Here is a 141,189-nt window from a genome sequence, read left to right as displayed (position 1 = left end):
ACTTTAAGGTTTGCAAAGCACTAGTAAATATTATCTCATTTGATCCTCATAACAACCCTGGCAGGTAGGTCCTATTATGATCCTCATTTCACAGATGAGGAAACGTAGGCATACAGAGGTTGGGGGATTTGCTCAGGGACACTCGACTAGTAAATGTTTGAGAGATTTGAACTCAGGTCTTCCTAACTCCAGATTCAGTGCTATATCTACTATGCCATCTAACTGCCTCTAAGAAAAGGACAGGAATCAAACCCAGGTATACTACATGGCTGGTTAGAACTCTACCACTGAACCACCCATGCAAGGATCTATGGTTCACTGGATTATTCAAGTAGACATTTAGGAGAAACTAGAAGTGTCAACACCGGAAAAATCTACTAATTTTCTGGGCACTGATAATATACTAAAGTCATACTTTTAAAAACATGCCCAAATCTACTGTCCCTACTTTAAGGCAAAGAATTACTTAGGGCCATTCAGAACAGCCTGTTTTGAATGTTTTGAATAGATAGACTGTTTTAAGAAGAATAAATAGACCCTTGCCAAGTTGGGAGAAAGTTAGTTTCTTGTTCTAACTACCTTGTGTGTGACAGCCAGCTAATGCCTAAAATTAGCCAGAGGAGCTGCGCCATGTTCAGTATAAACCAAAACATCCCAAAACACCCACTTCCAGCATGAATACACCTTTGGTTATCTCTTCTGAAAGACTGGGTGCATCAAACTATTCACACCTGATAAACCAAAGAGAATTTTCTTATGGTTTGGATTAACTATGCATTAGCTAGTTCAGCAAAGCAGGTAAATGTGAGACATTTTATTTTGTCAGTCACTCCAGTGGAGTGGGGCCAATATTTCTTTAACACTTAATCCTGGAGGAAATGCATTGAAATATTTACTCCTGAAGAGTGTCTTACCCAAAAAAGAGAAGGCCATAAATGATTACATGATCAAAGTCACATAAATCCTGTGCAGGATCAGGGGAGGGTCCAGCCAAGGAGTGTTCAAGTTGAAAGGTCAAAGGTATTCCAGGGAAATATTTTGGCGACAAATAGAAGCTTTGGTTCTGTGACCTCCAAGGTTTTACAAAGGGAGTGGTTGAATCCTGTTGAACATGATTCTTCCAGGCAGATAATCCTCTATGTCTGACAATTTCCACATGTTATATTGTGTATGGAGTAATGGTTTTGTAAAGAGAAATCAACTCCTTTCCACAAAACTCAGCCAGAGTTCCACTAGCCAAGTGAGGCAGATAACTAAGGAGACTGTTTGTTATAGATATTACCAGTGACTGTGACATGCAGCCAAATTGCCTCTTTCTGATTGATTTCATTATTCTGGCCACACTATGTGAGCTCACTGAGTAGTCAGGGGGATTGTGAAATGGAATACCATCAAGTTTCCTTCCAGAAGACCTCATGAGAAACCATGGTAATCACTACCCAGTTCCCCATGTATCTTCCTGATTAAAAAAGTGGACTGAGTCTGGAAGAGATGATAATGTGATGATTTCTACATAGGTTCTATTTTGAATTTTACCTATGACTTTCCTGGATTTTTTCAATTTTGGGTTTCTTTCAGGAGATGATCAGAGGATACTTTGTATTTTCTGTTTGCCCTCTGCTTTGAACAGATATGGGTAGTATGATTTCTTGAAATATGGCATCTATTAGCTGTGTGACCCTGGGCAAGTCACTTAACCCCATTGCCTAGCCAAATTATATATATATAATATATATATATATATATATATATATATATATATATATATATATATATATATATATATATATATATATATATATAATGGCATCTAGGCCTTCTGTTTGCAGAGGCAGCTAGCTAGGTGGATAGAGCACTGGATTTGGAATTGGAAAGACGAGTTTGAATCCTAGCTCAGACATTTATTAGGTATGGCCCAGGGTAAGTCATTTAACCTCTACCTGACTCCCATCTGTAAAATAAGGATATTAATAGTACTTACTTCCAGGGTTGTTGTGAGTATAAAACGAGATAATATTTGGAAAGCACTTTGCAAACCTTAAATCACCATATAAATGCTCATTGTTGTTGTTTGGGCAGGGTTTACAGGGATCTGATGGTTTTCAAATTATTTCTTCACCTGTTTTCTAGGTCCGTTGTTTGGGATAGTAGATGCTATCTGTGTTCCCAATTTTCAGTCTTGACTTAGTTGTAATATTTCCTGTATCCTAGAGTCATTAAATTATGTTTGTTCCATCCTATTTTTTTAGATATTCTAGTGCTTCTATAAGGTTTTCAGCCTTCTGTTCTAAGATATTTATCTTCCTTCCAATTTTTTTTCTCAAAAACTCTTATTTCAATTTTTATCTCTTGCCTCATTTTTTTCCAGGTACTCTTGGAGTCCTTTTTCTCTTAATTTCTATATCTAGGGGTCAGGAACCTGTGGCCTCAAGGCCACATGTAGCTTTCTAGGTTCTCAAGTGGGGCCTTTGACTGAATCCAAACTTCACAGAACAAAAGGATTCGGTCAAAGGGCTGCAGTTGAGGACCTCCCCACCCCTGATATAGACTTATCGATCCTTTCTTCTAGTCTTACCTTCTGGGCTTCTCTTAACCTATGGATTTTCATTTGTACGGGGAATGTTCTTTTTACTCAGCTCTTCAGTCTTAGTCCTTGGTTTGGGACTGGACTCCAGGGCCAGGCTCCATGCCCTCCTGTGGTCTGGGAAGGGGAGGGCCTGTCCCCATATTTGGCCCGTCCATTCTGCAGTCTCTACGCCATTGACTCTGCAGCTCTAAATGAGGTGGCTGGGTACAGGCCTTACCCTCTGTTATAATCTCTGCCTTCTACCTTCACCTTCTTGTGGCCTGATAGGAGGGCCATTTTTGGCCCTCTCTCTGTTTCCTCTACTGCTCTCAGCTTCTAGAAGGCCCTCCTTATGTCCACCTTCTGGGTACTGGCACTAGACCTTTCTCCTGCTGAGGCCTGGACAAGGAACTGCAATTTTGGGACTTTCGGATAGGCCAGGGTGGGCACTGACTCCCTGGCTTTGTCTCCTTGCACAACCATTTATGAGGATTCCCTCCATGCTCCTCCTCCATGGGCCAGGAGCAAGATCCCACTGGTTTTAAGGAAGGAAACAAGCATTTATTAAGCACTAACTCTATGCTAGGCACTATGCTAAGCACTGGAGACACAAATAGAAGTAAAGGAAAAAAAAATAATCCCTGTCCTTAAGGAGCTTAAATTCTAATGGTGAAGGCTCACATCCAGAAGGAAGCTCTAAAAAGTGAGGTAGTGGGTAATGAAGACCTCAGGTTGTGGTGTACGTAGTTCTGAGGTTTAGAGATAGCTAGGAGCAAGGCTACGAGGTGAATGAAGGCAAACTATCTTGGGCCTCTCTACAAAGTGGAGGCTCTGAGAGAGAATCTCCAGTGGAAGAAGAGGAGGAGGCCACGTGGAAAGGTATCCTATGCTAAGTGGGTTTGTGGGCATAGGGGTGTGGGCAGTTCTAAGGAGAGGAGGCCCCAGGCGCAAGTCAGTGTCTGAGGCCAGATTTGAACTCATGAAGATGAGTCTTCCTGATTCCAGGCCCAATACTCTGTGCACTGACTGTGCCACGTTGCTGCTCCAGAACATGTAGCACTATACCCCTAAAAGTGCCCCCAGAACTGTGGGACCTTCTTATTTCGTCCTATATTTGAGCAACAATTTATTCAAAACCATGGCCTGATTCCCCACACCAATGCATCTCTATGATAGATAATACAAAAGACCTCGGCACCTTAAAACAAAAGCATTTAATTAAGGCAAAATGAGAAGGTAAATAACATGGAATTCAATCAGGAAATAAATATTCTCTGCACCCTTATATAAGGTGGTTGTTTCCTGTGCCTCCAGGTGCTTAGTGTTCAAATGCTCCTTTAACCTTATCATTTCCTCCACCCTATTGGGAGGACACAGTCAGTTCACACACATGGCATCTGTAATAAAGCCTAGGGTTCAATGTCATCGGCCTTTTGAATTTCTTTCCTCCCTGTCTCAGCAGGGAAGGTTAGAGAGTATTCCTGTATCATGGGCAGCTTATATCACTGGAACCTCTCACTATGTCTCTGGAGTGATGATGTCATGTCCAGGCCTCTTCATAAAATCTCCCCATATATTTTCTGCAGATTTTCAGCCCTATTGCTAGGTATTTTCATCCGCTAGTACCTGAGACCCTCATAGCTGCTCACCCTTTTTCCAAGTTTGTATCCTGCTTTCTAATCTTCTACTTTAATCCACAGGGTGGATTCATATTAGTCCTAAAGATTTAAAGACAAAACAAAACATTTTGTCTATTTCACCAATTTCTAATATCCATCTGGGAACTCACAGGATCATAGATTTGGAGCTCAGAGGGACCTTTGCTGTTGTTCATTTTCAGTCATCTAACTCCTTGTGACCCCATTTGGGGTTTTCTTGGCAAAGATACTGGAGTGGTTTGCCATTTCCTTCTCCAGCTCATTTTACAGATGAGGAAACTGAGGCAAACAGGGTTAAATGACTTGCCCAGGGTCATAGAGCTAATAAGTGTCTGAGGCCGGATTTGAACTCAGGTCTTCCTTAATCTAGGCCCAGCCTTCTAGCCACTTTGAAACCTCCTTCAATCCTTTATTTAAGATGAGAAAACAGGTACAAAGAAGTTGACTCGCCCAAGGATATAATGGGAACTAATTGATAAAAGCAAGACATAGAAACCAGGGCTTTGAACTACAGTCAGCAGTTTGTTTTTTTATTTTTTCTATTGCTCTGTCCTACCTATAGCACCCCTCCCACCCCCATGCACTGACCAGAGGAGATTTTAAAGTGGATGACATAGTTATACTGCTTTTTGCCAAATAGCAAGCTGGCATTCCGGTATAAATAATAATGGCTGACATTTATATAGCAGTTTACATTCCTTATTTCATTTGATCTTCACAACAATCCTGTGAAGTAGGTATTATAGGTGTCATTATCACCATTTTATAGAGAAGGAAACTTAGGCAAAGAATGATTTGCCCATGGTCACACAGCTAGTAAGCATCAGAGGCAGGATTCCAATCCAAATTTCTTCAGACTCCAGGTCAAGAATACAGCAGGAGGAGGAGGGGGATGAGGGGAAGGAAGAGGGGGAAGAGGGGGAGGAGGAAGAAGGGGAGGAGAGGGAGGAGGGGGAAGAGGGGGAGGAGGAAGAAGGGGAGGAGGAGGACGAGGGGGGAGGGGGAGGGGAGGAAGGGGAGAAGAGGGGAAAGCTGCAGAGTATCCAAAGGTATGCTACAATGATAGTGAAGGTCCTAAAGTCCATGCTATATTAGGATTCGTTGAGGAACATGAGGTCCTTTAGCCTAAAAATAAGAAGACTTAAGGGAGATGAGATAGCTGTGGTTCTGAGACAGGCCTGACTCAGGTCAGTCCCCAGGTAGTTTCTGTTTGAAATTAGAAGGCGCTGAGACACTTGTAGGTAGTTCAATAGTTAACAGAAGAAGATTTACCCGGAAGAGGAAAGGTATTCAATAAAGAAACATATTGAGGCCACTACTACAAGTTGATTTAGCTGAACAAAGAGTTCCCCTGCTTCTGAGTGGCCATCCTGGTCTACAAGTCAAGCCTCAGAGAAAGGTTGGAGCTTTTCTTGTGGTTGTTTTGTACTCAGATGACCAGGAAATGATGTATATCTTAGATAACCAAATCTCATGTACAGCTTCAATAACTTTTGAGGAAAAACTAACCTAACTTGCAAGGAGGTGGGGTGTGGATGGAGTTAGTATATTGTTCCCAATATAGTTGTCTTCAAGTATTTGAAGGGCTATTAAATGTAAGAGGAGCTAGACTTGATCTACTTAGCTCTGGAAGGCAGGACTAGGGTCAATGGGTGGAAACTGAAAAAGATATCTTCGTGTAAGGATGAGCTTCCTAATCATTAGCATTGTCCATAAGGGAAATGAGCAGGCTTCAGAGTAGTGAGTTCTCTCTCACAGTTGGTATTTGCACCAAGATGGGATGACAACTAATCATGTGTGTTGTAGAGAGGATTCCTGTTCAGGTATAGGATGTACTGGAGAAACTCTAACGTCTCTTCAAACTCAGAAATTCTATAACTCCATGAAATATGATTCTCTGAGTCATCTGGTCTGGAAATATGATTGGGCCATAAATAATTTTGGCATTAATTTGAACTTCCCAGGATAAAGTTCCCAGGGATGCAGGGAACATACTGTGAATGGTTTACAGTTACCTCTGGTCTTCCCTTCCCACAGTGACCCCTCTCTGTGTCCCTTTTCCTTCTTCTTTGAATTCCTTTCTACTCCCTCCCTGAGCACTGAAAACAAACCAACAAACAAAAACTACATGCATTGTCTTCTCAGTAGGGAAAAAAAACCCAACCTGATTCACACAGCGTTTTTAATAACAACGGCATAGGATCATGTGTTGTATTTCCTAGAAGTGTCTGACTCTTTTTTTAATGGATACCTTTTATGTTTATATGGTTTTTATGTTTTAACACACCCCTCCTGGATCCCCTACCAAGAGCTTTTAACAAAAAATCAAAAAGAGGAAAACAAAATTTCAGGAAAAAAACCATCAACCAAGTACATGAATAGATGCAATGTTTCATGACCTTAGTCTCCTACCCACTGCCCAACCCCCACTTCTCTGCAAGGAAGGAAGGGAGGTACATTTTCTAACTTCTTCACTCTGCAAAGTTTGGTTATTATAATTACACATTACAATTACATTTTGGTTACAATTACGTTGTATTATAATTACAATTATAATTCATTTTTTGATCCTTTTTACTTACACTGTATATCTTGTTTTCCTCTCTCCTTAACTTTACTTTGCATCATTTCATAGATTGCTAGGTGGCACAGTAAATAGAGTTGGAATCAGGAAGACCTGAATTCAAATCCTGCCTCAGACAGGTACTGGTTCTGAAACCCTGGGCAAGTCACATACATACATACATATACACACACACACACGTATACATACATATATGTATACATACATACACACACACACACATATATCTTAGGCATCACAATCTGGTCATAGGTATTTGACACAAATATTTTATTTTCCCCCAATTACTGGTTCCCTCCCAGTTGTATTGATTTCATTTCTGCAAACGCTTTTCAAGTTCATATTTGACATTATCTATTTTTACCTTTTATTTTATGATTGAATTTATCTCTTTATTGGTTAAGAACTTTCTTCCTATTATAGCTGTAAAGGTACCTTATTAGTCCTCCTCTGATGTTTTTGTTGTGTGATCTTTAATATTCAGGTTATATATCCATTTTGAGTTTATTGTGGCATATGGTATCAAAATGTCTAGGTTTTAGATGATTGAATGGATAGGGCAAAAATCAAATTAAAGGAATAAATTTCTAGTAGTGGAATTTTAGGCATTGTGGTACCTGGGTCAGGGAGTTATTGTAGTTTTAGGAAAGGGAGTCTTTATGGGAATTCCTCAAATCTCACCACATGACAACTACTCAGTATAACCACGTAAAAAAAACCAGTCTTGTAAGAATGGAGGTATTCTATAGTTTCCCCATTTTGTTAACCCCAAACTAGAACTGTGGGGGGGAAACAGACAATTCTGGCTCAATCTTGACTATGTATTGTTACTATTATTGTTGTTATTGTGATTATTTTGTGATTGCTCATGATGAATATTAATGTTCACAGGTGGAAAGAAAAAAGCAAAACAAAAAACAACAGAATGCATGAATGCTTTGCCCAGTGGTATTTGTAAGGCAGGCCACTCCATTTGTTATCTTAACAACTGATGCAAATCAGTACCTGTCAATCATAGAGACAACCAGAAGAACCACACCAGCTGTGTTCTTCTCCCTCTTCTGAAGTCAACTAAAAACCTGCTCAGGGTAACCGCATTCAGCTTGCCTGACTCACTCTACTAGCGCTTATACTGTGAAGAAGGAAACTGTTCAGTTTAAAACCTTAAGGAAATCCTGTTATCATGTGAGGAAAGCAGCCGTTTATTAAATAGATATGATGTACCTTCTGTGATCACCTAGGGGAATTTTCCACCGACCATTAAAAAAAAAAGTAGAATAGTTGATTTATTTAAAAAAAAGTATCAGAAGTGATAATCCATATTCACTTCATGCTTTAAGATTCAATCATTCATTCAGTAAACATTTATTAGTATGTGTATATCACACTGGGCTATGCGCTAGGGAGATAAACATTTTAGACAAGACAGTCCCCGTATTCCTGTAGCTTACAGTCTTGTAGGAGATGAAAATACAAACACGAATGATAATTTTACAGATGTTCTGTAATAAGAGCATTGGAGAGATTCTGAGCAAGGTACTCTGTGATGTCCCAAGTGGATGGTTTCCCCCAGGGTCAGGGGGCAGGGGAGAATCGTGGAAAATTTACAAAACACTCTCCTTTCTACAACCATGTGAATTTGGCAGTGCAAATATTATCCTCATTTTACAGAGGAGAAAACAGAGGCTCAGAGCCCTTAAGTGACACAGCTGGCCAACCGTGGAGGTTGGTCTGAAACCTAGGTTCTTCAGGGCCATATTCAGAGAGTTTTCTGCTGCAGCAGTTTTGGTCTCAGGGGAGCAACTTAACTATACTTTTCCTGTGGTCCCTCATATAGTCACAGATGATAAATACACAAAATATTTTTTCTCTACAATTATAACCAGGGTTGTAAAGCTACAAAGTGAAAAAAAGTGTTTGTTCAAGATGAGAAAAACTTTCCCCTTCCCTCCCCCCCACCTCCTTCCCTTTCCTTTCCTTTCTTGTCCCTTCCTCTCCTTTTCCTTTCCTTTCCTTCCTTTCCTTTCCTCTTCTGTCCTTTCCTTTACTCTCCATTCCTTTCCCTTCCCTTCCCTTCCTTTCCTTTCTCTCTTTTTTTTTTTTAGAGTAGGTCTCCCTATCTCACCCAGACTGGAAGTGGCAACGTCCACTCAGAGGCTATACCCCATTGCAGACCACATGGAAGCTTCGATCTTCTCTGTTTTTAATATGGACTGGTTCATATTCTGTTTAGGAAGCTCGCTGGCTCACCATATTGGTACCAAACTTAGTGCAAACCCCTGATTGACTTTATCTCTACTTTAGCTCAGATTTCCCAATCGTGCAAGCAATCCAGCAGCCATACAATCCTCGGAAGCAGAGACTACAAACACGTACCACCACACCCTGCAAGAAATACTTTTTCTGTTGGTAAACTCTCTTTGCCTTTTAAACTTGTCAAGAGAGTAAAATGGGGGCCAAGTTCCTGAAGCTGTAAACTCATTTCTCCCTTTTGCAGTTCTTCATTCTCTATTAATGGAAAAGTTGCTGCTGAGTAGCTTAAAGTGAGAAGCTGAATAAAGAGCAGAGAGGTTAATTCAAAATCCAGAGATGAGTGCCCTCTTGCCATCTTGTTAAGGCTGGAAAACAGAATTGGCCAACCCAGAAAAGTGACACCTTTGCTTCACACCTCATTCACTAGTGTTTACAAAGGAAAATGGAGGAAATTAAGTCTCCTGACAGTATCTTTCTCCTTGCCAGCAATAAGCAGGCCTGGAGCAGTCAAAATGATTGCTTCTCTAACATGTCCCATAGGTCTCATTTAGAATGGGGGTTCTAATGATTTTACAAAGATTTCCATAAGCACACTCAAGGCACAAACACAATATATTTAAAAGAAAAGATAGAATTAGCCATGTCCAAAGATTTAGGCAAATTCTTGCAGAATTATTATTGTTCTTAAGACAAAGAGCCGGTTTAGGCCTTAGCCTAAGGCAATCTGGTATAAGAGGGACAGCCAACTGGACATAGCAACAGCATGTAGAGTTGGAGTAGGCCAGGCCTGACTGGGGCCAGTCTGATAGCTCAGGTTCAAGACTGGAAAGAAATTAATATAAGCTCATTGTGATTATAAATTGTATACCCATTTTCTTGCAAAGTGCCTAACACAGAGTAGGTGCTTAATAAGTACTTTTTTATTCTTTTTTTAAAAAGAAATTGGGATGAAATGAAAGTCCACCTGACAGTTATCAGAAAGAGGTTTACTTAACTATAGCAGGGAAAGAATACTCAGCAAGGATATAGCACTGATCCAGGGCATTGTAGCCCTGCCGTGTTTGTACACTGGAGCTAATGAATGACTTTGTGCCCTGGATTTTTTGTTTGGAGGCCACCAGGAACCTCCTTCAGGTGCCCAAGTCTTAGTCAACTGAGTCTTAAGGACAGTTTCAGTTCTTTTTAAGAAAAGTTAGCCTAGTCTCTGGGGGATAGGGCCTGAGAGACAAGGGCAAAGCATAGCAGATCTGCCCCACCTTCTCTAGTGTAGTTAACCTTTATTGGTATTTGTGGAAGCTCCAGAGAAAATTGAATGGCTTTGGAGCTAACTGTTAGGGGCACGATCATAATTCAAGGAATTTACTCCCTTCACCCTAATTAACAGGGGCAATCAGAAGAGTTCCTGCTGAGAGGGAAGGAATAGGGTTAGGGTGGTGAAAAGATCCTGAGAAAACCTTTTAGTGTCAGACAGGAGTGGATATGGTTCAACTGAAACAAACAGCTTAAAATAGGCACGTATCCTGCAATTTGTATATCTGTTTAATTGTTGTACTCCCTCCTCCTAGACTGTAACTTACCTGAGAGCAGGAACGTTTTTTCATTGTCTTTTTCTCAGTTTCTTGCATATAGTAGGTGCTTAATAAATGCTTGCTGTATGGAGTCTAGAAAGGAAGAACTAGAAAGCCTCATGGGATTCCTTCTAGCTCTATAGTTCTGTGAGCCTCAGATTATTTCAGTTTTAAGTCGGCCACAATGCACAGAAGAAAGATGAGGAGGAGAAAGAGAAAGGAAAAAAAGGAGAAAGCAAAGACAAGGAGCTTAGTAAACAGGTAGCCTAAACTGACTAGTCCACAGATTCTCCCCCTCCCGTGACCATGGCAGGATATAAGAAATTTGAAATCACCCCCCCTCTTTTTATCACCCAGAAGAAATGATTCCTGCTCACAGATGGCTGTGGGCTTTGGAAATTAAAGCATTGGTCATAACTTTAAATATAAGCATGTATTAAAGGGCCACCAATCATCTTTGCATGAATATGTGAGTATGTACATTTCTTATTTGACATGTTTCCAATAATGCCCAGGTAGCTTTACAAGCAGGAAGGCCACATTCTATCCACCACATCACATTTTCTGTCTTGCTAGTCCACATTAAGGCATCAGCCTCATGCACACTCCAAAGTGACCAAGAATATTTCCTGGTTTATTTAAACCCATTTTAAAATTTCTCTTGCCAGCTCATTATTTGTCCTTTCTGGCTTGTGGTTTCAAATAAGAATAAGATTTTTAAAAATCCATTCTAAACAGACGTTTTCATATAGATTTAAAACTCATCGTGTATTCATCATTGCTCTATGTACATAGAAGAATCCATACCCATATCTATATCTAATTTGTATTTCATACAACACACACAGCCAAGTCCATTCTCCCTGGTGAAATATTTCTGCATGTTGCAGCCCGTGCTGCTGATGCTCACTGAAGAATTGGTAAGCAAATAGAACCTCCTCTCCAGAGGGAGTTTTCCTAATACAACAACACCTCATTTTTCTAGGGGGAATGAGGATTTACATGTAAGTGAATTATTCTGATAATTAAGTTTACCCTTTAAAAGGTAAACTTTATTTTTCCATTTCCTAGTTTAACCATTTTAATTGAAATCCTTCTACTGTTAAAACTGAGTATACTGAACATAGATCATAGATTTGGAGAGAATTCAGTCCATTCATGTGTTGCACATGTAACCTTTATACCAGGCTCCTTCCTGGTACAAAAGGCCCTCTTTCATTTTAGTGACCTTCCACCTCTTTGTTTTGGCTTGCCTACCCCCACTTAGATAGAAAAATAAATGGAGGGATAGGCAGATAGGAGAGACAGAGAAACAGAGAGAGATAAAGACAGACAGACAGAAAGACAGAGACAGAGAGAGACAGAGAGAGGGAGAGAGAGACACACACAGAGATTCTTATAGATTCCTGATACCTACAAATGAGAGGTTAAGTGATTCACCTACTGTCATACATGAACAAAATAGCTATGATCCTATATCTCACCATTTCAAGGCTGGAGTAGATTATAAATATTGTTTTCACTGTCTGGTTACCCACACACTTCTCAGTCCATTTAGTCTGGTTTCTGAACCTACCACTCAACTGAAATTGCTCTCTCCAAGGTTACCAATAATCTCCTTAAACTCATACCTGCTAAATGTGGGGGGGCCTCTTCTCTGTCCTCACCCTCCTGACCTTCTGCAGCTTCCCCGCCTCTCTCCCCACCAAACACTCTGTCTTCCCTTGGCTTCTATGTCACTGCTCTCTCCTGGCTCTCCTATGAGTCTGACTGCTTCTTCTTAGCTTCATTTACTAGTTCATCATTCATCCGGGAATCATAGGAATGATGAATGGAGCCAAAAGGTAGTTTATTGATACCCCTTTCCAAAAGCAATGATAGTGGTAATCTGTTTATTTTTAATAAATTTTATTGATTTCTTTTGTTTTTGCATCCACAAAATTTCTCCCAAAGAAATATCCTATGTAACAACATGGTGGGAGGGGAGGGGAGTAGAAGAGGAAAAAATCAGCAAAACCAATCAATATAACAAAAAATGTCTGAAAAATATGTACCATGTTCCATATTTTGCAGGGCGGCCCCCTTGCAAAAAAGTGGAGTGGGGGTGTCTCCTCACATACCTTTTTGGAGCTATGCTTGTTCTTTGCAGTTTTGCAATATTTACTTTTGATTGATTTGTGGTGGTTGTTCTTTCCATTTACATTGTGGCAGTCTTATATATAGTTTTCTTAGCTCTGTTTACTTCACTTTGTATCAGTTCTTGCCTCTTGTCTTTCTTCTCCATATTCATAATATTCATAGTTCCTTATAGCACAGTAATATTTCATTACATTCGTATACCATAGTTTGTTTAGCCATTCACAGATAATCGACTTTGTTTCTAGTTCTTTGAAACTACAATAAATGCTGTTATATTTTGGTAGACCTAGGAGCTATTTTGGTGGATGCAGGGGCTTTCTTCTCATCAATGACCTCCACAGGAGTATATGTGAGTAGCAGAATCTCTGGATCAAAAGGTATGGATATTTTAGTTACTTTATTTGCATAATTCCAAAGTACTTTCCAAAATGGTGGTACTAATTCACAGCTCCACCAACAATGCACTAATATGCTCATCTTCCCCAAACCCTTCAAGCATTCACTCTTTTCATCTTTCATCATTTTGCTAGTTTGTTGAGAGTGAGGTGAAACCTGAAGGTGGTATTGATATACATTTCTCTTATTAGTGATTTGGAGCATTTCTTTTACATGGTTGTTAATTGTTTGCAGTTCTGCTTTTGAGAACTGTTTGTTCATATACTTTCACCATTTATCTATTAGGTAATGGCTTTTGTTATGTATGTATATGTGTATGCATGCATAGATAATGTGCATACTCGTATATAAGATGACCAACAGATTATGTATGTGTATATTATGTATGTACATATTTATAGATATAGGTATGGACATGGATATAGATACATGTGTATGGTGTTGTTGATATATTTTGGATACAAAATCCTCATCTGAGAAATTTGATACAAAGATTTCCCCACTCAACCATTTCTTTTTTTAACCCAGATTCATTTTTATTTTGTTCAGAAGCTTTTCAATTTTATGTAACCAAATTATCTATTTTATCTTTTGTAATGGCCTCTATATCTTTTTTGGTTAATAATACATCTCATATCCATATCTGTGAAAGATATACGACCTGCTTATAGTCAAAACTTTTTATGGTATGATCTTTAATATTAAGATCACATTTCTATTTTGAATTTATTGTGGCATATGACATAAGATGTTGATCTAAACTTAATTTCTCCCAGACTGCTTTCCAGTTTTCCCAGCAGTTTTTATTAAGTGGGGTTCTTTCTAAAGTAATTTATGTTTTGGGGCTTATGAACAGTGGATTATTGAATCCCATTATTTTTTGTTCTCCCTTGTTTAGTATGTTTCATTGATCTACTTCTCTATTTTTTTTTTAACCAATACCAAATGATTTGGGATGACTACAGCTTTATAGTATAGTTTGCAGTCTGAAAGACCTTATCATGCTTCTTTCCTATCTTTTTTCCATTATTTTCCCTTAGTATTCTAGATCTTTTATTTCTCCAAGTAAATTTTTTTTATTATTTTATCAAATTATGTAAAGCATCCTTTTGATGGTTTGATTGTTACAGATTTAAAGCTATAAATTAACCTTTGTAGTGTTTTAATTTTTGTCATACTGGCACGGCCCACCTGTGAACACTGAATATTGTTCCAGTTTATTTAACTTGTTCTTTATGTAAGGAGCTCTTTGTAATTGAAACTATACTTGTTTTTTGTGTGTTTTGTTGTTCAGTCACTTTTTAGTCATGGCCAACTCTTCACGACCCCATCTGGGGTTTTCCTGGCAAGGACACAGGAGTGGTTTGTCATGTTCTTCTCCCGCTCATTTTACAGATGAGGAAACTGAGGCAAACAGGGTGAAGTGACTTGCTCAGGGTCACGCAGAAGAGGAGTGTTCCTGACTCCAGGCCCAGCACTCTATCCATTGTGTTACCTCACTGTCTCTGTGCTTTGGTATATTGATCCCCAAATATTTTACACACTTTGTAGTTACTTTTGACAAGATTTCCCTTTCTACGATCATTTCTTGGATTTTGTTGTTATTATATAGCAATGCATTTGATTTTTGTGGGTTTATTTTGTAGCCTGCAATTTTGCTAAAGCTATTAACGTTTTCAATTAGTATCTGTAAGGACACAAGATTTTTAGGTGGGGCAGATTATTCTGTCAGCTACACCAATTGTAAGGCCAAATGTAAGAGGGCTGATCTGTTCAGTCCTGGTATGCCAAATGTAGGGATGGAGAACCTTTGAGACAATACTGAGATACTGAAGAAAGAGGAGCCCATTGCCACCTCAGTTGTGTGCATATGTGTGTTATTGTGTATATGTATATGCCTGCATATATGTATACATACATGCATACACACACATATAGGTATATGTATGTACATACATGTATACTTGTATGTATATGTGTATGCATACATATGCATACATACACACACATATTTATTTATTTATTTATTTATTTTTTATTAAGGTTAATTAGGTTAACTGCCTAAAACAGTTTACTCATGAGACCAGTCTTCCTGGGTGGCAGCAAGACAAAATGGTGTAGTGGATTCCCACACCAACCATAGGCCAAGTCTGGTACTATATAGCAAAAGAACAAAGAAGGCACACGAACACAGGGTCACATGCAATTTTCCCATGGGATAGTTGGAGCTTCTTTTTTCATTTACTCAAGGTAGTTTACATTTTTCTGTGAAATCTGAGGGCATGGTCTGAGGCTCTGGCTACTGTTATATGGTATCTTTGTGAATTCCATAGGATTTTCTAACTAAACTATCATATAATCAGTAATAAGGATGTTTTATCTCATATATTTATGCCTTTAATGTCTTTCTCTTGTTTTATTGCAAATTTTATTTCCAGAATTACATCAAGTAACAGTGTGGGAAGCGGACATCCTTACTTTACTCGTATCTTTCCTGGGAAAGCTTCTAGTGTATCTCCACTGCATATGATGCTTGCTTTTGTTTTAGATTTTTTTTAAAAATGATTTTAAAAAACAGTCCCTCCGTGTCTATAGTTTATAGGGTTTGGGTTTGTTTGGGGTTTTTTTGCCCTTTTTTTTTTTTTGGTGAGACAATTGGGGTTAAGTGACTTGCCCAGGCTAACATAGCTAGTAAGTATCAAGTGTCTGAGGCCAAATTTGAACTCCGGTCCTTCTGATTCCAAGGCCAGAGCTCTATCCACTGCACCACCTACCTGCCCCCCTAGTTTATAGGGTTTTAAGCATAAGTGAGTATTATATTTTGTCAAAGGCCTTTCCCACACCTATTGTAATAATAATGTGATCTAGGATATTTTTATTTTTAATGTGATCAATTATGTTGATTGTTTTCCTAATGTTGAACCATCCATGATTCTTTCATATAAACCCAACTTGGTCATGGTGAATGATTTCTTGGAATAATTACTGTATTCTGACTGATATGATTTTATTTAAAATTTTTGAATTAATATTCATCAATGATATTGATCTATAGTTCTTCATCTTTGTTTTATCTTTTCTGGTTTAGGTATTAGGATGATATTAGTCTTGCAAAAAGGAGTGTGGTAGAGTGCTTCTTTTTTAATTTTTGAGAATAATTTGTGTAGTGATTATATGATTGTTCTTTAAAAGTTTGATAGATTTCTTTTGTAAGTTCATTAGGACAAGAATTATTTTCCTTGACAACTCCTTTATAATTAGTTTAATTTCCTTTTTGACATGGAATTATTTAAATTTAGTTTTCTGTTATTTGGAGTATTTTATATCTTTGAAGGTAATTTTCTATTTCTTTTGTATTTTCAGTTTTGTTAGCATACAACTATGCATGGTAGCTTCTGATTCTATTTCTTCTGGTTTTGTTGTGATTTTAATTTGTTTTTTATTTTATTTGATTTTCTGCCTCATTTAAAAAAATCAGGTTGGCTATTTTTTTTTCAATTTTGTTAGTCTTTTTAAAAAATGACTTTTAATTTTGTTGATCATTGCCATAGTGCTTCTGTTTTCCAATTTATCCATTTCTCCTCTAATTTTTTTCTCTTTTGTGCTTATTTTGCATCTGTTTATTTGTTGGATTTCTAATTTTAAAATTGCATCTTCAGTTCACTAATCCCCTCTTTTTCTATTTGGTTGATGTTCATTTTAAGTAATATCATTTTCCCTGAGAATTGCTTTGCCTGCTCCCTGAAATTTTGGTGTGTTGTTTCATCATTATTATTTTCTTTCATATAATTCTAAATTGTGTGTGTGATTTATTCTTTGCCCCATTCATTATTTAGGATTTTATTGTTAAGTCTCCTTTTGGGTCTAGGTTTTTTGTGTGCTCTCTGAATTATTATTTTCATTGCATTATGATCTGCCATTTTTACATTTTTTTTTTGCAATATACATGTACCCTAACAAATGGTCAGCTTTTGTAAAAGTTCCATGTGGCACTGAGACATATGTGTATTCATTTGGTACTCCCACTTTAAAGATGCCATAAATCTTTTAGCTCTAATTTTCCCAGCAGTTGGCCCAATCCTATATTTTGCCTTTTGTTTAACTTCCCGTTGTTATTGCTGTTCAGTCATTCAGTCATGTCTGACTCTTTGTAGCCCCATGGGCCATACATAGCACACCAATACTGTCCATGAAGTCTTCTTGGCAAAGATACTGGAGCTGGTTTGCCATTTCTTTCTCCAGTGGATTAAGGCAAACACAGGTTACAGTAACTTGTCAAGGGTCACACAGCTAGTGAATGAGACCAGATTTGAACTCCGGTCTTCTTGACTCTAAGCCCAGCACTCTATCCACTAACCCATTTACCTTCTTTACATCTATCTTCTTGTTATATTTCTCCAAAACCGGAAGAAGGAAATTAAAGTCTCCTACTATTATTGTATTACTCTATATGCCTTCTTGTTATCCATTAATTTTTGTTTCATGAATTTAGATGCTAAGCCATTTGGCGTATATACGTTTAATATTGATATTGATGTGTTGTTCAAGGTTCCTTTCAGTATAATGCAGTTTCCTCGTTTATCTCTTTTATGTTTAATTTTGGTTTGACAGCATGATTGTAACTTGTGCTTTTTTTTTTGACTCCTCTAATAAATGGCAAATTTTGTTCCAGCCTCTCATTTTTATTGCATGTATGTCTTTGCTTTTTAGGTATGTTTCTTAAAAGCAACAGCTTATGAGATTTTATTTTCTCTTACAACCCATCACTCTCATTTTATTAAATCGTTTAATCCATTCACACTTAAAAGTCATGAGAGGTATGTTTATAGTTTTCCATTTGTGTCTCTTTTTTTCTGAATAAGAAATTTTTTGGTTCATCTTTCTCTTTAAATGTGGTATTTTGTCTCTTTGGTTATTCTTGCCTAACCTAGTTTATTCTACATTACTCCATTCCCCTTACTCTTAAGTCCTGTCTCCCCTGTTTGTTACCTTTTTCCACAGTTTTGCAGTTTTAATTTATTATTTCCCTTTTCTTTCTCCCTGTTATCTAGTTTCCTAATTCTTCCTCTCTTTTTTTTTCTCTTGGTTAAGTAAGGAAAAATTTCCCTTTTTCTACCACCTTTGACTTCTTTTATTAGCTTTTTCAAATTTTCTACTCTTTTTTTCTAACAATGATTATTTTCTCTTATCTTCCTCAGTTATCTCCCCTTTCTATCTATTCTAAACTTATACTTTTTAATTCATTGTCCTTACCATTTATTTCTCCTTTAATCTCTTCTCTGCTCCTTATGGAATGAAAGCTTTCAAAAAACCTATTTTATTTCTGCCTTTAAACAATTTCTTTGTTATTTTCTTGTAGATCTTGCCCCTCCTTTTGTTTGTGTGTGTGTGTTTCAGTCTTAGAAGTATCAACTGATACAGAAGATAGAAATTATTTGCTTCAAGGTAGAAATTTTCCTTGAGGTGCAGAAGGAAAAATATAACATATACACACAAATAAGAGATGTATATTTGATTTTTAGCTATTGATGTAATTAATTTTGCTTGATTATGCATATTTGTTACAATTATTATTTTAATGGGGTAGAAATGGGATAGAAAATTGATTTCTATTATTTTGCTATTTCTATTATTTTATTAATTAGAGGTGAGAGAGATGTGTAATATTGCATGTACTTTCATTTGAGGTCACTGTACTGTTAGTTTTACTTAACTTTTGTTACAAGAGATTTCTCACAAAGTGAGAATAATCTGCAAATCTTAGCAAAATCATAAGAAAACATCAATAAAACTTTAAAAGAGAGAGTTAAGGGAGCAGAAATATATATCATTTATAGATCACAAATATTAAGACACTCTTCTCTTACCACCTTCTACTTGGTTGTTAAGTGGATAAATGAGGTAAAGAGAAGAAAAAGTACAAGAGGAAAGGGTGAGGGGAAATATATAATTAGTGGAAATCCATATGTGACTTCTCAGAGTCCATTTCAACTGACCTGACAGAGTAATAACTACATTTTTAGTGTCCCCTAAAAAGGGACACTCCCACCCCAAGATCACTTCCATAGCATCCCTGTTAGAGTCACAGAGTTTGTGAATTGTAAGGAACCCTAGCAGCCATCTTGTCAAAAACACACCTAAAAAGATTTTCCATTGTATCTAACACATTGTGATCCAGCTTTTACTTAAAAGTCTCCAAAGAGAGAATCTATCACCTCCTAAGACAGCTTATTTCACTTTTGGACAATTCTAATTCTTAGGGAGTTTTCGTCCTGATATTGTACCCAAATTTGCCTTTTGGCAGCTTCAACCTACTTCTCCTGCTTCTGCCTTCTGAGAGAGCCAAAGAGAAGGCTAGTCTTTCTTGAACATGAGAAGTCTTGAAGTACTTCAGGACAGTTGTCATGTCCCTCCTGACTCTTTTCTTCTTCAGGTTAAACATGTCTCTTTCTCCTCCCCACTCCCACCCAACCCCAACTGATCTTCTGAGCTCCAGTCCTACATTTCCCAGTTCCTTCAAGAGTCATCCTGCTCTTGTTACACGTCAAATGGCTGCTAACCAAAACATGATGACATTTGTGCATGAATACCCACTCCCCTTCAGATGTATTCCCAATACACTGAAATTCCAAGCCAATTATTCCTTGGCTCCATCTCCGCCCCCTGTTCCCCCACCTCCCTCCTCTTCAACGAAAATACACATACCGGACAAATCTCTTAAAAATGAAGCCATGTTTATAGCTCTTAGAGACTATAAAATGCACATGTTTGGGTATCTTTATAAATTTGAAACAGCCAAATTGATATGGGGCAGAGAAGGGTCAAATTTTTTTGGGTTGATTTTTCTGGTTTGGGGGTGTGTTGGAGGTTTTGATTTTTTTTTTTAAACTATGAGTTGAAACTCAGTTCACCGCAGCTTTTAGCCTGGAATCAAGTACTTAGAGATGCACTGTACATACCTGGAAACAGGCATATATCATGGAGAGGCTGACATAACCCCAGGGAAAACAATGCAAAATGGGCTATTGCAGGGAGGCATTCAAACAACCCAAGTTTTACAATGAGCTTTTTCCAAGGCTGGCATTTTGAACTTGGACGTAAGGAGCTGTGTGGTGTGTTTTTTTTTTAAGAAGACAAAATAAGGGTCTAGAAATCCAACCTGCCTATTTTCCCTTTTGATTGTAGTACCTGAATGCCTCTGTGATGAGCTGTGTTTGCACATGAAGGGATAACGCGCAGTTGACACTCCTGAAATGCTTTCAAGCTTTGTGGGAGAATTTTGTCAGCAAAACCTGTTAGCTTTAGGGAAAAGAGTCACATGGTAGAATTGACTCTTCTATAAAGAAACAGCCAAAATAGACCCAAAGTGCTGAATACAGTCTAAAATCACATTCCAGAATGAAGTCTCTGATAAGTTTGTTAGTTTTAAAATAGCCAGCCCCCCTCTCCTCCCCCTTCCCCCGTTCAATGTGTTGATTTTATAGAAGGCATAGAAGACAAAGTTGTGGTCGAAGTAGCAAAGGATATAGTCAGGCCTCCTACTTAGTCCTTTGCTTATCCTTCTGTCTTCGTGGTGCTGCCATCTAGAAAGAAAGGGGAAACGTGAGTTGGGTCCTAAAAGAGTGATTTCCTTTGACAGCTAAGAGCTCAGTCCTGATTCTGAATCTTATCTTCCTTTTTGTTAAGCACTTTCCTTTCTTCCTCATGAGTTAGACACACGGTTCACAATTTTTCTCTCCTTCCCAACTCCTGCCCTCATACTAGGGTACTTCAACATACATATTGATTCTCCCTCAAAAACTCTAACCACTCAATTCCTCAAGCTATCCACTTCCCACTAGCTCTTCATCCACCCCACTGTAGCCTCACACAATGATGTTCATACTTTTGATCTTGCCATTATCTACAAATGCACCACCTCCAGGTTTAAGAATTCTGAAATCAGCTCATCCAACCATAATCTATTGGCTTTTTACCTCTCCCTCTGCCTTCCCTTATAAAACTCTACTCTTCATCCAAGACCTCCAATCCCTTGACCCCTCAATTCTCTCCCAAGCTATATCCCTTGCACTAGCCACTCTCTCTTCATCTTGACTCCGTGGTGAACCAATTCAATTCTACTGTCCTACTCTCTTGAATCCCTAGCCCCCCTTATCATATCACTGATTATGCCCAGTCAAGCCTCAGTCTTGGATCATTCCCACTATCCGTCATCTTGCATTATCCTACACATGCATTGCTGAACGAAGGTAGAGAAAATAATCCGACTGTTCTGAATGGGTCTACTACAAATTTAAGTGATGCAACCTCAATTGGGCCCTCACTATTGCTAGGCAATCCTCCTATACCTCCCTTATCAACTCACTATTCCACTTTTCATAGTGGCTTTTTACAAATCTTTTCATCCCTCCTCAAACCTCCTATGGCTCCCCAATCCCCACTCTCAGCTGAGAACTTTGCCTCATATTTCACAGAAAAAATTGAGGCCATTTGTATGAACTCCTCTCTTCCTCATCTCCTGTTACTCAGGTGCCTTCTGCCACTACCTCTTCTTCACCCGTTTCACATGATGAGGTGACCTTACTCCTCATCCAGGCTAGCCCCTCTACTTGTTCAAGTGATTCCATTCCATTCTATGTCCTCCAATAGACTGTCCCCTCTGTCATTCACTTTCTTTCATTTATTTCCAATTTCTCCCTGCCTACAAACATGCCCATGTTTTCCCTACCCTGAAAAAACTCTCATTTGATCCTTCCATACCTATCATCCTACATCTTTTCTGCCCTTCAAAGCTAAACTCTTAGAAAAGGGCTTCTCTTTCACCTTCTCCCCTCTTACTCTATTATTAACCCCTTATCTGACTGCTCCTTCTTTGTCTGCTTTGCTGGACCTTCTTCCAGATCACGCCCTTTATCTATAGGTGTCCCTCAGAGTTTTGTCCGGGCACTCTTCTCTTCTCCCTCTATTATTACTTCACTTGGTGATGTCATCTGCTCCCATGAATTTCATTACCATCTCTATGTTAATGACTCTCAAATCTACTCTCCTCCCCCAATCTCTCTGCTGACCTCCAATCTTGCATCTCCAACTGCCTTTTGGACATCTTGGACTGGATGTCCAGTAGACATCTTAAACTCAGTATGTCCAAAATGGAATTTAGTATCTTTTTCCTTGAACCCTCCCTACCTCCTAGCTTCCCTATTACTGTAGAGGGCACCACCATCCTCCCAGGCTCCCAGCCTAGGAGTCATCCTGGACCCCTTCCTATCTCTCACCTTCTATATTGAATCTGTTGCCAAGGCGTGTAGATTTCATCTTTGAAATACACCTACTACTCTCCTCTGATATTGTCAGCCCTCGACTACAGGCCCCCACAACCTTGCATTTTGAATAATGCAATAGCCTTCTGGTGGGTTCTTCCCACTCTAATGTATACTCCACTCAGCCACTAAAGTGAATTTCCTAAAGCATAGGTCTGATCATGTTACCTCGTACTCAGTAAACTCCAGAATCTTCCTCTTGGTTCCAGGAACAAATACAAAATGCTCTGTTTGGCATTCAAAGTCCCCTCCTACATTTCCAGTCTTCTTATACCTCATTTCCCAATCTACACTCTTCAATCCAATGACACTTGTTTCACGAATAAAATACTCTATCTATTGGGTCTGAAATATTTTCACTGGCTGTTCCCTATGCCTGGAATCCTCTCCCTTCTCCATTCCTGCTATTGGTCACCTTGGCTCTTTTTAAGTCCCAACTAAAATCTCACAGAAAGCCTTCCCCAACTCTTCTTAATTCCAGTGCCTTACCTCTTTAATTATTTGTTTTTCCTACATATAGCTTGGTTTGCATACATTTGTTTGCATGTTGTGTCCCCAATTAGATTGTAAGTTCCTTGAGGGCAGGCACTGTCTTTTGCCTCTTTTTATATCCCCAGCACTTAGCACAATACCTGGCAATAGTAGGTGTTTAATAAATGCTTATTGGTTGATTGATGCTCACAGCAAACCTGGGAGTTAGATGCTATTATTATACCCATTTTACAGTTGAAGAAACTGAGGCAAAAGACTTTCCTGGAGGCACACAGCTAGTAAATATCTGAGGCTGGATTTGAACTCTGGTCTTCCTGATTCCAGGTCCAGCACTCTATCCACTGTACCACCTAGCTACCTCATTGGGTTAATTTCCACCCAGTAAGAAAAATAAATTCAGAGCAAAATGATTGTTTATTTATACTTAGGGAAACCATTGGCCATTTGGGAAAATCTTAAATTAGAGAAACAGAAAGAATTAAATTACTAGATGCAATTGGCTTCTTATTCAGGATGAAGTGAACATAATGAAACTATTTTCATTACTATTTTGTAATACTATTTTACCCACCTGGTAAAAAACAAACACACTTAATAAGCTGGAAATTGACATTCTTCACTGTGATCAATAGACGGTATGCTAGTTTCAAAGGCTTCTGTATGCAACAGATTTGTGACTTTTTAGTCACCAAACAGATTATTTACACAATTATTTTCATTGTAGTATTTGTTTGCATTTCTGTATAGACCCATGATTCCTTTGTAAACCTGTTATTTGTTCTTTCTTTTCTCAAAGAAGTATGCACTACATACATACCTCACTTAACATTGTTCCTCAGTTCTCTGAAAACCTGATATTGCTTGTGAGGGACAGGGCCTCTCCTAGAAACAATGTTATCGGTGTTATAAATGGTCAAGCGGAACACCTTCCCTCTGGCCAGTGAATGGAGTAGTGAATTCAGTCTCACATCCCTCATGCCCTTGACTTTCTTTTGTTGTGTCCTGTTATTCTCCAACTAATACTGGAGGAAATCGAGAAAGTCTACCACAAATGTATTCAATCTAACCTCAACTGGGTTCTCATTGTTACTTCAAATTCTTTTACCGGCCTCCCAAAGTGGTTGTCCAAATCTTTTACTCTTTCCTCAAGTCTCTAACTCCAACTCTTCCCATCATCAAGTCACTCAGCAAATCAATCCATAAGCATTTATTAAGTGCTTGTTATGTTCTAGTTGATATTTAGTCATTTTCAGTCGTGTCTGACTCTTTGTGACCCCTTTTGTGTTTTTCTTGGCAAAGACACTCAAGTGGTTTGCCATTTCATTCTCTAGCTCATTTTATAGATGAGGAAACTAAGACAAATAGGGTTAAGTGACTTGCCCAGGGTCACACAGCTAGTAAGTGTCTAAGGCCAGTTTTGAACTAGGGAAGATGAGACTTTCTGATTCTAAGCCCAGCACTCTATCCACTGCACCACCTAGTTACCCTTATACTCTCTTGCCTTCAATCATTTCCTCTTTGCTGGCTCCTTTCTCTCTGCCTGAAAGAAGAAAAAAAAAGGTATAGGACTCACCCATCCTTATCTTCCCTGGACCCTGGTGCCTCCTAAAATGTCATCTTGTCTTTTTTAAGCTTGTAAAAAGAAGAGCTTTGTCCCCCTGCTTCCATTGCCTCACCACCCTGTCACCCTTCAAGTCCCTACAAATCTGGCTTCTATCTCTATTCACTACTCCAAGGACCAAGGTCACCACTGACTTCCTAATTGCCAAATCCGGTGGCTTTCTCTCATTCTTTATTTCCATTAACATTTCTGCAATACTTCATACTGTTCGGTTCTTGATTCTCCCCCTGGCTTGCATCATATGAGGCTCTCCTGTTTTCCTCATTTCTCAGGACATTCATTATTGTTGTACCATCTAGGCATGATGGATACAGCGCTGGGCCTGGAGTTAGGAAGACCTGAATTCAAATCTAGATTTTAGATTCTAGTTGTGTGACCTATCCTAAGTCATTTAGCCTGTCTGCATCACTTTCCTCAACTGTAGGATGGAGATAATAACAGAACTTACTTCACAGGATTGTAGTGAGGATCAAATGAGAAAATACTTGTAAAGTGCTTAGCATAATGCCTGGCACACAGTAGGTGTTTAATAAATACCTGTTCCCTTCCCTTCTTTTATGGATTACTAAGTATAGGCATTCCCCTAAGGCTCTACCCTGAGCCTTCTACTTTCGCTAAACTTTCTCCCTTAGCAATCTCATCTACCAAAGATTTGATTATCTTCTCTGAGCAGATGATCTTCCAAATCTCTAAACCCAGCTCAGACAGGTCCTCTGAGCTCCCATCGTACACTTACAACTGGCAACTACAGATCACTGGATATAGTGTCAGCATCTCCTCTCTCTCTCTCCCTCCCCTCTTTCTCCCTCTCCCTCCCCTCTCCTCCCCTCTGCTCCCTTCCTCCTCTCTCCCAAACATATCCCAAACACGAACCTGTTTCATCAACTCTTCAGTCACCCAAGTTACAGCATTTGGGGGCCTCTAATTCCTCCCTCTTGTCCTCACTCCCCAAATATAATCAATTCTCAAATTCCGCTAACTCCAGTTCTATAATAGCCCTTCTACCCTCCTTCTTTCCAGTCTTTCTGATGATACTCCAATTTATGGCCTTGTTACATTTCTTCTGAGCTATTTTAATAGCCTCTTTACTGGTCTTTCTGCCTCTAATCTCTAAACTCTTAAAATTATCCTTCACACTGGTGTCAAAATAATTCCTTATGAGAAGTCTATATAATCTGTATAATGGATAGGAGTAAGGTATGATCATATTATTCTCCTGTCCAAAGGTTTTAATGATTCTCTATTGCTTATTGTCATTCAGTTGTGTCTGATTCTCCATGACCCCAGATGGGGTTTTCTTGGCAAAAATACTGGAGTGGTTTTCCATTTTCTTCTCCAGTTCATTTTACAGATAAGGAAAGTGTAGCAAACAGGGTTAAGTGATTTGCCCAGAGTCATACAGCTAGTAAGTGTGTGTCTGAATTTGAACTCTGGAAGGCGAGTCTTCTTGGTTCCAAGTCCAGTGCTCTAACCACTGTACCACTTAGCTGCCCTATTTCTTATAGAATAAGAAATTTTATTTTTTATTCTATATTCTATATTTTATAGAATTTTATTGTATATTCAGTCTCAAACTTTTCTGTTCATATTTCAGTGTGAATGCCTGAATTTCAAATCCCTTCACAAACTGACTCCAAACTACCTTTTCAGCCACAGTTTATACTCTTCACTTCATAATCCCAAACTTGTAGCCCAACCCTAAGAGTAAGTCCAGGAGCATTAAGACACAGGCAGTTCACCATGCTGAAAAGGACTTCCCCTTCATTTTCATGTGTTGAGTTGAGGTTTCAGTTGGACTAGAGAGACACTGAAATTCTGACTTCGAAATTGTCCTTTCTTTCTTTCTTTCTGACTCTGACTCAGGTGCCATGTCCAGCAGTCTATCCAGTAAATTACCATCTGGGTGGTGTACCTTAGGGCTGTGGCTGGACAGGGCATTTAACCTCTCTAAGCCTCAGCTTTCTCTGCTGTGAAATAGAAAAGATAAGATTTGTACAACTTCTCTCACAGGACTGTTACAAGGAAAGTCTCTGTAAAACCTTAAAGCCCTGAATCAATGTATTATTCGTATCACTATTACTGGACCAGATGGCCTCACTCTAAGTCTACGATTCCTCCATCACTTGATCAGATTTCTTTAAGCGTGATTGACAAGCAGCATAGCCTAAGTAAATAGATGGCCAGCTTGGAAGTCAAAAAAGACCTGGGTTCAAGTTCTGCCTGTACTGTGTGACTATGTGACCTCCCAATGCCTCAGGCAGCTAACATCATGAGTTATAATTTGGCATGTTTCCTCATGGGGAGTTCCATAGGTCTAGACCAAAGGAAAAAAAGTGATTCGGATTTTAAAAGATGAAAACTTCAATAAGGGAAGCCAGAATAATAAACATAATTCTAAATGAAAAAAATAGTTTGAAAGTGATCTGTATCTTATCCTAGTAAAATAAAGGAGGAAGGCACTCTTTACTCACCTAACATAAAAACATAGAACTATATGGAATTGCTTAGGGAATAAAACACACAGATAGATATGAATATGGATGACTGAGCACTAATAGCTAAGGGGATCAGGAAAGGCTTTCCATAGCAGACAGAACACTAGTGAAACCTTGAAGGAAATTAGGTATTCTCAAAGATAAAGGTGTGGAGGTAGGGCATTAGACACATGGCGAACAGTCTATGAAAAGGCATGGAAGGAGAAGAATGGAGGTTGAGTCCAGGAAACATTTGACCAATGTGGCTGGAACACAGAGTTTAGGACGGGGAGTAATACACCTTAACCAAAGAAAGGTAGGTTGATGCCATACTGTGAAGGGCCTTAAATGTTCAGATGAGGAATGTGTTTTTCCCTAGAGGCAATTGGGAGCCATTGAAGTTTCTTGATCAAAGGAATGTCATGATTATGTTTGTGATTCAGGAAAATTATTTAAGCAGCTATATGGATGATGGATTGAAGAAAGAGGGACTAGAAGTTGGGAGTCCAATTAGGAGGCAGCTGTAATAGTTATGGTGAGAGGTGATGAGGTCCTGAACTAAATGAGAGTTGTGGCTATTTGTGAAGAGAGGAGGATGAATGCAAGTAATTTTGTAGAGGTAGAAACGGCAACCAATGGATCTAGATTAAGGGAAGAGTTGAAGATGACTCCAAAGGTGACTAGAAGGATGATGGGATTATAAGCACAAAAAAGGAAAGTCTGGAAGACAAATAGTTTAAGACAGAAAATGACAAGAATTGTTTTTGATTATTGAGTTTGATGCCCATGGGTCATCCAGGTGTGGATGCTCAACTGGCAGCTGGAGATGTGGGACTGGGGCACAGGAGAGAAACTAGAGATCTCAGGAGTCGTCTACATAGAGATGACAGTTGAACCAATGAGAATAGATGAGGAGTAAGAGGGAGAGAGGTGAGGAAAGGGAGGGGGAAGAGAGAGAGAGAGAGAGAGAGAGAGAGAGAGAGAGAGAGAGAGAGAGAGTGTTAGAATTTCGGGCACAGGAATGAGTGGAAATAATTCAGGTTTTGGTGTCAAAGGACCTGGGTTAAAACTCTAGCATTGCAACTTATGACCTGTGTAAGATCTAAGACCTGAAACCAGGACTTCTGACTCCAAATCCCGTGTTTTTTTCCATTGTACCATCCTGTCTTCCTATACTGTAGCCCTATATCTGTGTCCAAAATGGAAAGGGATCCCAATACTCAGACGGGTAGAAAGTTAGGGCCAAGAAAGCCAGAAGAATAGCCTGGGCCAGAAGTCAAAGCAGGGACAAAGTAGGACACAAATCCTAGATAATAGGGAGAACGCAAAGCAGATGGTCAAAAATCCAGAAAGTTGAGAGGTCTGTGGGAATTAAAGTGGAAGAATCCTGCAGGAAAGAGAAAAGGCCCAGGTTACCAACAACCGGGCTCCCTTGGGACAGAGGCAGACTTCTGTCTTAGATACTGACACACATCTCATTGGGAAGAGGCTAGTGCCAGGGTTTGGCTCTCTTAGAACTCACAGCTGGCAGTAAAGAAGTGACTAGAGTGTGTGAGTAGAAAATCAGGACAGATGAGTGGTGACTCATGCAACCCAGAAATCAGTGAAGCCTATAATCTCTTTCCCCTACATGTTCCGAAGTTTAAAAAAAAATTTATATATATATATATATGTATATATATATGTGTGTGTGTGTGTACACACATATACATAGATGTATGTATAATTATAATACACATATATCTATAAGTGTTTATATATGTATTAATATATTAATATATACATGTGTATATAATATATACATATATATATTTTAATATACACATATGTGTGTATACATACATATACTGATGTCCATTTATCTTCCTAGAAGTAAAGAATTAGATACTGGATGAATTATCCAATCGGGCTGTTATCTGCTCAACTGTTAAATAATGGATCATGAGTGAAAAGTCTGTACCTTCTAATTATAGTACAATAAACATTTATTAAGCTCCTACTGTGTGCTAGGCACTATACTAAACACTGAGGATACAGATAAGAAAAAGAAGGATAGTTAATTATTTCTACTACAAAGCAACGCTGATGTTGTGCTGATCCGAAGAGGGCAAAGAATAAAATAACAGAAGGAGACTGAGGACATTAGTGTAATGAAGAGAGCTGTGGGAGCTTCAGAACTGGGGGGGTTGTGGTTTGGAACTTGAGCCAGTGGAGAACTATGGTTGGGGGGGTGCAGCCAAATGGCCACAGCCGATTGGTTGTCTATTTCTTGCTGACACTAATTTCTAGCTAATACGTTCCTTGACGTGGTGTGATGTGTATTGAACTAAAATGGGGGAATACTGCAGGAGATCTTAACCAATAGTCCATGGAGAGATTTCAGGGGGCTCATGAACTAGGATGGGGGAATACTGCAGGAGATCTTAACCGATAGTCCGTGGAGAGATTTCAGGGGGCTCATGAACTGGGATGGGGGAATACTGCAGGAGATCTTAACCAATAGTCCATGGAGAGATTTCAGGGGGCTCATGAACTAGGATGGGGGAATACTGCAGGAGATCTTAACCGATAGTCCGTGGAAAGATTTCAGGGGGCTCATGAACTAGGATGGGGGAATACCACAGGAGATCTTAACCTACAGTCTGTGAAGAGATTTCAGGGGGCCCAGGAACTGGGATGAGGGAAGTATGTATGTATATATGTAGGATGTGTATGGCATATATGTACCATATAGGTACGTATTTTCACTAACCTTTAATTTTCACATTTCCTTTAATTACTTAAAAATATTATTCTGAGAATACTAGGCTTCCTCAGGCTGCCGGGGGGTCCAGGACACACATATACATACACATACACATATATATATTTATCTCCACTAACCTCTAAAATTTCACATTTCCTTTAATTATTTAAAAATATTATTCTGAGAATAATGTTTCCCTAGAGTACTAAAGAGATCCAGGACAGAGAAAAAGGCTAAAAAACCCTGACAGAGAGATAGCTGGCCTTGGAATCAAAAAGACCTGAATTCAAATCTTGCCTCTGAGAAAAAAAATAATAACAACAACTAACATTTATATAGCCTTCACTACGTCCCAGGCACTATGCTAAGCAATTTACAATTATTATCTCATTTGATCCTCACAACAAGCTTGGGAGTTAGGTGCTATTATTACCCCCATTGTACAAATGAGGAAACTGAGGCAAACAGAAGTGACTTGCCCAGGGTCACACATCTGGGAAGAGTCTGAGGCCCGATTTGAACTACTGGTGTGTGATCCCAGGCAACTGACTTGTACTTCCAGTATCCTAGCAGCCATCTAATTCTGTAAATTGCTGGGAAGCTAATGACTTTGGCAGAGGGAGTTACTTTATCCAGAAGTTCCCCATCCCAAGGAAATCACAGGTCTTATCCTGATTTCCCCCCTCCTATCTTCATAGAAGAATAATTTCAATAAGGAGGAAAAATGGGAATTGTCTCAAGAGACCAATGGGAATGAACTAAGAATTTACCCGCCAACTTGAATTAAGAATGACTTCAACAAGTGCTAGTAATTGAGTATGAATACAAAAACATGCCTAGTACTGTTAGAACAATGTTAGGAGAATCAAAGATTCAAATGGCCAAGATTGAGGAGGAAAAGTAAAGGCAAAAAAAGGCTCTTATGTTGTACAAGCTCTATCAGGGAAAGGAAGGATCAAAAAAGGAAAAGGATGCTTAGGACACACGGCGAAATGGTAACTGACAAGAAAGAGAAGGCAGAAATGATGATTTCTTGTTTTCCTTCTATCTTTTTGGCTTGAAAGTGCAAAACAAAAGTGGTTTACAGGGAGTTGCTACCTAAAATAAGCCTTAGACAGCAAGACAGAATGGGGTTGCCCTTGATGTGTTCAAATCACACCAGGTCAAGATGAAAGACAAATCTGAGTACTGGAAAAAAAAAAAAGTAGACATGATTGCCAAGCTATCATCATAAAGAACAGGAGAATTACTAATGACTGGAAATAGATAAATGTCCCAATTTAAAAAAAAAAAGGAAGACAATGACATCCATAACCAACCCACAAGCCAGTTAGCTGAATTTCTGCCAGCAAAATTCAAGAGCACTATTAAAAAGGAAGCTGCGAGGAAGTAACAATTCCGAAGAACCCAGCACGTATTGAACAAAAGCAAGTCATGCCAGGCCTTTTCTGATAGATTTACTAAGCTGGTAGATCAGGTGAATGTTGTAGATATTAGGTTAGCATTCACTAAAATACCTCACACTAATTCTTGGGAGGAAAAACAAAGATGAAGTGATATGGGTCAAACAACAGCACAAATGGATGAAGGAAGAGTCTCAAAGAATACTCATCCACAGTTTCACGTCATCTTAGGAGGAATTTCTAATGGAATGTCCCAGAGATAGGCGAATTAGTGATCTCATCTTATGGTAATCTCATCAGCTCCTGGGATTTAATTATCATCTATACTGATGATTCTCAGATCTACTGATGCAGTCCTAATCTCTCTGCTGACCCCCAGTCTAGAATCTCCAGTTGCCTTTCAGACATCTTAAACCCAACATGTCAAAAATGGAGTCATCTTTCCCCCTAAACCCTCACTCTGTCCTGCCTTTCTTATTATTGTCAAGAGTACCATCCTCCAAGTCCCCCAGGCTCACAATTTTCAACTCACAATTCCTCACTGTTTCTCACCCCTCACTCCCATATTCAATCTGTTGCCAAAGCCTGTCAATTTTACCTTTGGGACATCTCTTGAATACGCTCCCTTCTCTCCTGATATTCTTACCACCCTAATGCAGGACTTTATTACCTCGCTCTTGAACTACTGCAGTAACCTGCTGGTGGCTCTACCTGCCTCAAGTCTCAACCCACTCCAGGCCATCCTTCATTTAGCTGCCAAAGTGATTTTCCTAAAGTGCAGGTCCAATCATGTCATGTACCCCTCCCCTTCACTCAATAAATTCTTCTCTTTTTTCCCCCCCTATTTATATCCCCAGAGCTTAGATCAGGCCTGGAACAAAGTTGGTGCTTAATGTTTACTGAATATTATTGACCATCACCTCCAAGATCAAATACAAAATCCTCTGTTTGGCTTTCAAAGCCCTTCATAACCTACCTTCCTACCCCTCTTCTCCAGTTTTCTTACACCTTATACCCTCCAAAGCCATGTACTCTTTCACTCAGTGACACTAGGCTCCTTGCTGTTCCATGAACAAGACACACTATCTCTCAACTCTGGGCACAGTGCTTTACAAATACCATACCACTTTATCCTCACAACATCAAAAAGAGATAGGTTCCCATTTTACAGATAAGAAACTGAGGCAGATAAGAGGTGAAGGTGAAGTGGATTGGTCAGGGTCACACAGTTAAGTAGGTGTTCAAGGCCAGATTTGAACTTAAGTCTTCTTGACTTCAGGTCCAGTGCTCTACTGCTACTATATAGAAGCCTCTCTCTCTCTTTCTCTGTGTACACACACACACACACACACACACACACACACATATGCATATGTATATTATATATTCTATGTATTTATAGATGCCTCTATAAATTGGAGATAATTACTAAGGGAAGGCACAAACATTAAGAGGCATCAGTCTAAGTGGGAGAAAACAGCATAGGGCAACCAGAATGAGAGTCACTGAAGTCATATTATACGAGGACCAGATGAAGGAACTGGGGATTTTCAAGCCTGGACAAGATTTGAGGTTAGGGGAGGAGAATGACAGTTGTCTTCAAGTATTTGAAGTTCTATCATGTTGGCCTTCATGTTAAATACAACACTGTGGGGGACAGGAGACAGGAAGGAGATGTTACAAAAAGTTTTAATGAGCATTTGTGATGCCTTTGTATTGGACTTCAGTAGAGACCTACTTGGCATTTACTATGCGGTGCCGTCGACTGAAGGTACTCATTATATTCATCTCCCACAGAACACTGAAATGGCAAAATATTTGAGCCTTAATGATCCATCCCCTGCTCCTTGCAGAAACCCAGTTTATCTCCTGGTCCCAGCTCCAATTCCCCAACTTGGTGGCCCCTGGATTGTTCCCTCATCTGTATTCTTTACCTTATAACTTATATTTTTCTTCTGAGTCTTATTCTCACTTCCCACATCATCACACCAGTGGTCTCTGTTTTTAGCCCTAGCAACCATCTGTTTCCAAGCTTTTTGTGCTCCACTTCTCACCAAACACAAACTGACCTGCTTTAAAAACATATGGAGGAAAAAGGCTTGCCAGGAAGGGGGCATCCTCTCTTGATTGCCCCCAGACTCCCCACGTGGCATTCTGAGGAGGCAGTGAGGCCATAAATGCCTAGTTAATTTAACACCTTTGGGGTTTGGTTAATTTCTCTCAAGAAATCATATTGTTACGCTCACAATTCACCAAAGTTCTATAAAAAATCCATCCATCCAAATGTTTGTAGTATACGTGTTTATTGAAGAAATTCTATGGCTGTACATTAGTTCTATTCACTTGATTATTTTTCTCCTTCTTGCCAACCAACACATCTCTACCCCCCTCCCTTGTCCAACCCTCAAAACAGGCAGGGGTATAAAATACAAAACCACTGGCTGTGAGTTTCTGAAAACCTTTGGTATTTTTGTTAAATGTGACCCTCTGGTTATAAAAAGCATCTAAAATGTATACCCCTTTTTTTGTACTCTGGGACACAGAACTCTCTCAGACACAATTTTGCTAAATCAAAAATGAAAATAGTATTCCAATATCTCTTCTGATATATCTATTTTATTGGAAAGGGGGAATGGGGATGGGAGATATACATACACATATATATATAAAAACATCAGAAATAAGTTGGTCTAGATTTTTAAAAGGCTTTAATATACTTATTTGCCTGCTTTAGCTTTTGTGCCAAAAAAGGTGGAAATGCTTCTCATTCCACTCTTGTCAACTCTAGCCAGAGCCTTCTGAGCTGCAGTCATTTTGCTATTTGTCTGTTAACAAAAATGAGAGGGAGAAATTGGGTCAGCAAAGCTGTAAGACAGTCGCTCTTTGAAAATCCTGTGTGCAAAACTACAGCATGGTACACACATCTCAAGGTCTATTACTGGGAATTATAGCCTTCATGGCCACATGCTTCATAAGGGTGTGATTACTCAACAAAAAAACTAGTTTTGAATTCTATTCAGAACTCACATCTAAGAAACACAGACCATTTCTAAAAAGAGCCAGAAGGCAAAACCGTCTCCTTCTGTTCGAAGGGAAGATTGCAGCCAATGGCTTACTTTGGGAGAATCACTCTTGAGGGTACATTCAGGGCAGGGATGCAGACAATGGAAGTGACACATGCAGCAGCTCAATCTCCCAGTGATTCAACACTCTGCGCTGTCAGTGGGCTGAATTATAGCCTTGTCTTACAGATGATGAATAATTCACACTCATTTACTGTTCGATTTTATTCTTAAACTCTATGGGAAACTAAAAAGGAGGTGATAATATTCAAAAGATGACCAGTATTTGCAGAGCATCATGGGAACAGGAGGATGGTTTCCCTAAATTTTTTGTCAGGGGGTGGGGAGCTGTCAAAGAAGTGCTTTGGAAACTGTATTTTCAAAAGCTAATGTCTAACAATCCTGAAATTTAAGTTGCTGTATTTTCCTGCTCCCCGTTTTCTTTTCTTTCTTTCTTTTTTTTTTTGCTATGTGTTATAGGCAGAACCAACAGAAGGCAAATAGCAGCCAATTGTTTATTTCAATGCTTTGCTTTCAGCCTAAAGGAAAAAGAATGCTGAGGCGCTACAAATAAAGGCATAGTCCATGTGACTGGAAAGCGCAAAAAATAAAATCCCCATCGAAGTATTTTTGAGATTTTGTAATAAAACAGAGTATATGATCTCTAAAGCTTCCTTTCTGTTTTGTCCTTTATAAAAAGGCAACAAAACAAACAATAATGGCAACAAAAAAGGAAGGTGAAAAGAGGTGCACAGAATAGGGCACCAAATTTTCCCAACACAGAAACTCTGAATATCTTAATTAAGCATAAAACTTAGACTAATGCTCAATTAGTCTCCTGTGACTAATTGCCATGTGCTTTACAAAGTGGAAACAACTGTTGTCTGAGGAAAGGGCAAAAAAAAATTACAATCATAAGGAGTTGAAGATTGCTCAAGAGAGTAGCAGCCCCTTAGCTGAGGGTCTTCAAAATAAATACATTGTCTGCAATGATTCTTAGAAGTAGGGAATGGATGGATAAAATGACCTCTAACATTCCCTTCTAGAGTGAGGTATCAAACTCAAGGAGTGCAGAGGAACTAGATTAAAATGTAATTGGGAAACATGTAAAAATACGATTTTGTTATTCAGTCTTTTTTTTTTTTCAGTTGTGTCCGACTCTTTGTGACCTCATTTGAGGTCTTCTTGGCAAAGATACTGCAGTGGTTTGCCATTCCCTTCTCCAGCTCATTTTACAGATGAGGAAACTGAGGCAAATAGGGTTAAGTGATTTGCCCAGGGTCACACAGCTACTAAGCGTCTGAGGCCAGATTTGAACTCAGGAAGGTAAGTCTTCCTGATTCCAGGGCTGGCACTCAATCCACTGTGCCACCTCGCTACCCCAAAACACAACATAAATAATGTTAATTTCTGGATTTCTAATCTGACACCACTGGTTCTATAGCAATGAGTTTATGAATAAAAAAGGAAAGGTTAGGATAGCATTGTCTCTACTCTTCTTTGAACCTCAAGAATAGTTCGTGTTTGCTGACACTTCAAAATTGAGGAGCCTCTGATGTCACTGGTGAGGGTACTTCCTCTACCAATGCAGGCTGAAAACTGCTCTGTGCCTCAATGTGCATGAGCTGAATGAGCTGCTGCTATGGCCAAACAAAGGAATCCACGTAATCACCTGGTGGCCAAGCTTCTCCTGCTCAGAGTGTAGTAAAGCTGATCCCGGGACACCAGGTAGAGACAGTCCCTGGGCCTGCACTCACAGTCTTTCTAGCTCAATAATACCTGTCGAGGCTTACATTCCCTTGGCACGACCTTTGAAAACTGAGGGTCCCCCCTCCTCTGTACCAAGGAGTTTCTGGACAAATGTCTTGATTTCTATGGCCTGGGGCTTAATGACACGAAGATAAACATTCACTAGAAAACTGGCATTTGCTGAGGAACAATAAGGCGCTGGTCACACGTACCTTTTTAGTCTTCAGATCTACCCTGTTAAACTTAGTGTAATCTTCCTCTGCTTCTACAGGTCCATCTGACACCTTCCTTTTCTGCAATGTCAGAATGATGAAGCTGTGTCAAATGTCACTATGGCACATGGTCAACCGCTCTCAAAGTCTCCCGGGTACCCCGCTTTGCTGTTCCCTACTCAGCTGGCCCAACCACACCTATGATCCAACTGTCAATTCCTGGGTTAGGCTACGGCCATCTAATGATGCAATACCAGCTCTCAAAAGCTCTCTCAGATTGACTGTCGACCTCAGGAATATCACAGCATATCATTCACCATATGTCACAGAGGTAAATGCCAGCTAAAAATGATACTCATGTTTCCATGAGTGTGGCCTATGCCCAGTCTTTGGTGATAGTGACTGATAACAGTACTCTTTTGCTGTTGTTGTGTTATTTTTCAGTCGTGGCCAACTCTTCGTGATCTTATTTGAGGTTTTCTTGGCCAAGATACTGCAGTGGTTTGCTATTTCCTTCTCCAGCTCATTTATGCAAACAGGGTTAAGTGACTTGCCCAGGGACACCCAGCTAGTAAGTGCCTGAGGTCAGATTTGAATTCAGGAAGAGGAGTCTTCCTGACTCCAGACCTGGCACTCCATACATTGCGTCACCTAGCTGCCCCCTGGTATCCCTTATGAATACTAATAACATACCTGAAACTATCTTACATAGCTTGATTTTTAAATGTGCTTTAAAAACTGTTATCTTTTGTTTTTATATCGTATTCACTTCCAAATATATTCTTCCCCTTACTCCACAGAGAGCTATCCCTTATATCAATGAATGAAAGAGACAAAAAGCAGCAATGTAAAACTACACTGAGTCTGACGATATACGTAGTATTAAACAATGCACAGACTCCCCTCTCCCTGACCTCTATAAAGAAGATGTGTGTGTGTGTGTGTGTGTATTTTTTTTCCTGTCCTCTTTTCTTTAGAGCCAAGCTTGGTCATAATCACAGTTTTAAACTCAATGCTGTCAAGTGACCTACTTTATTCACATCAGAACCACCTTATAAGGTGGTTAGGATAGGTATTCATAACCTTGTATTGTAAGTCGGGAAATCAAGGTGTGGACAGGTTAGGTGATTGCTCAAGGGCCCTTAGTAGTAGAGCTGGAATTACAATCCCAACTGCCTTCCTCGACAATCAGTGCTTGATTTTCCCATAAGACCACACTGGCAACAGTCAAGTATTTATGCAGGTTAATATTTACACTTTTAACATTGACCTTGTGCCCAAGTGAAAGTGGACATCTTGTCAAAAGCCCAGATGGTGGGCTCACATTCCATGAAGCTAAACAAATACAAGCAGTACTCTAAACACAGAAGATGCATCCCTTTGGGAACAGAGGTTGCAAGAAGTAGAGGTTCCTAGAAACTGCACTCTCAAACAAAAATGCAAGTAATAAACTCCATGGAGACCTGTACGTGGCATCCATGTTCTTATAGAAACAAGGAGGCTGATCCTAGAACTGTCTCCAACTTACTCTCTGATCATGGCCCATCTCTGACTCTTGAATTTTTGCAGGAAACATTTTTTGAGAGATGTTGCTTATTATGAAAAGTTTTGTAACTTATGGATAAAAGTAGCTATATTAACATGGAACTCAGAGGGAATTAAAAACAATGCTTCTCTTTTACTATTTCTCCCAGTAAAATATACTATTAATATTTCATAATATATTATTATGATTTTAATTATATTAATAATATATTTTGTTTCTTGGTGTGCAATTGTAAACAAATGTCAGAAAACACATGAACAACAGTCTAAAAAAAGATGGAGATTCACACATAAGGGCACATTTTAAAATTTAAATTCACAGATAACTTTGAGGTCAAGAAAACTAATCCTGAAAAGGGGCTTTTCTGCAGTGGGGTGGGGGGAACAAACCAAAAAAATTACTATCTGGTAGTTTACCAGTAAGGCTAAAACCTACATCTTCAGATTTGGATTTAAAAAAACCCAGGCTGTGAGGATGTTTACAGTAATTTTCCTGTTAAGGTGCTAAAACATTTTAAATCTAGGAGATATCACCACTGCTTACTTATATCATGGTTTCTTTTTAATGGGTTTATCCCATAGCAAAGTTGAATGGAGAGGTTCCAAAATGAAAACTATTTGCTTTGAATATGAAATTCTTCCTAAGACGATGACTGTTTTGTTTAGATGGGCTAGGGGATTAACATCATATAAATACTGCTATAATTATTTGTAATAAAGAAAAACAAACATTGTAAGCTCTTTGGATAGGTCTGGCTTCTAACTACTCAGTGCAGGAGTTACCGTACTTTGTGCATATGTTAAACAAACCATGACTGCTACATATATTTAGATTTTTAGCTGTAAAAAACACAGTCTCCATGGGAATGGGAAATGTGTTTTTTTTTTATTATGGTAGATAGAATATTGAGTTAGAAAACATTTATTAAGGACCTAATATAAGCAAGACGTTGTGTTAACATAAGCAAGACACTGGGGATTGAAAAGGAAAAAAAATGATCAAGTTCTTGCCTTCAAGGGGTTTACATTCTATTAGAGAATATTATATATAAACAGAAAAGTAATTACAAGATAATTTGCAGAAGGAAAGAGCACAAACTAGGGGGATCAGAAAAGTCTTCAAATAGGAAGTGGTGTTTTAGCTAAGCCCTGATGGAAGATTCTATTCTAAAAGGTGGAGATGAAGAGGGAGTGTATTCCAGGCGCTAGGCTGATGGACAGCCTATGGAAAGGTGGGAGATGGAATGCCATATTGTTAGAACAAATGGGTCATTTTGGCTGGAATATAGAGTGATTGAGGGCAATACAAGTTTAGGATCTGACATGGGATTAGCAGTGATTAAGACAAGGGAGAAAGGGTCTTATGGGTAAAGCATAGGGTATATAGTTACCTATAGCATCAAGATTTCAAAGTGAGCAGCAGGATGAGGCCATAATAGGTATGGTGGGCAGGGAAAGTAGGGAGAAGTTGAATATAAGTTGTGGTAAGGATGAAGACTAATTTTAGGAGGAAAAAGGAGAAGCGGAGGGAAAGGAAGTTATGATCAGAGAAATGGACAAATTATTCTGAAAGAAGAAATAAGGCACTTCTCTGGATGAAGCACTGTAAACAGTGAGTCCATTAGGACTTGTGCTGAAATCAAATTTATTTAACATTTTTATAAATGACTTGCAAAAGATCTGCATGTGGTCCCTAAGCTTCTATACTGAGAGAAATATAGGTTTATAGGTCTTTAGCTGTGGTTTGTCATTATACTATATTTATCTTTGAGACAGTTCGACACAATGTGCAGTGGACCCAAAGGTTGATATGGTGTGGAGAGCATCATTAGGTGTAGTATTAGAGACAAGAAGAAAACACTTCTCTATCCTTGAATGAAACAACAGTGTGTCCCACACCTTTTTAGCTCTGGCTGCCAAACCACAAGAAAGACACAATGGAACTGGAAAAGTTAGAGAAGGCTTGGAGGGCAGCTAAAGTGACCAACATGAGGAAGAACTGATAAGGACAACCAAAAAATAATTTAGCAACCTTCAGTCTGGGAAGATGGAATCTCGGAGGGCATAAAACAGAAGTTTCAAAAGGTAAAATTATGACTATAGAGATAAATTCTGGAAATGAGAATGTGAAGAGATAAATTGAAAATGTTAAATTTGGGATAAATGAAAAGTACTTCTTCACAGAAAAGAGTGAATTTGTGGAACTCAATATCCAAAATGTAAAAAAGACTGAAAAGTACTTTTTGGATAACTGTTTATATGTTTTTTTATATTCCCTGATAAAGGTCTCATTTCCAAGATATATAAGGAAATGATTCAAAGGTATAAGACTGAAAGCCATTCCCTAAAGATAGTCAAAGGATATGAATGTTCAAAGGAAGAAATACAAGCTATCAACAATCATATGAAAACATTTTCTAAATCACTAATAATTAGATTAATGCAAAGTAAAGCATTTTGAGGTTTTCCCTCATATCTATCAGACTGGCAAAGATGACAGAAGACTAAATTGATGTAGGGGTTATGGGAAAACAGGTATGTTAGGTGATGACCAGTGGAGATGTGAAGTGGTTCAACTGTTCTGGAAAGCAATTTGGAACGACATCCAGAAAGTTACCAAAAGAAATCAAAGAAAAAGGAAAAGGACCTGTATGTACAAAAATATTTATAGCAGCTCTTTTTGTAAAGGCCAAAAACGGAAAACAAACAGCATATCCTCACATTAGGGAATGGTTAAACAAATTGTGGCATATGAATAAAATGGAATATTATTATGCCATAAGAAATTATGAAATAGACAACTTTGGAGGAAACTAGGAAGACTTTTATAAATTTATGAGAATAATGATAACACTATAGACAAAACAACTCCGCAAGACTTCAGAACTCTAAAAAAGCAATGAGGAACGATGAATCCAAAAGATGACGGTGAAACATGCTGCTCGTGAACTGAAAATGCAGTCACATGCCTAAAGGACATCCTAAGACGCTGACAACTTGCAGAGGATGAATTACCACTGTCACTGGTCAAACATGTCAATCAGACTTTTTATTAAATGTCAAATTAGCTACTTCTTTGCAGAGCCTCTGTATCCCAAAAACTGGAGCCAGGAAAGCGTTGTCTACTTCCAAATCAGGCAGCATATGGTTGTATTTGGAAGGCTAAAAGAAATGCTATTGGAAACCTGCGACTTGTCCTTTATTCCCTCTCAAGGGACATCACTGGAGGGGCTATAGCCAAGCTCCAAGAAAATGGTACCGATGACAAGCAAGTTAGAGTGTTTATTTCCCTGCATCTGAGTTGCGTACTTCTCCAAAACCCTTGTGTTGCCTGTGTGTGGCCATGTTTAAAGATCAGGTGTTGTTTATGGCTAGATTCTCTGAGCCTACAGATCTGGGAGGCAGATACAAGCCGTAGCCCACGCTGTGGAGCAGCTGTGGGTGGCGGTTTGTAGACTGTTTGGACTAGGAAAACTGTTCCTAATAACAGATGAAAACTCTATACAAATTTCCCTGATCGTTTAAAATAAAGAAAAATGTGGTTATTATTCCCTCACAAATGGTTCTTTGTGTTAGAAAAACCATACTCTGGTTGTTCGTGTTCTTGGTGTCAATGGGATGTAAATCAAATGAGTTTCAACTTATATGGATTGAGTATTTCTTGTAACCGATAATGCAGAACGTTTAAGCAAGCTTGCAAAAGGGCTCTTTTTTCTTCGCCTTAATTTCACCTCTGGGTTAGTCTTATAAAGTTATCCTGCTACATTAGCTCTAGTGACATTTTATATACCACCTTGGGAGTAACTTAAGTGTTTCCCTTTTACCAAAACTATAGACATTTTCAAAATTCTTAAAAACAGTAGGCAGAATGTAATCCATATCCCATACAGACTTACACCGTGTGTGGTGGGTGTAGCATGCATAAAATTGTACATAAGCAATGTTTAATCTCATGTGATAAAAGCTTAATATTTTTCCAAGCCCCCCAAAGATAAATTAGTCACAGCTTCTTACCTTTAATGGAGGCTCAGGCAATGAAGCAGAAAGTTCTGGAAGCCTAAGAAAACAAGAGATCTTTGTCATGGCTTTTTACCCACAATCAAATGGAGGGGGCCGGGCAAATGTAAGACTTAGCTTCCATTTTCATGATTCACCTTGAAATCTCTGCTGACCTTAATAGGCAATCAACCAAAAAAAAGGAAAGAGAGAGCTCTTTGTAGAGATAAATCTGTAAATATGTAAGTTCCTACAAAAATGTGAGCTATTATTAGGATCACAGATTTAGGGCCAGAAGAGACCTTGTAAGATCATCTAGTCCAATACCCTCATTTTACAAATGAAGAAACTGAGACCCAGAAAAACAAAGAGACTTCCCCTAAGGTCATACAGGGAGGAAGTGGCAGGTCCTTTGATTCCAAACCTTGTAGTTTTCTACTATCTCATGCTATTTCCATTACTATATTGGTACCAACCACACAAAATACTTTTAAATTCTAATGGAGCCGTGGATACTCCCTCCATAGGGGAAGATCACAAGTCCCCCAAGCCTTCTCATTCTGAGCAACTCTGATCCATGCCCTCCTACCGTATAGACTGTCCTTCATGGGCATCCCATCCAGCATACTGGCGATTTCCCTCTAATTTTTTCTGCTACAAGTACTCGAGCTGCTCAAGTATTATTGTCCATTGACACTACATGGCACACCTCCCTCCTTTTCTGGTCATACATATGATGGATGATGCCTCACGGTACTTCCTGAGTATGAGTAATGACTGGGGAAATGCAGCAGGCTACTTATATCTATCTATCTATCTATCTATCTATCTATCTATCTATATCTACTTATTTCCATTGTCCTTTGGGCTACTTGTACTTTTAATTATTCTGAGTTAAGTGAATAATTATATAATAGCTCACATTCCTATAGAGCTTTATAGTTTAAGGAAACTTTACACACATCTCAAATCCAAATGAGGTACACAGTACAATTACACAGTACAAATATTACAAACCCCATTTTACAAATGACAAAACCAAGGTTCACTTTTCCAAAGTCACTTTAATAATATAATAGAATCAGGATCTGAATCCAAATCATGGGAATAAGGATCTAAAGAAAGGCAATGTATTTGCAACACCAAATGATATGGAAGGACAACTGTTTCATTTATATATCTTTCTAGAGTTAAAGGAAAAAATAATTTAGATAGGCTAACCATCTCCACAACAATATTTTGGACACTTTATTAACACATTCAGATTTTAAAAAACTTAAAATTATTCTAATACAAGCCAGATCTTCTAATCGACATTCATATTCTAACCTAGGTAGTCCACATTTTAACACACCACAGCACACACACACACACACACACACACACACACACACACACACTCCTTTGACATTTAAGCTCCACAAATCACTGAAGATTTAATTTTTTACCTATTGTACACTGTATAGTAGATTCCAAAAACTTATTGCCTACTTAACAACAGGTAATTTGTAACCATGAACAAAAATAGTAATTATTTCATTTTTGGACTTGACTTGATAGAGAAACTTGTTTATTTTGCTTTTTTCTGTTTGTTTTTTCAGAAAAGGAAGGGGGAAAAGTAAATGCAAATTGGGATGGGAAAGGATCAAAGACAAAAATCAAATTTCTAATTAGTACAAGTTCTCCACTAAGAAACAAAGCTACACAACTCATTAACAAAGCTACATAATTCATTAAGAAATGAACTGGCAAAGTTCCTGGTAAATGCACAAATTTAACACAGATTGGCACTTTCCATGACTGAAAAAAGTTAGAGCATCCAGAGAAGTAAACTCAAGAAACATTAAGTTATACATGTGTCATAGACCTTATTTGTGGCTGTCCCATGTAATGGGTTGTCTACTTAATCTCTTACGTGATTGCTACCAGGTCTTCCAAGGTGGCAAATAACTAAGTGAATGAAAATTATCAGCTAGCTTCAGAGAGAAAAGCTCCAGGTCTCAGATTCAATACCAAGGCCATATGATAGATCATGGTGCCTGTTCTCTGAGACCCATAAAAATCTGCTAGTCAATCAGCAGTCTTTATTACAGACCCATACCATATATATACATATATATATATATATATGTATATATATATATATATACATATATTGCTAGAGAAGGATGAGGAGAGCAATACAGACTCAAAAAAAGATATAAAATCACTGTTTACCCTCAAAGAGTTTGCAATCTATCTACATGAAGCCTTTCCTGTTTAACCCAACTGCTAGTGACTTCCTTCTGAAACTACCTTAACTACTCTGCACTTATTCTGTTCATTTATTTTTATTATTATATTATGTATAATTATATTATTATAATTATATATTTATTATTATTTATTTTATCTTCATATCACTTATTCTGTACACACGTACACATGTAAACCCACACACCTACACACACACGTTCTTGGCTTCCCAATTAGAGTGTAAGTTCCTTTCAAGTAGGCATTGTTTCATGTATCACATCTGTATCCCTCACACCTAGCTAGGAATACCTCATTTATCCCTAGAATGCTTCATTGATTAACTGGCGGCAGTGTCTATACCTTCATTTTTGGGACAAAGGAACTAACCATCGCTGATCACCTTATTCTCCTGTATCCCTCAAGACATATATAAACAGTGCATACTCCAGTGAAAAGCATGTCCCCTAGCTACAGAGTCACTGTGCTACAATTCAGATTGTGTTCCCTGTGTGTGGGTATACATCTTTCTTATGACATAGAGAGCAGAGAACCAAACATTTATTAAGCACCCACTATGTGCCACTAAACTCTGGGAATACAAGACAAATTAAATACTCTCTCCTTCCAAGGAGCTACAATATACAATAGAACACAAACATATAATAGCATACAACAGAATACATATTATTGTGGTTCAGTTGTTTTTCAGTTATTTTCAACTTTTCGTGACTCCATTTGAGGGCTTCTTAACAAATATAAGTGTTTTGCAAATATAAGAGTGGTTTGCCATTTCCTTCTCCAGCTCATTTTACAGATGAAGAAACTGAGGCAAACAGGGTTAAGCAACTTGCCAAGGGTCACACAACTAGGGAGTGTCTGAGGCCAGATTGGAACTAAGGAAGATGAGTCTTCCTGACTGCAGGCCCAATACTCTATCCATCGCACCACCAATTTGCTCAGCATACATACACAAACATATAATAGCAGCAACAATTTACACATATATGGAGAACTTTCAGTTTTACTAAACATTTTCCTCATAACCCTGTAAGGAAGGAAGTACAAGTATTAGAACCACCATTTTACAGATGAGGAACTGAAGCTCAAAGACCTAAAGAGTGACTTGACCATCGGCCCATGTTCGCTGGGTTCTCAACACAAGTGTCCTGCTTCCAAATCCAGCATTTTTTTGTCATACAGCAGGATAGTTTTTATTTCACAAAGAAATTTAATGGAACCTTAAAATCCGATGCTTTTTAAAACAGCAGCCCATAACTAATTTTTTTTCTCTTCCTCAATTATCACAATGCAAATTTACAGGGCAGCTCTGAAATAAGAGTAATTTGGGGATCAAAATAAATGTAATAAATTTGTCTTTGTAAATCACATTAACTCTTCATTTCATCCTTTGATATGAATTGGTTTTGATGTATGGAATGTCAAACCATCAAAAACTATAAAAAGAGCCTCCAAACCATCCAATATTTGACATGGAATAAGTGGAAACCTTATTATCAAAAATTATCATTCGATAAGCAATTCCTTTTGGATATCAAGGGAATTTTTTTCTTGGGTGACAAGAGGCAGCACACTTCCTGAGCATAACAAAACATGAATCATACTTACTTTAAGTATTTAGCCAAGTCTGCACTTAATTCCTTAGGTATATATTCAGATATTAGGCCATGAGCATAACAGATATAATCCTCTGAAAGAAAATGAAATTAAATGCTGTGAGTAAGGAAATAAAAAAGGAAGAAACAATCCATTATCCAAGGATTATTTTACAATTTAGATCCTTGCATGGGGTAGCTTTAACAGTGTGGAATGGCCACAGTTTTATATGCACAGGTTTTTTTCTTAGCTGAGTAGTTCTGGTTATTTCTCTTCCAACATAACATTTATAATGAAATCCACTGTAACTAGGGTGATTATTTTAGAGAACTGAAGTAATCTACAGACTATGTCCTTGAAAAGGTATTTGCTTTAAGAGGATACTTAACATTATGTGTCTTTTCTGCAGAACTAATAAAATGTATTTTTTTTAAGTAAAAGGCTAACTCAACAGAATGTATAATCATTAATTCTAAAGCATCTGGATCTTACAGTTATTTGGCAAATGCTTCAGGACTAAAATATGGTTCTGGCATTAGTTGGAAACAGTTAGATAAGACCATGGAATCTGTTTCAGAGTCCTGTTCTTAATGTCAGTATTTCATATAAAATACTAGAGCATAACTAAACATCATTAGCAAGGCAGGATAATCATATGGGGGCAGAAATTGCTCAAAGTCATTTTTAGAGTTGAGACCTCCTGCTTTTAGAATTACCTCCACCTCTCTTCCCATTACTGCTTTTAAACAAGATAATGCTTGATCTCATCAACATGGATATTCATCAAATACAGAACTTAACCCATTCATTTCTGTCCAACTTGTGTGACTCCTATTCACGTCTGCCCAGAAGTCTGCCCCTGAGCTGTCCACCCATGGTGCTACAGTGCCTCACATTCTCCTGACATCATAAGGATTCCAGTGCAGTAACTTGGCTTTCTACCTGTTATCCCTTATTCTCACATGAGCAGCCTATCTTCTTTACTTGGTTACATTTTTTTATGATTTTTCACTCTGGTCCTTCTTCAAGTTCCTTCTTTACACGATGCAGTCTCCTCATAATCACCAGTTTTCTCCATTGTCCTCTGAGTGACCCTCACTTTTTATTCTTCAAGAACCCTCATATTCCTTGACTAGGGATCATACCAAAACAGCTCGTTTGTATTAAAAAGTAGGGTATTTGTATTAAAAAGGTGGGAGTTTGTTTCTGAGGGAAGTTTGTCATTATTAAGAAAATAATTTCCCAAAACAATTTGGCCCACTCTCTTTTTCCTGTTCAACTTTTTAATCTATTGGCAATGTGTGTCCAATATATATGATGCAGGGACAATGTTTTGCTTTGTCTTCATATTCCTGGCACTTAGTATAGTGGCTGGCACGTAGTAAGGATTCAATAAATGTTTACCGATTTGTTAATAGACAAACTCTAGGTTTTCCCTCTAACTGCAGACAATAGGCAAGTTTCATCTATTGTTGGGTTTTTTTTTCCCCTTACATGGATAGTTAGGCCAAACTTTACCTTAAACATACTGTCACAAATTGTGCCTCAGGGTCAGCTTAAAAATGATTAAGGTTTTATATCAATCTGACCAGGAAAGCCCAATATACATAACGGCAATAGTGTACACAACCTTCTTCATGGCTGTGAGATTTGAACCATACTTGAGATTAGGTGGCTGGTTAAGATCATTGTCATAATCCTGGAAAATAGCCAGCAGACCAATGTAGAAAATAATGTTATAACAAATAATAGTAACAATGATACTTTGATGAACTGTGATTTTTCTCAGTAGGGGTAATCTTTTCACGAGTACCAGTCATAATCCTTTCATAACTCATCCTATGTGTGATTCCTGTCCATATCTTTTCCCATAAATCTTCCACTGAAGGTCTACCAAATGTACTGGAGGTCTTTCCTCTTAATCTTTTAATATATCAAAGGTACAAAGATATTGATATAACAGCAGTTGGATTGTCTGTCTATTGTCTTTCTCATTACATGACCAGTCAGCTTCCTTTTCCAGTCCTGTCTTGTATGTACTGAAAATTATTTTTATGTATGCAAGCTATCACTGGAAAAATGCTATAGTCTGTTTGTCCTACCATGTATAGTTCCACTGCTCACTGGATTAGTTCTAAGTTGAATTTTTCTGAGATTATAGTGTTCTATGATTTGTAGACATAGAGTGGCAAGCAGGGAACAGTTGTGTTGAAGAGAAAGGCTTTTTTTTTTTTTTAGCATTTTTTGTGTAGGACAAGTAACATTAATTTTCCAAGGGTAATTCATCTCAATCTTTTCCTCCATCCCATTATAGACATAGCTCAGTGTCTTATCCGTGAAAAACAGTTTGCCAATGGACTAATCCAGTAGGCTGTAGTCTAGTTGTATGTCAGAGTCTGGGCAACATGAACTTTAGCTTTCCTAAAGTGTGAATGGCTAAAATAATTTCTGTTGCCTTGCTTTGGATTTCATGAAGGAGGTTCTGAAGTGTTCTGGGACTCCATATAATAAGTACCTTGTCATCTATAAAAAGGAACATTTGTAAAACTATCATCCATGAAGAATGATTCTCTTGTTTACACATCTTCCAAGACACTGGAACACACCTATCAACCCTCAGTGGATCAGCAAACTTATGACTACAAACTCATTATTTTGCATAATTTTAATGTACATGTGGGAGAAACCTTATCTAAAGTCTGCAAGACTTCAATTTCTTCAAATACTTTTTAAAAAATTAACCAACAACAAACAGATTCTTACATTTTCTATGCTTAACTGTACGACTTTAAATATTTGGTCTGCTACAGAAAATCATTTGCAAAAGCCTGCTTATTCCCTTCTCATGTTTTCCTCCAAGAGGCCCTCAATGCACAGATCATCCTAAAATTTTATAGAGATGAGAATGCAGGTATCTTGACTGATAGTTGAGGTTTTCCTGGTCACTTATCTTTTTAATGTGATGTTTTCTTTAGAATCTCTCCCTCTTTTAGAGATCCTGAGAATTGATCCAAGTACCTTTTAAATTGTGTCATCTCTAGGATACATTTCTTCTTTAAGTACTTAGCCAGGCCTAGCCATTCGTCCTGACTTTACTCTCTGAAGTGATACTGCTTCAAATAACACACTGGACACTGAGATGATTGCATCCAAATGTGGTTCTACTGTTGCGATTATGTGAAGAGATCCATATAAACACACTGGCCAACCTGTCCCGTTTTACATCTGTTTGTTTTCCTCCCATTGTTACTTACAAATTGTCAGGGCATAATCTGGCTTTTCCACTGTTCTGTTAGGCATTGCTACTTAAAAACCTTCTGGCTTTATTCCCTGTAAAGCTTTGGAAATGAGGCAGCAAATCACAGACTTAGAGGTGGAAAGGAGATAAGAAGTCATCAAATTCACGCCCTTCATTCTACAGTTGAAGAAACCAAGGCCCAAGGAAGTTAAATTATTTGCCTGAGGCCACACCCATGTAATGAACATTGGGAGAGTGGTCTGAATCCAGGTCATCGGGCTCTAGAACCGGCACCCCTCTCATACCTCACTGCCCCCTAGCAGAGTCAAGATTTGAACTAAAGGCTTGCTCTATCATGCTCTCCACTTGGCAAGGAGATTAAATGTCTTGGTTGAAATGGGTTCAGGTTTCAAAAGATATGCTTCAACCTCCTCATTGTAGCAACGCTTTTGCATGAGTTAAATGTTCATAAGAAATGATGAATTAATCAATGTCATTTCCCATTTTTCAAAGCAGAGAGGCTCTTATTTCCTGACAGTTTCTGCCAAACTCCACCTGTGACCACTTTCACATTGAGTATATTATGGCATATAGTGACTTGGCTTGGTGGATCTCATCAAGTTCTTCCAAAGCACCCCCTCCCTCTTCTGTTTTCACATGTGTTGATACATAAACTGTAGCTATCATCACAGTGGGCGGTTCAATCACAGATCACAGATGCAGAGCTGGGAGGGACCGTGGAGGCCAACAAGTTGAACCCCCTCACTTTACAGATGACTTGCCCGAGTCACAGAGCTGCTAAGTGTCTGAGACAGGATGTGAACTCGCATCTTCCTCACTCCTAAGTCCAGTGCTCTTTCTTCTGTGCCACCAAGTTGCACAAATTTCAATGATGCTGCAGAGCTGTGACACATGAGGAGACAGCAGCAGCAGACAAGCCAAAATGACCTTGGGAACCAAAGACATATCGCCTGTGATGCTGTCTGCCAACAGCAGCTACACTGAAGATTTACTGGGCTCCTCTTAAGGGTTGAGAACACTGCTAGGCACTCTGGGGAATATTAAAAGAAATCTGAGACACTGTCTCTCCCTAAAAGGAGTTTAGTCTGAAAAGCAGCAATGACGAAAGGTCTCTTCAGCCACCCCTGCACATATGGGTGGTGAGCATTTCAACGTGACTGTTTTCTTATATGGATAACAACGGTCACTTTAAGGAACTCTCACTGCATTATACAAACATTAAGAAGTCATATTCTTTTGTGAACTACCACTTTTCTGTACTTAAACTGGTTCGGTATTTTTTTTTATATGACTACCAATGGCCTAATGAATATTTTTTAAAATACCCAAAAAAGAAAAAAGGAAGGTTCTTGGGTGTTGTTGTTTTTTTAAATAAAATTCCTGAGTGTAAAAGTAATTTTCCATAGCCTCATTCCAAAATGAGTGATAAGATTTCTTAAACTCCTTAATTAAGCCATTCACTCTTTATGAAATTCAGAGGTAACCTTTAACAAACATTCAAAATAAGCATAAGTAGCATTATTCTACCCTCCCTAGAGCCTCCAAATTACACAATGAAAAAACAAAAACTAAATGATGTATGAGGAGTACAAAAAGTGTCTTCATCTTTCTCCTGTTACCTGGGAAATTATTTTGAACTACAGGCACTCCCCAACTTTGAGGTTCTATTCCAAAAGTTCACTTGTAAGCTGGATGTTTATTTGCAAGCTGAAATATAAGACTCCTTCATCCACATCAAGACCCCTGTAGACTCCAGGGTCCTTCCCAAATGATTTTTAAAACCACATCAGAAATGAAGTCATCTTGTTTTTTAGGATTACTGATGCCTAGGGGAAAGAGATTTTCAGGATCAGCTTAACCCAGAGGGGAACAGGGTCAGTGCATCCTACAGCAGAAAGAACTGGATCTGGATTCAGATGCCCAAGTGCCGATTGTGCTACCAATATTAACTATGAGACTTCAGGCAATTTAATTAACCTGGGCTTCTGTAAAATGAGGAGAACCTTCTAAGGTCCCTTCCAGCTCTAAATCTGAGTGAAAAATAGTAAAACAATATGTTCCAAATCAGAGTTCAGGGTACAAGAAAAGAGTACCCTTTTCCCACCGGTCACAGAAATACCTGGAACCTCACTCACCACTTCTAGCATGGTACTGGCTGGCAGACTGTGCAAGGAATGTTTGTAAGATGACTGCCATTTATTATACTGTGAACTACTCTTCAAATTTCTTTTTATATTAAATGATTCAAGCTGTACATATTTGAGTCATACAAAGGGAAAATGGCACAATGGCCTCTGTGTATAGTCTTGAGATTTATAGAAACTAATCACATTGTATAAACATACAGGTAAGTATAACTTTTCTAAATATCAAATAAGGAGATGGAGGAATTGAAAGAATATTGTTTGGCAGGTATCTATCCAAACCTCACACTTAATTATAGGCTTCAGTCTCCTCTTGTATGAAGTAAGGAGGTTGCACTATATGTTCTCCAAGTTTCCTCCCAGACCCAGAATCCTGGGTTCTATAATTCTATTGCTACTAATCACAAGCTTAGGTAGAGTCATTTGCAGAAAGGATGGAGAGCTTGAACCCAGAAAGACAAGAAAAAATAGAGATGAAAGAACAGATTTTAGAACTGTGTCAGCTAGGTCTGAAGCTGGAAATGATGGATACTACAGTTATGTTAAGGATTAAGTCTAGCTGAGCTGGAGAACAGACTGAAAGCAGAGAATCAAAGAAGTCACTTAGCAGACCAACTAGTTTAGTTGAGACATAGTGCCCAGTGAGTTGTTTACCAAAGACAGTGCAAATCAGAGGTGGTGAACCTGTGGCCTTGAGGCCACACGCCACCTTCTAGGTCCTTGGGAGAAGCCTTTTGACTGAGTCCAAGTTTTACAGAACAAATCTTTTTATTAAGGGGCTTTGTTTAGTGAAGTTTAGATTTAGTCAAAGGGCTTCACTTGAGGACCTAGAGGGCCACCTGGGGCCTTGAGGCTGCAGGTTCCCCACCCTTGATGTAGATTAACCCAGTTTAGCAGTGGAAGCATTTATTTAACATATAAAAGCTACATTCATCAAGGAAATCTTATGGACAGTTCTTAAGACAATGAGGATACTGAGGTTTACAGTTCTAGAATAGTGAGTAACCCTGAGTACATGTGTTCTCCTCACTTATGTGTCTTTTTTGCAAATTTCTGTGTAGGCCCACTCTTCCTCTACAGAAACCCAAGTGCTTTGGTGGGGTTAACCCAGGTTTATTTGTGGACTGTGATATATTATTTGCTTTAATATGTAAGTTATTATTATGTCTTTTGCCTTACTGCTAAATAAACGAGTATTCATAAAATCTAAAAGTGTGATTACTGTGAGTGGTGATTGTGTACATAGAAATACATCATGAGGATTCAAGAGCTAGAGTGGTGAATAGGGGGAATATATTCCCTCACAACAGAGTGACTCCTAGGACTCAGATAGTTGGAGTATAACTGGTGGAAGTCCTTTTCTGGGAACCTAAACCTGCTTGTGAAAAGGCAGACTGGAAGTAAGCCAGTCCAGGGAGCGAGCAGGTGAGAGATGTGAGGTCTTGCGGAGTGGGTGGCCAACCCATTAATCCATTATATAGCTTGAGAGAAGCATAATCACTGAACAGCGGACTTTTACAAGCATTTACTAAGTGTCTACTTTATACCAGGCACTATGGTAGGAAATGGGAATACAAAGATGGAAACTAAATGGCCCCTGTCCTCAAGGGATTTATGTTCTATAAAGATGTTCATCTAGATGACCCAATTTAATTCATATCTAAGGCATTACTCCCATCTATGACATCTAAAATAAATGGTTCATTAACTTCTACTTGAAAAACTGTAGTGGTGAAGAACAAACTCACAACCTGTGAAGTAGCCAATTTCTTTTCAGACAGCAATAATTGTTATTTTTCCTTACACTGAACCACTACATCTGGCATCAAGAGACCCAGATCTGAAGCCTGCCTCCATTACTTACTAAGTCACCTCACCTCTGCTGGACATCTTAATCTATAAGGTCCCATCTAGCTTTAAATCCTTTTATGTTATAAAATCTAACTCTGTAACTGCTACTCTTTTGTTCTTTCTGCTTTCAAAGCAGAAAGTCTTCCACATGAAAAACTTTCATATTTCTGAAGACAGCTACCATGTCTTTTCTTCTCTGATTGAACATACCCAGCTCTCTCATACCATCCTTGGAAGGTGTGATTTGAGTCCTCAACATGTAAACTTATTTATTTTTTTCAATTAGAATACACAATAATCATGCATGTATAATTGAAAAAGTGCCCTATTTTTCTGTTAAGTACACTAGTTTTGAATCTAAGTCAAGCTTTTATCATTTAAGCAAACATTAATAAAAGGAAGTCTGAAGCAGAAATGTCACTTGAATCAGAAAAAAAAATTACATCCTTGTTACATGTTGGCACAAAAGAAATAAATATCAGAAATAAAATAAAAATAAAAATCAAAGGCTTTAAAAATTTGCAGGTAAGTATTGAGGTGCCGGCATCTTATTCTATTCTAAGATGGTTGCTTCTGCAATATCTCAGATACAAGTCCCATCTCAGGCACTTACCAGCCACATGATCCTGAGGAAGTCATTTAACTTCTCTGTATCTCAGATTCCTCATCATTAAAATAAAGGGATAGATCTGAAGGTAGCTGCGGTCCCTTCTAACCTTAATCTATGATTCTATGAACTTACCTTCTTTGACATCAGAGCCATGGTCACCTGGGACAAACGTGGCAGATGATACTCGAGCACCTACATTTACATTGCCAATTTTTAAAGCTCTCACAGTCTGACCCACCTACAGAATGATAAAAATGGGAGGAATGAAGGAAATCAGTGCCAACTAAAAGAACACTTGACCCTTTCCAATTTGGAAAACTATTCCACAAAGACTGAGGAAGAAAATAACATAAGGCTTTGTAAAAGCCTAAGTCACTATTTAAGGGGCTGAGGAATGAGTGTTTTGGGTTCTATAAATACCTGTAGAGTACCCCACAAGATCAAAGATGACTCTAGACTCAGAAGAAAATTATAGAGAAATGATAACACTTCAGCTTATTCCTAATATATGTATAATCTAAAACTCTAACTTAAAAATTTCCCTAAGTGCAATAAGCACGAACCTCTACTTACTCAAAGAAACAAGAGAATAAATGAAATAAATATAAATTCACTTAAACCATTAACAAGGACTGAGTAAGGGGGTATTAGATGAGGCACCAAGATTCTGTTCGAACATTTTCATCAGCTCTTATTCCATACATAAAAGAGCTGGGGAATGCTGCAAATCGTATAAGGCACTGCCATGATAATCTAGCAAAATTAAAAGCGAAAAATCAGTGATCTATTTTGTAACATCTCACCGTTTTCTAAGGCTGACAGGACATTGGCTAGAGTTTCATTAGGTCAATTTACATTATCTAGACTCAAAGGGCACCTATCCTATTTTATACTGTCACAGGCACAATTATGCACATAAAATGTAGAAGCACAAGAAGCACTAAATTCTTACTGGTCCTGGAGACCTCAAAAAGGATGGTCTTCAACACTTCTGTCTTGGGCAAATTTTTGTAGCAAATTTGGATGCACTGACTAATTCAAACTTAATATTTAGGACAGCAATTCTTAGCCTGGAGTCTGTGAACTTTTTTTTCCCATATATTTTGATCCTGTATTTCAATACAATTAATTTCCCTTGTAATCCTATGTCTTTTATTTTATGCATTTAAAAACTTCTCTCTGACAAGGGGTCCACAGGCTTCACTAGACTGCCAACGGAGTACACGACTCAAAACGCGTTTAGACCCCCTAGTTCAGGATCACAAGGTCATTGTTGCCACTCATATATTTCTGCTGGGCAAACAAGCTTTACTTAAGACTGTGTTAATAAAGGCCATCCTACGGTGTTTAAACTAATAAAAGAAAGATCCACCCTTCTCAGGCTTGTCTCCACAGGACATGTCTGATAAATGACTGATTTCTTACAGCAACAGCCTGACTTTGTGCTTATTTGCTAGGCTACCAATAGTGTATAAAATAAGAAAACACCGATGCTCTCTGACATGGCAGATACATACTTGTATAAAGAACCCCAGATTCTTAGATTTAGTGATGTGGAATAAGATGACAGGAGTTCAGATAGAACAGATACCTGTGTTAGCTTCTGACAAAAATAACAATAATAATGATAAAAACTGATCCAGGTAGGGCTTGAAGACCAACTGGCAGTATCAGTACATGATCTTTTAGAACTAATATCAATTAGTTGCCAATGGCTTCCACAACTTAAGGCTAGTTATATTTAGTATATCAAACATACTCTTATGACTAAACTACTATTAAAGGGAGTAACTTGCATTTCTAGACTTGATTCCTCCCATATCTTTTATCTCCTTCAAGACCTATCTACTTGGATATCGTCTCCCAACCTGAATCAAGATCCTGTTTCTACTGCTTACTTGCTATTTTACATGTATGAGAACCAAATTGTATTGAATGAGTCTGGGTCCTTTCTAGGAAATGCTAGGCAGGTCTGTGAAAGTGAAGCATCCTCATGAGAAATCTGAGCATATGAATGACTCTAATTAAGATAAAATACAACGAATAAACAATCAGCCTTGGGAGCAGAAATGTAACCTAGACTCTTAACTAATAGATCTGTAAATATTTGTTCATTGTTTTGATTTTCATTAACCAGCTGCATCTTTAGCCATAATTATAGCACGTCTTTATTACGGTTGATATGAAGACAAAGATAAATCTTATGAAACTATATAATCATCTACAAATGGGCCAGTACTTGTCCAAAAGAGGACATAACAATTATAGTTAAGTGAAAAATATCTTGAATTTAGCATGATGCCTGGCACATAGTAGGTGCTTAGTAAATATCTACTGACTAATGTTTATCAACTAGTTGAACTACAGTGAATTTAAAAATAGTGTGATATTTTAATTCAATAAAAGGTTACTAGAATTGCATTTTATTTCATACTTATTAACTCATAGAGGTAAGTTGAGGTTTTTTTATTTGTTTAACTAGACTTTGAACTCACTGTTTTCCAGGTTAATAAAAATATTTTTCACCACTTTGCCCACATTCAAACCGCCCCACTTTACAAGGGAACCTTGTCATATTTGTCTGTATGTTTCTGTCTAGATGGCATGAGGAAGTCTCGCCCAGTGTCGGACTTGGACAGAGGAAAGACTTAAGTTGTCATCCTTGTTCTGACGCTTTCTAGCTATGTGACCTTGAATAAGTGGTTTAACCTCTTTGAGTCTCAATTTCCTCACCAGTAAAATGAGAATAATAATATTTCCATTACCTAATTCATACTGCTGCTGTGGGGAAAGTGCTTTGCAAACCTTAAAGAACTCTAGAAATGCACAATTATTATTAATATGCTTTTAATTGGATCATTCTTGGCAATTCTCATGTAGCTTTTCTGGCTCAGTTCATTCTACAAAGCTGTTTCAAATCAAATAACTTGTTATATTAATGCTCTCACTTTAAACAGGCAGGCATTCAATGCTTAAAAAAAAAACTATACCTTTTTATTCAGCCACTTCAATGTTTTCTCTTTGCTGTACTTATAAAACTTCTTATTTCCAATTTCTAGGTTAAAATAAAGAGGAAAAAGAAAATCAGAGCTATGGGTATAACCCAAAAGAAACTCAAAAGTACCTGATATGCATGTTAGCTTTCAGAATTTATCTAATTACGCAAGTGAGACATTTCACTGAGAAAAAAATGGTTTCTTACTTTCCTAGTCACAAATAACACATAAAGAGGTATAGAAATATTTTAAAGACTCATCAAACTAACATATGAGTTACTTTTTCTTTTCTGAAAGTTTAAGATCACCTCAGTATTTATGAAAAGTCCATTCCCTAAAATCACATGGAAAAACCCTACTTATAGTCATAGCTCTGCCACTGACAAAGACCATGCAACCATAGAGCAAGTCATAACATCCTTGGGTCTCAGTTTCCTAATCTGTAAAACAAAGGAGTTGACTGAGAAGCTCTGGGAACTGTCTTCCACTTTCAACAGTACATGATCCTGTAAATTTTAACAACAGGAACCAAGCTTGCAGAAGAACTGGCAGGCTGTCACACAACCTTAACAAAAAGTTTGTTAATCACTCCATTATGACATGAAAGGATTGGTATAATACTAAGAAAAGATTCATACAGGAATCATAAATGTATTACCAGTATGACCAGTGAATTATCTCAAAAAATTCAGAATTACATTATAATCAGACTGTTCCTGTATGGGAATGAAAGTTATACTTCCCATAAAACACATTTCTCCTTGCCCACAATCTATCTAAGCAGCTTTGAATACCATTAAACAAATGTAGCCATCTGCAACAATCTTCAGTTCAAGAGATTTTGTATTTTCTTTGTAATTAGCAATGGTATCGCTTCCACTCCAATGCTTCCTCCCCTCCACCATGAATATTCGTATGGCCACTGTAAATTACAATGCCAGATTGGTGTTTACCATATGTAACTCCATGATAATTATCCCATAGAGTTATATAGAATGACTTTTTTCCCTTCCTCTATATGGAAGTAATAGGAATGGAAACTGTTTGGACAAGGAAACCTCACTGCATTCCCATTAAATCATTTGTACCAATATTAAATGATTTGCATCCTAGTAGGGCTGGGAGGTCCCAGGACTCCATTGCTGTATATTTCTTCTCCATTTTTACTGCAGATTTCCCAAAATTAAGACCAATAATAAGGTAAGAAGTGGTGGCCCTATTCCATTTTCCCCACAGTCTTAAGTCTCTTCCTTGGAATAACAAAAAGGAAAAATACGTACAAATGGGATTTTGTCAGAAATATAAGACCTCCTGCCCATAAATTTCTTGCCTATTGGTTCAGGAGACTACCTGGAAGAAAGCAGGGCCACTGGGGAAACATTTTTCAGAATCAGGGCAGAATATAATGGGGAAAAATTGTTGTTCTTTTTTCTCAGAAGTAAAGGGCATTCCCTATCCTGTGATCTACTAAACACTTCAGAGGAGCCATAAGAATTTACTCATAAAGAAGATTCTGTTGGTGGCCGGAGATGAAGGAAACATACAATTTTATTCTATGTTAGCAACTTGTTAATATTACTATGGGTATTAAATTGCGACAAGCAGTCACAGGAAACTGTAGCAAAATTGGAAACACATTCTATTTTTAAGGTAAATATTTGACAAATTATCTTACTTTTCCATATGCACATGGTTTTGGACAGCCTGTCTTTTTTGTATTATCTTTATGTTTCTTTCACAGGATGCAGATTATTGGAGGCCTAGCCTTAAGACTGCACCCTGCATACAGGTGACCACACAAACCTCTCTGTAGGCTTACTCTCATGTATGTCTTCAGCTCCAAAAAAGCCTTTTGAACTCACCTTGCTTATCTGCTCCATTCTGCATTTAGGGCTATAGGACAAGGCTTCCTGGAGAAGACAGAATTTTAGCTGAGACTTGAAGGGAGCCAGGGAGATGAAGGAGAACACTCCAGGCATAAGGGACAGCCAATAAGAAGATATGGAATATAGAAAGGGAATGTCTTGTGTGAAGAACGGCAAAGAGCCCATGTCACTGGTTCATATTTGGAGGGAAGAAGTAGAAGAAGGCTGGAAAGTTAAGAAAGGGCCAGGATATAAAGGGCTTAAAAGCCAAACAGAGGATCTATGTTTGATGCTGAAGGTAAATAGGGAGCCGACGAAGTTTACTGAGCAGTCCAGATGCAACACAGTCAAACTTGCACTTTAGGAAGATCACTCTGATAGGTAGGTGTTGGACAAACTGGAATGGAGAGATACTTGAGGCAGGGAGACCAACTGAAAGGCTACTGCAATCCAGTCTAGGTGTGAGGTGATGAGGGCTTGTACCAGGCAGCAGTCATGCTGCACAAAAGGAGAAACATGGAAGATGTTTTAAAAGGTAGAATCAACAACACTTGGCAACAGACTGCATGTGGGGATGAGAGAAAGGGAAGAATCAAGAGTCAAGTGAAGAGTCACAACACTGGATAACTGGGAAGATGGTAGTCTCCTTGAAACTAACAGGAAAGTTTGGAAGACAGGAGGGTTTAGGAGGGGGTGGGGAAGAGAATGGGTTCAACTTTGGACATGTTAAGTTTTAAGATGTCTACAGGACCTCCAATTGGAGATGTTCAATAGACAATTGGAGATGTGAGACTGGTTGTCAAGAGAGAAGTTAGGGCTGGATAAACAGATCCGAGAATTGTCTGCATAGAGATGATTTAATTTATGGAAGCTAATGAGACCAAGGGAAATAGTATTAAGGGAGAACAGAAGACCCAGTACACAGCCTTGGGGACACTCATGATTAATGGCCTTGACCTAGATGAAGATCCTCCAAGAGATTGAAAAGGAGCAGACAGATAGGAGAACCAGGAAAGAAAAATGTCACAATGACCCAGAGAGAAGAGAATATAAAGTGAAAGGGGTTATTGAGAGTTTTCAAGGCTACAGAGAGTTCAAGAAGGATAAAGATTAAGAAAAAGTCATTTAATTTGGCATTTAGGAGGTCACTGGTAACTCTGGAGAGAGCAGTTCTGGGTAAATGATAAGATCAGAAGACAGACTGGAGAAGAAAGTGGAGATTCTGATTGTAGATCACATCCTCAAGGAGTTTAGCTATGAAAGGGAGAAGAAATATAGCTTAACAGAGATGGACAAATCAGGTGAGGTTTTTCTGGATGGGAGAGATGAGTGTCTGTAGACAGCAGGGAAGCAGATAATAGACAAGGAGAGATTGAAGATTAGTGAGAGAGTGGGGTTGATAGAAGGGGCAATCTGCTGGAAAGAATGAGATGAAATAGGATCACTTGTCCTTGTAGAGAGGTTTGTCTTGATAAGGAGTTAGGTCACTTCTTTGTACAAGACAGGGATGAAAGAAAAAATAGTAAGGGAAGACTTCTGAGTGATCCAAGGTAAGGAGGAAAGTAGGAAGGAGCCCTTGGCCTCAAATTTTTCAGTGAAGTATGAAGCAAGGTTTCCAGCAAAAAGAGAGGGAAGAAGGAAGGGAGAGAGAAGGAGAAGAAGAAAGGGGGAGAGAGGGAGAGAAGAGAGAGAGGGAAAGGCAGAAAGAGGGAAAGAGAATGTGAGAGTGTGTATATGTTAGAGACAAAGTGAATGTGCATATATGTGTGTGAAAGAGAATGTGTGTGTGTGTGAGAGAGAGAATGTGTATGTGTATGTATGTATGTATGTATGTATGAAGAGGGGATGCAAAGGGAGGTTCGAGAAGGGGTGAAAAGGTTTAGAAAAGCAGGTGAGCGGAATAATGAATCAATTAGGGACGTATAAAAGGACTGCCTTGCTATATTAAGGTTACGTTGAGATTACGTGATAAATATTTGTAATGGATCCAGTCAGCAGTTTCGCAATTTTCTCCAGCTCTGCTAAGCAGCATGTTAAGAAGATTGAAGGCAGTGGATGGTAGAAGTAATCCAAAGTTGGGCTTTCCAAGGCATGACTGGATGAGGCAGCAAGGGACTCAAATGTAAAGGACAGTGTAGAGTTGGACTGGTTTACCAAGGGAATCAAGATAGGGCAGGAAGGAGAATGCAGCCAGTGTATAAGGTGATTGCCTCGTAAAGAACTAATGGGTGGAGGGATTGCAGGTCACTGTGTGGATAAAAAACATGGCTGGGGTTGTAAGGGAAAGCTAAAGATGGAGTGATAAGTTCATGAATATGGAAATGGAATACTTGTGGGCGATGTCAAGATCAAGGGCATGACCATTTATCTCCATGTGTAGTTAAACAGGAGTGAAGTTCCAATCTCCAAACTCCACTCTAGAAGTTAAGTTGAGAAAGTGGGAATTTAGGGTGTTTGAGACACTATGAGTATGTAGAGACAGAGGGCTGAAGCCCTTGAGCATAAGGGCAGGAGTCTGGGTATAGAGAAAGACCATGAGCAAGGCAATGAACTCATTAAAGGAAGAAGAGCGTCTTCAGGTTCTGTAGATAAGAGCTACCAAAGTGTCAACTGGGTGGTATATATGGATTGAATGAATTTCAAAGGAGGAAAGGTTACTACGTGGTAGAGGCAGAGGGCGCATCTGGAAGTGGCAATGGGCAGCAAGGAATATTCCAAATCCACCACCATAACTGGGGAGTCTAGGGGAATGAATGAAAGCACAACCCAAATCCCAAGCGCACACACACATACACACACATACAAATCTGCTCATTTTTGTAGTTATAAATATAGAAACCAATAAGGTTAACAATTGTGAGAGCACGAGCTTGATGACAATTAACAGTATATACCTTTGCTTGTCTTTAAAATGCAATGCACATTTAATATTTGTGAGAGTTTATTGACTGAGTTTGATATTATGTGTATATATTGAAAAATCTCTTCTCCCTAATATGTCTGGTGCCTATAAAACCAGAATAAAACATCTGGAAAGATTGGGTTTGAGAAATACAGATGGAATACAAGGGGGACTACAATTAAATAATATGTTCAGCATTCGGGTAATTGTTATGTAGACTTGGAAGTTTCCCTGATGTATTGTTGAACAAACTGCCTAAAGCGTATTTTAACATCTATTTTCTCAACATTTTCCATAACTCACAAACTCATATGGTCTCTTTTTTCCCCTTGCCTTCTGGGAATACAAAGCTTGGCAACATTACTTGCTTTGTTTAATCAGGTAAGATTTCTTGGCTCTTCATATTAATCACATCAGACAAGATCACAGTACAGCTTTTGCCTGAGCAATATGAAACAAAATGTCACACTCCACAGCAGAATGCTACAACCCTTTATTAATCCTTTCCATTGTCATCTTTCCACCGTATGTGAAACTTTTTTGGCAAGAACCCCTCTCTGTTCCCCCAGATCTAGTGAACAGGGACAAGGCATTTCCTTCACTAATAAAGCAGGTGATGGTAAGGTCATTGCCATCATCACTCAGGACAGAACCACTGTGGCTCTGTCTTTTTCATCAGACACAGAAAGCAGAGAGAGAAAGGGAGGAGTTTTTACCGTCCTAAACAGATTTAATACAAATCCTTGGTGTCCAAGCCCTGGGAGACCACATTTGGAGGTTAATTTCAGAACGGCTAGTTTGGGGATTAAGTAGCAATAATTATATATTGTGTCTAGACGATCACCTGCAGAGAATTACCCTGTTCCTCATTTATCTAGTTGGAGGTTGTGATGTCCTGTAATAAACATTCTGTCTGGTCATTCAAAAGTTTTTTTTGTTTACAAGGTCTGGGACACAGATTCATAAGAGAGTGTAACAAAGTGTAACTAAAGAATAAAGGTTTTAAATGTCAATGTAGAAATTTCTTATAGAGATAATATTTCCAAAAGAGAATATGAAGTGCCTTCTTTGTAAATTAACTATTAACATTTATTTGAAGCGACCATTGTCTTTGGGACATTAATTTATCTGAGAGATAATCCTCTGGATTTAAATAACTAGGTCCTAGGAATACGATAATCACTAAGACACACACACACACACACACACACACACACACACACACACACACGCTGCTCAGGTGGAGACACATCCAGAAAAAAGTGGAACTCTATGGTGACAAGTTGTAATACTTAAAGATACATCCACCATAGCAGGGCAATTATCAGGTCTCCATTAGTATCTCTATGTAGAAAATCCTCAGATCTATATATTCAGCCTTAGACTCATTGCTTCACTCTGGTATAACTACCTATCTATTGGGACACTTAAACTAGATGTCCTAAAGGCCTATCAAGTTCCCCATGTCTAAAACACAACTAATTATCTTTACTCCAAACCATCTCTTCTTCCCAACTCTCCCATTACTGCTAAGGGTACCACCATCCTCCCATTCACTCAGACCTACAAACTAGGAGTCACCCTTCACTCACACTCACTCCCCAGGTTCAATGAGTTGCCCAGTCTCATCATTTCTACCACCAGGACAGCTCTCACGTACGTCTCCTCCTCACTAACATAAGCCAAGCTAGTGTACTAACCCTTATCACGTCACCTCCTGGATTATTATAAAAGTCTGCTGGCTCATTTTCCAGCCTCAAGTCTCTCCCAATTCTAATCCATCCATCTTTCACTCAGTTGTCAAAATGACTTTCCTACAAGCAAAGCTCTGGCCGTATCATCCCTCTTGGTAACAAACCCCAGAAGTTCCATCTTACCACCAGGTTCAAATATAAAGTGTTTCTGCTGGCATTTTGCTGGCCCTTCAAACCTGGTCCCTTCTTACCTTCCCAGTCTCCTAACATTGCCTCACCTCCACACATTCTACAATCCGGTCACAAGGGCCCACTTGTAGTGCCTCCATCTCCTAATCTGCCTTTTCACTGGCTGCTCCACACGCCTAGAATATGTTCCCTCCTCACCGCTATCTTAGTTTCCCTGCTTTGCTTCAAGACTGAGCTTGAATCACATCTTCTGCAGGAGGAGCCAATAACCAGTGACTTCCCTACCAACATCACCTCTCATCTACTCTGAATATATCTTGAATGAACGTTGTTGTTTTCAGAGTGTCTCCCTCATTAGCCTGTTACTTCCTTGACAGCAAGGAAAATGTTTTTGTCTTTCTTCCCCAGCCCTCTCCCCCTTCCCCCAGCATTCAGCAAAGTTCCTGGCATAGAGTTAGTGCTTAATGAACGTGTGTTGACTAACTTAATGAACGTGTAGATACAGGAAAAGAAATCACTCTGTAAAAGCTCGTCTTATGTAAAATTCACTGTATTTCCATCACAAGGTAAGAGGGTAGGAATTATTTTATATTTTTTCAGAAAAACTGCTTAGAAATACTAACTATAGCAAAAAGAAACTATTTTGCTTTCTGTGCTACTGTGAAATTAAACACATTTACAAATGTGTTTGTACAAAAAACAGCAGGACAAAACTGATAAGAAGACCATATAACTGTCACCTTAACAACAAGGGCCCAGATAGCTGAAAAGTTTGAATGACTCACTTATTTGAACCGTATATCACTTTAATCCTGTTATCAGGCCAGGATAATTCTTGGCCAAAGAACTGCTCTCCATTATTCCACTTTCACTGCAGACTATAAATTGTCCATCTTTAATGGTATAAATTATATTTAGAACTTCCTTCTCCTTTCTCTCCCCCCTTGCCTTGGTCCCCTTCCTTCTTCCCCTCCTGCATAAAGACAAAAGCAGTTTGACTTAAATTTTATACAATAACATACACAACACCCAATTCTCTAGAGGTCTTTGCATTTTCTTCCCTGTGAACAAAGGCCCAAATTTTAAAAATTTATACATTATACATTACACACACGTGTGTGTGTGTGTGTGTGTGTGTGTGTGTGTGTAGGTATATGTAGATATAGATATAAAAACTTTTTCAATGTACTTGGTTTTCTCCAAAGTCCTACTGTATTTTATTTTATGTATTTAAAATTATTTTTGTTAGGAGTCTGTAGGCTTCACCAGACCACCAAAGGGGTCCAGAACACACACAAAAAGATTAAGAGCCATTCTCTAAAGGAATGGAATCTTTTTGTCTTAAAACAAGGTTTAGAGAAAAAAGAAATATCTCCCTTGCCTAACTGAAGGAACAGTCTGGGCATCAAAACACATACAAGCACTTTCATATAAACACTTCTTCTCATTTGCCTTTTGACATGGAACATAAACAGGAGAGGTATTTTTATTTATGTAAAGTCTGATACACTTGGAGAGCCTCCTGAGAGAGAGCTCTCAGGCCGGGCATGTCTCAAGAGAAGAAGTGGCTGCTGTCAGGCACAGCATCCTAAAGGAGACAAGTGTTCTTCTAAGCAGAGCAAACAAGATACGTGCAGGGCACGCAACCTAACAGGAGTCCAAACCAAGCTCTAAGAATTTCTATTTTGTTTACATTGATAAGGCTTCTTAAAATCAAGGATTAAACATAGGCAGTGCTGGAGGTAAGGGAGATTAGTTAGAAAGACAGAACATAAAGTTAGGTTTCAGATAATGATTCCCTCTGCCTGACCTCAATGAAGACGTGGCAAGGGCACAGGGTGGGGAATGGAAGGAAGAAAGGACAACTAGGGAACTTCTTAGTTTGGGATACCAGTAATACGTGAGCCAATGATCTCCACAAGGTCACAGCTGGAAGAGACCTTAAAGGCCATCCAGTCCAGGACTTCTTAAACTGTGACCCATATAGGGGTGGCAAAAAATTTGGCAAGAGTAAAAGGTCTCTGAACGCACAAAGACCAAAAATCAATTAAAAATCAAACGCATAACGAATCCATGGTGTTTCTGATAGCGCTTGCCCCATGTTGCATCATACAACTTCACTGCAGCCTTGGATCTGAACACAAAGCACGTGCACTTTGCACAGGGCATAACCTCAGGCCACACAACACCAACGAAAATGCAAAAAGAGGATGCGAGTGGAAAACATTTAAGAAGCCCTGATCTAGTCTAATCTCCTTATTTTATAGATGGGAAAACTGAACTCTTCCCTTTCCACTATCCACCTCCACAGGAGGCTGAGTGACTTACCCAAGGTCAAGGAAGCATCACAGGCAAGATTCAACCCCAAATTCTCTGACTCCATAGTCATTGTGCTTCCCCCTGTACTCATTTTACCATCAAATTTAGGGGAGTCCGTCAGATTTCTGTATCAGCAACTGCAAAGTCTTGTGTAATTCATTATTTGCATTTTCAACTTGTGCTAACTTTTCAAAAATTAAAACGAGTAATTTTTCTTCATTATTTCAGTTTTCAAAAACAGTCATTTAGAGCAGCCCCATGTCTCAGCCACAAATAAGCCTGTTGTTTCTTCCTGCCAAATACTGGCTGAGGGGAAAAAAAAGTCTTTTTTCATGAAATTACTTCGATAAAGCCTTAGGGCTACATACTACCTCAGATCTACAAATGGAATTCCAACTTTAGCCAAAAAGGAATTTAGTAGGCACCTTGAAGATAGAGTGTAATTAATGTAGTTCTCTTCTTTCCAAGCACCAGCCAAGAGCTCCTGGAGCCAACACTTGTCTGGTCCCGAGAGAATTGTCCCAGTTGGCCAAACTCTCTCTGACCCTGGCCAATCACAAGTTTTCAGGCTCTAATTGATTCTAGCTCCCATCCTGTCTGCCCACATTAACCATGACAGAAAAACAAATCAAGCCTAGAACATCTAAAAACAGGTATATCATGGAGCCCCAATGTTAAACTGATACACCATTAATACAAGGGCCTCCAGTGTCATTCAATAAGCTAAAAAGTTTGGAGTACAGCAAAGGGTTCTAGAAATATTGCATTACCACTGCCAACAGATGTGTGTATGTGTTTTTCATTTTAAAAAAATGTAAGTGGATTGGACAGCAAAGAATGGTGGCATATTCCGTGTGCATGTGGGGGGGGAGGGCTGCGCACGTGCAAGCACGTACAGTGATTGAGAGTGTTCACTTAGGGCAGGCAGGTGGTGCAGTGGACAGAGCACTGGGCCTGAAGTGAGGAGGACCTGAGTTTAAATCCAGCCTCAGACACACAACACTTACTAGCTGTGTGACCCTTGATTCATACTTGGTTCATACTTGATTCAAACAAACAAACAGCCTTCGAATGAAGGAATACACAAAGAGATTTTTTTAAAATGGTATTTATGATATCATACATTTGCATTCACTTTTAATTTTTCAATGAAAGCTCACTTAATCCTTAGTGCAGTCTATGAGTTAAGCAGAATAGAAACTATTATCCTATTTAAAAGAAAGTGAGACACAAAGAAATAACTAGTTAGTTAGTGACAGAGTTGAGACTGGAAACCAGGTCTTTTAATTCCTAGGCCTTCGGAGGCACCAGACCACAGCACCTCCCAAAGGCCATATTGCTCATCAAGAACAGTCTGATTATCGATGGAAAACTAACCTTCTCCCCATGATGAAAGAATCAGTAAAGGTTTCAAATGGACACCTCTATGTGTAAGGAGCGTTAACATCCAGATCGTTAATGCCTGATTAAGCTGAGAGCTCTGAGTATCAATTCGGCAGCAAGTATAGAAGGTCTTGGGCCTCTAGGTAATTAGGTTTTTGACTCAAGTTTACAACTTCTATTTTTATTACGTCAATAAAACGCTATTGCAAATGTTAATACCTAACTATGGGAGAGTGGTCTTTTGACTGACCACAGCTCCTAAATACTCTACCTTTTTCCTCTGTGACATGGTGAAGAAATGGTCTGAGCTTGGCACACTGCAGCAGCATGGAACAGCTAGGAAACTCTGCATCTATCACAACCTGATCCAGTGGCTGAAACTTCCCTTGCTGAGAAAAAGATACATCAATGGGAAAACATGCATTACTGTCAACAAACAACCCTTCTCTCTCCCCAAAGAGGAGGAGAAAAATAATGATAATAAATTGTATTACTTTATGGCTGGCAGCCTTAAACCAAGGAGGCAAAGAGCCAGAGGTGCCACATAATGAATCTATAAATTGATTCCAGACTAACTATAAATAAAGCATTTTAAACACTATCTGCTTATGAAACACTATGACATAAAATCAACCTACACAAAGTTACGCTATGCTCAAAAAATATAGAAACTCACTCAAAATAGGGGTGGAATGATGAAAGGGACTGGGGCAAGGAGGGAGTGGAGGTAGAGAGGAAGGAGCTGCTTTGGAGTGTGACCGAGGGCTGGTTTACACTAGGGAATTTCTGCCCATTGCTTTCTACACCCACAACCTGCTGGAGGCAGGCCAACATCAGAACTTTCATTTGAATTCTGATTCCCCAGAATCCCAACTCCTTTTCCATAAAGAGCCCCAAAGGACGAAAGTGGCTTATGAGAATATAGCCCTGACTTTTCACCTCTGGGAAGTCAGTTCCAGTTCAGCCTGATGTCCTAAATGGAGTGTTTTTGGCACAGCCCAGTCAGCGCTGGGAAGAGCAGGGCTCTCAAGCCGCCTCCTGATTCTGCCGGGTATCCAAACTCAGGACTACACAATACAACTCGCACACCAACTACAATGCCTTCCCTTGCAGGAAAATTTCCAGGTGCATGCTGTCTCTGTTGGGACCCCAATGTCTCTTGACTAAATAGGATGTCAAAATCTCTTTAGGCAGAGCATGCAGAATCACAGAGAAATAATAGAGTTGGGATACATTTTTAGATCTGATCCCTAATCTCACAAAGAAAGGAACTAAGGTCCAGAAAAACCGTGTGACTTGCTCCCACTCACAATCAGTTCGGAGCAGAGTCAAGACTAAAGCCTAGGTTTTCTTATTCACAGTATACCAAGATAACACCAAAATCAGCCATTCTTAAAAAAAAAAAGATTATTACAGGAAGAAGATATCACCATTACATACAAATACATAAATTTACTTTAAATGTAAAGAATATAATTAAAAGGGGGGCATCTAAGTGGTGCAGTGGATAGATTACTGGGCCTGGAGTCAGGAAGACTCATTTCATGAGCTTAAACCTCATCTCAGACACTTACTAGCTATGTGACCCTGGGCAAGTCACTTCATCCCATTTACCTGTAAAATGTGCTAGAAAAGGAAACGGCAAACAACTCCAGTATCTTTGCCAAGAAACCCCAAATAGAATCACAAAGTCAGACATGACTAAAAAAACAAATAAACAACAACTGAATAATTAAAAGAAAACAAAAGAAGATTAAAAAGGTAAGCATAGTGCAGGGCCAGTCATATGAAAATCAGGCTTGTGGAGATGTATTTATATGTCCTAATATCCACAGACCCAGAGACTTGGTCTGAAGTTAGATACACAGACCCTCAAGACATCATCCCTTCTGAACTGGTTTCCATTTCCCCCCACTTTACTAACATGACAAGATACATGAAGTAGGCCAAGATCAATACTGGACTTGTGAGCATCTGTGGCAGCCACCAGGCTTCGAAGAAGCAGTGGGGTTTTCCATCCACCACATCCCCCTTTCCCTCTTGCTCTCTATTTCTGTTTTAAGAACAATTTCTTTTGAACCCTGAGATGCCGTTTTCCATTCTCTTCTGCTGGACAGAAATATTAACTTAGGACTTCAATGGGTTGAAACAGGAATGCTTATTGACCCCTCTGTTCACCAGGGGAAGGGGTTTTCTCAGATTTCGTGTTGTGAAGAACAGAGCTTGGAAATGCCTTGGACTCAATGTCCTTCTTGTCACTCAAGTGGAAAGTCTGGTTCTCAGAGGGCCAAAATCTTAAGGCGACTGGATTTCTATTCCAAGATCACTCATGGCTTTACATTTTGTTAGAATTAGCTAGAATTCTGAATACCAGACGACTAGAAGTCATGTGTGTACATATGTGGCCTACCACAGGTCAGGGTTGGAATACAATGCTATAATTAACTAATTTGTTCACTCTTATTTCCTTTACCAAAAAAAAATTTTTTAACGTGAGAATTTGCTAATGTTTTGGATATAACATTAGCTACACTTGGGACTGCTGTGAAGAAAAGAGTTATTTTCACTTATGTCAAAATAATTTCTGCAATAGAAAATTAAAGGTTAACATTAGAAAAGATCCTTATCACATTTGGAACTAACCCCTAACAAATGGGAAAAAAGTTACAAACTGAAGACATTGTCTAAGAACCATTTTAAGTCTAAAACAAAATCAATACTTTCTACTATGAACTACAAACATTTTTGCTAAAGGACTATCAAGTAAAGATGGCTTGGGAGAGTGTTACTAGATAAAAATGAATGCACTTTTGGCACCTTCCATTTCATGTAACAAAAACAGAAAGAATACATTTTAAAGATGGGGAAAAGAGTAAGCATTTCTAGAATGCCTACTACGTGGCAGGTACTATTCTAACTGCTTTTTACAAATATTATCTCATTTGATCCTCACAATACCCCTAGACTGGTGCTCTTACTATCCCCATTTTACAACTGTGGAAACTGAGGCAAGGAGAAAGTAAATAATTTTCCCAGGGTCACATAACTAGTAAATGTTTGAGGCTGAATGTGAATTCACTGACTACAGGCCCAGTACTCTAAGCACTGTGTCATGAGCTGCCTCTTTTTAAAGGTCATGAAAGCCAGAGGTCTTTAGTGGTTTTCAAACTTAATTCATATTATTTGGCTCACCTGAAATTTCCATTTTCTCCCTAAGTACAGCTTAGGGCCATGGCCTCCTGTATAGCAGAAAAGCATCTTCCTCCCGTCACTGCTTACCTGTCCTAATCCCAAAAGCTAACTGTTACCTATCACATCAGGAGAAACATGACAGTTGTATAGTAAAACCTCACTATTTCAGCCTAACTGGGGAATGTGAAGAAAGGGAAAGGAGAAACGGAAGGGGAATTTATTACTTTCCAAGTGGTTTCTACTAAATCCTAAAAAGTAAAGAAAGCCCTAAGGAGAAAGTAATGTTTTAATAAAGAGCTAGAACTCACTTTCAAACATATTAATTACACTTAAATAATAATAAAAAAAAGATACAACTTAGGGGCAGCTAGGTGGTGCAATGGATAGAGCACTGGCCCTGAAGTCAGGAGGACCTGAGTTCAAATATGCTCTCAGACAAGATACTTGACACTTACTAGCTGTGTGACCCTGGGCAAGTAACTTAACCCCAATTGCCTCACTTAAATAAAAAAAAAAAAGATACAACAAATACATTAATTGTTCACACCTAAAGTACCCCAAAACATTTTGTCCTCTTGAGAAGTTACAATTTTGGTAAGATAATTAGCTGGTTTTTGAAAGCCTCTTCTTTGATGAAAAAAAGAAAATGTCAGTTCAGCCTTGACTGAAAGATCCACAAATGCCAATGAGTGTGACCCCAACCAAAGGGGTTTTTGAATACAAGTGTCAGTTAAGGTATCCCACCTCTCTAAATGCCTTCTGAAACTCCATTCCTTCTACTGACTTCCAGAGTGTTTGAGGCACAGGTGAGAAAGTGAGTTTCTCTTTTCCTTGCTGAATTCTCCCCAAGGATGCTGTTATTTTCTTGACATCTAAATCATACTTCTCCAAATCTAACAAGTGTTTTATAAAACAATTTCATTGCTTAGTCCTTATAGGACTCTAGTGGGGGTACACAAAGAGGTGAAAGTGACTTGCTGAAGGTCACATAGCAAGTTAGTGGCTGAGGCTGGATTAAAACTCAGGCCCTGGGGGCTCTGAGGTATGAATTTGTCCCAGAGCACATGCTGTACATCTTTATGATGGTGAAATTAAATCTGAAGTTTTTGGAAACTACATTTTGGAATAATTAAAAGAGGAGGGTGGTGGGGTAGAAAAGAGTATTGTATTTTTTCCCTTAACCATTTAGTGTCCCAAGCCAGGAAACATACCTCTTTCTCAGCCTTTATAAGGTAGTACAGAACCATAAACAAAGGGTCCACTGGCGTTACAAGTAAAAGGCGACCATCTGCAGATTGAAAGGGGGAAAAAGAAATTCAACACTTTGAATTGCCAACTCTATTATCTTAATCTTCAAGGTCAAAACGAGTCACTAAAGGATATATTTAAAATCTTTCACATTAAGAAGAAGTTCATAAATAAGGCAGTGACTGTGTATGATTCTGAACAGGCAACACATGGCATAAAAAGTCTGGACCCCCTCAAAAAAAAATGTCTCTTCTGTGTGTGTGAAAAAAAAATCCAAGCCTATTCTACTGCATCTCCCCCTCAAGCACCCTAAACTCATGAAAATGCTGCAGCAAAGAGAATGAAACTACACAGAATTCATCTACTGTTCCATGGGTGGAGTCTTGGGTGCCAGCACATCAGTGGAAATGTATCAGGATGGAAGACCCTGGGGTTCTTAACTGTCTTTGTATCCTGGACCCCTCTGGCAGGCAGATGAAACCTATGGATCCCTTCTTAGAATTATATTTTCAAATGCACAAAATAAAATACATAGGATTAAAAAGGAAATTAATTATATTGAAATATAGTTACTCTTTTTTTAAAGTTCCCAAACCTTTCTAATAAAGAAAAGAAAAATATATGTAGATACTGCATATACACACATATGGACCAATGTGCACACACATGTTTATATGCACATGGATGTATGTATCTACATAGTACACTCTACATATACATGTGTTTATATAACTTATCTATAAATATATGTGCATGTATGTATGCATGCATGTATAAGTATACACACATATACATAGGTTACCCCAAAAGTCTCAATGAAATTTTAAACTTCACTAAAACTTCTGGGACACCCTGTAAGGGGGGGGGGGGACACGTGTGTGTGTGTGTGTGTGTGTGTGTGTGTGTGTGTGTGTGTGTGTGTGTGCATGTGTGTGTGTATCCATTTTACAGTAAGCAAGAAACTTAAGGAAAGATTTCATACTTTGGCACTGCCTGCCTGATTATTCAAAAAAATCTGGAAAAACAGCTTATAAAAATAACCTTATCAGGAGCACTAAGTTTATTTTACATATGGCATCTGCTATATTCAAAAATTAGGAACAGGTTTTCCAGCCTGAAAACAAAATCCAGGTGGCCAGTCCTCAGAACAGCTATTTCTTCAGGGGAAAGAAAGAAAAAGAAAGAAGAAAAAGAGGAAAGAAGGAAGAAGGAAGGAAGGAAGGAAGGAAGGAAGGAAGGAAGGAAGGAAGGAAGGAAGGAAGGAAGGAAGGAAGGGAGGGAGAGAGAGAGAGAGGCAGGCTTGAAACATAAGTAGTGCAGTCCAAATGATGTCTTTGTCATTTCAGTTGTGTCTGACTCTTCAAGACCCCATTTGGGGTTTTCTTGGCAAAGATACTGATTGGAATGCTTTGCCATTTCCTTCTCCAAACCATTCTATAGATGAGGAAACTGAGGCAAGCAAGATCAAGGCACTTGCCCAGGGTCACATAGCTATTAAGTCTTTCTGACTCTAGGCTAGGAGTTCTGTCTATTGTATCACCTAGTTGCCTTCCAAATAACACCTCCTATTTTTTGAGCCTGTCTAGTTTCATTCTGGATATCAATGTCTCTTCCCGACAAAATTCAGCCAGAGGTAGCTGTTATCTGAAGTCAGCTCCCAAATGTGTGACTGAATGAACCACATTCCACGAAGCATCGGTCACCACAGGATGCTTCTTCGTCCTGTTTCATAGAGACAAAACTATTCTCACGCTCAGAAGCAAACCACCAGGATTTTACTGACTCCATGCAACTTTGAATCTCATCTTCTACTGAACTACAGAGTGAGTGAAGGAAGGGATGAGACCCTCAATGGACCACCAGGAATCAAATGCCCTCTTATCATAGCTCTAGAACACAGCCTCTTAACCAACATGCCCAGGGGTCCATGACTTCAGGTAGGAAAAAAAAATACATCTTTATTTCAAGATAACAATGGCTTCCTTTGCAATTCTAAGTATTTCATTTTATATATTTAAAATATTATTTTTAGAAAGGGATATTGTTATTCTAGGATAATATTATTCTGCCAGAGGGGGTCCATGACACACATACAAACAGTTAAAAAGCTCTGCTCTAGAAAGAAGTCAAGATCTTAAGATCTTCGATTCAGAGCAGAAATCCACTGAGTCTGACACTCATTTCATGGATGACAAAACTGAGACACAGAGAGATAACTTACTTACCCAGGGTCCCAAAGCTAGTAAGTGTATGAGGTGGGATTTGAACCCAGGCTTTGCTAACTCTCAGTCCAGTGCTCTCTCTCTACTAGGCCATGATGACTCCTGAGACCCCATCTTTCTTACTAATAAGTTGAAAGTACTACAGGCAGGCAAGAAGAACAGAAGGCTGTTAAGTGAGTAGAGAAAAATACTCTCTGATAAGAATGAAGAGATACACAAGAAGATGAACAGGCACACAAGCTGACTTCTTAAACACCAAAATTTACTTCTTAAATTATTCTGCCTCTTCTCCTCACTCTCTACCCCCTTCCCCTGATCAGAGAAATGCAACTTAAAACAACTCTGAGGTACCACTTGACATCTATCAGAAATGACAACCGCTAGAGGGGATAAGGAAAAATAGGTACACTAATACACTGTTGGTGGAGTTGTGAACCGATTCAACCATTCTGGAAAACAATCTAGAACTATGCCCAAAGGGCTATAAAACTGTGCATACTCTTTGAGCCAACAATACCACTACTAGGTTTGTATACCAAAGAGATCAAAGATAAAGGAAAAGAAAAAAATGTATACAAATATTTATACACATTTTACATACACATACACCACTTTTTGTGGTGGCAAAGAATTGTAAATTGAGGGGACGCTCACCATTGGGGGAATGGAACAAGCTATGGCATACGACTGTGATGGAGTACCATCGTGCTATAAGAAATGATGATGCGGTTGGTTTCAAGAAAAAAAAGAAAACATGGCAAGACCTAGATGAATGGATGCAAAGTGAAGTGAGAAGAACTGGGAGATCATTGTGCACTATAACAGCAATGTTTTAACGATGATCAACTGTGAAAGACTTGGCTACTGTGATCAATACAATGATCCAAGACAATTCGAAAGGACTTATGATGCAAAAATGCTATTCACCTCCAGAGAGAACTAATGAACTCTTAGTGTAAATTATATACTTTTCCCTCTCTCACTTTTTTTTTGTGATACGGCTAATTTGGAAATATGTTATGCATGATTTCACATGTATAATTGATATAATTTTGCTTGTCTTTACAGTGGGTGGAAGGGAAAGAGAATTTGGAACTCAAAATTTAAAAAGACTGTTAAAAATCAATAATAATTTTTTTTAAGTTAAAAAAGACTGATCTATCACACCAAGTAAGGGTGAGTTTTATCTCTTCCTCTCCCTACATGCCCTACTTCCCTCACCCTGACCCTCAGGAGTTGCTCAGTATTTCTTAAATACAGGTTCTGAAGGAAAGTCGGTTACTAAATCATAGATACTCCTGAGAGTGAGAGAGACTAAACATGTTTCCATGAACACAATGGTGTGTATTCATGCTACTCAGATAAGCTATACTTCTGACCAAATGACAGCAAAATTCTAGCTTCAAAAGGCAGTTAAAATATATAGATATTAGTCAAAACATGTTCAATCTTCTGTCTCCTTTTCCTATAAAGCAAGCTAACTGATGAACAAGTGAGGCTATGCATTAGCCAGACTCTTCCACAGCTGTACATTCAAATGAAGAAGTAATGTAACCTTAGATTCTTAGAGTGAAGGAGAGATATGTACCATATAACTCACCGTGTTGAACTGTCTGACCTATAAACCAAGAATGGAACTCTTCATGGAAAGCTTTTACTTCAAACAGCTGTTGCGCATTGGTATCGAACAAGTAAAGGGCTGCTTCCCCTGTTAAAAGAAATCTGTTTTGTATTTATAAGTTTTCACAAAAATCAAGACTGCCCAATGGTTCTGAGGAATTTCTAATATGTACATCAACATACATAGATACCTTCTCTATAAACTGTAACTCCAAAGAAAGCTTATAGCTATTGTATACAGATGCTTGTTTTCCAGCTCTGTAAGCCCCACTGAACTTCAACCAATAAATAAAAAGTGTGAATAATTTATCTTAACTGCTACAAGGCCTTTGATTCAAACCTACATTGGATCAGGAGGGACATTCTACTTCTAATCTAAACGAGAGTGTAATGGGAGGGCCTGACGAGGTACAGCTGGAGCCCAGGTCACAGGTCTCAGATGCAGCTTGCAGCTAGGCTCGAACATAGACAAAGCCTGCAGACCCCATGGGTCTGACTCGTGCATTAAAAGGCAAATGCCTTGGGATCTTTTTCCTGAGGCCCCAAACAGGTTTAGTCTTCATTTCAGCCAATTTTAGCATTGTGGGCTTCTTTAATAAGGGGGGAAGAGGACAGGAGAAAAAATGGACACAGTACATAGCAAGCTGTATGTTTCACATGTGAATCTGCACACTATTTCTCTAAGAGCTGCTTCAAATCCACATATGTAAAGGGCAAAAAAACCTGTTTTCTTCTGTTGCCCATGCAAATCTCAGGTAAAACTAAAATTTAAACAATATATTGACAATATTGATAGACTTTTATATATCTTCAAGCTCTAGTTTTCCACTACTATCTGCACTTTTGATGCATTTTGGGGAAACTTTAATTGCCCATGATAAAATTTCTCTCACAGGGAAGTGATAAATTTGTCTGACCAGTCACTTACTCAATTCTAAGAGTAGGACCTATGAATTCTGAAGCACGTGCTTTTACTTAGAAAGCGTACCATTTTTCCCTTTTTGTTGCTTCACAGAATTGCTGGCCACCTTTCTAACTAAATGCTATTTCAAGAAATAAAGAAAGCATCTATTGCTTCTGAATTACCATAAAATTGTCTTAAGAAACCTACATAACTTAACAGAAAAATAATACCAGACATAGAAAATGAATTTCATAAAACACCATCCTCATTCATAGTTCTCTGATAAATCACTTAAGATTAAATTAGCGTAATTTTACTACACATAATATGATTGTAAAATTTTAAGAATATTTAAGATACTAATAATACAGAAAGTGCACTGGATTTGCAATTATAATGAAATTTCCTCCATAGAATACATTTCTCTCTATCCCTACAATATGTTTTTAATTCAAGGTAGATCATCATCTACTGACAAGAAAAAAGATACTATTCTTTGGGCTGAGTAAAATAGGAAAAAGAGAGCTAAAAATGAAAATACTAAAAAACCTGGCACGTCAAGTGAAACCTTCTCTTTTCCCTTTGATTGTTTATTTTACTTTTATAGCGTAAGATGAATATGAATGAAGACTAACTTTGGATACTACCCTAAGAAAAGTTGGCCTAAGGATCCCAAAGAAAATTAATGCATTTAAAAGAAGTCAAACTTACTACTTTTTTGTGCTGCCAATATTTCTGATGAAAGAACAGTTTCACTGATTAAAATTATAAGAAGAAATCAGAATTGTTTACACTGAGTGAACTAGCTGGCGTGACCAGGAAAATCTCTGGCATGTTTCTTTCACACTGGTGTTACCATCTTAATTTTAAAGGTTATTCTCGGAAAGGAAGAAGTGAAGTCCTGCACGTACACAAACACCTACATTTTTGTTTGGGGCGGGGGGGGGAACAAAAAGCAAAAACAAAACTCAGACGATCATTTACATCGTGGAAAATAAGCCCCACACCAACACACAAGATGACTTGCCTGTACGTGGGTTATGCAGTCTTGTAAACACAGGTCCATTTTCAGTCTTTCCTGGAAGATCAGTAACAGATTCTGAAAAGGAATAATGAACTTATAAACTTAAGGGAACCATTTTATGCTGCCCATTTCACATACCTCACCTAATTTCCTGAATACAAACAACAAATTATTATGTGTAAAGTGCTTTACCAGGCGCTGGGGGTAATGCTGTCCTTGTTGAGACATTTTCAGTTGTGTCCAATTCTTTGTTACACCTTTTGGGGGTTTTCTTAGCAAAGATACTGGAGTGGTTTGCTATTTCCTTCCTCATCTCCTTACAGATGAGGAAACTAAGGCAAAAAGGGTTAAATGACTTGCCCAGGGTCACACAACTAGGAAATGTTTGAAGCCAGATTTGAACTCAGGAAGATGAGTCTTTCTGATTTGAGGCCTGGCACTCTATCCACTTTGCCACCTAGCTACACCACCGTTAAAGATAGCTCCACAGGGTGTACGATGAGCCAATCTGCAAAACACAGACTCCTTGAAAAAGAAATGCTTTTCAATTACAAGGCTGCCAAAGCTTTAGTGAGGCCAAAGAACGTATGGTGAACAAAACTAGGTGGTTTTCATCTGTCTTCCATGTTTTAAGGCACCTTTTGGGGTGCTTTTTAAAATGATGAACTAGTATCTAGGAAGGACATCTACCTCATAAGCAGTTTGGTTATTTCTATTTAGAGATGAATTGATATAGAAAAAAATTCAAAAAATTTCAGAGGGAAAAAATTTTCTCTGAGAACTACACTGGATTTTAATAAAGCTACTAAAATGGAGAGGGTGCGGGGGAAGATAGAAAAATGGTTTCTGTTCTCTTCCCCAGACTTCACTTCTCTAAATATTCCAAAAATTTGTCAAATATTATCATTTTTGACATATTGTTATATAAAATATTTATGTGTTCCTGGCATGTCTTCGGTGCTATATTTTTGTTGTTGTTCAGTCATTTCAGTTGTGTCTGACTCTTCGTGACGCCATTTGAGGTTTTCTTGGCAGAGATACTGAGTAGCTTGCCACTTCTTTCTCCAGCTCATTTTACAAATGAGGAAACTGAGGTAAACAGGATTAAGTGACTTGCCCAGGTTCACACAGCTAGCAAGTGTCTAAGGCCAGATTTGAACTCAAGAAGACAAATCTTCCTGACTCCAAGCCTGGCACTCTATCCAGTTGCCCTGCTTTGGAGCTATAGAAGCAAAAACTTTTAAATTACATATTTTTCAATTTTCTTCCACACTCATTCCCCAAAACACAAAAACAGAAGCAAACAACTCCTCTCTGCCCCCCCAAAAACTACTCATAACTACTTTGTTTTGTATTACTTCAATATTATACTTCTCAAAATTTTTAAATTCTCATGCCTGTTCTTACAGATTAGTAAAAAAAAAAACCAGCAGGAATTAGGCAAAAGCAATGTGAATTTTAGAAATTTTCTAACAGGATTCCCAACCAGACTGACCTTTCTGACTAACAAGACCCACCAATTTGGTCCAACAACCAGGATCTTCAAAAGCCATTCAGGTTGGAAGATTCCCTTCCCCTAAACTGACTTCAAAGGCCTCTCCTTCCCAGCTCTAAAATATCTCTATGATTCTCCATCCAGGTAAAATTTACTGAATGCACTGGATTAGATGCCATTATACTATGTAAGACAGAATCTTATATATTATTAAGCTCAGTACCCTCACAGTGAGGCAAGTAGCTCTCTGCACAAGGCACTGATACCTCAAATAAAGAGTGACCATTTACGAAATGATTCTTTGCTTGACTGAATGATTTAGGATGGAATTCTTTTTAATAGCAAGTGCCTCTTAGTGCACTGTAAATGCTTCAGTTTACACTCAATCTTTTCAAGATCATTTCACTGCATAACCTGCAACAGCATTTTATTTTCTTTCACAGAGCCAGACAATTTTTTGGGGGTGGGAGGGGGAATTGAGTATAGGGGAATGAGGCAGGGGGAAGGGGGTGTTTGAACCTGGATAGAGTGCCGGATCAGTCTGAATCCTGCTTCAGACATACACCAGCTGCGAGACTGTGAACAAATCTGTTCTCTCAGACTCAGTTTCCTCATCTATAACACTGGGACAAGGAACACATCTCACCTTACAAGGCTGTTGCTAGGATCAAATGGCATAGTGCAAGGGTGGGCAACCTGCAGCCTGGAGGCCACACGTGGCCCTCAAGTGCAGTCCTTTGACGGAATCCAAGCTTCACAGAACAAATCCCCTGAAGAAAAGGATTTGTTCTATAAAACTGGGACTCGGTCAAAAGGCTGAGCCCAAGGACCTAGAAGGCCACAGGTACTGCATCCCTGGCATAGTGTATGTAAGGCACTCTGCAAATACAATTTAAATGGCAGTCATCATCATTATCATCCCCATCATCCTCATCCTAAATGTAGAACTGGGATATGTTTACTGACAACCCTGGGGTTAAAGTACCTATAAACTAGAGATGAAATCTTTGATTTTTTCAAAGCAGGGCTAACCCCTGGAGCAGCTGGGAAAGGGAAAGCAAAACATTATCATATTCTCTCTCTCTCTCTCTCTCTCTCTCTCTCTCTCTCTCTCTCTCTCTCTCTCTCTCATTCTCTCTCTCATTCTCTCTCTCTCTCTCTCTCTCTCTCTCTCTCTCTCTCTCTCTCTCTCTCTCTCTCTCTCTCTCTCTCTCCCCCTCTCTCCCTCCTCTCTGTCTCTTTCTCCCTCTGTCTCTGTCTTTCTGCCCCTATGTCTCTTCCCTCTTTCCCTCTCCTTCCCCCTCTCTATTTATGTCTTCCTGTGTTTCTCTCTGTCTCTTTCTCCTATCTCTTTATCTCTTTCTGTCTCTTGTCTTCTCTTCTTTTCTATTTTTCCTCTCTTCTTACTCCCCTTCCTCTCTCCCCTCTCTCTTTAGTATGGATTGATTAAAAGCACAATTCATGTAGGAGAGACAGCATAATTAAAAGAGGCCTCCCCCCACTTCTGCCTCCAAATCTGCCTTTTGATATAAGGCCTGAGTCAGAAAAGGGAAAGCTGGTGTCCTGGACTCAGTGTGCAAAATCAGGATTTTTAAACCTTTTATCAGCAGTTTTTCTACTTCCTGAAAAATGCATTTATTGCTTAGACAAAAGTTCACCTATTTAAAAGCCTGGAGACAGACAGGGACATTCCAGAAGTAAAACAACAAGAGACACAAAACCAAAGAAATGGCAAAAACCAAACTTGCAGGCCAGCCAGGTGAGGACAAAGAACTGACTGTGGGAAAAGGCCCTTCCCTGTTTAGCTGACTCTCCCCTCTTACTGAGGCTTTCTCCTTGCCAGGTGTCCAGGGACTACAGGGGTGGGGTCCTCACTGATATAAACTAAATCTATTGCCATAAAAGTGCTCTGTCCTTCCTCAAATTACCTTGTATTTAATTGTTAATAAGCTCCATCCTCAGGGATGGGATAGTTTCATTTTTTTGGAGGGGATGGTGGTGGTTCTGTGTGGTCAACATCTTAGCATAGTGCCTTAAACACAGTGGGCACTTAATGTTTGCTGAATTTAATTTTAAAAAATGGTAACACAAAAGAGATCTTGATAAAAGATCATTTTGCAACCATCACAAAAGACACTGGGCAGAGTTTTCTTTTTAATGTTAAGAAAGAAGTAAATACTACTGTCACAATAAAGTAGAAATTAGCGTCTAGCAGCATCACATGACAAAGAGACTCAATAAAAATGGCCATTTGGCAACTCAATTTTACATCTGGGAAAATTACCTTTACTTTGTAGAAATACTTTTAAATGTTTAGAGAAGACTGTACACAAGCATGCTACTAAAAGGCTGGTGATTATAACCTTAATTTCTCCACTATCACAACAGCATCCCCCATATGAACTTTGTCCAAGTCAGAAATAAGATAAGAGCAAACAAGTTAAAGTACATAAAAATTTTTAAATCTTAAATTCCTCTTTTAACCTTGGGATATGCACTTAACTGCTTGATAAGAGTCCTGATCCCACTCACCCCTTCCCAAAATGCTGGGGGGAAGGGAGAAAAACTCTTTCTTAGGGCTTGGAGGTTAGACAAATGTCATAACAAAAGATAAAGGGAACAAAGTAAAAACGAACCAGCTGTCAAAAGAATCCTGGCAATATTTCCTGCTAAAAGACAGACATATTCATTAATCCATCCATCCCTAAGGGTATTAGCTGATGAAACTACATCCAAAAAACCACCAAAGAACTCAACACCCCCAAGAAGTACAGGGCTTGCAGTTTAACATAACCATTCTTACCAAAATCTTAAAGGACTATAAAAAATACCACTGCAGTAAGCCTCATCATTACCTTTCTTGCAGGAAAAAAAATTTAAATCAATCTATGAACATTTCATACCCTACCCCCAAATTCCTTTGTATAAGGTTGGGTGCTATGGTGTTAGCTCCTGTTACTGCCAAGGACTCCAGAGTGCCTGGGTACTCTATCACTAGCCCCAAAACCATCTGGAGCCACAGCTCTGGCCACAGCTCCTGTGATAGAATGTTTCCATCTGAAAAGTAGAACACTACTGTGGTCCAAGAGAAACAAGTGAAGCATCCCTTCTTCCTCCAACAGACATCGACAACACCCTTTTCTATCCAGTCTATCTCATCTGCTGCTCCTACCCTTCTTTCTAATACACACTGTACTACAAGCTCTGTTCTACACCAGAGGGGCCAGCCAGTATCAGTGTCTCATAGCTGAGGCTCGCCCTAAAAGGACAGTGGGTAAGTTTGGGAGAAGGAAGAATAGAGACTAGTTCCTAGCCTGAGTTGGAATGGTTAATGCATTTTCCCATAGTGATATTATTCACTACAGAGGCTGAGAGGCATCATAGAGGAAAGTGTACTGAACTTGGCATCTTCTAGGTATATTACTAGTTAAACAGACATTTGTAGGTTTGTAAGGAATAGAATCTTACTAATTGTTTCTGGGAGGGAAATGGCTCCATATTTTCATCAGTTAAAAAAAAATGGATGAACTCTTGGAAGACGATTTATTTGTCAGAAAGCAAAGAATTTTGTAAAGTACACTCTAGAAAAATATGTCTCAAAATGGCTGAATTAATGAACAATTTCAAGCCTAATTCCAGTATACATGTATATATGTATGTATGTATATATATATGGAATAACAAGCCTAATTCCAGTAATCTGAAAAATCTGCAGTACTGGGCAAATGATGTGTAATTGTGCATTTCTGAAAGAAGTGAGCTTTATACTGACTCTTCTTAGAATCACAGAGGTTCTTAACCTAGGGTTCATAAACTTTCAAGAAAAAGTTCTTATAATTGTGACTTTTATAATTATGTTACAATCATATAATCATACCCTTTGATATGACAATATAATCTTTCAATAACTATTTTTTTATAATTGGTTTCCTTGGTAATTCTATGTATTTTATTTTACGCTTTTAAAGACATTATTCCAAAAAGGAGTCCATAGGCTTCACCAGGCTGCCAAAAGGGGTCCATGAACACACAAAAAAAGTTTAAGAACTCATCTTAGACTTTTTCTCTTACAAAAGGAAAACAAGCTAGATTCAATGTTTTTCTTTTAATAATGGAGAAACTGATACATCAGTAACTGCAAATGACCTGATTGTTTCATTCTCAAAGTTCTGAATCCCTACATCTAGCTTGTACTGTAACCGTTTCCGAAGACGCAAAAGGATTGCTACCTCTCTGACTGAGCTCTCTGTAAAGCTGTAGTTGTAAATGTCTCTTATCTTCCACTGTTCTATATTTCACTCTCCAGCAGCCATGCTTAGCAGTGCCCAATCTTCAATCTGCTACCTTTTTAGAACACCAACACACTGGAACTGAGGGGAGGAAAAACTAGACAAATGGATGACTATTTTTCTTGACACAAGAATTTTAATGACAATGTGTGTGTGTGTGTGTGTGTAATGAGGATCACAACTGTGTCAAGTGAGAAACAAATGTGAAATTCCATTTTGTACAGCCTGACTCTCATTTCCTGCATTCACCTCACTCCAAAAACCACAGCTCAAAAGCTCTCCAGTGTTAAAACCTGTCCTGACATGGCTACTGGCTACTTTCCTCTAACACCAACATCCCAAACTTGTTACTGATATACATCCCAGCCCTGGCCCTCAAGGACTCTGAAGTATGCAGAGTAAGAGACAGACACATACATACATAGATGCATAGAAAGTAGACACACACACATACATATACATACACACACACACACACACATATACACATATACAATCCACGTGAGCCCTACAACAACCCCTATAAGGCAGCAATTCCTAACCTGGGGTCCATGAATTTTCGTGTGTGTGTGTGTGTGTGTGTGTGTGTGTGTGTGTGTGTGTGTGTGTATATATATATGTGTGTGTGTGTGTGTGTAGGTATACATATACATATAAACACATATGTGTATATCTACATATATCTATACATATAAACACCTATGTGTATATCTACATATATCTACACATATGTGTATATCTACACATATATACATGCAAACATACACATACATAATATCATAAACTGTATTCCAATATAATTGGTTTCCTCTGTAGTCCTATCCAGTGTTTGGCACAGTGCCTGGCACACAGTAGGCACTTAATAAATGTTCACTGATGGATTATTTTATATTTATGCATTTAAAAATATTATTCTGAGAAAGGGTCCACAGACCTCATCAGACTACCAAAGAACTATCAGGTAAGTTTTACAGGTACTATCAACCCCTTTTTACAGAAGAGGCTAAGCGGTTGTCCATAGTCACAGCTGGGAAGTATCAGAAGTGAGATCTTAACCCAGATATCCTTGACTGCTTACCCACTAAGCCATCCACTATGCCCCCACCCCTTCAGTTGCATATCACAGGAAGCTTCAGTATCTTGAGACTTAAGAAGGCAGAAATATAATTTATACCCAAGTACAGAAAATAAAACATAGGTTTGATTCTCAACTCTATGGTCCCTTCTCAAAAGTGGTATTTTTCGTGTAAGCGTAACTCTTCTTCAAAAGAATACAGTTTGGGGTTGTTTCCCAGTTCACTCTGATATGAATGTATTTATCAATTAATGAAAGCTCAAATTCTTCAATTTGGCAGGTCCCTCATCCCTCTCCTGAGTTTCTCCGTCTCATGTAAACGTTAAGAGTCACTGGAGCTCTTCGGTGCTGGCTGCCACCTCTGCCAAGGATCCTTATGGCTTGGCAGCCCTGGCCATTTGCTCATGACGCTGTCTGATTTTTGGCACATGTAAGATTAGCTCAGAAAACATGCCAACTGCGAGAGAAGAAAAAGCAAAATCTCCCCCAGAACAGTTCATTTTCTTTTCAAACAACACACAGAGGATTTTCAGATTCCTGAAGAAAGTTCCAATGAAAATAAGATATATGACTCCACCTCCCCTTTATTTTTAAGATGATTGTTATTGTGTTTATTGCAGTCACTCACACCAAAGCAGATCAGGGTTACATTTTGATTCAAGCCTTCTCTAGTCATTAAAATGGATTCAGACATGTGCTTTCCTCTAACCTGATCACTGCGATACTGTGCTGGAAATATAAGGGCACACTCATATAATGCATGCAAGAGAAATCAGCGTAGGCCTCAAGTTACATATGTAGCTTCCAGGAATGTTAATTTAAGTAATAAGTATATGCTTTCTCCTTTCCCAAAGTATCAGTGCTGCCATCAAACTGATCTGGGTCATTTTGCTTGCTTCAGGGATTCTTCACTCCTTTAAAGACCATATGAGGCACAGTATTTTCAGAGAGGAAAAAAGTTCCAAAGTAAGAACTCTTCCCTGTATAACTGGTAAAGACAAAAACGAACAAAAAACAAGCAAACAGAAAACAACAACAATACTCTTCCCCAAAGCTTATGAGTTTTTCTGAAATAACATAGGGTAAAAACCAAGAGGAGGGGTGTGTAGGGGTGTGTATGTGTGTGTGAGTGTGAGTGTGTGTGTGTGTGTGTGTGTGTAACACACACAGGAAAAAGGGACAGGAAAAAATCTTGCTCACTTGGTTGAAAACAAAGTAGACATTCTAGACTAGCAAATTTGAAAGAGATGAGGAAATGCTGATGGCGCACATCAGATGGATCCCTATCTCACCCACAACAATAGAGACATGCAGCACTGGCCCTATAAATACAGTAGAATTCAGTCAAAGATAAATTATTTATTTCTAAGATCATTAGGCATGAAGTATATCCATCCTTTCATGTTCCAAAGATCAAATGAAATTATATATATAAAAAACACTTAGCATAGTGCCTAGAACATAGTAGGCATTTATTTCCTAGTAGGAAATAGTACCCACTTGTTTCCATAGTAGGTATATTTCCTATCCCCCATTCCCTACTTTAAAAAGCATTCTAGAAAAAATTGTCAAAGTACTTTGGAAACTCAAACATTGAAAAAATGTAGGCACGCATTCTCCTAAAAGATTACTTATAGATTTCCAACTCACAAGAATAATAAGGAGGAACAGACCTTTTCTCTGATTCCCATGACCATTCAAATCTCTTCAAAAGATAAATTATGTGCCAAAGATAAAACAACTTAAGCTGTCTCCATAGTCTAGGATACCCAAAATCCAAAAGAAAGTTTAAAAAGAAAAACCCATGAACTGACACTTACTGACATTGAGCTCACTTAACACCCCTGCCCCACTTCCCACACTAAGAAAGAGGCTGTAATAGCAGACTCAAGGACCTGACAGAGTTGCAATAAAACCCACCTTCACACCCCATTTCCTCTCCTTTCCAGTGCCACCCCAGCTCCAGACTGCCCTAGCTCCAACAGACAGAATTGCTGCAGCCCTTCACAAGCAAAAGCCTGCTTGTGGGCTGCAGCCCTGTAGCACCAGTGCTGGGACAGACAACTCCAGAGCAGCAGCACAGCAGCTCTCTGAACAGCCAGTGCTGCAGTGGACAACCAGTGGGTCAAAGCTCTGAAGTGATGGTGCCAGGACAGAGAAGTGAGAGAGCGAGCAAGAGAACACTAGGATAAGACACTGTGTGTGTGTGTGTGTGTGTGTGTGTGTGTGTGTGTGGTGTGTGTGTGTGTGTGTGTGTGTGTGTGTGTGTGTGTGTGTGTGTGTAAGGGTGGCAGCAAGGGGAGGCTGTGCAGCACATCACTAAACCTGAGGGAAAGAGCACAACAGCATCTAGCTGGAGCCAGTACTGACCACTCTAAAGTCACTTGAGGCAGAGAGTTAGAGAAATCTTTTTTGGAAAGTGGTACAAAAATAAAATTCTAAAAACTAATAAATAGGACTAGCTCAAGAGAAGGAGAAAGGGGAAATCTACTTGATAGAAGGGGGGAAAAGCAGAGAATTAGAGAATAAGATTAAAAAACAGTAGGAAAAAAGGAACTAATAAGCAAAACTCTAAAGGGAAAGGGGTAACAAATAAGAAGAGGGGATTAGGGGAACAGTGACACCTTAAAAAAGACTAAGGTAAAATAAGTGAAGGAACACATTACTTTGTTTACAGCAGGGAAGGGGGAGATCATAACTTGAAAATAAATGATATTAGAGACAGGTGGAGGAAAATAAAAACTTAATTCTCATAACTTTAAACGTAAAAGGATTAAACAATCCAATAAGTGAGACTGGCTAAAAAAAAATGCTACAATCTGTTGCTTATAAGAAACATATTTAAAAAACAAAGACATACACAAAATAAAACGGAGTTGCAGGAGTTGCAATCATGCTATATGACAAGGTAAAAACAAACATTCAAAAAATGAAAAGGTAAAAATAAGGAAACTATATTATACTGAAAGGAACCATAGATAACAAATGAATATCAGTAATAAGTTTATATGTTCCAAATATCTTAGTATCCACAATCATAAAGGAAACATTTATCTGAACTTCAAGAAGACATAGGAAGTAATACAACAGTGACAAGAGACTTCAATATCCTTCTCTCAGTTTTGGATAAATCTAACAGAAATATAAACAAAAGGGAACGTATAGGATTGAACTAATAGCTGGAGAAACTTGATTTAACAGATTTGTGGCATCTTTCAAATGAGACAGCAAAAGAATATGTGTATTTCTCATGATCACATGAAACTTTTACAAAAACTGACCACGTACTCAGGCAAAGAGATATTGCAAATAAATGTAAAAAGGCAAGAACAGTAAGTGCTTCCTTTCCTGATCATAATGCAATAAAAACTGCTCACAAATCCAAATGGAAAATTGACAATGAAATCCTAAATAATGAGTAAATCTAAGAACAAATCATAGAAATGATTAATAACTATACAAAAGAAAATGATGATGAAACAAAATAAGAAAAGTTCTGGAATATAGCTAAAGCAGTCCTTGGGTCAAAAATTACAACCTTATAAACATATTAACAAAATAGAAAAGTGAAGATTAATGAACTGAATATGCTTTTTAAAAAATCAGAAATGCAACAAAAAAACCTAAAGTAAGCACAAAAGAGGAAATATTAAGAATTAGAAAGGAAATAAATTGATTTAAAAAATCCCACAGAAATTGGCTCCTGGCCTTAATATGTTTATTGATTAATTTTATATAATAAAAGATCTTGCAATAAGCCCCAGAGATGTAGATTTCCCCCAGAAGAGTATCTGTGATCAAATATTACAGTATGTAATCAATCAAAAAATACACAAGAGACTTGTACAGATTCAATTACAAGATGATCCTTAAAGAAATAAAGGACCACTGAGTCCTATATCTTTATGTCTTTTTTAATATTTATATGGGCATTTACTTATGTCTGCAATAATTTTAACTTCTTAGCCACGAAACTTCTCTATGATCAATTATGTCTTCCTTGAAATAGAATGCTCAAGGGGCAACCAGGTGGTGCAGTGGATAAAACACCAGCCCTGAAGTCAGGAGTACCTGCGTTCAAATCCAGCCTCAGACCCAATACTTGACACTTACTAGCTGTGTGACCCTGGGCAAGTCACTTAACCTCAATTGCCAAAAAAAAAAAAAAAAAGAAAAGAAAAGAAAATAGAATGCTCAAGATTCTAATTTTTGCTTTCTAACCCTACTCTACGTCTCAATGCCTTACTCTTTCTCTGAATTATTTTAGTTCTGCTGGAGCAAAATATTAATAAGTACTGAAATAAAGGCAGAAACACGAGGAATAAAAGGTTTTAAGAGCACCGAGGTAGTCAGGTAAACCAAACACTTAAGAGATTCAAAAACTGTTTATAAAAACAAACAAACAAAAACAATGAAGGACTAAAAGATTCAAGAACACTGAGATAAAGACATCCTAAAAAATGCCACAACAATCTAGCGTAAGATATGAGACCTGGTTTAAAAGTTTCCTCATGTGAAAAGTTTTCATTCTGGCTAGAACCTTGGCCACCCCCGAATCTGGCTTGCCTGATGCTGCTAGATTTTGTCAGTACCCTGGTCAGCCGCACTGGCGAGAAAGAAAATAGGCACCAGATCCTATCCTGTTTGGGCAGAATATTGGATTCTTGCCACACATATCACCTTTTACCCAGGCATCCCATATTATTTTACCCAATAAGTAGTCCCTGGGCAGGAACCAAAACCCAATAAGAAAGTAAGTTAAACAAGCAAATTTAATGGAACATCTGAAAATAGAAGCCAGAAATCTCCAGTCCTCTAAAATTCAGAATAAATTCCTACTAACACATTCCTATACATGCATGCTAATGGAGAAAAACCTGAATATTTGACATAAAAAAATAAAAATAAAACTGCCTGTATAAGACTTTCAAACAAGAGTAATTTAGTTGTTTTTTCAGTCTCTTGATAAAAGTTCAATTTTGCCAAAATAACTTAAAAGCAAATCTATCAGTATTTTTACAGTGACTTGCAAAGAGCTGCGCAAACCTAAATATTTTTCAATTCAGCAAGCAAAGGTTTTCATTTCTGTTAAGAAACATTTAAAATCCTTATCTGCCAGTCCATATCACAGCTTATTTATCTGGGACTGTTTTGTGTAAACCACACGTTTAAAAACATGTTTATAAATTTAGGGCCCTTTGCCCGAGCTAAAATCACATATAATCATTTGTTCACATACTCATTTAAGCCTCCTAAGGTAAAACTCATTAAGCACATACTATACATTTAGGCAAATGAAACATCAAGTACTCATAATAACATTTTTTTAAAAATTTTAAGAAATTTTAAAAACCTGATTTTTTAATCATGCATAAGAACAAAATAGTATTGTATGAATGCAATCTCCAAGTAACATAAAAAATAACACAGTTACATCAGAAGTTATTCACAATCATAATTTGAAAGAAGTCATCTGCCATTTTCCTTTAAAAAGGAAATCAAATACTTTAGAAAGAAATTAGCTTATTAAACTGTAATATGAAGGAATGAAGTGAGCAAGAAAGAAATGAGATCTTTGAAGAAGTTTAAAAATAAGGTAAAACCTTACCTATGTCAGATGAATGACTAAGTATGGCAGAGTCTAAGGGAGTTGATCTATAAGAATTTTTAACTTCTCTCCTTTTTAAAAACCTAGGATTCTAAATCCTAGGTCAGCTCACATCTGGACTACTTTACAAGTTCCACAATTTAGAAGAGTCACTGATAGATCAGAGGATACAGAGAACAACCAGGATGGTGAGGGAACTCAAAACTATGTTAACAGGATTTAGCTTCAAGGAAAATTCAGTGTTGCGCCTCAAGAAGATCAAAGACAGAAAGATTCCATCTATACCAAATACATGGCAACATTTTTTTGGGTGTGGTGGCAAAAAAACTGGAAAGAGAGTGAGCATTCATTGACTGGGGAATGACTGAGAAATACAGTTCAGTTATCCCTTCCACCTAATGACCTTCCCCTTCGTAGCTGTGATATATCGTGGGTCAGCATAAGAAATTAAATGAGAATTTTGGGGGAGTTTTGCAGAAGCTGAAGATAACACACAAAGGCCAGCAGGTGACACAGAAAAAGTTTAGAAATTCAGAAATGGATAAAATACATGTGTAGTATTATATAATATCAGCATATTTTATCTTTTAATACTATAATAATTCAGGCTTCTTCTCTGTTATGAAGGGAGGGACAAAACATTTTACTTGGATTTTCCAGATCCTGAAAGGGATAACTGTATATGGCTGTGATGGAATACTATATAATAATAAATTATGAACATCAAGATTTCAGAGAAATATGTTAAGACTTGCACAAATTGAAGAAAAGAGAAGTAAGCAGATATAGCAGAATATGCAAAATGACTAAAAATATAAATAAAAACAACAATAAAAGGCTAACTTCAATTTTAAAGGTCATGACCAATACTGCTTCCAGAAAGCAGATGACAAAATACATCTCCCTCCTCTCAGGCAGAGAGAGAGAGTGAATTACAGGTGCTGACTATTGCATGTAGTTAGCTGGTCTTGCACAACTGTTTTGTTTTTGTTTTTGTGTGAACAGAGATAAAGTTTCACAACCAGGAAAACTTTATCAACTATATAAATTTATATTATCTAATCTCAACTGGGCCCTCAACGAAGCAAAGTATTTGTTTTTTCAACTTTTTACGAGTTCTTAATTGATTCTCTATCACACCTTCCACAATGGCTATACCAAACGTCTTCCCTTCTATAACCTCAAATGGCACCCCCTAGATCAATGGACTCAGCTTAGGGCTTCCCTACGTACTTGCCAAAAAAAAAAAGAAAATATTTGCCAAGAACTTCTTCTCCCCTCCTTCTCACATGACAACCCTTCCTCCTCATCTCACAACTCCATGACATCACTCTCTACTAACTTATTTATTATCTTCTCTAACAATGTAGCAGCCTTTTTCTCCATCAAGGTCAACCCATCCACCTTCAATTCCATTTCTTCCTGTCTTTTTCAGCTGATTTACCCAACTATTATCAGCCCTTTTCTAATCTACTACTTCCTTCCCTGATGCCTAAACAAATATGTCCAAGTCTCTCTCATTAAAAAACAACAAAACCCTTTACTAAATTCTATCATCCCAACTAACTACTGTCCAAGATCAGTCTTCCCCTTCTCAGCCAATTTCCTCAAAAAAGTCATTTGATGCCTTCACTCCTCTGCTATTACTTTCTTCTTAATCTCCTACAATCTGACTTCTAAACTTATTCAACTGACACTGCTCTTTTCAAATTTACTAACAATCTCTAATTGCCAAATGTATCAGCCTGTTCTAATCTCCTATCCCCCTTGACATCTCTGCAGTATCTGGCATTATGGAACATCCTCCTGGAGGTTCTCTCCTCTCGGGGATTTTGTGATATTGTTCTCTCTCCTGGTTCTCTTCCAACCTGACTATTCTTCATATGCTTTGGCTGATTCATCATCCATGTCGTGTTACCTCCATGTTACACTGAGCTCCTTGACAGCAAGATCTGTTTTTGCCTTTTTTTCCCCCATATCCCTAGCACATAGTAAGTGCTTGATAAATTCCTGTTGACCTGACTTAACATGTATAGCTTTTCGCAACTTGGCTCCTTCCTACCCTCCTAGTCACCCTATCTTTTACTCCTCTCTCACTCTGTATTTTTATAGCCCAGTAACAGCCTCTGTGTCTGCACTATAACTAGCTTAAGATTTAAGAAATTCATCACAATTATAATTATACCAATAATAATAGAATTCATATAATGCTTTAAAGTTTGCAAAATGCTTTGCAAATAATATCTCATTTTATTCCTACAACAAACTTGGGAACTAGGTGCTATTCTTAACTCCATTTTACAGATAAGGAGACTAAGACAGCCACAGATTGGGTAACTTGCCTAGGGTCACACAGCTAGTTAGTGTCTAGGGCTAGATTTGAACTTGGGTATTCCTGACTTCAAGTCCAGGGTTCTATCCACTGAGGTTCCACGTGATGAATGTTTTTTGCTTTTGTTTTTACCACAAAACTCATGAAAATTATGTACTAAATCATAAAGCAATTACAGTTTTCATCAGTAAAGTTAGCACTCAAACCAAAGAAATCTCAGATCCTTGAAGCATAATAAAGTACGCACTTGTATGCATGATTACGTGACAAATATGTGTGGTAATAATACAGGAATCCAGAGGAAAGCAAAAAGGACCAGTGTAGTCAGGAGAAATTCCATGCAATAAGTAGAACCTAACCTGTGCCTTGGACAATGAGTTGGGCTTAGACAGGCAGAAACGGAATTAGAAAAGCTTTCTTTCTGGCAAGGATAAGATATTGGTAATGGTACTAGAGTAAAGCGGGAAATAGAAATAGATATAGAACAATTGAAGTCATTTCACATGCCAGCAAGGTTATGCTTAAGCTTCTGCAACCTAGGCTTCAGCAATATATGAACTCAGAATTATCAGAAGAGAAAGCTGGTTTTCGAAGAGGCAGAGGAACTAGAGACCAAATTGCCAACATTCCCTAGATTATGGAGAAAGCAAGGGAGTTCCAGGAAAAAAAAAAAAACACAAACATCTACTTCTGCTTCATTAACTACACTAAATAAAGCCTTTTGACTGTGTGGATCACAACAAGATATGGCAAGTGTTCAAACAGACAGGAGTACCAGGTGATCATCTATCTTACTTGTCTCCTGAGGAAACCATATGAAAGTCAAGAAGCAATAGTTAGAACCAAACATGGAACAACTGATTGATTTAAGATTGGAAAGGGAATACAAGGCTGTATATTGTCACCTTACCTAATTCATAGAGTATGCCATGCAAAATTCCAGGTTGGATGAATCAAAAACCAGAATTAAGATTGATGGGGAAAATATCAACAATCTCAGATATGTGAATGATACCACTCTGATGGCAGAAAGTAAAGAAGTATTAAGAAGTCTCTTGATAAGGGTGAAAAAGGAGAGTGTAAAAGCTGTCTTGAAGCTGAACATTAAAAAAAAGACTAAGATCATGCCAACTAGTATGAAACCTTCTTGGCAAATAGAGGGAGAAGAAATGGAAGCAGTGTCAGATTTTATATTCACTGCAAAGATCACTGCAGATAGTGACTGCTGCCATGAAGTTAAAAGATGCTCGCTCTGGAAGGAAAGGTAAAGCAAATCTGGACAGCACACTAAAAAGCAGAGAGGTCACCTTGGCAATAAAGGTCTGTATAGTCATAGCTATGGTTTTTCTAGTAGCAATGTGTGGCTGTGAGAGTTGGAGTATAAGAAAAGCTGAGCGCCACACAATCAATACTTTCAAACTGTGGTGCTAGAGAAGATTTTTTGAGTGTCTCTTGAACAGCAAGGAGATAAAATAAGTCAATCCTTAAGAAATTAATTCAGACTACACACTGGAAAGTCAAATAGTGAAACTGAAGCTTAATACTTTGGCCATATAATGAGAAGACAGGATTCAATGGAAAAGATCCTGATGAAGATTGAAGGCAAAAGGAAAAGGGAATGGCAGAGGATGAGATGGAGAGACTGTGTCATGGAAGCAATGAAGATAAACTTGTACAGATTTCAGGAGATAGTAGAAGATAGAAGAGCCTGGTGTGCTATGGTCCATGGAGGTCACAAAGAGCTGGACACGACTAGATGACTCAACAACAACAAAACACATACAGACAAGGACACAGATAATATATAGATACAGTAATACAAAGTGGGTTCTGGGAACAATAAGAAGACTAAATTGGCAACCCAGGTGCTGAGTACCTATACTAAGTAGTGGCAACGAGAGTAGAGATAAAGCAAATATAAAAGACACATACTCTCCAAAAAAAAAAGAAAGAAAGAAAGAAAAAATCACATCCTAGTGATCACATGTTTTCTTATGCCTCAGCTCTGGAAAGCAGCGAATAAGTTATTTTCTTAATGTGTGTTTAATTTAATTTTTAAACTAAAAGGTGAAATTTTATTACGGTGAGAGGGTGGGGATCAAATACTGCACATACAGCTCCTACTTTTCCTCCCTCAAAATCAAGACTTTTATAATCACTATTCATCTTTCTTTCCTATAATCTTTTCTGCCTTGAGGGGAAAAAAAAGACAATGTGAGAATTATTAGTTCTAACTCATAAATGTCCCAATCCCTTTTGAATAATGACTAGCAGGACAAAAGATCAGGTTCCAGGAACTGTCTGATTACACCAACTGGCAGATGATTAGTCAATCAACCACAGAGCACAGTCAAACATAGAGACAGACAGCCAGAGTGGCCATCAGAGGAAGGTCAACCCACTAAAAAGGCAACAGAGAAACAGAGCCAGAATCAGGCTTCACGTGGAAAACCTGAGTGTGCTCAATCCTTAAAGAATCAAAGACTTCCACACTGCCACCTATACTCTACTAAAGAGTAACTGAAACTGTTGAAGAAAGTTAGCATAATTATTCAAAACTTATCTAAAAACAGTCCTAGAATTGAATTTTCTCTCGGTTGATTGCCACAAACAGTAATCTTAATCCCCAATCCATCATAACAAACTGGTCACTTTTAAAGGCAAAGAGATGCCTTCATCACTTGGACATATTTTACACAAAAGTATCAATTTTTACAAAGAACACCACCACCAATCAAACCCGCTTTAGGATTCTAAATGTTTGCTTGGGAAAGTTGAAGACCATTGTGCTTTTTAGGATCACTGAAAAGTTAATTAGGTCTACAGTACCTCTTTCTTTCCAACAAATTGGGTAAATTTATTATTAAATTTTTAAGGGGGGTGTTTCTTTTAGATCTTTTTTTTTCCCAAAAAAAGGAAAGTAAGCTTCTCTAAAATTTGATTGATAGGTTCATAATACTAAGAGAAGAGAGCTCTGCAGTCATCTAGGCCAACACCATCATTTTAGAGTTGAGCAGAGTGGCAAGGCAGTAAAATAAGTAGTAAAGTCAGGATCTGAACCTAAGATTTGTAACCAAATCCTCTGACTACAATTCCAGACCTCTGTCCAACTCCCACACTGCCTTCCTGTCAACTAGAATGTATTTTAAAGGAACACATGTAAGATATTTTATCAGTTTAATCAACCAATTATTGTTGTTCAGTTTTCAGTTATATTCCACTCTGTGACCCCATTTGTGGTTTTCTTGGCAAAGTTACTAGAATGGTTTTCCTTCTGCAGCTCATTTTATAGATGAGAAAATTGAGGCAAACAGGTTAAGTGATTTGCCCAGGATCACACAGCTGGTAAGTGTCTGAGACAGATTTGAACCCAGGAAAATGAGTCTTCCTGACTCCAGGACTGGCACTATCCACTGTTCCACCTAACTGCCCCACAATTATTTATTAAATTTCTACTGTGTGCCTGTCTCTGGGGAACACAAATATACTGAATAAAACAATCCTATCAGCCAAGAATTTAACATTTAAACAGTGGAGACAACAAGGACATATGTAAGTATACACAGAATTTTAAAAAACTCTTTCAAATTGCTTTCATACTTATTACTCTAGTCTATTTGCATGACATCACCAGAGGAAAGGAGGCTCTGTTATTACTTCTACTTTACAAATGGAAAAACTGAGGCATAGAGGCACTAAGCAAGCATTTGCTTGAGTTTACTTTTGGTTAGTGGCCTAACCAATAGCAAAGTCGGGATTCTCAGGTCATTGTTATTCTCACTAGAGTATACTCACTGCTGCTCCCTGAAGAGTTAACTATCTCACTTTGGAAAAAAAAATGTGCTAAGTTTTCAGCATTCCCCAAGAGAACAAACTTATGTTAAAAAAAAAACATCTTACAGTAAAGACAAATTAATTTTAAAATTCTTCTTTAAGGCTCTACACTAAAGCTCCATTCACTCTAACAGATTTACTTAGCTTATCTGACCTGAGTGAGTGTCTATAGCTGTGCAACCAACATCTGTAACAGCTATTTTTAATCACTGAACATTGACCACTTCTCTCTGCTGAGGTGGATCTGCACATGTCGGCGTATTAACAAAAAGGCAGATGGAACTAGACTAGTACTTAAAGTACTTTCTATTGCTGATATTCTATGGATTTTAAAAGGCACAGTGGCTTCATCTCTACCAGAGATGAGAGAAGTTCCCAGCTCAACCTCGATGAATCTATGATATGTAACTGTATCTATGACCCTATGACCCAGGAAGGCTCTAAGTTTTACCATCCGAACTCAGGTCTGTACCAACGAGCTCCAGCTGTTAGCAGTTGAAGATGCACCCCATGGGAAACTATAATAAACATGACCCAAACATCTGTTATCTCTAGAGGAGCAAGAGCAGCAAAGAAGGATGGAAAACTTCAGCTACATTCCTAGTAGTGCAGATATGACAATCCATTATGGAAACGGACCCATTTGCTGGTGGGCATACGTAGCTGGAAATTGTCCAGTGGGCCCTGGATAACTTGAGGAAATATCTGGGGCCAGTCAAAGCAAAAAGTATTACTGATTCTTCCTATAAGCAGGGGAAACTCATCTGCTATCTTTCTCTGCATAAAGTCAAATTTCTCAAAGCCTGAATATCACAAGTATCTTCTAATAGGTTATTACATGTAACATTATCTTCACCTATGTCTTGTGTGCCCAATTAGACATTAAAAACCTGAAGGAAAAAGATACTTGTATCCCCTTGGAGAGTCTTCCAAATAGCAGAAACCCTAGAGATATTTTTAAAGAAATTTACTTGTTAATGTAATTCAGCCTGACATAGTGGAAGGACACAAGACTGAGAGTCTGAGTCCAGGGGCAAACATTTTCTGAAAATGAGACAGCCTCAAATTCCATCTGTCAAGTGGGGATAAGACCACTCCAACTACTTACTTCATGGAGTTGTAGTAATGAAAGTCTTTCTAGAACTTAAAGCTTTCAGAAATCAGAAATATTATGTAGTAGTCTTTGATTTGCTTTGAAATTATATGCAAAGATGTAAATGGATGACTATCTGTTGAGTTTCAGTAACTTAAATATTTGCATTTCTAATTCGCTTCTTTCTAATTCTATTTACATTTCTGTTTCCTGTCTCTAATGATATTTTTCAGTAACTGGGCTGGGCTGATTAATTCATAAGAGGATAGGTGCTTTGCATAAATTTTTCATTAATTAGTACAGCCTGCTTCATTCAACAAGGTAATTCTATTAAATTTTACAGCAATTTAAAAATAAACTTCATTGTAGCTACAGTGCACACTTGGTCAAAAGTGTCTTTTTCTTTCCTCAGTTAATTTATCACATCCCCACATCCACAGGAAAACACTAACCCACTTTTCCTGGGATCGGTCTTAGAAGGTGCTGCGTTATTATTCACTTATTATTAACTACGCTCTATTTTGGCCAGTCATTAGTAAGAGCTAAACGTCGGGGAAATGACAAACTCCGATTCTGACTAGCTGATCCTCAAACCATACCAAGGGAGCACCAGATCTTTAACTGTGAAGTGGGTCTCAGAAGCCTGTAGATGGCAGTAAAAGCTGGGCTGGGAGACCGAATAAATTAGCCTTATTCAAATATGGACAGAACTCTGATCTGGCAACAAAATTTCCTCATCTGCTCCTTTAACAGCTTTCCCAAAGAGTTAACACAAATCAAACTGAACCCCTCTTTAAAACATAAATCAAACTGTGCCTATGGAGAAAGTTTCTTTATTCTTTTCTTTTTAAAGGGCTATGAAAAAGCCCTTGTCTTTAAGGGGTATATTAAGCCCCGGTGGCCTAGGTCCGTGTTTGTTTACTTTATCTGATCCCTGTGCCCAAAGAAAGCATGATAGTATTTCAGCCTGGGGATAGAGGATGGATTTGGTAATGGGAACTAGGGGAAAAATCCCTATAACAGGGCACGGGGGGGGGGCGCACCATTTTACAATTTAGTTTTACTCAAAGAGTTGCTTTCGTCAGTGGTGACAAACAGGTAGCTCCCACTTCCAGGTGTGTCCAGAGCCAGATCAAAATGTAATTGGAAAAATTTAACAAAATAAAAATACAACAGAATATAGATGTTAATATGTAGTTTTCTAAGAACGGAGCCAACTGGGATCCTTACGTACAACTTAGCATTCCCATTCAACATTGCTGATTCCACATAGGCAGGATGTGTCAGAGCAGATACATGAACCCAGATATTCCTGGCTTTTCACTCTATTCACTATGCTATGGAAAAAAATGAGTATTTTGACTAAAACCTGAAACTGAGTCTCCTACACCTAAATGTTACACATTTAAGAATTAACAAATGTATTCTCAGCTCCACCAATTAGCATTCCCATATTTAAATTTTTAATAATTGACATGACTGAGGCAAAAGGGAGGATGAATCTTTCAAATGTGAAGCTCTTGAAAGACTTGACCTAAATCAAATTATTAAATTTCACATCAAATATTTGAATATCCACAAATTTCTACTGTCTCCTCCCCACCCCATGTGCTCTGTTCTATATAATCTTACAAAAACAGTTGTCAGATTGCTTCTTTATCATGCAAACTTTTTCACCACCTACCGTAGAAAATGTTTCCATCTCCTGGGTTTTTGCCAACTACTTTATCACCAACTTAAATTTACTGCAAGAATAGATGGCACTTACTGAGGTTGAATCTCTAAACTAAATACAGTGAGCAGCCTGTTTCCCTCTCATTAGACGTTATACCATTAAAACTGCCATCCCACAAAAGAGCAAAAACACTTTTGACTTCCAGCCAGTATTTTCAAACCTCCCTTCACAATTCCACTTGCTTGTTCTCTCCACAAAGCCAGCCAGACTATATCCTTCCAACCTCAACCCCATCTTAAAGCACTGGGTAACTGCTAAAGGTCTGGAAGAATGGGACATTGAAAGGAATGCCTACCTCACTGTACTCCTGTGGACATTACTAATCTCAGCTATTTTAAACAATTCTAATCCTAGCCCCACCAGAAGCACAGGTCTTCATGTCAAAGCTAAAGTGGTGGATCTTTTCCTTATTTTTCAAGTCAATAGGCATTTCCAGCCTGCTAGTTCAAACCCAGAATAAGAGGACTTCATTAAAAAGGGGTATTTTCAAGCAAACCACTCTAGACTTCTAAAAACCCTGAAGTGCAACCAGAGACAAGGGAATCTATCTCAAAGAAGTTAAAACACAAAGCCAACAAAATAAAGTCTTTAACATTGCCCCCGTTATTTTGAGGCCTTTCTACAGCCTAAAGGGTTTTTCAAGAAAGGAAACCCACCCTTTTCTCTCCTCCCCTCAATAAAAAGAGGAAATCAAAAGACAAGTCCAGTTTTTCACTTCCTTATTTTTTTTAAGTACTATCTATATCAACAGCACCCAACAAATATTTTGGCTATATCTATATCTATCTATCTATCTATCTATCTATCTATCTATCTATCTATCTATCTATCTATCTATTTATCTATATCTACATATAAATAGCTACTTCACCTTTCTAGACATCAGTTTCCTCACTTGTAAAATGAGGTTGTGGAAGTGATTACTTCTAAGGTCCCTTCCAGCTCTAAAGCTACAATCTTGTGAAATATTTTGATTACAAAAGCTCTATTATCTGATTGCTACTGAATCAATGCAAAGGAAACAGTTTTGTACCTACTTTGGAAAAAGGGGCAAGAGCCAACTTCATCATCTCTTGAAGCTTAAGCTCTCTAGGCTTCAAGTTTCAGGATCTGTAAAACGGGTGTAAGAATACTAGCCGTACTTAACCCTGGGGCGGGTGTCTAGGATCAAATGAAACAGTGTACTCGAAGCACTCTGCAAACCCGAAGGTACTATACACGGTATCCTAAAAGTCTTAGTGCAGTTGTAAGCTATGTCTTGAAGACTCTTGGGACGAGCTGTATAAATGCCAACTACTGTTACCATCATCATCACTGATCACATGGTAAGTAAACACTTAATAAATGTTGGTCGAACTAGACCAAAATTTGAATTTGGTTCGATTTGGTTAGACATAGTTCTGGTCTTAATAATCTAATAACATGCATAAAGCAAGAGGAAAGATGGTTACCAAAGAAGGATCCAACTGTAATTCATCTTGCTTCTCCATCAATGAAAGGGGAAACATTTCGGCACAAAAGGACACTGAAAGCAATGGTTGCTTCCAAGGCGCATCTCATGGCGACCGTTTTGCAAAACTGAGGCAATGGTGCCCAGGGTTACGTTGAATCATAATAAATTACCAGACCTTAGGCAGCCTGAGGGCAGGCACCGGGTCTCACCAGACGGTATCTCTCCCCCAGAGCCCTTAGCACCGCTCTCAGAACACAACCCATAGTAAATAAATGCTTATTGTAAGCCCTTAGTAAAATAAATGCTTATAACCTGGCACTGAACTAGAGGGGAGCCGAAGAAGCAATAATTCTCGGGGGGCAATAACTCTGCATCTCTCCTGAGTGCCCAGATGACCCCCACAGATGCTCTGGGAGAGCTATTTCCCCTCTTCCCGGCCCCACTCCCAGCTTTGGGATGCTCAGTACTGAGATGCCTATGGAAGTGACCCAGGAGGGAATTCCCTATTGCACAAGGCACAGGCAGCAGGAGCTGAAGCTCCGCCCCTTTCCCCGGGAAACTTCCCTACGAATCCCCGGGAAGGGAAAGCCCGGGAGCAGCGCGCGCGCCCAGGGGAGCTCGCGCAGTCGCGTGGGGGCCGGGGCCTGGCTTCTGGGGATGGGGGAGGGGGTGCGCAAACAAACCGCGAGCTCGCACGCGTGCGCCCGCTTCCCCGCCCGCCCTCCCCTCCCCGGCCAAGTGGGTGGGGGCCGGCGACTGCTTTTGGGTCCTTTACCTGGTGCAACGAGCACCCACTGATCGCAGTGAACTTCGGCCGGCCTCTTCTTGTGAGAGAGCATGTTAATCACCTTCTCCCCAGAAGACTCAAGCACATTAACCGCCCGGCTCTCTCCCCCACACCCGAGGCACTAATTAGCCTTCGGCTTGGTCGGCTGGGCCTGGATACGAGGTTAGCTCTGCGGTTCCCGGAAAAAAATCTTGTGCAATCGAAAAATGGCGGGAGAAAGGGTCTATTCCGAGGTCTCCCTCCCCCCGCCCGGGGCGGGGCCATCGTTGGAGGCGGAGCGGGGCGGGAGGAGGAGAGCGGCAAGGTTACATTTAGTTTTAGGCGCGAACTGGGAGGACAACGTGATTCTCCTGATTTTGTATCCCTAGTTCCTCCTTCTGGCGCCGAGCCAAGGCAGAGTTTAGAGCCGCAGCCCTACGGAAAACAAAAAGGCCGCAAGGAGCTGCTGCTACACCCCTCCCTCTGGGGAAGGTGGTAGAGGCCGAGCTCGAGCTCCCGGCCCGGGAGATACTGCGATGTGCGAGGCCCGGAAGCAGAGCGCCTACGTGCTGCTGAGCTCGGGCCTCCCCACGAGCTAACGAGGGGACGAAAGGGGGCGGTCAGCAAGCGCGAGAGAGAGACGGGGCTGCTGACCCGGCCCGAGCTCTGGCGCCCACCAGCAGCAAAGCCTGGTCACGGGGTCGCTCTGAGAACGCTAGCGATGCATGCTTGCCGTTCTGAGTTTGTTGTTAGTCGCCGAAACTCTTGTTTGAGAACAGAAGAGCTCTTCGTCCTGAGCGACAAGAAACGAGTGAAAAGAAAGGACACACGCACGTCCTCCCCTCCTACCCCAGAAGGTTCAAGCCCATGATCAGGACTGTTGTAGAAGGAGCAGAATGCCTGGGCATAAAGCGGTCCCTGAGCAAGGGTTCTTAACTGTGAACTTTCATTGTGTGTATGTGTCATACGTGCATGTATACATATATGCATGCGTACATACATGCATGCATGCACGGCAAACAGCTCCAGTATCTTTGGCAAGATCCCAAATGGATCGAGAAGAGCCTGACCAACTGATCAACAAAATACATCTATATAAAATTATGATAACCCTTAAGCAAGGGTTCTTAACTTAGGGTCCATGAACTTGAAATACGTGTGTTTGTATATATAATGTGTATATATGTACATTTACATATTTATATATATATATATATATATATATATATATATATACAAAATGATTATAATGACTCAAGCAAAAGTTCTTAACTTGGGTCCCATGAACTTTAAATATGTGTACATATAAAGTTATATATTTGTGTATATATACATTTGTGAACATATATACATACAAATATACTATTCTAGTATAATTTGTTTTCTTTGTAATCCCATACATTTTATTTTAACCATTAACAAATGTTCTGAGAAGGGGTCCCATAAGCTTCACCAGACTACCAATATCTTTGTTTTGTTTTTCGGAGACTAGATTGCCTAATCTTGCACTACAGATCAATAGGAAAAGCTCTGTTTTTCTGACCTGAGGCTGTTTGCCTTTCTTGGATAGCCTGGTGATCATCAGCTGGAACCTCATTATATTGGTGCTGGATTTAGTAAATGGGCTTTAGCCCTACTGCGGCTCAGAGCTCCTGAGTTCAATTGACCCACCAGCTTGGACCTCCCTCTGGAGCTGAGATTACAGGGACTGCTCCACCAGCCCCAGAAAAGAACCATTTTTGAGGCTCCTAGAATCAATTAAATTCATTTCAGTTAAAAAAGTATCTGTTAAGCACCTACTAAGTGCAGAGCCCAATGCTAGAAATAAAAGAGAAACAAAAGCAGTCTCTGAGCTAAGTGTGCACAGATGGTAAATACAAAATAATTTCTCAAGGCCTGGGGGGTATGGAAGAAGGAGCTTCAACTGGAATGGATAAAGAAATGCCCCCAGTAGGAATGTAGGAGGTACCAGCTGAGCCTAGTCCTAGGCAACTTATCCAGTCAGGTTTTTTTGCTCCTGGTTTTCTTGTTGAAATGTTACAAGTCAATTGTCTAGGTTCCTATAGAAATTGGAATGTACACTGTATAGAAGTCCCAACTCTCCACTGGACAATCTTGTAACCTTGGGAAAGTCACTTAAACTTGTGAGCCTCAGTGTCCTTATCTGAAAAAATGAGAATAATCATAATATTTGCACTACCCCCCTCCCCACAAGATTGTGAGGCAAGCACTTTGAAATGATGGCTAAATGAAAAGTGGTGCACAAGTCCTCCTTGGAGGGGAAAATAAAAGAGCTGGTAAAGTTGGTTTTATCATCTACTCAAAGTAAAAAGAAATATCACTGCCCTGGGAACCTGGTCATTGTGCAGTGCTCCTGATAAGCATGAGCAAAAAAGACCATTGAAAATCATTGTGACTTTCATGGTAACATCTGTTTCAAAAGATGAAAAGACAGAAAAGTCTGGAAAACAGGAGAAGAGCCCCCAAACTCAACTTATAATCTTATACGAATTGTTATCACTGGGAAGGTAGCCACAGGAGATAATGATTCAAAAAAAAAAAAGGAAAATATGCTCAGGTTTGAAAATAAGAGGCCGATGTCTTGGAGATCACTCAGAATCTTCATGCGTCTGTAATAGAGTGGGCAGAAATCTCTTTGATACTCAGCCTTGTCCAAACCTTAAATGGCTGTACTTGCCTGTAGAAAAAACAAGAATTCATCATCAGAAGTGATCCTTGACTCCTGGATAAAGAACATCTCTGTACCTTTTCCCCAGCCCTTTTATTTATATGGACGAGTAGAAGATATTTAGAAGCAAGCCTCGAACACCAATGTGTGTTGTAGTTATTGGGGAAATGATCATTGCATGGATTATTTCCTGGCCTGCAAATTTGCAAGTTTAAGAACCTAATATTAGTCACAATAAGCTAGTAAGTACCTGACAAATCAAATTTGGCCTCTTACCTGGAATAGATTGGTTGAGAGGTTGCGGAGGAGGATGATTCTGGAGGCAAAGCTTGCTCTAGATGACTTGTTCTTATTGTGTTTGCTTGGTACCAGGTCTGGCAGATTTAGAGGGGAGAGTTGTCCCTCCTTGATTGTGCCCTGGGATTTGTATTTATGTGTGTCTGCCTTCCTTGCTGGTGCTGTGTATGTTTATGGAATTGTGTGCCCCGGGTTTAGAGAAATATGTTTCTTAAGATGCCATTTTAACAAATTAATTTGCTTTGAAACTAATTGTGTCTCCTGATTATCAACAAGGAAACACACACAGTGATGGGAACTCTGGAACTATAGTTTAAGGAATATGGATCAACAGAGTACCTGGAGCAAAACTGAGCCTAAAAGGCAAACATCCAGATATTGAATGCCTAGAAGATTCCTTGATAAATGTGATCGGGATTATCGTTTTGTTGAATGATCCTCTGATTACTAATATCAAGGATACCTAAAACAAGAAGATGTGGGCTCCCCTGTCATGTAGAGTTTCTTGTGCAGGATCCTAAAGGAAAAGAGATTCCTTTAGATGGGGAGGTCTTCCATATGTTCCTTAAGCCCTAGAACATTGTAGGCAATGCCCAATAAAATCCATGATTATATGATTATTCAAAAGAAATCTACCTAACCATCCATACACTAAAAACTAAATGAATGAAACAAGTCCGTTATCTAACAATGGCTTATGTTGGGTGGCCAGTCCATTGAGGTAGAATATCAGTACATATATCTGGGGGTAGGCAAATATGCTGTCAATGGGGAGTGATTTGGGGACAGAATTGAAGAGGAGGAGGATATCTGACTAGATTGTATTTGGGAAGTTGTAAAATGCATTTAATAATCCCAAACTTCTCCTACACAAAATCTCTACATTCTGTATAAATGCTCTCTGAACAATGATGTATGGATACAAATCTTGGAATACCACAGTCTCTGAGCAATCCAAGATATGGGTTTCCAAATGGGCAGTAGAGAGAAGTATGATGGGTGGTAAGTGAAGTAGAACCAAAAGAAAAATATACCTGATTACAATAATGTGAATGAAAAGATCACCAATAGAAAGCCAAATTCTCAGTGTGACTAATGAATGTCTAAAAACAAACAAACAAACAAACAAAAACAAATGATGAAACATACTGTTCTCCTCATGGTAAAGAGGTGGGGGTCTAGTAGAGCAGAATGTGTATATTTTCAGACGTGATCAGTCAGATGTTTGAATTGTTTTTCTTTGTCACAAGTCAGGGTTTAGTCTAGAACAGGCATAGAAGGTGTTTCTCCTTCATCCCCAGAGCTCACTGTGATGTAAAAGCAAGATACATCAATAACACTTTTTTAAAAAACAAAGAAAATGGTTGTCCATGCTCAATAGTTAAGAAGGTATCTTTTATTGAAACTACAGAATCTTCTACCATCATACTTTCCCATCCAAGTTTCATGCCTCCCTTTGTTTTTATATGTTCCCCTTTCTTTCATGTCACTAAAAGCAGAAGTAAGATGAGTTTCTGGATCTTTGGAGAGCCTAGGAAACATCCATAAGGAGCATGGGGAATGTAAGATTGTGAATACTCCCAAGGGGCTTGTCTAGCAGAGAGCATTGGCTTTAATGGGTGCTCTGCATGTCAGTTGCCTTTATGGTAATAAAAAGCTTTGTAGAACTTCATTTTGACAGATCTAGTTGTCTGGGAGGGTAGCCTTCTGTTGCAGCCCTAGCCAGTGGTCATAACAGCAGGGTTCTCTGCGAAGTCTCTGGATAAAGGCGTTGCCTTTTTTTTTTTTAAACAGACCTCATTCCAATGTATTTTTATATCATCACAAAAATATTCCTCAGATTAAAAAAAAACAGCTGGAACTGATTTTAATCAAAGAAATGTAAATCATGATTACAATCACTAATCAAGAAGTTTGGATTTAATTTTCCCCCCAACAAAAAGTAGATTCTTCCATTCCCTATCTTTAGGAAGGAGGTTGTATGAACTGGAAGGCATACAGACAGATTCAGGCAAACAGGATGGTGGAGTGCTTGAGGCAATGCCACCGGAGATTAATTGAAGGCAGTAGGGATGTTTAGCCTGGAAAAGAGAAAGCCTGGAGGGGACGCAGTAGCTGTCCTCAAGTATTTGAAGGGCTGTCATGTGGGGGAAGGATTAGTCTTGTTCTTGGCCCCAGCAGTTAGAACTAAAAGCAACAGCTTGTGGGTGCATATTAAGTACCTCCTTTCTAGTCCAACTAAGAATATTAAAAAATAGATATTTCTTCAGCCTAAAATCTTTTCCAGACTTTTCTCTTTAAGAAAGTATGTAGAAGGTAAGGAAAAAAAAAAAGAAAAAAAAACTAAGGCCTGAGGACAAAGGGGTGAGGGTGCTAACCAAACTTAGAATAGAAAGTATCTCTTGTCTAGTTGTTTCCTTCCTTGTTCCGAGACTGACTGTTGCTAAGACCCACCTAAGGGCAGTGAATGGTCTCTTTTCTAGTCAGAATAGATTAGGGTATTGACCACAGGCAGGAAGCCCTTCCAATCCTTGGTGGGGAAAGAGGGGCCAAAGAAAGAATTGAGTAGTTTCAGTAGAGGCTTAAGTGATTATTGTTCTATTAGAAGGAGTAGAATGTTAGCCCCAAACTATACATTAACATGCTATGACGTTTCTTTATTTAGGATACTTGTAAATACTATCTTAAATTGTCTTATAGGAGAAAGATGCCCAAGGGTATGGGGGGGGTACTATGTCAATCTGGACATTTTTCTCCCTAAGCTCTAAATGTTTGTGTTACAGAGACTGCCCTGGCTCCTATTGCTTGAAGGCCAGGTGTGTTATATTTCAACCCTCCTCAGGATTCTCTGGCACCCTTAAGGGGGTTTGGGAGTATCTAGCCTCTGTCATTAGTGCACACTCCCACTAGTTATAAATCTGTTATTTTAGGAATCCTTTGCACTCAGTTCCATTTAACCATTTAAATTTAATTTTTACAAAGGAATATTTACTTCAAAGGTGTAATAAATATACAACCCCCCCACCCCCAATATACAGGGATATAATCCTCCCCCCCACACACACACCCTCTCTCAGTATCTGGGGAGAAGAGAGGTATTCACTTCACATCTTAACTCCATACCTATATAGCATAGATCTACTAAGTTCCAAGTCCTAGCACCCTGACTTCTCAGGGCTTCTCACTGGGCTGGCAATAACTTCCACTCTAGAATCCTGCCCCCAAGTTCCTCGAGGCTCACGCTTCTGGGTCTGAGGACTCTGCCACCTGTGCCTAGAAGGAAAAAGGACAAACGCATCAAAACTAAACCCCAAACCTGTTTCTTGGGCTACGGGGCCTCAAGGGGAGGCAGGAAACAGCCCTCCCCCAAACCCAGATTAGTTCATGGTATCCATTATGTAGGTGAATAAGCCCTTCGCCTTCCTGGACACCACTGGAAAAAGAGACTGTCCCAGTGCGGTAGTTTCAATGACATAGCCAATTCCAGCTATATAGCCAATGGAAAAGGCTTCACCCATCCATGTGGTAAGGGTGCACAGAATGTCTTCTTCCAAAAACAGGTCCCCGGCATTGTTAAGAGGAAAATTCTTTGGGCTTTCACTCTGATTAAGGAGGCAAAAATCAGGACAAAGAGAATTAAAAGAAGTTTATTAAAAGTATGTCAAGGTAGCAACACGTTGATGGGCTGATCACTAGAGATCAGCAAGGGTTTCAAGATGGAGCCAGCTTTCATTGATAACTTTTGTAATGAGATAAAGACAATTCAGATAGGTACACGTCAGCAAAAAGGGATGGGCGATGGCATCTCAGTTCCTCCCCAAGGTAGCAGGTATGTAATAGTTGCCAGGTACAAACAGGTAGGGAGTGACTTGGTACTCAATGAATAGCGGGTGGGTGATGCCTCCCCCCATACTGATTGACAAGTAGGTCTTGGAACAATGGATCACTGAGTCAGCATAACCTTCAATTGTACCTCTCACATGGGCCCCTCTATGTTAAATCTGTGCACACATTGAGACCCCAGTATGCAGAGATTTAGAATAATGGTACTGTATGTTAATTTTTTAAAAAAAATTATTTCTGACAGTGCATAAAACACAGTGTGTTATTAACATAAATATTTTTTCTTCAACTAGCTCAAAGTTGAATAAAAGCAAGCTAATAATTTAAGGAGAAGAGTGTAAGTGAATCTCCAATTTGTCTTTGAGGAGTGAGAAAGTACCAGCAACTTTAGTATCTCTAATCAGAGAATTTCTGGGAGAATTTTCTAAATGGCTGAAATAGTAGATGTTCACTATCTGGGAGTGTGGGGGCCGGGCTGAACCAACCGAGGAACTACAGATAAAAACAGACCAGAGTCAAATGAACTTTCCTTGTCCTTAATGGTGATCAGAGCAGAAAGAACTTGAATTTAAGATTAGGAAAACTTTTTTCTCTTTTACAAGTCATTAAAAGCATATGTGAGTACTTTTTTCAGAACAAAAAAGAGACCTGTTTTTACATTCATAGTAGAGACAAATGTTAGAGAAAGGTATTTGTCTGATAGCTTATTTGGAGGCAGCTTAGGTAACAGAATCCACAAGGTGGAGAGTAGGAGGATAGAAAAGGAGGTAGCAATCTGAAGGGTCCATTTGTCATTTTAATTTGACTCAATTAAATTACATTCAACAAGTGAGTATTAAATGCCCATTATGCAGAGCACTGCTCTAAGCACTGGGAGAGATATAAAGTTTATATAAGACAGGATTCCTGCCCTCTTGGATCTTTCAGTCTTGTAAGGGTATATGGTACATATGAGAATAGCAAATATAAAATAATACATTAAAATGGCTGAAGGATAAAATATTAAGAGCAACAAGAAAAAAAAAAAACCAATTTAAATATGATGATGCCACAATTAGAATCACACAAGATCTAGCAGCAGAGACACTAAAGACAGCAGGTTGGAACACTATATATCAAAGAGCAAGAGAACTGGGGTTCTGGCCAAAAATATCATACCCAGCAAAGTTAAGTATGATGCTCAATGAAAAAAAAAAAGGACATTTGATCAACTGTTAGACTTTCAGGACTTTGTTTAAAAAAAAAAACAACCTGAACTTAATAGAAGATTTGACATACAAGAGCTAAGAGAAACATAAGGTACATACCAAAGATTAATTATAGGGATTCAATGAGGGTAGCGCATTTACCTTTTATGTAGGTAAAATGTAAAATGTATGTCTAAGACGGTTATTAGTAATTGGTTTATTCGTAGGAGAGATTGGGGTAGACCTGAGCATGATTTGACTTTAAAAAGTAAAACCGTTTAGGAACAGCTAAAAAGAGTAGTAATTTTATACCAGTGAGGTACAAGAGCAAAACTCAACACAGAGGAATTAGATGAGGGAGTAGGGCTGATAGTTCTGGTAACCTACTTTCACTGGGAATGGGTTTAAGAGGGAACAATACATATATATCTAGAAGAGAATAAAAGTCTTCTAAGAAGAAGTAAATTTCTTCTAAGAAGAAATAAAATGGTGAAAGGATGGGGAGGAGAGGATGAGGGAAGGATATCTAGAGTGGAGGGTGATGGAATAAGGTAAAGGGGAGTATAGAAGGTTGTTTAGATCAATGGGAGTGGGAGGAGAAGGAAGGAATTTTGGGTGGAGGCAGGCTAAGTAATAGGTAGAGGAGCCAGGAGGGATAGGACATAAGAGATACAAAAATAAAAACAAAGATCAGGAGTAGAATTTGTTAGTGAAAGTATATGTCTATATGTGTATGTCTACTATATATCTATATATAAATATATCTGCACTTAATTGTATCCTTCGGGGAGGAGGGAGGAAGGGGGAAAAAAGAACAAAATAAAATGCACAGCAGAGAACAAAAGAAAACTTGTGCAAGCAAAGAAAAGATAGCTCTCAACACAATGTGTAGTAGTTATACTTTCTCGAAAATTTATTGCTATATATTTTGAATCCTCTTTTATGTTCTGCTGTGCATGTGACATGCTTTTTTCCTTTTCTTATTTTGTATTTAAGTTCGATATTTAAGTTTATGACATATTTATTTTTCTTTTCTTTATTCTGTATTTGAGTTCTGGTGTTTGAGTCTAAAATTTAAAAAAAGGTGTGAGTGGCATGAAAGTACTAAATGAAGTCTAAGTAGGAAAACATCATGGAGAAGGAGCTTGAAAGGGCAGACAACAGTTTCTCTTGTTTCTATTTGTAGAACATTAAAAGTCTCTGGGGCTTACTCTCCCAGCCTCAACTCCACAGGCAAGTTGTGTTCCCCAAGCGAGACTTCGTTCCCCCTCTTAGGGTTCTAGAGGGTAACCCTGAAGTGTTGTGGGGTTCTCTTTGAGCTCCTATTCCATTGTATTCCCCCCAAATTCAATACCAGTGATTAGCAACCCAATATAATTTATTAGTACCAGTCAGTATCTACCTAATATCACTCGATCAAGTGATATTTCACTGATAAGCAATTAATATCAATTAGCTTTTACAAAGGAATATTTACTGAGAAGACATAGCAAAAACCTAAGTCCAGATATGTCCCTCCCCTTTCAAAGTGGACCACACTCTCCTCACTACCACCTTGGTCCCTCGGAAGAATGGGCTCAAACTCTCCTACAAATTCACTTGCAGTGTGGCATATCTGATGAAACAAGGTGCTCCCTTGCTTGTAAAACATAGCGATTTGGCAGCTGGTTTGATGTACAGCTAGCTGGCCACTCTTTGGGACTCCTTCCTAGACTTGGCTACTGGACCTCCAGTGGCTCTTCTAACCTTCTGAATCCCACAAGTCTGCTCCATTCCATCTCCAGTACTAAGACTGAGTCTTACAACACATTTCTAACCCCAGGAGCAAGAAAGAAGAAATACAAGTGGGATAGAAGAAACAGCAGTGGTGTTTGTTCAATGACACACGTGGGCTCCAGGAAGAGAGATAAGGCTAGCTCATAGCAGCCACTGCTGCCTCTTTTCTCCCCAGCCAGAGGCTTATAACAGTTCTTAGCTGAATCACTCCCATAAAAAAGACAGAGGTCAAGTTACTCCATTGGAGCCTTTTGTGGGCACTCTCAGTTCCTGCTCAGCACCCAATTAAAATGCTCTATCCTCCATATGATAAGGGGATAGAAAATGGTCCCAGAATAACTGTGTGTACTCTAAGTCAGGGACAGGGCATCTGCTGTGTTATTATGAAATTCTAGAGGCAGGCTCTCCAAGCATCCGTGTGAGTTGGCACCAGGCAGAGCAGATCATACATGTCTGAAGGAAGGACCAAGACCTTGTTTATGAGTCTACCATTGAACACCCCTTCTTCTCTTTTCACACTGCTACCACCTAATACAAATATTCTCCAAATTATCGATTACCTTTCTAGAGGACATTGCTCTGCCCTGGTCAGTCCACAGTGAAACTATCAACTCCTAAATTCATTGAAGAAGTTAACATAACAATAACATAACATAACAATCTAGAGGTCAGTATATGATAGCTATTGGGAGAGGATGGTATCAACATATTGCATGGATTTCTATTGGATATTCAAGGAAAAAAAGGTTATTGAGGGGCAATGGCTCAGAAATGGTCTGGAATGAGGAGTGACAACTGTGTTCCAGGCCCTTGACAATCATTAAATCATTTGATCCTCACAATCACCCTGGGAAGTAGGTGTTATGATCATCCCCATTTTAAAGTTGAGTAAACTGAGGTGAAGCAACTTGCCCATGGTTACTCAGCTAGTAAATGTCTGAATCTGGATTTGGACTCAGTTCTTTCTAAGCCAGTTCTCTTTTAACTACATACAATGATCTCTAAGAACTCTTTCAGCTCTCAAGGGCTGTGATTCTATTTTCCTTTTAAACTAAATTATTTAGATTGGCTGTTTCTGTTAGTCAAATAAGCCAGATATTTTGTTTCACTTTATTCTGAATAGACAAGTCAAGGATGCTAGGAGTGGAGGTGTGGGGGGCAGACTGATGGGGTGTTTATGTTTTTATTCTTCCGTATTCACTTTAGTGTTTTGTTCCTTTTAAGTTCCAGAATTTGCATCAGGAGGCAAGGGTTTTTAGTACATGGTTTTTGCCCAAGAGTAATTTTGCCGCAGTAAGAGAACTGTCATGTGAACGCCCTTGCCCATTTACTCATAGCTGACAAAACAGACACAAACTAAGCAAAAAGCACAAACTTCTCAGGATTTTAATAACTTAATGCCTACTCCCCTCCACTTGTGTATTTGTGGTCTTTGGTGACCATGCAGTGCTTCTGAGTGTGTCTATTTTCCACTCATCTTAAACATGTAATTTCCCATCAGGCATGGATTCGTTTATATATAAATTTCTATTCTTATTTCATGCTGTTGATGCTAATCTTCCTCCAACATACTTAGGCATGTAATTTTCATTGACTCTTTCCTGATTGCTTTTCACCAATAGTGTCTATTTTTAAGACTCTTTAGGAAGTACAGGAGACACAGCATAACAGAAGGGAATCCTCGGGGTCTGGAAGGCCAGGGTTCAAGTCCTGCTTTTGGCCTAGATTAGCTGTGAGACACTGGGCAAGTCTCTCAGGGTCCCAGGCAATTTTCAATGACCCTAAGTTAAGAAGATGTTACAGATCTGCATTTGTAGAGGAAGTTTTCACACTATGAGTTCCTCCACACAAATTAAATCCCAGGTCTGGACCAAAAAAATAAACAAAAGGATACACACACATCAAGCCATAACTAGCAGATTTTTGGCATGGGACAAGCAGAAGACAACATGCCCTCAAGCAGGGCTACTAAACTTTGTAGACAGAAATGCCCGGATGTTGCTGGGTAGGTCTTGAGGATGGGCAACAAGGTAGGGCCAAGCTAGAGAGGAGCTCACCTGGAACATAGCCTTCTGGGGAAAAAGCAGATCATCTCATAACATCACATTTTAAATCATTCTTTTGTGTTGTCTTCAATTCAATTCAACAACTATTTATTCAGCAACTACTGTGTTTCAGGTGCTAAAGATGCCAACACAGAAGGAAAACAGACCATGCCCTCAAGGAGCTTACATTCTATTGAAGGGAAACAACATTGTACAAAAGAGGAAATCCAAAATTTATACAAACGAAATATAGGTAATTGTTTTGGAGGGAAGAGAAATCATGTTAGACATAGGATCTGAACCCAGGTCTTTTTGATATCAAGACATCCAGCCTCTCCAAGTTATAGAATAACTAAATAGTTTTACTTTCAAGTATTTAAACTAGGCTAAAATATTCCCTAATGTTTAATAAACTTGTTAAGGTTAGAAAGAAGAACTTCTGAGAATCATTTCCAAAGACTATTTTCCCCTCACTCATCTCTTCCCTACCTTCTTTCAAATGATCCTCTTTCTGGTTGCTCTTGTGTGGACATGTTTTCCTTGTCCTTTCTAAAAAGATGCACCTTGAATTAAATAGTGTACCCTAGATCAGGGCTAAAATAAAAAAGCCAATTTTGCTGCTATCGTCTTACAAATTGGGTTCACACATTGTGCTTCACATGGACTTGGGTTACTAGCTTGGATTTTGGAACCCCACAGACCAAAAGAGGCCACTGTCTACTCAGAGAAGGACTGACAGATAGCCTCTCTATCCATGGTCCTGTTTTGGTGGTTCCGAACATCTGTCAATAAACTCAGTTCAGCTACGGAAGGTTGTATTTGGGCTGTCCTTCATTTCTCTGGGGTGGCTACTGACTTGACACACACACAAAAAAAAAATCAGCCCTTTTAGAAAGCATTTGCTGCTAAATGGTGGGGCAAGTATAGAGGGGGAAGCTTATCACCTCTTCTCTCCCCCCAAATGCTCATGAACTCCTAACTTGTTACAGTTATTAGGCATCCTTTTGTAGGGCGAATTTAGGAGTAGATTTAGCTGGTAGAATTCATACAGATGAAGCCAAATCCAGCCACAGCTTTCATCATGGTTTCTTCTCTAACTCTAATACATTCTATATATGGTATATGGAGTATAAGTCCCAATCCTGAACCAACACAGAGTCCTATGAATATGACCTCCATTTATCAGTGATAACAGAAGATGAGAAAGACCCAACACCAAAACCAGGGGCCCTATAGTCGCTTTACTCCCCTTTACAACCAATCGCTGGTCAGAGTAGTTTAATTCTCATTATGTAGCTCTCCTAAATACTCTGACAGAAGTGCGGGTGCAATGAGCCTTGTCCAGCAGAGGCCCTAACACAATGGGAGCACCCCAATGAGCTACCAAAGACAACACAAGTCACCAAGTCTACCAAATACAACATAACATATGCTATGTACAGCCTTCTACTTCCATACCCTTCAGTACCCCATTTTCCTTCCTGTACTGACAGATGCCCACTTTTTTAAATAAAGAATAACTCAGATGCTATAAGTCTAGCACAGTGATTTCATTAGACTCAAAATCAGCATGGTCCATGAACTTGTTTTTTAAAAATATTTTGAGAAATCTATGGGTTTCTATTGTAGTCCTATGTATTTTATTTTTTGCATTTAAAAACATCATTCTGAAAAGGAGTGCATGGGCTGTACTAGGTTTTAAAAGGGATCCGTGAGAGGAAAATGGTAAGGAACCCCAGAACCAGAGGCTGACTTAACTATGTCTTCTGTAGAATGATTTAGTTAAATACATGGTCAGCATCGTAGAAGGGTTATGTTGTTACAATATAAATTTGAAACCATCATCATCTGAAAAATACTATCTACTGCTACAGAAAGAACTGATGGAGTTAGAATGTAGATTTAAGCAAACTTTTTTTAACTTTATTTTTCTTGGAGGTTTTATCTGTGTTTTTTTCCCCTCACAACATGACTAATATGGAAATATGTTTTGCATGACTGCACATGTATAACCTATATAAAATTGTTTGCCTTCTCAAGGTGGGTGAAGGGAGGGAGGAAGAGAATTTAGAAATCAAAATTTTTTTAAAAAGAATGTTTAAAATTGTTTTTACATGAAATTGGAAAAATTGGGGAAAAAAAGCATCATCTAAGAGTGAAATCCCCAAAGACTTTGGAGGACCTATTCATTGGAGGACCAATAACTATGCTAAAAACTATGTCTTTTTCAAAATGCCTTCAATTTCTCAATTTTCAGTTCAAGCAAGAGGCATATTTTTAAAAAAAAAATAGTATCAAAACCACCAGGCAAATCAAGAATGAGCCCCTCCTTTAAGCTTTATCAAGAACATCATCCCAAAGAGGAAAAATTGGCAATGAGGCATCTCCCATAGCAGAGTTGGGAAGAAACCAAACAGATTAAGAGAAAGATTTTAAATTGATTTAGAATGTGAAAGGGTAGCATTAAGCTTAAAGACAGCAGCACTTATTCCACAACTTTGGCAATAATTGACTAAAAAGTGACCAGCTTAAAGTCTGAAACAGATTCTTTATCATCTGTCTTTTGGATGGGAATAGTCAAGGCCTGTTTCCATTTATTTAAAACCTGGCTTAGGGTCAAGGAGAGATTAAAAATATGAGTAGAAATTGGTTCAGCAGTTCTGTTTGTAGTAAAACACTGAAGTTAGAGTGGGAACCCAGGGTTGAATTTATGTTCAGATTTATTCAAAATATATTTACTATCTTGGGATAAGGATGCACTTGTTTGGGGCAGAAGAAGTAAAAAGATTTCTTTTCCATTTATTCTGACCTTAAAGCTATTTGTAATACATTACAAATAATATGTACAGGCTTGTATGGTGCTAAAGAAATATGGTAAACCATGACAAAGGCATCCTTGCTGTTAAAAAAAAAAGACTAATCTTTCAAGTTAATGGAAAGGTAGAATCCTCTTGTGCTACTTTTTTTTTTATCAATTTTTATTGATGTCTTTTGTTTTTATGACTCCTAGATTTTCCTTTTTTTCTTTGCCTCCCCTCCCCCCACCCCAAGAACTCTCCTTTGTATGAAAATATTTTTCCTATGTTATTTCTAATGTTATAGAGACCTGATCCAGTGTTGGAGCAGCAGAGAGACGACCAGTCAATTGTACTCATTCGGCTTTGCTCATGAAACCCCTCTGACACCCATGCTCAAACCTGGAGCTTAACAAAACATATTGGAAAAGCACTTCTGTGAATCTGCTATCACCCCTGCCAGGAAGGATTTTTTTCTAATGCTACTGAATAATATTAAAAATCTTCATGAATAAGAGCTACTTAATATATAATCCTTTCATGTTCTAAGGCTTTCCAAAGGCTAAATGCTGGATCATGGCACATATTTCCCATAGACCTAAGAAACCATGATGAACTTTTTCAGGTGCAAATAGTATTGTTTCTTTTAAACAGCAGAAGAAATGGAACAGAGAAATAAGGTGCCCCCATGCCACAGCGGTGGAGCTTGGAAGGGTTTCAAGTTCTGGCTTTCATTCCTGCCAGGATTTTATCTGCTAAGCAATACTGTTCCAGGAAAGAATTTAGTAGTACCCATCATTTTTTTTTTTAGTACTTTTATGACTTTTCTCTTAATTTCCCTGTATTTGGCCCTACCTGTTCTTGACAATTGGTGGGATTTCCTGCTGTGCTTTATATTTTATTTTTAACTTTAAGTAAATGAACGAGTTAGGCAGAGAGAATGGTGCTTTGACCACTTTGCTTAGGCACTATAATAGGGCTATGTTTATTCATCAGGGCCTTTTTCTCCCCATGTTCTGTAAGCCCCTTTTGCAATGATCCTTAGATGTTAGTGGAAATGGCTGTATGTGAATCAGCCACATGGGAATACAGAGCTGCTCATTGCTAAATTCAAAGTGAGTCCTGCACCTTGGCTCTAACTAGAGCTCAAAGCAATATGAGAAATATGCCCCAGAAGAAGAGGAAGAAGTCAATGAGCTGACTCAAAAGCAATTAAAAGAGTCTGATACAAAACAGGCATTATTTTGAAATGACAATTACAACTTCAAGTCAAATCATTATTGATCTGGATAAATCACTAACTGTTGGAGTTGAATTCACTGTGCTTTTCTACCTCAAAAGCTTAGATTGTCATTTTCAGGCTAACAGGAAGGGCACACAGAAGAATTTTGTGAAAATCTTAAGGATTTAATTTATAAAAAAGAAATATGTGGATATATTTGCCTATGTCTTTGGTTTTGTTTAATGTTTGTTTTTGTTTTTCTTATTCTGTTTCTTTTTTTTCTTGTTTGTATACTTAATACTTGTGTAGTAGCCCCTCCCCAGGCCACTCTCCCACCTTACAGTCTGGTTTTGTGTTCCGAGAAGGTGGCTTAACATCACCTTACAAGGTTTGTGGGATATACTGTGAGAGGCTGGTATTTTCAATACTGTAGTTTACAGGCCCCTACTGGAATGTTCACGATTAATAACAATGCCAAGCAACCTTAATTAATTTTCACAAAAGGTATTTAAGCAGGTATGGTAAGAACATTAGGTACAAAACATTTCCCCAAAAAACTGGGGGTGCACTTTATTTCTGCACACACAAGGGCTCTGAGAAGAGTGGACTCAAATTTAAAGGAACAAAGGTAGTGAGCCACACATGTAGAGGATGCAGGTAGCAATGGAGGAATTTATAACTCCTGGTTCCAGGAAGGTTTTTCTTCCTCTATAGAGTCCTCATGAATTTTCCCCTTAGATGTAGCTCTAGGCTATACAGGTCAGTGTCTGCCTAGAATGCATAGCTGGCATTCTCTCCACTATGAAGGGAGTACAAAGATAGATATAATACAAGCCCTGTTTTTTAAAAAAATATATAATTTAATTAGTGAGGGAGGGAGCAGGAGGAGAGGAGAGTATTCAAAGAGCTATGATACAAGGAAGATTGAGGTCAGGGCCAAAGAGAAGTCCAGGTAACTGGACTGAACAAATCACTTCCATTTGAGGAGAAGATACATGAGTGGTTTCAAGGAAAACTTGGGAGGCAACCCATGAGTTGGTCCTTGAAGGAAGGGATAAACATCAACAGATGGAGGTAAGGCAGAAGTGTGTGAGGAAAGTAACTTCTAGGCATGGGAAAATGTATGGAAAGAGGCCTTGAGTAAAAGTTAAGAGGACACAGAGGATGGATAGAAATATAGTTTGGAAGACTATTTTTCATCTGTAGTTGTGGTGGGAATTCATTTGGCCATTGAGGTCTCTTCCAACTCTGAAAAAAGAAAAACCCAAACATTTGTGATTCTAGCTAGGAGTATTTGAAGGGAGAGTATCGAGTGTTTAAGGGGAAAGATGATGAACTCAGTTTTAGACATAATGGTTTTGAGGTTCTGGAGGGACATCTAGAGAGTTATCCTAGGTGAGTTATGTTTCCATAAGACTAAAAGCTCTAGGAAGAATTTAAGGGTGGCGACATATATTTGGGAGACTTCTCCATAAAGCTGATAATTTAAGACATAGGACTGAATTAGGTCACCAAAGGAGAGGATGTAAGGAGAAAGGAGACCAGAGAGAATGTAAAGCCACTAAAAGAATGAGAGGTGGAATGGAATAAGGAATAGGATGAGTACTATGAGAGTACAATGTAATAGAGTCAAAGGAAGAGAGATTAAGAAGGAGGGAGTGGTTAACAGTACTAAATACTATTGAGAGATCAAGAATTCTCAGTATGGGGGGAAAGGCATGGAATTTTGTAATAAGGATTCCATAGTAATTATGAGCATTAGATTCAAATAGGTATTTAGATATGGTGTCTACTTTTGTGTAGAGAGCTTAGAGACAATGGCCACATATGTAATAAATAGGGTTTAAGGATGATAACCTTACATGTGTAAGTGTAGGTGGGATGGTCACTCTTCTCTTTAACCGCCACTTGCTAATTTCCTTGTTGTTATCCGAGATTCTAAGGCAATCAAGTGACATATTTGTATATTTCCTCATAAAGTAATACAAACACACCATCTCTACTATTCATTAGTCAATTCACTCTGAGCCCCCAGGCCAGTTTATTAAATAAATCCTCTTTTTCTCCCCTTTTTTCTTCTCTTTTCTTCTCTTGTCTTTTCATCTCTTCTCTTTTTCTCAAATCTTCTAACCTCAAAGGCTTAAACAGAATCAGTGTTACTAGCTGTTTAGTTTGTTATCAATGCAGGAACATATTTAAATATGTTTAAATATCAACAATATAGAATAGTGAGAAAGACCATAGTTAGAGATATAGCTAACCATCAGTTGTAACTTATCCTCAACTTGGGTAACACAGTTCTGTTATTCAGGTGTCTTGGATTGGCAGTTAAAGTCTTTTATTGAGAATTCTCTTTTAAATGTTTCTTCTCAAGATAGGAGTTAATCTTCCCAGTCTATCTAGAAAGAGGTCTCTTTGACCTTTCTCTCCCTCAAGTAGTTTCTCTCAGTAAAGCAGTTCTCTTAGCTTTGTCTTTGTGCTCAAATAGTGAGAGTTAATACTCTCTTTCCAGAATAACAATTAGAGTCCCTCTTTCCCGAGATTCTATTACCTCTTAAAAACACAAAGACAGAATCCACAATCTTTGTGGGAGGGGCTATGGAAGCTAGGGTGGTATTAGAAATACAGATTAGCTTTTGAGAGACATTATAAAAAGGTAACATTAAAACCATTTAGTCCACAAAAGGATTTGGTTGTTTTCTGAAGGAAGGGGGAGAGTCAAAAGGGACTTGAGATCCTTTAGACCACACTCTTCATTTCACCAGTTTTTAGCTTGGGAAGCTGGGTGTGTTTATATGAGCATTGTAGCTTGGGCAAAAAGCTGCTCACCAAAATTCAGTGAGAGCTTTCAACTTTGTATCACCAATAAGAATCTTTGGTGATTCTTATTGCTGGTTTATATAGTTTTCTTTACAGAGAAATCAGGATTTGCCTTAGTTCCAAATAGTCTCTATTATATTCATCCACATATGCTTCTACAAAATAGCCATCAGCACATAGAAGCTTCTTCCTATGGCATACCCACTAAAGTTCAGACTACTTTGCCAGGCATCCAAGACACTGTACAAATGTCACCAGACTACCTGTCTAGTTTTGTTTCATATTATATCCTGCCTGTCCTTTATACTCCTAAACCAGGCTACTATCTGCTTCCTCAAATATGCATTGTATTCTCCTGCCTCGGTGACCCTACCTGTGTTCTATCCTATACCTGGAATGCGCTTCCTCCTCCTCTTTGCCTATGGAATTTTTAGTCATCCTTTAAAGCCCAATAAAATGTTAGCTTTTTCATGAAGCTGATATGACGTTCCCCTTTAAATATCACACAGCACATTGTTTTTCATTCACCTCTCTAATGTACTTAGGAAATATTGTATATTATAGTTGAATGTGCTGGTATCTAATCTCTTTACTAGACTGCAAAGTCTTTGAGGGCGGGGAATGAGTCTATTTAAATTTTATCTCTTCCAACATCTAACACAGCACTATGCATAGTAGACTCTTAATAAATGTTAGTGGATTGGGTGTATGAATGAAAAAAAAAAGCCCGACCATCTCAAGGACTTTTATAATCACTTGTGTTGGGAGAGTTTTCCAGAGGGCCGAAATCAAAATGAACAGAATTCGATTCCATTCTATTTTCATCTATCAAATCTGCAATTTTGATATACTGCCACCAGGTGGAGGGAGTATGACATGACTATTCAGTTTGATTCAATAAAAGCAAATAACCCATGGCTAATACATAGAGAAATGATTCAATTGTAAATGTTTAACTAAAATAAGAGATTTGGCATGTGCTTTCCATTTTCTCTTATTATTAAAAATGAAACCATTATAATAGTTAATGTAAAAAAATTAACCAGTAGAATAAAAAAAAAAATCAGAGCAAGCCTTATAAAGAAATAATTACATGAGTATAGTTTGATACTTTTTTTCAAGCCAGATGTAAACCATAGGACTTTGGGCCAGAATGGAGCTTAGGATGATTTTGACCAACCTCTTTATTTTACAAACGAGGAAACTGAGGGCCGGAGTATTGAAATAATTTACCCAACATTATACAGCTAGTAGATGGCAAAGCCAGGTCCTCTGCCTCTAAATTTAGTATGCTTTCCATGACACCATTCTGCCTTCCCCACATACAGAATGGTATATTTATTTATATTATACTAATAGTAAAAAAAAAAAAAGCAACAAAAGTACTCAGTTATCAAACCCTGTTGATTCAACTTTTGCAATTTCTCTCACATCTGTCCTTTGTTTCCATTACCAGCACCCTAATAAAGGCAATACCATTATATCTAGAGTCTAGACTATAACAATATCTTCCTAACAAGTTTTCCTCCTTTTTAATCTATCTAGTCACTTCAGTCCTCTGTTTAAAACCCTTCAATGGAGTTCAAGTCTGGTGTTCAAGGACCCTCATAATCTGGCACCACTTTATCTTCCCAGATTACTTCCCTTCAATTATTCTACTATGTTCCAACAAAACTTGATTATTCTTCATTTTCTTTACATGTCCCCCTACTTTCTCACCTCCATCTTTTTACTGATGATGTTTTACATGCCTTCAATGTATTCCTCCATCTTCTATTGAATTTCTAAATATCATTAAAAACTCAACTTAAATATCACCCTATCTGGAAGCTGTCTCTGTGTCTTATGGTCAGACTTGACCTTTCTCCCATTGGGCCTCACATAGTACTTTGTTTAGATTTCTTTTAAGAACATATTGTATATTATGGTTATTATTGTATATGACATATCCTACTAGAACTCTATAAAATTCAAGAAGGCAAAATCTTACATTTTTTTAAAGTCTAAAGTCCATTTCTCCTACTACTTAACCCAAAGTTTTGCACATAGCTGGTGCTTTAATAAATGTTTGTTGAATTGAATTTTATTGAAGGAAGCAACGAATATGACAAGGTAATGGATTATGGTAGGAATGAGTAGTTCTATGACACATTATCAATGATGGATTAAATGCAAAAAATGACTATTTAGATAGGTATGAGGACTAGAACTATATTGGTAAAAGAAGCTCCTAGATGAGAAAACTCCTACCAATGCAAACTGGCAACTTTACCAAGAAATATGGAATCAGAATAAGACCTAGAATGAGGCCTCCAGTGCTTTAGATAGATTATTTAAGGATTTGGAGTCAGGGTGCTGGGTACAATAGAGGATATGAGCATGGCAGTGAATCAGCAAGGACAAGTGGGTGGCAATCTATATTACTGGAGTGACTACCTATGTTGATGTGATCATATCCTTCGACGCAGGCTACATCAGGAGTGTGTATTATATTTTCAGAGCTGAGCATATGTCTCTTTGTAGCCTAAGAACCAAACAGAATCTCTGGGCTTGAAAAGATTCTGATCAAGCAATAAATGAATATTTATTAAGAGCCTACTGTGTGCCAGGCACTATGCTAGGTGTAGAGTACACGGTGATAAAATGAAACAGTCCCTGACCTCAAGGAGCTTGGTTTTTTGTTTTGTTTTGTTTTTTAATCAGGAAGATGTGTATAAATATAGGCACATGTACACAAATATGTCCATATAAAATATATGAAAAATAAATAAAATGTAAATTTCCTTTTAGAGAAGGGGCACTAGCAGTGTGTGTGTTTGTATGGGAGGAGAGATAGAAAGGGCTTCTTATGGAATTGGCCAGATTGAGATGTAATTGGGAAGTGTTTACCAAATTAAATAAAAATACAACATAGTATAGATAATGTTAATTTGTGGTTTTCTAAACCAGTAGCTGGCTCTCAGGCATCCTTTTCTATTTGAATTCGACACCACTGCCCTAGTGAGATTATAAATTAGAGATCAGTAGCTTGTCTGCCTTAATTAAGAGAGTTTCTTCTTTGGGAGTCCTTTATACTAATGAAATCACAAGTCTGGGCCATCCTTTCTCATCACCACCCTAAACAAACAAACAAGTAAATAAATGATTAAATAAAGTGATTTTGTTGGTGTAAACTCATTCCCCCAAAGAACAGAAGGATCTACTTAAAACTTAATACCTAAATCTTAGAGAGGTGTCCAAGACTCTAGAGAAGTTAGTTGACTTACCCATGGTTATATAATTAGCAAGTGTTAAAAAGTCAGGCCTTGAATGCAGATCTTCAGCCTCTGATTCCACTTCTCTAGCCACCTAACCCTTTGCTAGTTTTTCAGAATGTAGAGGCACTGTCATCATTCTGTATGTTAAAAAAAAATATGGTAGGTGCTGGGAAGAAACTTTGAAATTGGAAGATTAGTCACCGTCTGATTATTAAGATATACCCAAAATGAAAGGAATAAATAATACAATATGATTTATCATGCTATATTTCCTTTTCTAGAGCTTTTTCTACAAATTCTTGACTTGTAGGCCCTAGAGTTAAAAGAAAATTGAAGAGAACTAGTGTGCTCTCAACCATTAGAATATGGCCCTTGGGAAGTATTCTTTGGGTAAAACCTCGGGTGTATGTTTAGAAATAGTCTCTTCAGTTTAATACTAACAAATGAACTACTAACTGCTGTTATCCTAAAGAAAGAGCTTGGAAAACTTAAAGTACACCATAAATGTGAGCTACTATTACTGTTTCAGCTAAAATCACATTTCCTGTACAACCACAAGCCAGTCTCCATGAGAATCCACCTCAAATGAGAGGTTAGGGGCCAAATAGGAGGTCCACAGGATGATAAGGGCCTAGATTGGAGTGAGTGGAAATTCAAGTACTCCATCTGGACATACCCTTGAGGCTGTGGTGCGAGTAGAGAGATGAATGTTTTCTTCCATGATTTAGAGTAGAAATGTTCATTTTAAGCCGTGAACTCAACTGCTTTCTTGATTGATGGGGCTGAATGGTTGAAATCTTGGTTGTGACCCTACTTCTGACTGATAGCATCATTTCAGCGTGAATGCCAATAGATATATGTCTCCTTCCCTCATAAATATGTACCTTCTGAGCTAATTGCAAGAACAGGTGTTTCAATGCAAAGTCTTTGGAAATTTTTACCTATGTATTTATGCATTTACCTTGCATATAAAAGTGGGTGTCTGTGGCTTAACTGAACTTCTAGGCACATAAGTGTGGTTTCCTGATAAGGAAAATGGAACCTTGCCTACATGTCATTATAAGTCTAACTTGCATGCTGATTTTTTTTTTTTAACTGTGAATCTGGCATGCACCAAACAAGCCAATTTCTACTCCACGGGAAAAAAGTTAAATTTATGTTACACGTCTGCAAGGCATTTTAAAGTTAATCGGGCCCTTTGGGTATAATTTAATTTGTGTAAGATTGCTGTTGATGATTAGAATAGCTATTTAAGATTTTTGTTAACAGTCTGTTACATGGACTTAATGGAAAGACTCCAATAGCAGTCTGTTAACTTTCCCCTGTCAAATTCAGGTTACAGAGCCTTCACAGATGTTGTAAATAGACATCAATACTAAAACGGAATATAACACAAATTAAAATCATAAGTGTACTCAGATTGCCAGCATTGAATTTTGGTTAAAAACATCTGTCACATAAAAGCAAACATTTAAAGTCATTATATTTATATCAATTGTTTTTTATTTTTTCCATATCTTTCTTCCTTCCTTTTCTTTTTTCCTCTTTCTTTCGTTCTTTCTTTCTTCCTTCTTTCGTTCCTTCTTTCTTTTTTTTCCTTTCTCCCTCTTCCTTTCTCTGTTGCCACTTTCATATTTTTCCCATGAGCCTCTGCTTCTCCAACATCAGTTCTTTTTCACACAAATGGCACTTGCAGAGATTTGGATCCCTCATACTGCAAAGTGAGAAAATCTGAAGCATGACTGGAATTCTAATAGTCTCATAGAATATGGAAAGTCAAATGGCCAGCGCAAACAATATTTTTCTGAGACCTTAATGAACTGACCGTAGCTCTTTGATAGGGGTCAGAACTAAATTGGACACCTGCTCTTTGGATTGTACTTAAGAGATGATTTTCCAGCATCTAAAAATTACCTGAGCTGAGTAAAAAAGTCACAGATTTGCTTTTACTGACAATGGCCCTAATTTCCAGATCTAATGCAACTCCAGGGAGGGCAGATAGGAGAAGAGGACGAGACCACTTCCTTTTATTCACTCAGTCTGTGTTTGGTGTTTCCTTGACTAAGAAGACAATGCTTCTCACTACGTGTCTTCCACCCACTTTTCCCTGGCCTCTCTTACATTTTCCTTCCTTTCCTCTCATTTCCTTTGCAGAGTGAGAGGCTTCTCAGAGAGAATGTTAAGTGTACTGTGAAGTACAGCTAAGCATACAACCACCACAGCCAAAATCAACCAGACAAATCATCGTCCCGTTCACAGAAGTCACTGAGACTTTCTGTACAGAAAACCCAATTGATTTTATGTGGGCTTGGTTGGGATGGACAGGGCAGTGCAAAACAATTTAGGCAAATATTTTGAGAATAGTTAAGTCACTAGTGGAGTGGAAAGTGTGTATATTTATGTTGGCTAAAATGCTAGAAGTTATTTTACCTTGATTTTAACTATAATTGTGATATCATGATAGAGTGATTTTAAATTATGATTTTCAGGGGAGTGCTGTTTTGTAATGTTATATTTGATTAGCATTATATAGAATGACTTTTGTCTGGTTCTTCAAAAATCCAGTATTCTTTATCTTAAAATGATTTTTTAAAGTGTTCCTCATTGAAAACATTATAAAGAGCTTTACCTATATTGCAATTTCTTTAATCAAATGAGGTAATAAGAAAAATGGCTGGCAATGAGATTAATGTAATCCTTTAATCAAAACCACTGTCATTTCATAATTCCCAAATTGATGGCTAACTGAGGTAACAGCTCAGAAAGATTATTTTTTAACCCATGGCAAGGTTTTTTTTTCTCCCACAGTTTTCCCCAGATAAACACTACCTTATTCATTACCATATTTCCATGGTTAGTGATGGTTTCATTTGCACTTTGTATGTGCAAATCCATCTTTTCTCTCTGTTCCTTTGCCTGATTCATTCAAAACCAAATCCCTTTTATCCCAAAGCTTAAAACACATTCATTTTTACAGCTGTTGAGATTCAAATATACACTCTACGGAATCACATTCACCCAGCCCCATCTACAAGGACATTCATTCTATTTTGGGGTTGTGAATTTTGCCTTCTTCAAATCCTGGAGCCCCTGAAAGATTAAAAAAAAAAAGCCCTAACTTTTGCACGTATGCCTTATCTGTAAATGGCAAGAAAAAAAAAACAACCAAACACCTCCCTCCCCCTACGTCTCTCACATTTTTCAATACTCTTGATGAAAACATATGAGATCACTGGGATTAATGCAGGAAGATTTGGCAGCCTTTTCATATTTACTTAGACTGGGAAGATCTAATTTGAATTTAGGCTCCTTTTATGAAGTCCTGTCCACACTCCCGCACCAAAAAAACACTAGCTACAACCTCCATTTTATAAAATAAAAGTTGTTTCTATACTGCAAGTCTGCATCACAATTGTCTTAAAAACAACTTTCCATCTATCAACCAAAATACACTTCCAGAAAGTCATGTTGTAATGGGAAGAGCCGTAGACATTGAGCAAACCATTTAATGTCTTTGTGCCTCAGTTTCCTCATATGATTTTATATATGAGAAGGATACAATGAATGATTTCTATTGTCATAGACTAGTGAAGGTTGCTTGATCCAGCTTCTTGACTCAGTATTGAGAGAATTCTTGGATTAATTCTTTTAGGGAGAGGAGGAAATGCTGGAGAATTCTTCCTGGATAGGAGAAGAGTGTCCAAATACCTGAGGAGCAAAAGAAGCTACAAGACAGAGTGACAAGGTTGAAGAGCAAATCTGGACCTTTCTCTCCCCACACTGAGGATGGTGCAGGACCAGTGGGAAAGAATTGGTAACCCGTTGGCAACCTGAAGTGTATCTCTCTTACAGGGATATTTCAATCACTGGATTGAACTGGGACCCTTGTGGAACAGTGGAACTCATTGGAGGAAAGGAACTTTGTCTTGACTGTTTAAATGCCCCTGTGAGTTCTTTGTGTTTGCATTTTCATTGGGGTAAAATCAAGAATATCTGATATATATTGTTGACATGAGTGCTTCTCTGGGAATTGGGGCCCTTTTGTTTTTTTTTTAACCAACAGTTTTGCAGACTGAGACATGGGTTATAATATATTCTGATAGTCCCAAAAGAAATATCTAAGTGGAGGTACTAAGCAGAAAGTGATTTGAGAGATCCCACACCAGGTTTAAACCGGTCCTTGTAAAATCTGGGGTCTTAGGACACAGGTTATAGTCATTTGAAGTGCTTAGTGAACCATATAAGACAATATCAATCAATTAATAAATGAACAAGCATTTAAGTGCCTACTTGTGCAAAACACTGTTCTGGGTGCTTGGAAAATAAATACAACAATGAAACAGTCCCTGACTTTAAGAGGTTTACATTCTATCAATGGAGACAATATGTACACATATGATTATATTCGAAGTAAATATAAGAATTATGTAATATCAAATATATAGTATAAAAATAAGCTATAAGAATAAATACAAAATTTTTTTTAGGGAAAACAGGAGGGGCTGGGGTGGTAGCCAAGAAAGTCTTTATGTAAGAAGTAGGATTTGAGCTGAGCTGTGAAGGAAACTAGGGCTTAAAAATTAATAATCGACAGCATTTAAGTGCCTATTATGTGCTGGACACTATGCTAGTTGCTGAGATATAAAAATACAAATAATAAAATAATCCTTATTATGTACAGGAGAATTCACATTGAGCAAAAAAGGAATAAACAAAAGGCAAATTGTACTGAGTACCAGGGGTCTCACTTTCATAGGTAATTGTGAGAACCAGAGCTATCCTGGTCTCCTCTTTTGTCCTCTGACTAAATAATTTTTCTGTTTTTTCTTTGAGTCAACCCCACATGATGTTCATACCAGTTTAAAAAATTATTCTGCATTTAACAAACACCAAAATGGAAATATTAATATATATATATATATATATATTTATATATATATATATTTTCAGTAAAGATGATTATATATGAAATGAAGGATCTTTATTATATTCAAATAGTTTTAAATATATATAATAAATCCTGTTATTTTCAAAGTTGTCTTGCTTACCTATTTCTTTCTAAACTACTTTCATTTCTCTTCTGCGCTTTAAACATTTTAACGATCCCTTTTTTTAACACTATAGCTACCTGTCCTCTTTTCTCATTCCTTTCCTTCTATTGAAAAATCAGGAAAAAAAAACATTGTAAAGAATAAGCACAGTCAATAAAAACAAATCCAAACAATAGCCATGTCTAAAAATGTATGTTTCATTCTGCACCTTAAGTCCATCACCTCTGAGGAACCCAGGTATTCCTAACTTTGAAGCCTGTTTCACTTCATGATTCTATAATATCTCATACTTAATGAAAAAATAAAAAACAAAAAACAAACAACTCCACCCCCCAAAAAAACCAAACAAACCAAAAAATTTTCAAAAGCTAGTTAAGTCTGCCTGATTATCAATAGGAAGCGCACCAGTGGAGGCTCACAAACAATATGCTAGAAAACCCTAGCCCCTCAGAAATACCTCAAGAACCCTCAGGGGAATTCAGGAATGTGCTGGAATCAGCTCAGACTGGTTCAGAGAGCCAATTGTTAAATTTTCAGTGTGGTCATTTGTATGTCAGAAATTGACAAACTTTATAATCAGGGCTTGATTTATTATTTTGTTAATTGTCTAGACTTAAAGTGATTGAATAAATATTAATGTGATATGTACTTTTTTCCCTCTGGAGAGTCAGTTGTTAAACATTTATCAACACATTGTTGGGATTAGTAATCAGCCCATCTCTAAGGCCCCACTCAACAATTTTAGTGGGAGTTGGAAAAGTAGCCCAAGAAAGGTTTTGACATTTATGTATGTTTGTTGTCTCCCCACAACAGAATGCAGGGATAACTTCATTCCTATGCACATTGCTAGACTTAATTATTTTGAGTTTTTATGAACCTCATTTAGGAGGCTCTGTAGCATTCTGCAGCATGGTGTCTCTAGAGCGCCTCTTTATCCATAGGAAGTCTATCTTCAATTTGGGCTATTTGCTGGACATCTTCCATGACAGTGGCAAACATCATTAGTGAACATACATTTCCTTGTTTTATGTAATCATAAGATGGCTATCAAAGACACCGAGGAAACTGAGTCAAGCAGAGGTTAAATTACTTGCCCAGGGTCACACAGTTAGTAAGTGTCTAGGGCTGGATTTGAACTCAGATCTTCCTGGCTCTAGGCCCAGTGCTGTATCTATTGCACCACCTAGCTACTACTATCAAAAAATCTTGTACAACATTACATATGTATAGGAAACTCTTTGATGGAGGATACCCTTTTACTCTACATTTTTCCCTATTGGTTCTAATAAGTTTTATAGTCAACAAATAATCACATTGGGATGTAGTATTCTTTGAACCTTTCAGTAAATTGTGTAACAAAAGCTGTTGAATGTTGTGTGTCAAAGTCTATTTGTTTTCTTTTCATATTTTCATCAAGGATGTTTTCAATGTACTTGAAGGTTATTTGCACACATATTTTGAGGAGGTGATAAAATAGACATTTGATCTATAACAACTAATGTTCTTTAGATTGTCTTTCTTTAGTTTGTAAAACCATCCTTGACTTTTTCATTCTTTCTTTCTTTCTTTCTTTCTTTCTTTCTCTTTCTTTCTTTCTTTTCCTTTCCTCCTTTCTTCCTCCCTCCCTTATCTCCTTCCTTCATTTTTCCTTTTTTCCTCCCTCCCTTTCCTCCTTTCTTCCTTCCTTCCTTTAACTCCTTCCATCTTTCCTTTCTTTCCTTCCTTCATTTCTATTTTTCTTTCTTTCTTTTCCTTCTTTTCTCTCTTCCTCCCTTTTCCTTTTTTCCTTTCTTCCTCTCTTTTTTCCTTTTTCTTTCTTCCTTTTTTAAAATAAAGGAATAAATACAATGTGTTCTAAAAATTGTGTGACTCTTAGTACCTACTACCTTCTTTTCTGGATACTCTGCCACTGTCACTACAAAGGAACAGCACAATGCTCAGAGCCATTTTGTATATTTCTTTGTTTCATGGGTTGACATCTTCAAAAAAGTTCAGCACCTACTGGTCAATTTCCTGGTGATGCTGGTGATAAGCTTCTCAGTTAGTTTGACTAGTCAGACTCTAGACACAATCTATTGCTGGTACCATATTTGAAACCTTTTCCAACATGGTAGAACCTGCCAGGTCTTGTGCTCTATTAACAAAACCTTGAAGACCTATGGCCACAGATATCAGGTATTGAAACTATCGATTTCTCCCAGTTCACTTGGCTATTCTATCTATGATCTAATAAGATACTGTCTACTCATTATTAGTAGGCCAATCTGATCAGTGTTTCACCAATTCTGTTAGGTCTTTATCTCAAAATTCTCCTTGAAAATGCTAATAATACAGAACCTACTATTTCCTGAGGTACCTCATCTGGACATCTTTAATTATCAGAAAGTTTTTTCTTATGTTGAGCCAAAATCTCTTTCATTATAACATCTACCTATTGCTCCTAATTCTGCTTTTAGAGGCCATGTAGAACAAATAGAACCCTTTTTCCACATTGCAACCCTTTCCATACTTGGAGATACCTATAATTCTTACATATCTGTTCTTCCTCAAGTTAAAAATACCCATTTTCTTCAACTAATATCTAAATATGCTGGTGAACAGTAACCTTTGCTAGAAGCATCACTGCAATCCAGCATGGTAAGAGGATCACTGGAGAGTCACTTGAATGTAGCATACAGTAGTACCTATGTTCTTTTTCACACCTTTGCTCACAGTGCCTACTGTAAAGGTTCTAACCATTTAGATCTTGCCTTTGTCTTTGTATTGGTTACTTATAAAGTAGACCTTGTACCTGCTAGAAAGTGATGTGAATAAATAACATACTCTTTAATCTTGGATCATTTGAGTTACCCTAATTATTATTTTTGATTTAAAGACAGGAAAATTGAGGCATTGAAAAATAAAACTGTGCTGAAGATTGACTTACTAGCCAATCTGCAATTTACTCAGAATTCCTGCTTTTCATGTGCCCTCATTTAAAGCTACTGAAGAACAGGGATCATTTTATATTTATTTGTGTTTGCATCCCTGTCACCTGACATAGTGCCTGGCACAAGGTAGTTACTTAATGAATGCTGTTTGAGGAACTGATGGTTTCTTTTCAAATGTGGAAAAAAGGAATTTCAAAATCCTGTGCAATAATACTATAGTCTATAAGTAATGAATTTCTGAGCTAACCATAACATCAGTGGTGTGCTGGTAAATGTTTAATTACCATCTCTTCTCCCTGCCCCAATTATGCAAAAATGTGTGTATATTTAAAAATTACATATATAATTTATAATAACCTTATGTATATATAAAAATTTATTATAAATTATGTGTAATTATATATCATATAATTAATACAATTTATATATAATTATATATGTAATTTAGAGCAACTAGATGGCACACTGGATAGAGCACTGGCCCTGGAGTCAGGAGCACCTGAGTTCAAATCTGGCCTCAGATGCTTACTAGCTGGGTGACCCTAGGCAAGTCACTTCGCCCTATTTACCTCAGTTCCTCATCTGTAAAATGAGCTTGAAAAGGAAATGGCAAACCTCTCCAATATCTTTGCCAAGAAATCCCCAAACGGGTTCGTAGACAATTGGACGTGACTAAAATGACTCAACAACAAAAATATAAGCCTTTGCCCAGGAAATTCATTGTTAAATCTTTTTTTGATCTTCTATTAAACTATTTCTCATCCTCATATAAATTATATTCATTAAACTGAAACTCAATTTTAGTATAATTTCAGTGATATCAATAATGATAATTATCTTTTTAACTTTGGTATGGCTGCAGAGACTGGAATATTGTTTGATTCAACATTATTATCTACAAAATTGTTCAAATCAATTTCATGTTGTAAAATTTAACTTAAATGTTTTATTTTTTTCATCAGCTCGCCATAGTGAAGTTAAAGTTTCATTATGCCAAGGAAATGGTTCTAACAAATCAAAATAATTAAAAATACTTTCATCATTGCTCTTGCCCAATTATATTTTGTAGTAACATTCCTAGAAAGATCATTAAATTTGTTTTTTTTATTAAAATGATATCTGATTAAATGAATGTAACGATCAAATTTTCAACTTACAATTCCTGCTTCCTAGTACTAACCTTTAAATTTTCCAAAGCTTTTATGGTGCATTTGATTAATTTTTTTGCACTTTTTGAATGTTATTTGATCTTAACTTCAATGCAGTTGGAAGTAATGAAAAATCTTCAAGAATGTCAATCGTTAAAGCTAGGTCTTACAAGAAATTAACGTTAGCTAATCTCTTTGCCAAACCAGAAGAAGAAGAATGAGAAAAAATGCACACAGGTGCAGGATACGTATAACATAAATCATAAACCATAAACCATCTGGCAGTAGCAGCTTGTAAACCACATGTAGCCCATCTTGATCTTAGTAGTAGACTAATTTTAATAATCTCAATTTCAAGTTCTTTAGTTGAAGTACTTGTCTTGGTTTTGAGATTTGTTAGATTGGTAACAGACCTAGAAAAAGCCAGCGACTTAGGATTGGTTTCTTAGGGTAACCTAGAGTCAGCCACCTTCTGGGACCAGCTTATCAATGTAAGTTGCTCTTGTGAAGTAGTCTCAAAGAGGGTGCTCTACTTATGTTCACAAAGTCAATTTCACAAGTACAGGATGGGGAAGGAATGGTTAGACAGCAGTTGGCTTATAAGAGATTTAGAGGTTTTTGTTGTTGTTCAGTTATGTCCAACTCTACATCACAGAGTTTTCTTGAGAAAGATACCAGAGTAGTTTGCCATTTCCTTCTCCAGTGTGTCCCCATTTTACAGATAAGAAACTGAAGCAAGTAGGGGTTATGTGACTTGCCCAGGGTTTCACAGCCAAAGTGTCGGAGGCCAGGTTTGTACTCAGATTTTCCTGACTCCAGGCCCAGCACTCTATCTACTGTGCCACCTAGCTGCCCCATAGAGCTTTTAGGAGTCTTCAAATGTGTGGGTCAGCAATGTGAAGTTGCATCCATGAGCAGGGGATTGTTCTTCTGAATGCTGCTACTGTCAGACCATATCTGCAGTATTGTGTTTGTTTCTGGGAGGCAGCATTTGAGAAAGACAATGATAAGTGGGAGAGGGTCCGGAGGAAGGCAGCCGTTATGGACAAGCATCCATGTCCTATAAAGATGGTTGAAGGAACTGGGGATGTTTAAGGAAAGACGAGAAGGAAAGACTCATAGACATATGATAGCTATATTTGCGCGTTTAAAGCTCTGTCATGCAGAAGAGATGAGACTTGTTCTGTTTGGTCTGAGGGCAGAACCAGGCACGACTAGTGGAAGCTCCAAAGAGAAAAATGTAGGCTTGATATCAGGAAACTTTTTAACATTTACAGCTATCCAAAAGTGGAACATGGTGAGGTGGTGAGTTGCCCTCATTAGAGACCTTTAAACAGAGATTGGATGACTAAACGCCTCATATGTTATAGTGGGGTTTATTTGGGGGGGTTGGTTGGGTTATTTGCTAAGCTCCTTTCACACCCTAAAAATTCTGTGATTCTGAATTCAGAGTAGAGGGGATTTTTTTTCCTTCCTTTCCAGAGATTAACCACCTATGTAGAGAACCACATATGGGGAAACTTGTTTTACTCTGGAAGGTACAAATGGGAGATAACTATTTAAGAACTTTATCTATTGATAGCACTTTTTTGGATTAAATTGTTATTTCGAAAAGGACTCCAAATCAGTATGACCCAACTTAAAGCATGGTTTTGAATGAAAGTAGTTTCCTTAGTCTGTTGATATTGATCACTCACCTTCTCATTGTCAGTCCTTTCTTTATAATTAGCCTGCTAAGCACGTAAGTTAGTAATTCTCAGCTTGATTTATTATAGCATGTTAATGATAGCTGCCCAGGTTACTAAAATACTTCAATTACATTTTTCACAGAATTACAGGATCTCAAAGTTGGAAGGGACCTCCGGTCATCTTACCTGAGTCACCCATCCTTGAACAAAAATCTTTATTCTAGTATCCCCTCGAAGAAGTCATCCAGCTTCTTGATGAATGTTTCCAGTAATGGGGAATCTGCCATCTCTTGAGATAGAGATTGCTTTAATTGCAAGGAAGGTTTTTTCCCCCCTTACATAAGCCAAAAATCAGGATCTCTGTTCCTTATACCCTAGTTCTCCCTTCTGGAGCCAAGCAGAACAAATTTGAGTCTTCCACGTGACTGGTCTTCAAATTTTTAAATTCAGCATATTTTTATTTTAATTCAGCAAATTTTTAATTCACCATATCTACCTTTTTGTCTTCTCTTCTCCAGCATAAATATCTCCAGTTCCTTCAGTCACCATTTTTTCTTGTTTTGTTTTGTCCTTCATTCACTCACGATCCTGGCATGTCATTTTCTACAGTGTGGTTTTAAATAGTGTAGCTTTTGTGTGGGGGAAAAAAGCAACTTCTTTAAAAATTTGGCTCATATATCTTTCGAAGAAAGTTTTATTTCCATAGCCCTATTCTGTCTTTGAAGAGGACATCTATACAGTCCCCTCAGGGAAGTCAAGATACCCTTAAATAGTACCTCCCTATATATTATTTAAAAATCCCTTAAAGGCCCAGATTTGTCCTGAGTTAGTGGTTTGGATGATAAAGAGGGCATCTATTTCAATTCCTCAGAATATTCTGTGGAAATAGAACATCTCTATTTACCTATACTCAAAAGTTATATGATAATACTAGTTCCAAGTAAAGGGATTGAAATGTTGGGAAAATAAGGCCCTAAATCATTGCATGTGGGAAGGAAGAGGAATAATGGTCACACCTGGGGAAGTACTCAGGGTTCCTTTGAACGGTGGGATCAGAAGCCACATGACCTTTCTCCTCTACTGCCTGTCCAACAGGTGATTAATCCAAACTACCGCCATTCCTCCCAGGGCAACCCTGTTCTCTGAAAAAAAGGCTCACATTTAAGCTGCAAAAAAAAAAAAAGTCAGCAGGATCAGGAAGCTAATCCAGTCCAAAATGCATGTGCACCAACAACCTTTAACAGAGGACCTAAAGAAGAGAAGAGAGGCACATACTGCCCCATGTGTGAACTGGCACACTGCCCATCCTGTCCAGGAGAAGAACACACCTGAACCCCACTTCTTGCTGAGTCTATGAATGCCTCCTTCATTCAGGGCATTCATCCAGCCACCATGAAATGTGGTAGTCCATCCCTGATTTACAAACAGCTCAACGTTGTCAGAAACCTTGCCAGCTGCCGCCTGGCTTCTAACCACCCCTTCCTGGGAAAGATGATTGAGAGGGTAGCAGTTGGGTAACTCCAACAACACCTGCAAGCCAGAAGCATCCTGGGTTTTCTTTTCCAGTCAAGTTTCTGCTGGGGATCAGAGCTAAAAAAAACCAGTCATCTTGACAAGAGTGTATTTGCTGGGGAAACAGTCAAAACCACTGTGGTTCTGGGGAAGGAGGGGTGCTGCTGGCATTCCTGTGAGTTCAAATGCGGGAGTGTTTCTTGCTTTGCAATGAGATTGAATCCTCTGCTAGAGTCCAGAAGAATATAATAGGGAAACAGTTCTTCCAAGAGTCTGAATGACAGAGTTCTGGTGGGTAGCTGAAATTAGCAAGTGGTTATGTAGTAGTACCAATTACCAGATTTCAAGTACCACTGGGAGATGAGGAAGCTACTGAGGTCCAAGATGAAAATTTCTTGATGCTGTCCCAAATACATTGATAATAATGAAGCTGATACTTATGTAGCACATACTATTTGCTGAGCACTTCACAATTATTATCTCATTTGATACTCACAACAACATTAGGAGGTGGGTGACATTATTATCCCCATTTCACAGATGGGAAACTGAGGCACACAGAGGTTAAGTGCCTTGCCCAGGGTCATACAGCTAGTAAGTATCTGAGGCTGGATTTGAACTCAGGTCCTCCTGACTCCAGGTCTGGCACTTTGTCTACTATGCTGATACATTTTGAATACCAGGACCGAAGGACCGTCGTTCTAATATCTCTTCCTTTCCAGTATGGATGAGAGCTGGCAGCGTGGGGCTCACTGTTGCTGGGCCCAGGGTATTGCCAGTGAAGTTCCCCAGCCTTCTGGAGTCAGTTAAGGCCTGGACAAGGTCAGTGGTCAGGAACTGTCACTTTTACAAGCTGGAACAGGTGGGTAGGTGGACTACAATGTTGAGAGATGGTACTGCTAAGGTAGCAAGATGGAACGTGGTCTTACTACAGAGACTTTCCCCTACTTTACACATACGGGTCCAGTTTGCTGACCCAATTATCCCTCGGTTCTCTGAAGTACAATGCAGGTCAACAACAGCAGCAAACTTTGTTAAATTTCTATACTGTTCAAATCCCTGGGCTACAGTTTTGTAGATCCATGATTCTATCCATGTACAGAATGTCTAGGGTAGAAACCTCCTCCACCCATGCAGAAAAGCAATAGATCTGCAATGTACAGCCTTACAGATTTACCAAGAGCACTGAGAGGTTACCTGTCTCTTTCCAAGACTTTATAAATGTATCAGAAATATCCTGCTCTAGACTTGGGTCTAAATCCTGTTTTCTGCTGCTATAGTGCTCACTATTTACAAGTGACTTTGAGCAAACCTTACCTCTCTGGTCTTAGATTTCTTCCCTGGACATAAGAGGCATACATTAAGGTCCCTCCCTTAAAGAGCTAATCTCTAAATTGTGCAAGTCCCTTTTTGAGGCCAAAAACAAACAAACAAACAAACAAAAAAAGCGATCCATCAACAAGAGTTTTGTAATTAATTACTGTTTGTGTCAGGCATTGTGCTAGGCTCTAAAGATACAAAGAAAAAAAAAAAGAAATAGTCCTGGCCCTCAGGGAACTTATATTTTATCAGGAGACAAATACAAGTAACTATAAACGTCACTATGGTAAGTTACCAAATGAGCGATATAGTTTGTACGAGCTATAGGGATTCAGAAAAGAGAATGATCAGCTTTGCCTTGCGGTGTTTTAAGAGCAGGTATTCAATAATTTCCTCATCTGTAAAATGAAGATAACACATACCCTAGCTATTTCCTAGAATTGTGGTGAGGATTAAATGATTTAAAGAATCACAGATTTGTTTATAGTGGAAAGAGGCCTCAGAGACTGTATAGCCTAGAATTCTTAATCTTTCATTTGTGCCATAGATCCCTTTGGCAGTCTGGTAAAGCCTTCTCAGAAGAATATTTTTAAATGCATACAATAATATACGTAAGATTACCAAGCAAACTAATTATATCGAAATGAAGACATTAAAAAAGTTTGTGGACTCCAGGTTAAGAACCCCTGATTAATCGAGTTTGAACCTGAAGAAACCCCACCCCCACAGCATACTCAACAAGCAATCACCCAGCTTTTGTGGTATCTCACAGGTCTATGTCCTAGGCCATCTCCTATGTCTCTACACCTTTCCTGAGTAATCTCATCAGGTCCCACTGGTTCATTCATCCCCTCTGTGACCTCTCCTGAGCTCTAGTTCCATATCACCAGTTACCTCCTGATCACCTGAATATGCCACCAGCACGCCAAGCTCAACTTGTCCAAAATGGAACTCATCTCTTTCCCTCCTAAACCTTCCCCCTCCTCATTTCTGTTGATCAATCACACACACACACACACACACACACACACAGAGGGAAGGCTGGTACCTCTGGTGTCCTTTTCAGGGCTGCTTTCTACCTTTGGTGTCCAGCTGATTCACCCAACTCTTAGCCAGCATGTGCAGCAGCCACCATTTCAGCAGATGGGCTAAACCAGGTTGAGCATAACTGAGGGATTTTAAACCCATTGGTGGGTTAGAGGGTGTCTACCCCAAACATGGGGAGACTTCCCCGGTAGAATGGGCAGATGAGAATAATTTGTTCTAGTGGCCAAGAAGGCAGTCAAAACAGATGTTGTGGAGCTTGGTTAGACATAGAAGATGCCAAGATCATCTACTACATCCTGAGCCATCACCAATCATCTTGACTTTTGTCTTGCCACTAGACTTCAGTGATTCTGGAAGAGAGAGTGAGGTCAATGACTTCTCCCAACTCTGCCTCACAAATCCAATTTATGCGTAAGTCAAAAGACATCACTCATGTCAATTTACCATTTTTACCTACCTCAAAGCCCAGTGGTGACAAGCAAGTGATAAAGCAGCAGATGCAGATACACTGGGAACTGCAGTCACAATCCTGCACACAGGTGGCCCATACCAATAGGGTCATCTTACTGGACTGAAGCAGCAGTGGGATTTGGCAGCCTCTGGGTGTCTGAACAGCCTTTTGAAGGACTGCACTGCTTACCTCCTGGTGTGAGAGAAAAGGGCTAGAAAATATGCCCTAAAAATTGTCTGCTTCACCTAACCCTGGCCTACTTGCTGCAGGGAGGGATCTCACTCTGCAGTCAAAACACACAAAAAGTACAAACACTTTTGCAAAAATAATTCTACTCACCCATTGGTATATGGAATGTGTGCATGCTTATGGACAATATGAAATCCAGTAGACCTGAAAGACTAATAGATATTGTTACAAGAGAATGCAGCAGGTATTACATCCAAATAGCTGCCCTGAGTAAAACAAGACTGACAAATGAAGGCCCACTTATTGAAGTCAGAGATGGATGCATGTTTTTCTGGAGTGGCTGCAGTGATGGGGAGTGCCATGAAGCTGGCATAGGTTTTGCAATCAAAACTAATCTAGTCAACAAGCTCATAGGCCTACCAAAAGGAGTGAAAGACAGGCTCATGACAAAGCAAGGGCCACTTGCAGGAAAATGCCATGCCACCATCATCAGGGCATATGCTCCCACCATAATGAACCCTGATGAAGATAAAAAAAATATTATGAAGACCCGGAGACCTTCATCATCAATATGCCAAAAGAGATCGAGACTATAATTCTGAGTGACTTTAATGGCACAGACTATCAGACATGGCAGGGAGTACTTAGGAGAAATGGAGCTTGAAACAGCAACAGTAATAGTCACTTACTACTGAAGATTTATGTGTCTCATGACCTTCCCAGCACCTACACTGTCTTCCATTTACCTAAATGCAATAAAAAAAAATCTTTGTGGATGCACCCTCACAGCAAACACAGACTGTAGCTCTGTAGAATTTAAATCCTTTTTTCTTGTTGCTTGCAATATTTTCTCCTTAACCTGGGAGTATGGAAACTTAGCTATGACATTCCTGTAAATTTTCCTCCTAGGATCTCTTACAGGTGGTGAATGGTAGACTTCTTTTCTATTTCTACTTTTACTCTCTTGTTCTAGAGCCTCAGGGTAATTTTCCTTAATAATTACTTATAATAGTGTATCTTTTTTTGATTATAACTTTCAGGTAGCATGACAATTCTTATAGTCTCACCTTGATCTGTTCTCCAGATTAGTTGTTTTTCTAACGAGATGTTTCAGATTCTCTTCTATTTTTTTTCTAGTTTTATTATTTCTTGGTGTCTTGTCATCAATTTCTCTTGCCCAATTGTAGTTTTCAAGGAGTTATTTTCTTTCTTAAGATTTTGTATCTCTTTTTCCAGTTGGTTAACTTTCTTTTCATAGTTTTCTTGGATTCCTTTTATTTGTTTTCTTAATTTTTCCTTGATCTCTCTTATTTGATTTTGAATTCCTTTTCAGGTTCTTCCAAGTATTCTCTTTGGGCTTGTGACCATTTGATTTTACACTTTGGGGTAAGAGTGGCTTTTTTTTTTAACCTATCTTCCTCTGAATGAGAACCCAGATCTTCTTTTACACCAAAGTGGCTATCTGTGGTCAGGTTCTTTTTTTCCTTCGTTTACTCATTTTTATATTTATTTTGTTTTATTTTATTTTTTGCAGCTAATTATTGTAATCAGGTTTTAATCCCAAGTTGTGGGTAATGTTGCCCTAGGCCTCAGGCCCTCATTACTGTTATTTTCTGAATTCTGTGTAGGGGCTTAACCTCAGGGAGTACTCTTGTCCCCTAAGCCACAGTTAGGGCCCCAGCCATGCCGTCCTGAAAATATTCTTGCTCCCTGCTGTATCGCACCCAGTAGGCATGTGCTCACCCTACCTCATCCACAGCCCAGGATCACTTCTGGTCAGCACTGCAAGGCCTGGCTTCCTGAAATAGTGGAATGGGGGGAGTTCCTTCGATCTTCCCCCACTCAGCTGACTGCTGTTCTTTAGATGAAAGTTCGGGAGTTGAAAGTTCTTGAGGTGAAAGTTTGTGAGGTGGGGCCATGAGTGAGATGAAAGCTGAAGTGAAATCTCTTTTCTTTTTTTTTTTTTTGCTTTTTATAGTGTTTTATTTTATTTTTTAAAAAATTACACATAAAGATAGTTTCAACATTCATTTTTATAAGATTTTGAGTTCCAAATTTTTCTCCCTCTTTCCTTCCCCTCCCCATGACAGCAAACAATATGATATAGGTTATACATGATTTTGAACTAGTTTGCTGTATTACAGTAGTTCCAAAGGTGAATCTGAGTCTTTCAGCTAATCACAAGATGTTCCCTGTCTGGTATCACCAATCTTTATCCACCAATCAAAACACTTTATTATTTTCAAATTAATTAAAGACTTATTTGGACCTAGCTTATTCTCTCTCTGTCTCTCTCTGTCTCTCTCTGTCTCTCTCTCTCTCTCTCTCTCTCTCTCTCTCTCTCTCTCTCTCTTTCTCCCATTCTCTCTGTCTCTCTCTATCTCTCTGTCTCTCTTCACACATATATATATATACATATATATATATATATATATATGTATGTATGTATGTATGTATAAAAGAGTGTATGCTTATATACTCTAGTTCTGGGCCTGGAATTAGGAAGACCTGAGTTCAAAACCAGACTCAGATACTAGCTCTGTGACCTTGGCCAAGTTATTTAGCCTCTATTTGCCTCTGTTTCCTCATTTGTAAGATGGAAGTGATAATAGCATCTACCTACCAGGGTTGTTGTGAGGATCAAATGAGATAATATTTATAAAATGCTTAGCTCAGTACTCGGCACATTGTAGGCACTATATAAATGCTGTTGTTGTTATTGTTACTACTACTACTACTACTAATAATAATTGATTGACTCAATACAATAATCTGGGCTTTCAGGTTACATTAATTGGGAAACTCCCCTGCCTTACACTGACTCAAAGGTCAGCCCTCTTTCTTTGATGCAGTATTGCCTTTCAATTACTGTAGTAGTAAAAGATTTATGATTTCATTATTATAGAGAATTCCCACTGAGGAAACTCCCTCCACTGATGCATCTGTTCTACAATTTATAGTGTTTGTTAGAGAGTTGCCTGGGACACTAATAAAGAGACTAAGTCTTTAAGTGTCAGAGATGGAACTTGAATCTGGTTTTCCTGCCTCTGAGGCCAGCTCTCAATCAATCTTTTTGATGCTATGTTACCACTCATTGCTGTAGTTACTATGCTTATTATCCTATTATTCCTTTTGCCTTTCAAAGTAAGTGAGAGAAGATGATAGAGAAAATGCAGGAAATCACTGG

General features: G+C 38.5%; 1 protein-coding gene across 2 annotated transcripts; it reads right to left on the bottom strand.

Moving 5' to 3' along the window:
- Window positions 1-19,881: 19,881 nt before the first annotated feature.
- On the bottom strand, window positions 19,882-101,017 carry RNASEH2B (ribonuclease H2 subunit B). 2 transcript variants are annotated; one of them, XM_020969958.2, is made up of 11 exons: window positions 100,745-101,014; window positions 77,059-77,130; window positions 75,108-75,215; window positions 71,249-71,325; window positions 67,117-67,234; window positions 56,488-56,552; window positions 53,630-53,735; window positions 45,646-45,727; window positions 41,803-41,845; window positions 36,244-36,324; window positions 33,817-34,045 (listed from the first exon to the last, which is right to left on the bottom strand). In XM_020969958.2, exons 1-11 carry the CDS (start codon window positions 100,806-100,808, stop codon window positions 33,938-33,940), a joined length of 924 nt encoding a protein of 307 aa, XP_020825617.1. In that variant the 5' UTR covers window positions 100,809-101,014; the 3' UTR covers window positions 33,817-33,937. The 2 variants fall into 2 exon arrangements, with proteins under 2 accessions (XP_020825618.1, XP_020825617.1); XM_020969959.2 differs by lacking the exons at window positions 33,817-34,045; window positions 36,244-36,324 and adding an exon at window positions 19,882-20,747 and having other exon boundaries at window positions 100,745-101,017.
- Between the last annotated feature and the right edge of the window lie 40,172 nt (window positions 101,018-141,189).

Source organism: Phascolarctos cinereus, unplaced genomic scaffold, assembly GCF_003287225.1.
Source record: "Phascolarctos cinereus isolate Bilbo 61053 unplaced genomic scaffold, phaCin_HiC Scaffold_726;HRSCAF=1367, whole genome shotgun sequence".
Lineage (NCBI taxonomy): Eukaryota > Metazoa > Chordata > Mammalia > Diprotodontia > Phascolarctidae > Phascolarctos > Phascolarctos cinereus.
The sequence above is the reverse complement of the archived record's forward strand: the minus strand, read 5'-3'. Positions and strand labels throughout refer to the sequence as shown.

Bases quoted from the DNA above. Each gene is read 5' to 3' on its own strand.
- RNASEH2B (XM_020969958.2), bottom strand. From the start codon at position 100,808: ATGCTCTCTCACAAGAAGAGGCCGGCCGAAGTTCACTGCGATCAGTGG. The intron at 77,131-100,744 runs GTAAAGGACCCA...ATTCCTTTTCAG, and splicing joins GTGGGTGCTCGTTGCACCAG to AATCTGTTACTGATCTTCCA. The intron at 53,736-56,487 runs GTATAGTTTTTT...ATCATTCTGTAG, and splicing joins TGAAGTGGCTGAATAAAAAG to GTGGGTCAGACTGTGAGAGC.